Source organism: Anastrepha ludens, chromosome 4 (assembly GCF_028408465.1).
Source record: "Anastrepha ludens isolate Willacy chromosome 4, idAnaLude1.1, whole genome shotgun sequence".
NCBI lineage: Eukaryota > Metazoa > Arthropoda > Insecta > Diptera > Tephritidae > Anastrepha > Anastrepha ludens.
Genome location: NC_071500.1, coordinates 60,153,049 through 60,297,227, shown reverse-complemented (window position 1 = coordinate 60,297,227; position 144,179 = coordinate 60,153,049). Strand labels below are relative to the sequence as shown.

At 35.8% G+C, this 144,179-nt stretch overlaps 7 protein-coding genes across 13 annotated transcripts; 5 read left to right on the top strand and 2 right to left on the bottom strand.

Annotated features, from left to right (window-relative positions):
• Positions 1 to 10,357: 10,357 nt before the first annotated feature.
• Positions 10,358 to 12,541, top strand: LOC128861541 (vanin-like protein 3). The gene is made up of 4 exons (XM_054099742.1): positions 10,358 to 10,481; positions 10,600 to 11,254; positions 11,305 to 12,019; positions 12,083 to 12,541. The coding sequence occupies exons 1-4, from the start codon at positions 10,410 to 10,412 to the stop codon at positions 12,270 to 12,272; spliced, it is 1,632 nt and encodes a 543-aa protein (XP_053955717.1). The 5' UTR covers positions 10,358 to 10,409; the 3' UTR covers positions 12,273 to 12,541.
• Positions 12,542 to 23,892: 11,351 nt separating this feature from the next.
• On the top strand, positions 23,893 to 29,656 carry LOC128861848 (elongation of very long chain fatty acids protein 4-like). Its single transcript, XM_054100223.1, has 5 exons — positions 23,893 to 24,059; positions 24,126 to 24,288; positions 24,343 to 24,514; positions 28,330 to 28,457; positions 29,463 to 29,656. The coding sequence occupies exons 1-5, from the start codon at positions 23,893 to 23,895 to the stop codon at positions 29,628 to 29,630; spliced, it is 798 nt and encodes a 265-aa protein (XP_053956198.1). The 3' UTR covers positions 29,631 to 29,656.
• A 14,380-nt stretch (positions 29,657 to 44,036) lies between these two features.
• LOC128862577 (splicing factor C9orf78) lies at positions 44,037 to 45,978 on the bottom strand. The gene is made up of 4 exons (XM_054101295.1): positions 45,717 to 45,978; positions 45,543 to 45,657; positions 44,985 to 45,483; positions 44,037 to 44,900 (listed from the first exon to the last, which is right to left on the bottom strand). Exons 1-4 carry the CDS (start codon positions 45,869 to 45,871, stop codon positions 44,734 to 44,736), a joined length of 936 nt encoding a protein of 311 aa, XP_053957270.1. The 5' UTR covers positions 45,872 to 45,978; the 3' UTR covers positions 44,037 to 44,733.
• A 69-nt stretch (positions 45,979 to 46,047) lies between these two features.
• LOC128862578 (50S ribosomal protein L7/L12) lies at positions 46,048 to 46,974 on the top strand. 2 transcript variants are annotated; one of them, XM_054101296.1, is made up of 2 exons: positions 46,048 to 46,127; positions 46,194 to 46,974. In XM_054101296.1, exon 2 carries the CDS (start codon positions 46,224 to 46,226, stop codon positions 46,773 to 46,775), a length of 552 nt encoding a protein of 183 aa, XP_053957271.1. In that variant the 5' UTR covers positions 46,048 to 46,127; positions 46,194 to 46,223; the 3' UTR covers positions 46,776 to 46,974. The 2 variants fall into 2 exon arrangements, with proteins under 2 accessions (XP_053957271.1, XP_053957272.1); XM_054101297.1 differs by having other exon boundaries at positions 46,097 to 46,120.
• An 890-nt stretch (positions 46,975 to 47,864) lies between these two features.
• LOC128862576 (uncharacterized) lies at positions 47,865 to 63,235 on the top strand. Its single transcript, XM_054101294.1, has 4 exons — positions 47,865 to 48,446; positions 62,062 to 62,220; positions 62,300 to 62,387; positions 62,448 to 63,235. The coding sequence occupies exons 1-4, from the start codon at positions 48,263 to 48,265 to the stop codon at positions 63,232 to 63,234; spliced, it is 1,218 nt and encodes a 405-aa protein (XP_053957269.1). The 5' UTR covers positions 47,865 to 48,262; the 3' UTR covers position 63,235.
• On the bottom strand, positions 63,169 to 66,928 carry LOC128862575 (valine--tRNA ligase). Its single transcript, XM_054101293.1, has 7 exons — positions 66,770 to 66,928; positions 66,277 to 66,716; positions 64,950 to 66,215; positions 64,439 to 64,888; positions 63,870 to 64,326; positions 63,609 to 63,793; positions 63,169 to 63,548 (listed from the first exon to the last, which is right to left on the bottom strand). The coding sequence occupies exons 1-7, from the start codon at positions 66,873 to 66,875 to the stop codon at positions 63,498 to 63,500; spliced, it is 2,955 nt and encodes a 984-aa protein (XP_053957268.1). The 5' UTR covers positions 66,876 to 66,928; the 3' UTR covers positions 63,169 to 63,497.
• Positions 66,929 to 69,382: 2,454 nt separating this feature from the next.
• LOC128862574 (protein boule) lies at positions 69,383 to 122,004 on the top strand. Of its 6 annotated transcripts, none has more exons than XM_054101290.1 (9): positions 80,664 to 80,812; positions 81,845 to 81,966; positions 97,898 to 98,432; positions 99,815 to 99,968; positions 105,895 to 105,954; positions 108,102 to 108,204; positions 108,288 to 108,388; positions 108,526 to 108,559; positions 120,746 to 122,004. In XM_054101290.1, the coding sequence occupies exons 3-9, from the start codon at positions 98,317 to 98,319 to the stop codon at positions 120,751 to 120,753; spliced, it is 576 nt and encodes a 191-aa protein (XP_053957265.1). In that variant the 5' UTR covers positions 80,664 to 80,812; positions 81,845 to 81,966; positions 97,898 to 98,316; the 3' UTR covers positions 120,754 to 122,004. The 6 variants fall into 6 exon arrangements, with proteins under 6 accessions (XP_053957263.1, XP_053957267.1, XP_053957265.1 ...); XM_054101291.1 differs by lacking the exon at positions 120,746 to 122,004 and adding an exon at positions 108,964 to 114,501 and having other exon boundaries at positions 108,303 to 108,388; XM_054101286.1 differs by lacking the exon at positions 120,746 to 122,004 and adding an exon at positions 108,964 to 114,501.
• The last annotated feature ends 22,175 nt before the right edge of the window (positions 122,005 to 144,179 follow it).

Here is a 144,179-nt window from a genome sequence, read left to right as displayed (position 1 = left end):
ATGAAAGGACATTTAAAGATCTTAGAAGACTTCCTACATAGTCCCATTCTTCATAGGGATGATATACTATCACCCAAACCAATACTCTTCAGGAACTTCCAAGTTATAATCAATGAACGAACAGACTGGAGAACTAACTCTATCACCTTCAAACCTGGCTCCCAGCTATGGTTTACTGATGGGTCCAAATTGGAAAATGGTAGAACAGGGGCAGGAATCAATGGGCCCAAATTCAAAAAATCGATTCCGATGGGATCCTACCCAACTATATTCCAGGCAGAAATACATGCCATTGAAATATGTGTGAGAGAATGCCTTAGAAGGAAAATGAGAGGTACTCACATCTACATACTTTCAGATAGCCAAGCGGCTTTAAAAGCCCTTCTATCAACAACCATCACCTCTAAACTGGTAAACGATTGCCTAAACCTCCTAAACACGTTAGGAAACCTCAACACAGTAACACTATGTTGGATTCCGGGACATGAAGGACATGAGGGAAATGAAATGGCTGACGACCTTGCAAAACAAGGAGCAAATATGCAACTTACTGGTCCTGAGCCTTTCTGTGGACTGACAAAAGGCCACATTAATGAATTCCTTAGGAAATGGGAGGAAAGAAAACTTGCCGCACATTGGCTAAACTGTGCCGGTCAGCGTCAAGCCAAACTATTCCTAAGTCCCAACAAAGGAATATCTGACAAACTTCTCTCACTAAACAGAGTAGATCTGCGTCTTTTAACCGGATACCTTACAGGTCACTGCAGCCTGAGGTACCATCTAAACAATATTGGTCTATCCGAGACCAATGTCTGCCGCTTTTGCGAAATGGACATAGAAAGCTCAGAACATTTGCTTTGTGAATGTCCTGCGTTGGGCAGACAAAGACTTCACCACCTTGGTGGTATCGTAGTATCTCCATGCAATCTTTGGAACAACAAACCCAAAACTGTGCTAAAATTTCTAAAAAGCCTAAAACTCTAGGGTTACAAAATAGGCCTTTCACAATAGATCAGCTCTGGTCGCAGTGCGTAATGGCCTTCTAATAATAATAATCATCAGTAAACCTACTTTACAGACAACCTCTTTTTGTTTTAAAAATCCGTTTTTTAGATTGCGAGCAAACGAAAATTACCACATTGATCAAAAAGTTCCCGAAACAACGATCAGATGACGCTCTAAGCCATCTGATTTGAGTTCTGTTTCTTTCTTTAGGTTGTCACATCAGTGATTAATATTCCTACCAAAATTAAATATAAGTAAAAATATAATAAAAGTAACGCCGTCTTGAGTAAATTTACCTCTGCACCTGTTTTTGATTTTTTACAGTTTTAAAAATGGATTAGAACTTGCAACAAAAAGTGTGTATCAAATTTTTGCGTTAAAGTGGATTCAATGGTGCGAAATCTTAGAAATATTGGGAAACTGTTTCCAAAGACACTCTAAAGAAAACCACCATTTATAAGAGCCATGAACGCTTCAGAAGAGATCATATGTCCATCGAGGAAGACGAAAATAGTGGCATTGAAAACTGATAAAAACAGATATAAGTGAAAGAAAAGATTGGCAATAACCGCAAATTAGCCATCAGAGGGATAACAAAGGACTTGATTGAACCAAGACCAAAACCACCAGATCGTTTTCAGTCAAAAAAAAAGCTATGCTTACGGTTTCTATGGATTGCAACGGTAGTTTTTGCGAGAAGGTGAGAGAGTTAATAAGGACTATGGTTTTATTTGGTGTGAAGAGATATTTACATGAAGCAATTCGCCAAAAAAGAAAGGTTTGTAGGAAAACAACTCGTGGATTTTGCACCATGATAAACTCCCCTCGCATAATGCCATTATTATCCGTAAGGTTGCAAGCACAGTGCACGCTGAGACGAAGACGAAGATGAAGACGAAGCTGAGTATTTGACCAAGAACGAAACGAATACCATCCAAATGCTATCGAATTCACCTGATATGGCACCCTGCCGTTTTTTTCTGTTTGGCCGAGTCAAAAACTATTCTGGGGAACACGTTTAACAGCCGAAAGGAAGTGATTAAAAAAATTCAAAAAGGATTTTAATGGCTATACCGAAAATATCAGATGTTCCGAGAGCTGGATCAAGCGCTGGCATAAGTGCGTTGCAGTTAATGGGGATACTTTGAAAGCGAAAATATCACTTTTGAGGAATAAACTTGCATTTTGAATTTTCTGAATATATTCCGGGTACTTTTTGATTAGTGATATACGACGCGCTTATTGCGTTTAATTTTTGAGAAATCGTAAGTTTCCTTTTTTTTCATTTCAGCTCACCTCTAACATTATTTGGAACTTTTTTTTTATTTTTTTTATTTAAACTCAATATTATTTTTTTGAAGCGTTAGTATCATATTTTCCAGTAAAAATTGGATAAGTTAGTAGCTTGTTTTAAATCATTATCACGAGTCTGAAGAAATGTAATGAATTGCAGTTAAGAACTAAAATCATTTTGAAACATTTATGCTAACTTACGCGCCTATGCCAAAGGGAATAAAAAGCGCGCGTCTGGGCAGCGAAAGCATTACATCGTGTTTATACTTTGTTATAGTTGGTGAATAATTTACATTATTTTGCCGACATTATTTTGTTCTTTCACTCCAAAACCACCCACCATAGGATACAGGATAGCCGTGGTCACCCAATATTAAACAAGCTTCTTAGTTATATTCTCCTTTCTATCTTTGCAACCCACTATATGTATTAGTGGAGCACAAGTTACTGGTTTTAGGGGATAGGGGTAGTTATAAAACCCATGCGAACTCATCATAATGCCTAACTTAATCCAGCAATATTTTCTAAACTTCATGACGTTATCAGATTCCTCTACTGAACAGATTTAACAGATGCTTTCACGTTGATGTCAATCCTACAACATTGAACCGTTAAATCTTAGCATTTTTGCTTACGAAAGTTTCTTAGAAATGGGTTGGCCTATGAAATTGAAATTGGATTTATTCTAATAGGTCCAATAATATGTAATTACCTAAAAATACAAAGTGAAGTCCAAAGTAAACAAGGCTGGCGTCATAAAAATGTTTTTGATGGCGCCATCTTTTTAATGAGTTAGTGTGTTGGAAGTTACATCCATAGCTGACTTCCAGTGAAAGCTTGGTGACATTCGGTTCTGTGGAAGCAAAGTAATTGCGTCTAAAGTGTCAGTATGTTTGTGTCATCGGTACAAAAATGAGTTTCGAAGAAAGAGCTAATATCAAATTTTAAAATCAGTAAAACCCTTACTTGAATTGATGAAAAAAGTTTATGGCGATGTTTGTCTATCTCGTGCCAGAGTTCATGAGTGGTTTACATGAATGGCAAAGAACATTCGGGACGCCCAAAATCAGTAATCACCGAAAACTGCATCGAAATTGTTCGTAAATTTATCAAAAATGAACCAAAATTATCGTTGAAATTCATGGAATCGGAGTTGAATATCTCCAAAACAAAGACTTATCGCATAACTGATCATTTGGGCTTACTATTAATTTAAAAAAAATTTGGGCACACCTTTAACATGAAATATAATATTTTAAAAGGCTGGAATGGAGTTTTATATGTTACTGGTTATTTTTTAACATATTCGACTAGAATTTTCTTTGCTAGTATGAATTGGTATTTTGCTGATGCATAGCCACTCAATCGACATTTCGTGGGGCATCGCCATATTAAAAATACCACTTCCTAACATAAAAAATAGATAGAAGTGGTAGATGAACTGGTTGTGCTAAAAAGTGAACCGGAATTATTCGAGTTCACATTGTTGAAATTCATGGAATCGGAGTTGAATATCTCCAAAACAAAGACTTATCGCATAACTGATCATTTGGGCTTACGAAAGGTTTGTGCCCGTTTCATTCCGCAAAAGTTAACTGAGACTAAGTGCCTGAAATAAGCGTCAAAGTGCCGAATGGAAGGCCCAAGACGAACCACCGCCCAAAAAATCGCGTTTGGAGAAGTTAAAATCAAGTCGATGCTCATTTAATTTTACGATTCCAAGAGAATTGTTCACAAGGAGTTCGTGGCAACGGGCCAAACCGTCAATGCAATTTTCTCTCCTGGCGTTCTGAACCGTTTGCTTTGTTACATTGCATTCGTCAAATTCGCCCTGAATACCGCGAAGGAGGAAGCCAGCGCTTATTGCATAATATTTCAACTCATCGAACCACTCTTGTGACTGATTTTTTGACTAGAAATCGTATTTTAACCATCAATCACTCACCGTATTCACCTGATATGGCTCCCTGTGACTTCTGCTTATTCCAGACAATGCATTTGAAAATGAAAGGAAAACATTTTGCGTCCGTAGAGGCCATCCAAAAGGCTTGTGCCGACATCCTGAAGAACATTCCGGTCAATGACTTGAAACACTATTTCGAAAAACTTTTAGATCGCGCAAAACAGTGTATCGAGATCAGAGGGCCCTATTCTGAATAAATAGACTCGAAGTTATCAGAACAAAGCTTCTGTCATTTCTATTTTATCTCAGTCTTACTTATTCTGGACTTCACCTTGTACATCCACCGGCAAATGGAAAAGCTAATTTTCTACCAGGAATACGTTCCGGCAAACTGAAGGGAATTGGACATAGAAAAGTGTGCATGTTGATTGCTTACCTAAGATTTTTTAAGTATTTATTATCTTTCCCAAAATGAAGAACTGACAAAAAGGAAAAATTACCAATGCAAATGAAGCGATCGTCTTTGAAATGGAAGCTTACTTTGATACCGCCGCAATTATTTAGTATTAAGTGTGCGAGAGGCATTAACAATTCGGAAGCCTCTGCTTACACACGTGCCCATGACTGTATTACTTGATTGTGTAAATACATATCCGTGGGTATAAACGTGCGTTGAAACTCAAAACTAATTTAATTATTATTTCTCATCCCTTAATAGTATTGGCATAAATACCAGTAGGCTTATGAGCGATTTAAGCTTTCAATTAAATTTCCTGTAATTTCGGTCTAAAATTCTGGCTTTTTGTTTTTGGTTTGTGTGTTTTTGCATGAATGTATTAATATTCAGATACTAAAAACAAAGAATTATTAAGTCCAAAGTGAATTTGTAGGTTTTTTAGCATTTTAATTAATTTTTTTATTTGTATTTAATTTACTTTTTATATACATATGTACATGCGACTGGCTTGCACGGTGCGTAGAGTTGCGTGTTGCGTTACAATCTGTAGGCCTGTTGTATAGTCATAAACAGAATGACCGCTTAGGGAAATTTCTATAAATTTTCTAAACATAGTTTTCGTTTAATATGGTGCTTTTGTGTTTCCGCCCTTTGCTACCTAATCAATTAATAGGACTATATGCATATATGCATATATATACACCCTCCAATATCATGTGATCATTTCAACTGTCAACAGGTATTTTTCCTTTTCTTGGTAGCACCCACAAAGTAAAGCAAGTTAAATATTCTTCTCTTGAAATTTTTCGCATCATTTTTTTTTCTTAAATTACGTGCTCATTCCGCTTGTTTACGTATGAGAAATTGGCGCTGGATTCGCATTTCTATTGAATAAGTGAAATCGTAAACTGCTCTGGTGTCCCTTGAAAAATTCTTTCAAAATAAAATTATGTATTAAGTTTTTTAACATCTTCAAAATTAGCAGCTTTTGTAGCAAGCAATATTTGGCTGGTTGGCCAAATATAATACTTTAGTTGGCCTGTCGCGTAGTATCCGCATTCGACTGCCTTCATGTTCTTGCTGTGCAAGCATATGGAAAAAACTACCCAAATTGTGGACAACTCAAGTTTTTGAAGCAGAGTTCTGAAAGGTGCAGTGGTACTCAACGTGTTAGAGGTTTCAAAAATCATGTTCTGTTTGCTTAATCACAATTTAAATATTTCCAGTTACTAGAAAAAGTTTCTCTTATGTATCAAAATAAAGCTATGCTATGCGGTGCACCCGGTGCCCTCAAGCTTTGGCCCGTAAGTATTCTACGGCGCTTAAGTATGGCATTTATTCGGAGATTCTCAAATATTAACCAAATTATGGTACACGATACAAAAATTTTAACTGCTGTTTTAAAATATGGAAATATTTTGCAAAATTCCAAGGCATCCACTTCATCTTACCCAAACATCAAGACAGTAATTAAAAGAAAATCATGCGGTAAGCCCTAAAATTATGAATCCTTTTTTCTATGCACTTGAAATCCTCTAACTACATCTCATATTGTATTTTCCCTCAATTCCAAAGTGTTTCAATAGCACCATCTCTTTTTTTGTGTTGACTTACATTTTCAAGACATTTCTTACCAATTTTTTTCTTATTACAATTTCGCGTCTGACAGCTTTGCCAAATTGGCAAATATTTTTCTAATTTTCCAAAGGCGCATTCGTTTCCTTCTTCCTTCCAGTATTTACACACACAAATACAAGTAGCGACACACCCTGCAGGAAAAAGACATACTAGCATGTAAGCACTCAAGTCCAGATACGCGCATTTAATAGAAGAAATCATACTAGTTCATAATGGACTGGAATAATACCAGTTGTAAATGAATGTGATTGCTGAAGCTTAGTTGATTTTTTAGATAAGAAATTTTAAGACTCTTATATAGATGGGTCAATGCATCGCAATGATTGGAGGAGATTGGTTCGGCAAGATTGAGAGATTGATTGATTGGGTTGAACAAAAGTCTTAATTAAGTTGAATGAAAAGGTGGTGCATTACGAACAAAAAACAGTTGGTTTGGATTGCAACAGAAAAACAAGAAGAGTATACAGAAGTATTAAGTTTACCTTTGACAGATTCCTGTAATAAGGAGTCTGTTTCAACATTTTATCAGCAAAAATATTAAAAAAATGTCTAACACAGATAAAATAATGGAGTACAAGATTTATAGCACCCACGGAAAGTTAAGACCAAGGACCATTAAAATTTTCTATGCGAATTTTTTTGGATAATGGACTTTTACATAATACCAAGGTGACCGGACACATAAACTATTAATCTGAAATTTAACATGCATTAAATTTATTTCTGGGTGTTTGGCCGAGCTCCCCCTCCTATTTGTGGTGTGCGTCATGATGTTGTTCCACAAATGGAGGGATCTACAGTTTCAAGCCGACCCCGAACGGCAGATATTTTTATGAGGAGCTTTTTCATGGTAGAAATACACTCGGAGGTTTGCTATTGCCTGCTGAGGGGCGACCGCTATTCGAAAAATGTTTTTCTTAATTTTGGTGTTTCGCCGAGACTCGAACCTACGTTCTCTCTGTGCATTCCGAATGGTAGTCACGCACCAACCCATTCGGCTACGGCGGCCTCCGTGAAATGAATAACTGAAATTTTATTTCTTATTAAAGTTTTTAAGTATTTATTTAATTGTTTTTTATGATTTACTTATAATTTTGAGCGAATTTTTAACCAACTATAGTGCCTGAAAAAATTTATATTAATTTTAAAAAAATTTGGGCACACCTTTAACATGAAATATAATATTTTAAAAGGCTGGAATGGAGTTTTATATGTTACTGGTTATTTTTTAACATATTCGACTAGAATTTTCTTTGCTAGTATGATTGGTATTTTGCTGATGCATAGCCACTCAATCGACATTTCGTGGGGCATCACCATATTAAAAATACCACTTCCTAACATGATAGATAGAAGTGGTAGATGAACTGGTTGTGCTAAAAAGTGAACCGGAATTATTCGAGCTCACAACTCCTATTTTTCCTGTAGGGTACACACATTTTTAAAAGTGTTAGTACACGCCAGCTACGAGTACTTCTTTTGCTTGGCATTTTTTCTTATATTTATTTCGCGTAGCAGACGCAGCTGTACTCGGTGCAAATAAAAAAAATACCACCTTAAAAATGTAGCAATTTTGTATGGTGTTTCATGATTGCCTTTGGCAAACGTTGATACTGCACTTACACACAGATGCCAACCAGCAATGAAAACGCAACAACATTTTTTTTTATAAAATTTGTTGGAATAGAAGACGAAAGCACAGGTGAGCTCAAAAAAAGGGGGAATTGAAGTAAAATTACGTATAAAGGAAGATAGCAATCAATTAATAATTTTATATAGAAAAATCACTTAGTCTTTATTTGCATTTACATTGTGTTACCGACGGCAACTCTACCATCTACTCAACTCCCTAGTGATCATACTTTATTTGCACTTTCAACTGCTTTGTACGTTTACCAAATTATCCTATAGAAATAAAAATATTCAACCTACCTATTTTTATTTCGTTTACGGATTTTCCGATCTTATACGCTTTGAGATTTTTTTTCAAGCGTAACCGCATTACTGATTTATGAACCACAAACAAAGTTATAAAAAATTGAAAGAAACCGCTCGCATAAAATCTTGATACATAGATATGTATGTATTTACTTCACTGGTGACGGAAAAGTGTTTAAATATTCTACAAAAATATTTGAATATCTTTCTAAGCTCATATGTAAATATGCATGCATATTTATGATGTGTGTGCGAATGTGGGTATGTGTGAATACCATACCGTGGGGTCTGAGTTCGAAACCAAATTTAAGAATAGTGTCACCCCACGGTAGGCAATGATAAGCCCCCGAATGTATTTCCAGCATAAAAAACTCTTCAAAAAAATCATCTACCGTTCAGAGGCGGCGTGAAACTGTTGGTTATCGACACTCACACCACAAATAATATTACAATTCACTATAGATTTCACCAGTTCTCCAACCAAAAAATGAAGCTTATTGTCTTAAAATTCAAGTCTCAGATAAGAAAAAGAGAAGTATGGCCTCGTACATATGGTATACAAGTACTATATGTGTATGTATAATATATATATGATGTAAGTTGGGTAGGTAAGACCCACATGCTACACTGTGATGTAAGGAATGAAAGTTAACAGGAGAGGGCCACAAATGGATGTCAGCAGCAGAGATGCTACTCGTACCATTTCATATCCCAGCCTATCAAAATCAATAGTTGCCTAGGTTGTCGGTCCGGAAAGAGATGGAGATGTTAAATGTTCAATATAATGAAAAAGTTCATAATAAGAGCGTGCAATTTAAATATACGTGCAAGCACACACACTTTCTGAGTTCTTTCCAATTCATGATTCCTGTAGAACTGATTCCGATTATTGACTCAGGTTCCTTGAGCACCGTGGTATCCTGGAGATGTGTGGAGAAAAGTGTCGACGAAATCATGACTACCAACTGAAATTAGACTGTAAGCGGCCTAATGGACAAAATAGATTATCCTGAAATATGCACCAACCAGCGCAAAGTAAGTCCTCATATATGATTCAATCTAAGCCCACAAATAATAAGCTCTTCAGATAAATTTAACTTCAACGATCTTAAAAAACTTGAGAAATAAATATTGACACATAGCAACTATTTGTTAATTTTAAACCAATTCTCAACAGTATGATTTCCTGTCTGATTCCCTTGATTTCCTTGATTTCTTACCTAGCCAATTATTGCCTTAAAGTCTCGTTTTCAAAATGGCATCAAAATTATGAAGCAGTGGAAACTAAGGCCAGGGATGAAGGTATTCATATATTACTAAATATCTAAAAGAGCTCTCAAATCAATATGCAATCAACACAAATGACGCGATGCAATAAAAATTGGGTTGTCCGCCTAAGCTGTATTAATAGCGGAAGCTCGCGATCCCTAGCTCACATTTACTAGCTTTTTAATATAAGCTAAATTTTTAACATTACCCACTTCAAACTATAGAAGGAGTGGAAATAAACGGTTTGGATGGTAAACCAGGTCAGAGTAAACTGTCAACTGCTGTCCTATAATGTAAATGACCAGCTAAGTACAGGTAGTTGACTATTATCACGATGGGGGTGGAAGTAGAAGCGACGGCCTCTTGGTTTCCTTCAAGAACTTTTGCCGTTTTAATGCAAATCATGAAAAAGAAGAAGGTATGCGAAGAGTAAAAAGGTGTGTATAGGAAAGCATTTAAACAAAGTAGTTAAGACTAAAAGTTAATGTAATTTTTGTAGTCAAAGCAATTTTACATATGTATATGCATACATACGAATAGTCTCACTCAAAAATGATTCCACGGTGTTATATTTTTTCTTAAACTACTCACTAAGCGCTCAGAGTGTGTGATTAAGTTCCTAATCATTATCAAATAAAAACTTATCGCTTTGCTTTGAAAATTATAAAAAAAATACTTCGTAAACAAAACGCCAAGAGAGATTTAAGAAGAGAACGTATAGAAGAGAAGCAAACAAGTAATACCTTTGTTATTATTGTAACAAAAAAATCATTCCCCTCAAATAGTTTTGTGTGGAAATTAAAGGCAGCTGGCACAGCAACCTTTGGTTCGATTGGTTGGGATTAGTTCTTCCGTAGCCGGCAAATTGTTGACGCTAACTTTGTGCTCTCCATAATTTTCGTTTAAATGGCCAAAAAATGTATTAATATTTTTGTCAGCATTTTGCTCGTCATTATGCTGCAATCAGTTACTAACCAGGTAATATTTTATTACATTTGACTAAATTTTAACTGAAATGTATGCACTAGTGCCAATTATAAAGATTAGATAATAGAAATACACGCGTTAGTTGAAGATTAACAAACATCTCTAATAGGCCTCAAACATCAATGATCCATACTTTGTTGGCGGTGTAGTAGAATTTCGTCCCGACTTTGTCGGTCTAACGACAGCGGAATTGATAGCCAAACACACGGCTGCATACATAGAAATACTGGAATCACCTGAGGCACTTGATACTGATATTGTAGTCTTCCCCGAAGGTACACTTAACAATGAATTCCAACCCACCTATGTGCCAGCGCCGGAAGGGTCGGTAATACCGTGTCTACTGGCAAACCAGACCAATCACTATGAAACCTTCCTGGTTCAATTATCTTGTAGTGCTCGTGCGAACCGTAAATATGTGGTTATAAATTTAAACGAAAAGGAAAATTGTACTGACAATGCGGCTTTCGATCCACGACCCTGTGCTACAAACGGTCTAAACATGTACAACACGAATGTGGTGTTCGATCGTGAGGGCCGTGTCATATCACGCTACCGCAAGTTTAATATCTATTTAGAGCGTAAAAATACAACATATCAGCCAGAGTTTGCTATATTCGATACGGATTTCGGCGTGAGGTTCGCACATTTCATATGCTTCGATTTACTTTTCTACACACCAGCTGAGGAGCTGGTAGATAAATATGGCATTAGGAATATCATCTTTACCAGCATGTTCTACTCCGAAACTCCTTTTCTTACAGGTGGGACCTGAGTTTTTTTACCTTATTACGTATAAGCATTACTTTTTTAGCCGTACAACTACAACAATCTTGGGCTTGGGGCAATAATGTTACACTGCTCGCAGCTGGTGGTAGTTATCCGATGGCTGGTGCTACGGGTTCTGGTATCTATGCTGGTAGTGGTGGCAGTCTCTCTACTGCAATGATAGGCACAGTAGGCGTGCGTCAACTATTGGTAGCGAAAGTACCTAAATTTGGCAACGAAAGTAGTCCACAAGTAACTAGAACCAGACAGTTCGCTGATGTATCAGCAGCACCACAAACCGGCATAAAATTGCTTCGCGACCCGCAATTAGATAACTTTAATTCCGTGCTGCTACCACTAACTCCCTCGTCCGCCATTTCAGTAGAGCAGTGCGCCGAAGATCTGTGTTGCACATTAACGGGCGAAACTACAACTAGTAAAAGCTCGTACGGTAATGGCACTGCCACCGGAGCTTATCGATACCGTTTTGGTGTTTTCACTGGCCAACGCACATACGAAAAGGAACAGTACAGTTCTGTCGCCATTTGTGCTCTGTACGCATGTACCAATGACACGGTGTCCAGTTGTGGTCTTCTATTCGCTGCGAATACAACGATTGTGCCTGAAATAGCTTTCACACGTTTAAACATTGCTGGGAGCTTCAAAAAAACAGAACGCCTACTGGTAATGCCAAACACATTGGATTTGAGTCTTTACTCGTTGCAGCCAGAGCAGGTGGAGTGGGAGTTTGCGGACAAAGGGTAGATGCTTACTTTCGAATCTTAATTAATAAAGCTTTAAATGTACTTTTTTTAATTTTCCAGCAACTCTTATGCGGCCTCAATAGATTTAAAAACTTCCGCGGACAACCTGCTTGCTTTTGGTATCTACGCAAACTACTATGACAGCTCGTCAGCACCGAAATATGGTGGATCCATGGCAATGTTGGTTGCGTGCCTGTGGCTCTGGACCAGCATTTATGTGATTGACTCTTTACACATACGATTTTTTTAGTCTTAAATTTGTATGTAATAATTAATTATTACGGTAAAATAACTCACGGTTGTGCTAAAATTTTCAAAACATGTTTAGTCTGACGTGATGATATCCAACCGCCTATAACTATGATTGGACTCTCGTATCGTCGGCTATTGTATGACCTTTTCCACGGGGCAAAGGATGCATGTTTAATCGTAGTAAATGGCATATAAAAAATGTTTGTCAAAAAATTAGTATCTGCTCTGTCACAAGAAGCAAGTATTTTTTCAATAAAAAATTTTTGAAACATCAAAACTTTTCAGCATAATCATTGTCAGAATCATAAACTTTTTTGAGTCTAAAATAATAACTAATTCAGGTGTACTTATTTGAAGACCTGTAATATATCAATATCACTTTAACAAACACTCGATGTATAACTAATATAAAATTTGGTCAAGATTACTTATGTAGGAGTTATTATTATTTCCTATGCTACCAGGGCTGAACAAAGGGGCTAGAGGAAGGAAAAAGGGTAAAGTGTAGGTTTGTGGATTTGTTTTTTTTTTTTTTGGCATTCCAATGCGCTCTGAGTAATATTTTTAAGGTTGCTTGTTGAACTCAAGCATGGACGTACCATGTTTTGTATTACGACTTTAGTTAAGGCTAGCGCCGGGCAAACAGCTTGCCAACTAGGCGGTCTACCTGAGCGGGGTGTGTATATTTATGTAACTTATTTCAGGATTTCTTCATTTATTTCACTTTTTTTCTATTTCTGGAATTGGCGAGAACTTACATTCATGTCTTAAGCTTAAGTCTGAGGGCACGGAATTTCAGGCGTTATTAGGCAACTTAATTTATTTCATATGAAAGCTATGGGAATTATTCGAAAAATGAGAAATTCAGTTTAAAACCTATTAAACCAAGCCATACCGTAAGTCACTTGTTGGAATATAATTATCATGACGGTATTTCTTAGTTTTGCCATAAATTCTTTTTTTCGCATGCTTTGTCTACTCATAAATTATACTAAGTTTCGTGACAAATTTCACTTGTTAAGGGGTTAGGGGTAGTCAGAATTAAAAAAACAAATAGTATTGTATTTTTTTTTTGCATTTTTTTAAAGTATGATATCCTAAAAATATTGTGTGAAAATTTGAACTGAATCCGACAAATATTTTTCGAGTTATTCAACAAGTAACAAAGAGCGCTCGGGAGGTCCGGAGCTCGATAGCAAAACTTTAAATGCGGTTTTCTCAAAACTATGTATTTTGAACTGGTGATCACTGTAACTTAAAAATCCTCGGTAGATTTCAATAAAATGTATACTGCTTTTGAAAAACATAAAAAACTCCTGCCTGATCGAAGGATTTTTTTTTTCAAAAACCCAATTTTATTTTTAACAATTAATTGTCGGGTTTTACTCGAAAATCTGAAAAATATTTCCTGAGGCAGTCATATTGTTAATTTTGAAAAAAAAAACAAAGATTCGATCAGGCACAAGATTATCTATTAATAAAACTAATTTCTCTTGTCCGATTGATTTTAGATGAATGTCCAAGTACTGATTACCGACTTCTGGAGAAACGGGCTCCACACAAACAGCGATAATTTTTACAATTATTAATTTTTTTTTTTTTGAAATTTTGTTAAAGTCAAGTCGAAACATGATGTATTAATGCCCCTTAGAAAGCAGAAAAGAATGTCCAAGGAAATTAATATATCAACCAGATCCATGTCAAGACTAATTAGAAATAATCTCCCCAAGAAATCATTTCGTCGCCCCACTGGTCATCTGTTTACAACGCGCTTGAAGAAAATTAGGCTCGACAGATGCAAAATATTCTTTTCACAGATGAGAAAATATTAACTTTTGAAGAAGTATTTAAAAGTAAAGTAACAAAATCTATGCTTAAACTTCTAAAGATGTAAAAAATGTTGTTTCAAGGATTTAGCGGGGCCACCATCCAGCCTCCGTAATGGTATTGTAGGAAGTGTCTTGTAAAGACGTTAAATCGCTTTATTTCTGCGAAGAGTACCAAATGAATGTCATAGAAAGCGGGGTGAAGCAGTTGAGCAGTACTCTCTTCAGTGTAGAGCGCTAGATATTCCAGCAAGATTCCGCTTCAGCCCAAAACCACCCAGCAGTGGTTAAGGCCGGCGGGCCAATTAAAAGGTAAAAAAAATCGATTTTTTTTTTTTCCTGAAATCAATAGCTTAGATATTCAAGAACATGAGACACAAATTTTCAGAGTTAAATTCCAAGTATTTGCAGAGGTACAGAGCCGAGCGTAGTGCGGCGTCGAGCAACCGTGCGCTTATTGTTGTAACTTTGAAGCGCGTTTTCTCGGCTTATCTTCAGTATTGTTTTCTCTTCTATGTGAACTAAAAAAAACATCCAAAAACTTTTTTTAAGCGACTTTTTTACCCAGTTGAAGACTTTTTTTTTTCCTTAAAAAACCACTTTTTTTTTCTACCTTCCCTAAAAATTCGAATTTTACGTGTTTCTCCCAATTTTCTTAGTTCACATCGAAGATAATTACATCAAAATTAATAATCTTTTTTTTTTTGTTTTCAGATGAAAATTGAAAGTTGTATCTTGTACAGAAGTTGGATACTTCAGTGGCAAGGCGCTCTGGGAATCTATTGATAACTCGGCTTACAATATATTGTTGGAGATTGTACACATTTTTTTTTTTTAGTTCAAATATATATTAAACTATCCCCAAAACTTCATTTGGCTAATTGTTTTTTTTTCTCATCCTACAACGCTTCGCGAAAACTACTGAATTTAGGACATCTAATTGGCCCGCCGGCCTTAAAAACAATTTGCTCGGGTTCATAGCCGCAGAAGATTGGCCGTCTAGAAGGCGGGGTGATCCATTCGACTACAGTTTGTGATCAGAATTGAAGAACATGGCCTGTAAAAGATCTCACAGAAATTGGGAGAGTCTCAAACAATCTTTGCTCCGAGCAGCGACGTCAATATCCACGGAAACCGTACGTGCTGCAATAGCTGAATGGCCTAATGATCTGGTAAAAGCAAATGGTGACCATTTCGAATGAAAATAGTTTTTTTTTTAAGTATTCTAATTTCCTATCTTAAACGGATTTAACTTGCAACAGAACTTATGGCAGGACAAAGTACATACATACGCCTGCTACTAGATGTGCTACTTCTTAACCACAGTGTATACAGTGACCCAGGTAGGCAAAATAAAAATGTAAACATACTTATTTGACAATTCGTTATAAGGACTTCTCTGCTTCAGGCGTGAAGCGAAAGCGTTTGACTCCAGAGGCAGTTTCTTCCCCAAGCGAACTCAAAAGCTGAAAATATGTAAGAAGTGTAATATATAATTTAGCGGTTGTCCACTCTGGGTCACACTCAGGCTCATAGCCCATTGTGATGCCGAGTGGGGAACTAGCCCTTATCCCTCCTAAAACCAATGTGTACTTTTCAAACATTTTTTAAGATCCTTAATTTCGACAGAGCCGAGATCTTCCAATCCATTAAAGGTTTGCCCGCCCAAAATGGTGAGTATATGTCTGGATAGAACAGGACAATGACGCAGAAGGCGCGCGATCGTCTCTTCCTCTTCCTCGTCTACACAAGTTCTGCAGAAGTCAGGTGTTTGCACATCCATTCCCTGGGCCGATTAGGCAGTGCCGCGTAATAACTGAAATCAATGTGTTAAGACTGCGCTTATCTATTCTTAGTAATATAGAAGTTCCGTGCGTTTAGCATTGAGAGTTGGCCACAGCTGTCGGGCGATTTTGCATCTTTCATTCACTACTTTTACAATTTCCTCACGGATACGTAGTTTATATGTTTGCAAAGGTATACCTATATCATTGTCTAAGTACTCATCGTCAATTTGGTACCGATTTTCGCTAGTTCATCGGCTCTGCAGTTTCCCTCAATGTCACAATGGCCAGGAACCCATGTTATCAATAGGTGAAATGACTGAGCCATCTCGTTAAGAGATGCCCGGCATTTCATGGCTTGGAGGTTATCGACTGTTTTGTGAGGGATTTTATCGCAGCCTGGCTATCAGGTATCGCATCGCAATGTACCAGTGTCACGGCTTTCATTATTGCCATCAGTTCATACCCAAGTATGTAGAAGTACAAAAATATTGTTTTGGGAAAAGGAAATCCTTTATTCTTGCGTAAAATTTTTGCATCAAAATGCCTGAACGGAATCGACAAAACCAAAATTGCACGTAATTAGCTGTTACAGTACCCGCCCCATAAACAACATCACAGTTTCAGCAGCCTGGCTTGCATTTTCGCCTTAATAAAAAAAAGAGGTGGTCTGTAAAGTCGGTTTACTGACGATAGTTTAACGTGATAACGTCATAAGAAAATACTGATTGAATGGTTGCATTTTTCAAAAGAAAATTTTAATTTTATTTGTTTGATAGATATTTTGTATGGATATAGAGAATGAGTTAACATTAACATAACATAACATAACATAACATAACATAACATAACATAACATAACATAACATAACACAACATAACACAACATAACATAACATAACATAACATAACATAACATAACATAACATAACATAACATAACATAACATAACATAACATAACATAACATAACATAACATAACATAACATAACATAACATAACATAACATAACATAACATAACATAACATAACCTAACATAACATAACATAACATAACATAACAAATTACCACGTATTAAAGCACTTATCAACAGCTTTCATTTGATACCCATATTGTACATACACAACCAAAGGTTACCCAGGTCCACGTTTTGATTTATATCTCGAGACCCCAGTCACGGAACGGATGGAAATACTCTGAACTAAAGCATTCACCAACAGCTTCCATTTGATACCCATATTGTACATACACATCCGAAGGTTACCCGGGTCCACGTTTTGACCTATATCTCGAGACCATATCTACCAATAGGTACCCAAACTATACGGAAACCATCTTCAATACCTCCTTAACAATGTGTGGAAGTTTGGTTTAATTCGGTGCAAAGACACGGCGGGTCCACGTTTTGGCATATATTTCCAGACCCTAGTCATCAATAGGTATGAAAATTACCCCGTATTAAAGCACTTATCAACAGCTTTCATTTGATACCCATATTGTACATACACATCCGAAGGTTACCCGGATCCACGTTTTGACCTATATCTCGAGCCCTATTTCCAAAATAAGATATAATCCATGTTACTCGTGATGTAGCTTTCGAATGGTGAAAGAATTTTTAAAATCGGTCCAGTAGTTTTTGAGCCTATTCATTACAACCAAACAAACAAAGTTTTCCTCTTTATAATATTAGTATAGATATGGTAAATATTACCATACATTTTTTCCTTCATATATAATAAAAAAATAATAATAATAACATTAAAACAACAGGTATTATTAACAAACTTGGTTTTATTTTAAATTCTTCAAGTGAATCAAATTAATAATAATCAATAAGAAGGCATATGCAAATACAAATACGTGAATTTATATATGTACATATGCGCATATACATACATATATACGCTCACTTAAGTAGGGGAGAGCAAGATGTCGAACGTTGCCGTTCGTTTGCTTTGTTTGCTTTGTCGTTCGTTCCGCGCTTTCGCTTGCAGTTCATTCAATGCAATGAGCAAGGTAACTACATATGAGCAAGGTAACACTAATATGAGCAAGGTAACACTAATGAGCAAGGTAACACTAAAGAGCAAGGTAACACTAATATGAGCAAGGTAACTACATATGAGCAAGGTAACACTAATGAGCAAGGTAACTACATATGAGCAAGGTAACGACACATTTTTTCGTGCGTGCAGCCTGTTAAATCGAATTATAAGACGTTATCACGTCAAAAAAGTGAAATGTTCAGAGTTTTCTCTTTGTTGACTTCCATTGTCACTCACAACTGAATGAAACAAACAAAAAATAGCAAACGAATTTTTTTAGTGGGGAATGTCATCTTGACAACGAATATAAACTTTAAATTGTTTGATGGATACTTTACGAGATATCGTTTACTACAGCCATCTAACATTACTGCTTTTAAATAATTGTAAGAGAATATTTCTGCCCCCACCACTTTAGGGCTCAAGATGATATTTGAGGCTCACGTCGACAAAAAAAATTTTCTGGCGATGTAGGTTTTGTGGTGAAACATTTTTCTCGGGTCATGAACCCAATTCATTTCTCACGTCCGAGAGACTTCAAAAAACAAGCTGAAATGCAAAAGGAGTAAGAGAGGTTAATTAGAATACACTTGTTTCACAAATAATACATTCTGTCAAAAAAGTACCGTAAATTGTTCAATAAAACGCAAAATAATTGTTAAATTATCAAAATGTATTGTGCCGTCTTCAAAATAGGTTCGATTCGTCCAGTCATCAATGATTAGTCCAGTCATCAAAGCAGTTTTCAAACTCGTTTGAAGAGATCTTCTTCAGCTTCTTCAGCGAATTCTCCTTAATGACCTCTATCGACTCAAAGCGGCGTGGCAATTTAAGTTTTGGGAAAAGGAAAAAGTCGCAAATACGATGGTTGTTCGCTGATATTTGTCGAGATTTTGGTCAAAAAAATGCTCACAATATTAGCCTTTTGAGTCGGTGAGTTATCATGGTGCAAGATCTATGAGTTTTCTTCCACAAATTGGGTCGTTTCCTACGCACTTTCTCTCTCAAACGTCGCACAACTTCCAAATAATATTTTTTATTTAACATAGAACTATTTGGAATGAATTCCGAGTGCACAACACCATGATAATATATGAAAACGAGTAGCATGACTTTCACTTTTGACCGACTTTGACGAGGTTTTTTTGAGTTTCGGCTCATGTGGACAGCGCCATAATAATGTCAAACTCATATACCTGTTACGATGCGCTGGATAAACGTTGGGTCAGAATTCACTTGCCCAAAAAAATTAGACATACGTGTAACGCGCGCTTTTTAAATGAAGAATTGCCCCCGATACTTTTTTGATAGAATGTATTAAATTCTATAGACGTCAAGACAATCAAATTATAAAAAAGATACAAGACTTAAAAGAACTAAAAAACAATTTAAGGTTGATCTTTAGTCGAGAGCAAATAAGAAAATGAAGCACTCAAAAAAAAATATTCATTGGCACACTGAAGACATAAGCTCTGCTATCAACATAAATGCGACTGGTCCTAGGGCATACAGGCACCACTTAAAGACCTTCACCCTGTCTCTCAACGCTTAACAACTGGGTCCAAGCAGTGCCGTTTGAAGAAGATTGTCTTCAAAGCATCATCCATTTCATGAGAAATTAGATCCTTAGCTTTGAAGAGAAAACATTTCAACTAAGTGTTGAAGCAAAAGCAATATAAAAAAAGATTACTGAAAATAAAAAACTTCATAAAATAGCTGCGTAAGCTGTGAGTTTTATTTCCAATGCATTTTTTGGTACATTATTTTAGAAAATTTTAAATGAAATATTGTGCACTTTTATCCCATTTGCTTCCTATGGGCTAATGGAAGCAAACTACTAACACATATAAATGACTTCACATGCAATGGTCAAATAAACTTGTTGATAATGGCTGGCTCACTGGCTTCTTAGCGAACTCAAATTGCCAAAATCTTTGAGATAATAAAACTTAAATTTTTTAAACACACCACATTCGGCGACTCTTTTAAATTTATTGAATAGCTTCAACAATTGTACTCGTATGTTGGTATTCACTATCGATTTTGTGCCTTTTTTCGATTCACGCATCGTTACACCCACATAATTGGACATTTGAGTGAACTTTTTTTGTTATTGTTTCTAAAGTGACATTTATTCTCAAGGTTAAGGTCACTGCGCACTGGGGCTATTATAATTACAATTGAACGACACATTTATGGAGGCAGTATTACATATTTAATATTAGCATTAGCCGGCGAATATATGTATGTATGTAGAGGTTAAAAGTTCAGTATTTTGCTTGTTTTTAATTTTTATAAGTTTATAAGTCTTTATAAGTCATGAATCACTTTTGATTTGGAATTTACACTTTTTTATGTAGGTTGTTCTTTCAAAATTATTCATTTTGTCTAAGCACTTCGGGTGCTTGAGAATATTGTTAGGAGTTTATTTCCTTTTTTGCTATACCCTATTATCAACAAATACCGGGAATATTTAATTTAAACGAACCGCGTACGTGGGTACTGGTCCATATTTTTTTCTTATGTTGATAGGACATTTTGAACGACCGGAAATGTGGGCAAACAATTCTTGCATTTTGCATGATGACAACGCGCCATCGCACCGAGCCCAAATTGTGCTGAATTATTTGACCAAATACCAAGTAAATACCATCGTGCAAGGTGCAAGCACCGTATTCACCTGATATGACCCATTGCGACTTCTTTTTGTTTCCCAAGTCGAAGTTACCACTTCGTAGAAGGGGATTTCAGTCAATAGAGAAGATCAAAAGGAATGCGATGAAGGAGCTGAAGGTCATCCCTTCGTCGGCTTACCAGGGGTGCATGGAGGATTGGGGTAAACGTTGGCACATGTGTGGTGCTTCAGACGGGTCATATTTTAAAGGAGAGAAAATAAATTTGCCTGAAATTTAACTCTGCTTTGTTTTATTTAAACATTCACGGTACTTTCTGATCATAGGGCACATCTAATAATTTTATAAACTAAAAAACTATTTTATTACGGAAAGTAAACGATCTTTGGACCCTGGACCCTGGAGCAGTAAGAATCGTGAGAGCACTTTATCTCCTATAACTTTTTCTTTTAACGATTGTATGTAACATCGCAAAGGAATCGAGATAGATATAGACATGTACATACATATATACCAAAATGCTCAGAATGTGAAATTAATGTCTGTCTGTCTTTCCGCCCATGCGTACGATAACTCTGGAACAAGTCAACATACTTATTTCACTCAAAATTACTTACTTTTGGTACAAATTATAGACCCAAACAAGTAATGTCCCCAAAGTAAAATTTTGAAAAAATGGCCCGTGACACCCGCAATTTTATAAAGCTCGCCCAAAACGGTGCACATATTGCTACCACGCCTTTTTGATTCCTTAATCACACCACTTGAAGTCATAAGGTCTCAGCAAGGCTTCGCCATCTGGTATGACTGGCTGCTATTGTTTTTGCGCTATCCTCACGGCGGCTAACTCACGCAAGATATATCTTCCAATCTAGCGCCATGCGAATTAAGTGATCAGGCCTATCTATCGCCATTCTCTTTCTTTATCTGCTTTATCTGCGGGCTCTTACAAACCGAGTACAGCCGACCGAACACCGTACTTGCTTTACTCAGTCTCCAATTGACGTCTTCTTCGGCTTCGGGGTGTTATTGTACTGCCTAGATAACAGAAGCTAAGGACGAACTCCAAGGCGCAAAGCCCAATCATTTTAAGGCGAGAGCTGGTTGACTCTTGTGACCTTAGTCTTGACAATACTGATATCCAGTAACTAAGACGCCAATGTCGTAACTAAGTCGCTTGCTTTCGCCTGGACATCGGATACCTTGTGAGAGGAGGCAGATATCATCAGCGAAGTCCTCGAAATGTTTGGTGAAGCCCCAAACGACACTTCTTTTTTGCGTTGTAAATTTCCTCATGATGTCGTCTAAAATAATTGCAGCGAGAAGCAGAAACTGTGGACATCTTTAACTTACTACTGAGTTTGTAAAAAAGGATCCACTTATGGCATCCTTATGCCATCCTATGGCCAGCTCGGAGTTTTCATACCACATTTAGATTCTACATAAATATTTTTGAGATCGGGTAAAAACAGGCCCATTTCTCATTCATTAAAATATTAGATTAACTCAAAATGTGCAACCGCAATTATTTCACGATGGAAATGAAAAATTGTAGTAAATATTGGGTGCCGCATATTGTTATATAAAATGATTGGTCTTATGCAAAAACTTCCACGCAACCATTCGTCCAGCCAATCTTTGGGATAAACTCAAGGACCGTGTTACGGATTACTATGTCTGCCAAAAAGGTAGAAAAGGGAGAAAGAAAACGCCGTACAATATCCTGACGTAAGCTCGATTCACCAGCCCATGCATCTGGAAAATAATCAATTATCAATCATGGTGGCCCTATGCTCCACAATGGAACTCCAGGAATTTATGATGATGATGAAAAGCATCACCTTCACCTCCCAGCTCATAATCTTCGTGTTTTGAACTTTTGTCAAACTTTAATTCCTATGAAAATGACAAAATTATCTTAATTTGAAATCAGTAGCGTCTCGATGGCTTTATAAGTGATTTGCAAGAGACCAAAGAAAAGTCAGAACTATGTACTTGGGTCCTGTTTAAAAAAATATAATTTCTGCCCAGAAGAAATACCGTAAACGTCATCACAGGTACGATAACTGTTTTCCTTCTTTCTTACTGTGTTAGAAAATTTGGTCTTTCCATAGTTATAGAATAAGACTTCATTCATCTGGTGCCTATCGGATCCTACAGTAGCTTATCGTGGGAATCCTAGGCCAGCAATAGTTTTCTCAATAGTTCTGAATTGTCAGCATAGCATCGATTTTCATAGAATCGCAGTTTCATGGAGGCTGGGATCAGCAAGATACTTAATTACGCATGCATTCATCCAATCATTCAATGTTCTGCCAATAAAAAAAGCGCTTCTAAGTCAACACCAAATAGTCGTTCATATTCAAAATACGTTGACATCTTTACGACATCTCATAGTTTCCAAGTCCCAAATATGCCAATTTGGCTTGTTATGTTTGTCGCCGATCTGAAAATTCGACTCTTTCGAAGGGATGATTTTTAAGTAAAAACACCGTAATTTCACAGCTGTCCTAAATTTTTGAGTTGAGCAATAAGCAGGCTAGTGCAACTATAGTTGAGTTGGTGACATGGTACATTTTTTTATTTATTGTGCAGCATCTATTTTAAAAACAAGTTTTTAATATTTTTCATCGTTTCATCTCGTGCCGCTGAGGTGGGACTGAGTTTCTGATACAGTTTTGTGAGCGATGTAAATAATAGGGGTGACGTGGACACAGCGTGAACGTGAAACATTACATAAAAATAAGTTGTTTTCTAAAGCTGTCACCCCTCGCCAGGCAATGTCAAACTTCCCCGTACATTTCTGCTATGAGAAAAGTATCTCATAAAAACCATCAGCCTTTTGGAGTCGGCTAACGACTGTAGAGCAATTATCAATACGCATACATGAATTTAGATCGGTATTAAATAAAATTCTGTGGGAATAACGAAAAAAGATATTTACGCTTATTTTTCCGTTTTTCTTTTAAATCAAAAAAATTAAGCAAATTTTTTTTTATAGTGCTATTAAAAAACATGCATGATACAATTTTCGTACATTTATCGACATTTAAACATCAATTCGTATAAGACAGCGATGTTATACCTCAAAAGCATTGTGTCTTCGAAAAAAAAAATCATTACTAATGTAGAGTATGCTTGTCCATGGCATTAGGTCAAAGCTAATTTCTTCAAATTGATACGCAAGACTAAGTACGAAAATAAAACTTAGACGAAAACTATAAAAGCTTTTAAAAATGTGTTAAGATGTTTAGTGCAGAACCATTTTTATGCCGGTGTATTGCGTGTGGACGGCTGTGGTTATAAAAGTGAAATCATACAATAAAATGTCAACTCTCAAATTTTTGAAATTTAATTCCACAAATTTTCCTTACACACATTTAGCAGACAAACGCACGCAACAGTGGCTGCTAGTGGCGTCATTTAGCGACATGGTTTCGCTTGTGGCATTATACCTGCTATTAGTGCTCTATCTACCGAAATGGATGCAACGGTATCAGAAAAAAATAACGAAAACGTAACAGAGTACCGAATTATGTTGTTTTAATCAATTTTACAGACGCAAACCCTTCCAACTGAAGCCGCTGTTATTACTCTACAATTTGTGTATGGTTTTGCTGAATGCTCATATTTGCAAGGAGCTTATCTTCAATGGTATACGCCTGAAATATAACCTCTGGTGTCAGCCGTGTAGGGAGCTATACTCGAAGGAGGAGCTGAAGGTATGCAAATCTATTGCGCGAAATTATTGATCATTGTAATTTTGCTTTCCATAGATTGCTGCTGCTGTTTGGTGGTTTTATTTTTCCAAGCTGCTAGAATTCGCCGATACCATTTTCTTTATTTTACGTAAAAAGCATGAGCAAATAACATTTCTTCATGTCTTTCACCATTGCACAATGTTTCCGCTGTGGTGGATTGCTATAAAGTGGGTGCCCACCGGATCAAGTAAGTACCTGAGCATGAGTGCGAGTAAGCTATGAATATGAATATTAGTAATAAATTGATTCATAGGTAGACTGGGTGTAGGCCGGTGAAGTTGATATACATAGATTTTAAAGGATTTAAAGGATGTATAATTAAAAATAAAAACCCGAGTATAACAGATAAGAACAACAGGAGGCAAGGTGTTAGTTTCAGTGAACCTCTTTAAACTGTCCAGACTCCTTAAAATACCTCAAAGAATTTTCAAGAGATACGGAATTGTCCAATCTAAACTTATCTTTATGGAAAAGAAGCCTTTTCGAAGTGGCAAAAAATGGGGAAGACCTGAAAAAAAATGCAATAACTTCAAAAAAAGGGCTCATACCATATAAGACTGCCGAAGCTGGACATACAATTGCCAAGAATCAAGAGATAAACATTCTACGCAATGGTCCTCGTGGCCTTTGTTCTCATAGTATATTGCTTACCAGTCAGATTAGCCATATTCTGCATGAGCTCTAACCTCATTGAATGATTCAGAAACTACAGTTATGGTGTAGTTTTTAAAATATTTTATACATTATAGAGAAACTTTGAAGTTTTGATAATGTCATATATAATTATTATTTGAATTTTTTATGCAGTATTAAATGACCATAAATACTTACCCATCCTTTACGTACTATGAAAATTGTCTTTATATTGAAAAGGAGCTCACCTTTAACTCAGTGGTTTAGTACAATAAATAAGCAAAAATTTTCCATTTGAAGGGACACAAATTCATAGTTCGGTTAACAATTGCCGATGCATCTCGAAAAATTCACGCTTTGGCATGGTTAGGTAATGGAATAAATTGAATCTGAATAAATAAGATCCTTTTTTTAGGGTGTCAAGTTTAGTAGTTATATCTTGCAATGCCACATTTACTATATTAGGTATTTATTTCGAAGTATCCAAAAATCTGGATTTCTTCATTACTCTCTCATAGTCATAAAAGAAGGTTAGGTTAGGTAGTAATGGATGCCCAGAGAGTGGACCCACTTGGACAAAAGAAGTTTGGTTAATCTTTTGTGATACCATTGCAAGAGGAGAAAAAGAGGTGAAGGAAGAAACGATAGGACGAAAAGTAGAGGGGTCGGAAGGGTTAAGTATTTGTGGACTATGAATGGTGGCTAATTTGTGGTTGTATCAGCCTCTTAATGCTGCTGATGAAGTTCATCTGATTTTTGATATCAAGACCTTCTCTATCAGCAGGCACAGAAAAGAAGTGAGAACCTAGATGCTTGAATCTTAGTCCCGCGAGAGCTGGGCAGCTACGGAGCAGGTGCTGAAATGATTCCACCTCATCCTCCACACAGCTGACGCAAAAAGGACCAAAGTAATTTCGATTCTCACGGCATGTATACCCTGCGGATAGTGCCCCGTGAGGATGCCCACGAAATTTGAGAGATGAGATTTTGTCATCCTCAGAATATCCCTCGAACGCCTCCTATCCAAACGTGACCAGCAGCACTTCGCGTTCGTGTACTTGCCGAGCGCTCGCTGAGTTGGTGCAAAGCCCATCCTTCCAGGAGTAGAGCGCAGGTTGTCAAGGGGATCCCGATCGTCTTCTTTCGCGGGCACACTACCTCACAGATCTCTTGTCTGGCCAGCTCGTCGGCCAGTCATAATAGAAACATAAGTCCAAATTTGCGTCCGAGGAAAGGACCAAGAAAAATATTGAACAAACCTGTAACTTTGCATTGTTTTGATCGCTTCCTCTTCGATCATCAATCTACCTTGGGATCTAGTTCAACATAAGACTGAGGTCGGCACCCAAATTGATCTACTAGTGTCCTTGTTGGTGTCCTTGATTCCACACCACTCTAATAACAATAGCTGATTTCCCGCGTCCTTACGAATAGCTCCAAAGCTTCCAAGAGCTTTCAGTGCTCGGTTTAGTTTCAATCCAACATTGGCTTAACTGTTTACTCAGAGTCTTCTTACTTTTTATTTACAAGGAACTTATATATACAGTGAAACCTCCCACAAGCGGACACTCACGGTTCCACAATTTTCGTCCGCTTATGGGGAGTGTCCGCTTATAGGGGTTGAAAAAAAACTCTAGGTTAAAATTACTATCCCACCTCTTTAAATAATTTTTTTATGTTCTTTTATGGTACGTTCAGTTTTTTTCATATTTATTGAAAAATATATATGTATGTATGTATGTACATTTTTATATTGGGACAATGAGTATATTTACACATTTGAATATACATATTTGATTGAACATATTTATATTTTAGGCTTCAAAAATTCATATACCGTAGTCTGTCGTAGATTTTCCTGTTTATGTTTCAGAAAAAGGTTTTCAAGACGATTTTCTTGGTGTATTGGAATCCAGTAATATCGTCTCTTAGAAATTGTTTAATGCTTCAGGATATGACTTGATCTGACATTCATCCTGGACACATACATGATTTGAGTCTCCGCTTTCTCCGTCAGATAATTCCTCAGTATTAATTTCGTCAATGACAACGTCAATATTATTGTCTTCTGTATTAACAACTTCGTCGATTAACAAAAACTCTTCTGTATACTGACCTTGCTGATTTTCATTTAAAATCTTTATCAAAGCCGCTAGTGTCGATATGGGAATATCATCCTCTGCCTCGAAGTCAGAACATTCAAGCGGAGCTTTTTGAAACCCGGCTTTCGAAAAACAATTCTTAATTGTTTCTGCCGTTACGTTGTCCCATGAAGATTTAATAAAAAAACAGCCTCCAAAATGTCAAAAGTTTTTGAAAGTCTGTCCATTGGAATGCCTCCTAATTTTGTCAAAATATGTTTGATTATATGGCATCTGTAATGACACTTAAAATTTTGTATTATACCCTGGTCGAGGGGCTGACAAACGGATGTTGTATTAGCAGGTAAAAAGATCAACTTTATGTTATCTAGTTTAAAATCTCGAGGGTGAGTTGTAGCATTGTCCAAAAATAATAACATTTTTCTCTTCTGGCAGCCCATTTTTTTATCAAGCATTTCTAGCCACTCACACATAATTTCACGAGACATCCAAGTTTTCCGGTTTGACTTCCATTCCACTGGCAAACTTCCTATATTGCCTCTTTTAAAGGCGCGTGGGCATGCTGCTTTTCCGATAACCAATGGCTTTTCTTTATCTCCAACCATATTGGCACACAATCCTCGAAATTAACCTCGGAAGATTCCCCACATATTCTTTTGAAAGTCACATTATGACGCCTACGCCATTTCTCCAACCATCCATTTGACGCAGAAAAATTTTGAATACCTAATCGGCCAGCGATTTCTTTTGCTTTTTCCTTTATAATAATACCCGATATTGGTATATTTTGGCTTCTGGCCTTAACGAACCATTCGAAACTCAAATGGTCAATTTTTAAGCCATCCGCGTTTAAGAACTTTTTCTTTTTGTTGACGTTATCACCGCCCATCCATATTCTTTTAATATCTTTTATTTCAACTATTGTCTATCTACTATCTTTGTTGTCCGTGGATTAGAGTATCGCGTCCGCTTATGAGAGGTTTTTATTGTTTTCTTTACACATTTGTTCAGTGATATATTTTGCTTGTCCGTTACCGAGAGGTCCGCGTCCGCTTTCGAGAGGTGATTAGAACAAAAAAAATGAGAAAAAGTGTCCGCGTCCGGATATTAGAGTGTTCGGTTATTAGAGTGGAATTCGTTCTAAAAACACAACATAAAGTTTGGTTTCTCAGTTTTTGTCCGATTATGGGGAGTGTCCCCTTATTGGAGGTGTCCGCAAGGGGAGGTTTCACTGTACTTACTTTTACTCCCTCTTTACTCTTTACAGCAATAGTGCCATCGACGATAAATTCATTCATACATGTCATTATGTACAGCTATTATGGCCTAAGTGCATTTGGACCCAGCGTTCAAAAATTTATCTGGTGGAAAAAATATCTAACGATATTGCAATTGGTAAGTTAAAAGAGTGACTAAATTTATTGAAAACGTTTTATTTAAAAAAAAATTAAAATAGACATCCTTGAAAATATAGAAAATATGTACATAAAGCTTTGATGACATCGAATTCATGCATTTGTTTGAGGCTGAACCACCTCTCAAGCGAGTTAAGAGGTATCTTTTTAATGACATCTACTGGACCAGACCATATACAGACAGGCATTAAAAGGCATTTAACGATGGTATCTTACCACCTTCCTAAACTCTCGGCCCCCAAATGCCGCCATCGAAGTCCTATCGCTGGCTGTATCGTAAGACCCGTGTTATCTTGGCAGAGTTGTGTTTAGGATATTGTAGTAGGTTACTACGCTACCTATCCCGAATGAACCCGGACATACTCAACATGTCCCTCTCATCTAATACCGCTTTCGGCCCACCCGTCGAAAGAGCATATTTCTTGGGCGTGCAATTGGATGAAATAGACGATGAAGACCGTTGCTTACACTGCACGGATAGAACTTGACGAGCTGCTACGCTCGAAATTAATCTCCTTGGATCACACTTCATCGTTAATACCTAAAATGACAGCCTTTACATTCAAAGTTCTCAAGGACAAAATATTCCGTGACAAAGAAATCCATTTTCATAAAGGGTCCAGTTTACAGTGTTAACTAACAGGTTGAGGTCGGTTTACTGGACTGAATTTCTCGTACAAAATTGGAAAAACATAATGTTTAAATCTAGTGTACCAGTGCATTTCTGGAAATGAGTTTAACAGCAAACATTTCTCTCAATAAATCGATATTTTTATGAGCATTATGAGGCACCATTCCACTGAAACCGAAGGCCTTCAACACCATACATGAAAGCATTTAAAAACCAAATCGCAAACATGGCAACTCCATATTCTTCATTTTCGAAAAAGTATCACATGGTTTGCTCCTTCAATTATCTTCTTTTACTTCTCTTGCTATTTTCTTAGTCTTTCCGTTACTTATAAATACTTTCGAACAATTTCAGGTGCAGTTCGTTTTCGGTGCCTTTTGGTCAGCTCAAGCCATTCTCAGAGGATGTGATTTTCCTACTTGGATAAATTTTGTGACCATCGGCTACATGGCTTCCTTGCTTTTACTATTCGGACAATTTTATGTGAAAGCATATCAAACGAAGAAAAATAAACATTATTAAATTTCCAACACTTCACTTGATCTCAAATTCTTTCCTTCACCACTCATTTTAAGCTGTGCATGTATGTATTTGCAGGTACCCACATACTTAGAAGCGTATGTACATATACATATAGACGCAAGGAAATACATGTTATATTGCCGTAAAGGCACCCAACCAGAACACACAGAGCCCAGAAATGAAAAGCTACCCCTGTGCTAAAAAGATTCAGTGGCATCATTAAAGGCGTTAAAAAATATTGGTAATGACGTTGGCGTAAATGCAGTTACAATGATTGCAGCTTAACAAAAATCTAATTAGGTGCACTTTGACCTTCGTTGACACTAGCGTACGTAGTCGTACTTAACAAGAGGCATACATACATACGTATGCTTCTAGCAAGGCTCCCTTCTAGAAGAAAACGAAATCAGCACAAATCAGCAGAAAATGTTACTCCGCAACTTGCGGAAAAGAGGGGTAGAATTAGTTGTCTTGACTCAAACCTCTACAGACCAAACAATTATGTGCGAGGTGTGCTCAAAAAGTATCGCGAATTTTGAATTTTCGCAGTTTACGTATATTCGAATTTCGATTTTTTTGTGGCGATATGTTGGTACTCATGTCTCTCACTCATGCCGACGAGTTCAGCCATTTTGAATGTTCAGTTAATTGTTGGCAGCTGCTTTGCTTGCACGTGTTTCGGCTCGTCTTCGATTTTTACCTATTCAGAAAGATGGATCAAAGAACCTGTATCAAATTGTGTGTGAAAAACGAAATTAAGTGCGCGGATGCATTCGGAATGTTGACTGTGTCATACGGAGAAGCTACTTGGGACCAAAGCAACGTTTATCGGTTGTACAAAATGTTCTCAGAATGCCGAGAAGATGTGAACGACGAAAAGCGTCCGGGACGCCCGAGCACTTCAAAAACAGGCGAAAAAATTGATGAAATGAAGAAAATGGCATTGGCCAATCGTCGAATCACCGTTAGAGAAGTTGCTGAGGACGTAGACATATCGATTGGCTCGTGCCATTCGATTTTATTTTTTCAATCATTTGGGCCGCCAAATTCGTACCAAAACTGCTCAATTTCGGCCAAAAGCAGCATCGCTTGAACGTTGCGAATGAGATGTTGGACTCTGTCCACGACAACCCTAATTTGCTCCAGAGGGTCATAACTGCTGACGAATCGTGAGTTTATGGCTATGACGTGGAAACCAAAGCACAATCATCTCAATGAAAGCTGTCGCACAAACCAAGACCGAAAAAAGCGCGCCAAGTTTGGTCGAATGTAAAAGCTTCGCTTACGGTTTTCTTCGATTGCAGAGGCGTTGTGCATCATGAGTTCTAGCCACAGGGTAAAACGGTCAATAAGGAATATTGCCTCCAAGTTATGCGCAATTTGCGCGAAGCAATCAGCCAGAAACGCCCGGATTTGTGGAAAAACAAAAATTGGCTCTTGAATCACGATAACGCCCCTGCTCACACATTGTTGCTTGTGCGCGACACACCGTATTCTCCAGATCTGGGTTCTTGTGACTTTTTCTTGTTTCCGAAACTGAAGAGGCCCATGAAAGGACGACGCTACGCTACGATTGACGAGATAAAGACGGCATCGATGGAGGAGCTGAACAAGATAAAAAAAATGATTTTTTGAAGTGCTTCGAAGATTGGAAAAAACGTTGGTACAAGTGCATAATATCTCATGGGGATTACTTTGAAGGGGACAAAACAGATATTAATGAATAAATAATTAATTTTTGAAAAAAACAACACAAAATTCGCGATACTTTTCGAACACCCCTCGTATATGTATATGTATGTACTTATAAGAGAATATGTACTTGTATATGCAATAAATATCACATAAGTAAGACTATAATTTTTGAAAGTTGCAAAACTTAGAGTGCCATTCATTTTTATTTTGTTTTTGTAAAAACCGCTATTCCACGTCTGCCTGGCAATGGTTGTTGTCATGGAATTTATTCTAAAGAAATCGCAGAATTAAAGCAATTTCAAACTCAATCCATCAATGTCAGCTCCCAAAATTCGTGCTCAATTGGAAAACGAAGGTCACGAAGTACCCTTAACTCAAACCAATCGCAGAAGATTTCATGAAGCTGGCAAACATGGAAACGTTGCAAAGAAACTACCGTATGTTAGCAAAATGAATATAAAAACGGGATGGACTTTTACCAAACTCATACATTAAAACCACAAATGTTCTGGAACCATATACTTTGGACAGATGAATCTCTGATTCGGTTAACATACTCACATCGTAGGATCTATGTATGGAGAAAGAAGGGACAATGGCTGTCTTATAAATGTACTAAACCAACAGAAGGCTAAAATCTCGACATTTACTTAGGATCTTAAAACGTTGCAATACCTGATAAAAGGAGACTGGTAGGTAATGAATTTTTACTACAACAGAACAGAGCTCCGATCCATACCGCCAAAAAAGTCGCAAAATACTTAAAACTAAAAAATAAATAATTGGCGCCTACACTTCTGTTAGGTGTTTGGCCGAGCTCCACCTCCTATTCGTGATGTGCGTCTTGATGTTGTTCCACAAATGGAGAGACCTACAGTTTGAAGCCGACTCCGAACGGTAAATGTTTTGTGAGGAGCTTTTCCAATGCAGGCTTACACTCGGAGGTTTGCCATTGCCAGCGTAATGGGCGACTGCTATTAAAAAAAACTTGTTCTATTACTTGATGTTCATGCATGGAGATTTGAACCTACGCACTTCCGAATGGTATTCACGCGCCAACCTATTCGGATACAGGGCCGCCTATAAAATACTTAGAGGAAACAAACATAAACATTTCAAAATGGCCATTCCAAATTCCTGACATATTCTGGATTGATAATGTTTGAACAATTTTGAAACTTCGCATTTTGCAACAAGCACCTCAAAACGTCCACGAATTGAAGACGAAAGCATTAAAGGAACTTGGGAAAAAATTGCACTGGATAAATGTGCAAAGCTTACTAATTCGTTATACATATAATCTTGATGTCTTACATAAACGAGATGTTTATGATGACATCTGCTTCCTCTCGCACAAACTCTCTGACATGCAAGCGAAGGCGGACAAACTAGTCGCGCTGGCATGCAGGAATGGAGGTCAACATCGCCAAGACCAAGGCTATGAGAGTTAACCACAATAACGCAAGACAGATATTGGTTGACAGATGTCCGGTGGAATTCGTCGAAAGCTTCTGCTACCTCGGATGCATCATCACGGCAGATGGTGGAGCAGATAAAGATGTCAACTGCAGGCTAAACAAAGCAAGGGCGGCATTCGGGCGAATGCACACAGTAAGGGGGAGTTCGCAAATCTTCAGGCGCACTAAACTACGAATATTCGGCTGATGAATATTAACGGACGAGGAACAAATCCTAGGCAAATCAAACGCAGAAAGGGGCGATGGATAGGTCACACATTGAAAAAAACCACCAGATAACATCACGAGAATGGCACTGGACACAAGGGAGCAAAGGTAGCGATTGACCAAAAAACACTTGGAGAAGGTCGATGCTGCGCGAACTAGTAGATGCCGACATCTCATGGGGCGGTGCGAAAACAACAGTCAGAACCGTGTATGATGGAAGAGTCTTGTTGAGGCCCTATGCTCCCGAGAGGGGAGAAGAAGGAAAAAAAATTATGAGTGAACAGTTGTGAATGAATGAGAAAATGGTATTCTAGGGATCAAAATAAGAAACTTTGCCGAAGGAACCATACCTCTAAAACGAATTCTGATGTCCCCCAATTTGGGTCGCACTTTTAGTTTCTTTTGTGGGGAGGCAAAAAACTCTGGAATTTCAGCTGAAATTATGGAATCAATCTCATCTGGCCTTATTTTGTCCACTAACCAGACTAAAATGTGCGCATGTGGCAATCCACGCTTTTGCCATTCTACAGAGTACATCCAACAACGGACTCGGCCATACACACAATGCTTTATTAAGAAATTCATGAGAGATTTTAATTTTTGTTTAAAAACTCTGGCAGTTATGTCATGTCTATCAACTGGTGTTTGGCTATGTAGTAATTCCTTCTCGATTTCGGACCATTTTGGGTTACATATGAATGTAACAAATAAGTCTGGGCGGCCATAATGCCTAACATATGACATAGCATCCTGAGCATATTCATGCATTTGGCGTGGGCTTCCTATATACATAAGTAGCTGGCAAAATTGTCATTCTTCCTACATTATTCACATTGCCATCAGCATTTATAGCATCGCGGAGATGGATGTATTCCTCTGACCGTAGCCGTCGTTGGTTCAAACGGATGTATGTCAATCGTTCAGTCTCAATTTCGACATACATGTCAACTGCAAACTGATGAAAAAGTCGTTGACACATCAAAATATGATTTATTTCACCTTGACGGATCATGAGTCTGTATGAATAGAAATTCATAGCACTAACTTTTTTGTTGGTTTCAGCATCTGCAATCAAAAATGATAAATTTTTAAATTGTTACTTAGATGAATTGAATTTAAAAATATTATTTAATCTTGTTCAATTCATTTACCTGTTACTTGATTTATCATTTTGATATTAAAATGGTATCCATCTTCCCCCTGCCAGAAGATCAAAGGATATTGTAGTGCATCATAACTCCTGTGTGTTTCAGATACACGTTTTAAATCACTATTCCTACGATGAAGCACAATATCTCTAGATTGTAAATTTTCTCCCACAATGACAACAGCCACTTCATCAATGGTAGGTGAATTGAACCTCCTTGTGTGTTCACCGGCAGGTGTTTTGTCAGCTCGAATAATAATATTATGGCTATCAGATGGCATCCGATCCAATGCTATTTTGAACATGTTTACTAAATTGTTATAGTGATGAAGAAACATTTGTAATTGTTGGGCAATGGTTCTCTTCACTGTTGGATTGTGAGCACAACGATTATTAATTTCCGCATCTGAATTGCCCATAAAATAAATTTGTAAAAATTGATGATCTGCATCAGGTAGTGGTAACAGAGTTCCCAGTAAGTGATAAATTTGTCCTTGTATCTGTAATTTTTAAAAATGTGTCCATTAATTAATTCCGATATATATATTTTAGTACAAACTTGAATAATATAAAAAAATATTCTTATATAATACCTTGAAAGTGGGCATGAAATTGTCTTGTATAATATGTGTAGCACCAAATGATGTCATCTGGAAACAGTTGTTATATTTCTGAATGTTGGTCAAGAAGTGCTTAGAATCATTTCCAATCCCAGAAACTAAAGAGCGTAAAGGATCTGGTGGTGGGACCAATTGTGGCAATTTTACTTTGCCTTCAGCACAACATAATCCAGTAGATTCACCAGTGTATTTTAATCCCTTACAATATTTACAAATTGTTTTCATTTCCCCAATTGTTACCGATTTGTCGGCACAATAATCAATTGATGGATCATAGTAGAATGCAGCTCGTTCAAGAATCACAGGAGCACTGCGTCTGCGGATTCGCTCAATTTCATTATGTCTAGCTTGCTGTTGTTGTGTTTGATGTGCACGAACTCGTTGCATTCTAAGCCTATCTCCTACATTGTCACTCACTAAAGAACGCAATTCTGACATAGCAATACGACTATTTTCTTGATCTGTCTGTCTCTGGTCATCAGTGCGGTTAGCACGTGAGGTAGCTCTTCGCACATTTGATTGACTACGACGACCTAAGTCAGGTCGTTTTCTCCTCGGCATCGTAAATTGTAATTAATCAAAATGAGAAAATTTCCCGCTCATTTAGCAGTAAAGTGTCACTATCACAAAAAAGAGCACATTATTTGGAATGTCACTATCACAAAGGATCACCAAAGTAAAGAAAGTTCTCGCGCACGTAGCCACAAAGATAGATATAATATCGTAATAATACTTTTTTCCGTGCTCTGAAATGCGACCACTATTTATGAAAAAAAAACATTAAAAAAATAAATACATAATCAAAACTGGTAGAAATCTTTAAATTCCGCATTTTTTAACCAACTTTTTAACAAAACTATTATGTACTTACTTATGTATGCAGGCATGGATTTTATATGGTATATGTTTTGTCGTCGAGTATGTCTTTTTACTCAGAGTTATCATATGCAGGACGAACGAATGACAATTTTGTCGCGTTCGCGATTCACTTTCACTTTTGTTGAGTTTCAGAACACGATATTAGATCCCCCAACGCGCACGACTTAAATTTTCTTTTATTTTTTTTTTTCCTCAATTTTATATTTTACAGAAATCTTCTTTTTTCAACACAACTTAAAAAACAAAACTACATCGACTCATACAGTTTATTTAGAAAACGTTTGTATGGGAAATAGAAAAATGCTGTTTTGAGGATTTTCCCGGCAATTATTCGAATTTTTCTCACCTTTTAAACCTTCCCTAGACCTCCACGAATAATTCAAGACCAAGATAAGATAAATCCGTTCAGCCGTTCTCGAGTTTTAGCGAGACTAACGAACAGCAATTGATTTTTATATATATAGATTGTATTAATCTTTTGTTGGCCAGCAGCAAGCACTAGTCCTCAAATAATATGAATACTACATCTCTTCTATAATTTTCAAATGTGCATTCGATGTTCTAATGCATGATTCAATTATTAAAGGTTTGCTCACTTGTGACATTAGAATTCTGACACTCCCTTACAAAAGGTCGTATTTAAGAAGGGCGAAGGAAGTGGAAAAATTAAATACCTTAAAATGTTTTGTTTTTACTTAAATTATAAATGGTACAAACGGGATTTGCCAGGAATGATATAAAAAAAAAGTTATTAAATTAAACCCAGATTGATGTTTTGTTAATTAATCAAGAATTAATTTTTAAATTGAAAACTGTTCACGAATCTGGGAAGTTTCGCCAATATGACGCCTTTTATTACCTAAGCATTATGACCGTAGAAAGCCTTGCAGAGGAGAAGCGAATGATGAGCATAAATTTAGTTGTCTAAAAATAAGATGTGAGCATTCCCTTTACTTTTCTTCCACTTTTGCTAAAAATTTCTAGAGTTAGCACAACCCAGTGTGTGGCTAAGGGAGCCGATTTGTCAAGTGGGAATGAGAAAGCTGCTTACTGAGCAAACCTTTTATTATTGAATCATGGTTCTGAGCAACATATCGGTGATATTTATACCTGTGTTGATGGGGATCTTAATGTAGACAAAATGATAGAAAACAATGTTCGTATTTATGTATATAGCATTTGACAGCACCTTTGACAGCGCGATCCCGCTGCCTGTTATTCTCTAGTAATGCCAAACGTTAGCAGGCTAATAATGCCACACAATACACCCTTAACAGTTCGCAAATGTTGGAATGATGTTAGGCAATAGACATTGACTAAACATAAACGCATTGTCAATGGCGTCCATTTGGCTTGGCCACTGGCACAACACAATCCAGGAGCTTCATTTTTAAACTTAAACACTTTGAACGTTCACAGACGCTGTACGATTTCGACTGCCAGTTATAATTGAATGCAGCTCGATAGGAAATGAAGGTAATACTTCTATGATTTCTACTTGATCTCGATTTCATCTGGACTGCTGAACTGAAATTTCGGTTCGCGTTGATCGAAAATTTGGCGTGCTCGTATATAACCTTGAATTGAGGCATTTCAAGTTTTACGATCTACTCGTATGTTGGCACCTCTAATTGGGGGCATTTTGAAGAAGAAAAATTCAACGAAAAATAAAAGTCCCCCGGTTTAATACAAAGCAAACACTTCTCAAAAAAGTCATCAAACAAACTGAAAACTCGATAAAAATTCCAATCGCATCAATTAAAAGTGAAAAGAAACTTGTTTAAATTGGCACTTATAAATTAAACTTTAGTTTATAGTTGAGTTTCACACTGAAAGCACCAAAGAAATAAATTTATATGGTATTCACTTGTGATTTTATATTGAAAAAATTACGTTTAAAGCACACAAATTTCGAATAAACCGCACGTTTGCAAGTGTAATTACAGAATAAGTAAACATGTGCACAGATAGGCCACCGTTGCTATAGTAACGGTATCATGATGGATTGCTATGATCTTTAAAATTTTGGCAAATTTGAATTTTCATCACATCATTATCAATGATCATAAGTTGTTATACCAGGTGGCACAAAAGTAATGATCCTATCGGATGATTTATAATTTCTTAAATTTATTATTGCGCTAACCCTAATCCCATGTCGTTCCATTTGGCACCTTAATCCCATGTCGATGGGTCGTTCGCATCCGGTGCTTATTTCTACTACAGGCACCACTTAATAAGGCATCAAATTTAGTTTGGAAATTTACTTTTATTCAATTCAAAGTAAAAAAATTTTGAAAATAATACAAAATTAAGAATCAATTTACTTTTGCTCGATATGTCCACGTTTTGCCTTGAATATGGCTTTGAGACGCTTAGAAACGAGTCGAAAGCTGCCCGAATGTGACTTGCAGGTATTTTGGCCCACTCGCAGACAATGGCTTTTTTCAGAGCCTCGAGACTGGTGAATCTTTTAGTTCAGACCTTGTTCTCCAAAATGGCACAAAGAGAATAATCAATCAGGTTCGCGTCTGGTGAATTTCAGAGCCATTGCGTGGACGTTATGAAGTTCGGAACGTTGTTTCTTGGTTCACTCGAGTTTTGAGAGACGGTGCGTAGTCCTGTTGAAACGTCCATGATCTGCCACGGAAATTTTTGTCTGGCCACGCCTTCAAATTAACCTCCAGAATACTTTCCCGATAATATTTCGCATTTACCTTGACGCCAGGCTTGATGAAAATGTGGCGGGCGCTGTCTCCTGGTGGCCAATCGATAACTCAAATTCTCGTATGGAACGGTCAGTCAAATAAACCATATCGTTTGTGGAGTTCACGAATTGCTCAATTAGAAAAATTTTCTCGTCAGAAAACACAATGTTCGGAAACTGACCATTTTTGGTCAAGCGAAGCAACTCCTTCGCTCTCTCAATTTTGACTTGTTGTTGCTTTGGTGTGAGATCAGGCGCCTTTTGGATCTTTTAAGGCTTGACTTTCAGATCATTTTTCACTATGTGGCGGATGCTACGGTCAGATATTTTTAGTTCTTTCGCCATTGGATTGGCACTTCGTTGGGGATTCCGCTCAAGTCGCTTCTTCACTTTTTGAACCATTTCACGGGACGTTGCAGTCTTTTGATGACTACCTCCATGACGTTTCGCGATTCTGCCAGTATGATTGTATCGAGTAATGGTGCGAGAAACAAAAACTTTATTTACTTTAAGGGGCTCGAGCTGGCTGTGAGTTCCAGCCAAATATAAAGCAATCACACTATTACGTTTCAAATCCTTCACTGATTTTCTTTTCTCATGCACTGTGCATTAGTTTCATAAAAAAATTATTGAAAAATTAAATTTATGAGTATTTAAAATTAAAAATTGAAGTGATCAACTAACACAGATACATTAGGGGTGGTCACACCAATTTTGTTACTTTGACAGTTTGTTAGTTTGCAGTTCGGTAAATGTGTTTTGCTGTGAACGAACTATTCGGCATATTTCTGCTTGATTGGTAAAGCTCTTTCGCACCTCTCATTTGTTGCAATTTCATTATATACAACTACAATTTAAAACAATAATCTAAAAATGAAGTATAGCGAGAAAGCAAAAATTATTAATCAATGAATTTAAGACTTCAAATTCGACGTTCTCGTGGAAAAAATCTGAATTAAGACTCTGTTTCACATCCGTCGATAATTTTTATTTTTCTTTTTTTTGCTTGCGAAGTAGCTTCGTTTTATCCACTGACAGAAAATATCCTTGAAATATCAAATTTTTGAAAAATTTTTTCTTCACTTTTAAATTTAAGCTTCGCGCCTAAACATCAAATACCAATTGTCGAGCAGATGACTGTCATTTTGCCTACTACTGAAATAAATTGCTGAGTCAGCTTAGCAATTAGGTGTTTTCGTTAGATTTACAAAAAAAATATGCCTAAAACTGCCAAAAAGAAAGGTGAAGGAGCGCTGTGTGAACACCCCTATTAATTAGTTCATGCACCAGTTATCAAATATCGATACTGCCAATGCTTGGCACTCTGGTTCTAATAGTTCTAATAGTCAATCACGAGTACTTTTTGAACTGAAGTTGTACTTATATTTTATATCAATTCCATTATTATTATTTTTGGCCCGAACACCATAAATTTCAAATATAATTTATTGGGAGCAAGTTAAAAGCAAAAGCAGACAGAAAGACGCGCCAACCACGCGCTACTACTAAATGTACTTATACAGTCAGAATTTGAAATTCCAGCAAACCGTCGTTAATTAGTTGCCAACATGTTTGATGGGAAGAGCACTGCACGAAGCGCGTTTATTTTTATGCTAAAGCAAGGACTTCGGCCGCGCCTCCTGCCATTTTCACTAAACATTAACGCTGATTTTACCAGTGATTTTTACGTTTGGTTTTTGGTTGTTTTCGCTATTGGTTGCTGTGGCGAGCGTTGCATTTGAGTCACGTACTTAATTCGATTTGTGGCTCGAATTGGTAATGCTGGAATAACTTATTAAGCCGCATCGTTTGAACACAATGAGCCAGGCAAATACAGCGCAAGTCTGTGCAGGGGCATCGAATATATATATGTGTGCGTCGATGTAGCGGTATTTAAATATTAGACAATCTATATTGGAAGGCGGCCGTGTTTTGTCGGAACACCAATGGTTTGACATTTACATGAAATAATGCAGATATACAAACGCATACATACATACATATATATCGTATACGTACAGCATTGCCATTACCTAAGAACATTTCTTCTTATAGCATACAACTAGGCTCTTTGTTTTTATCTACATATGTACAATACATGAGTCGAGATGCATGTATGTATATTTAAGTATATATATATATGTATGGATATACTTTTTTAATTTCCATACCGAATGCGCTAATACGAGTTATCGACGTGGCAAACCTAATAAAATTGCAGAACAGCTCGATATTGCATCATGTGTTTTAAGCGGGCTTTCGTTTCATGTCCTAATTTTTCTCCTTAAATTAAGGCAAAGCCTTTGGTGTAAAATTTAGTTTATAGCTTTAAATGCTGACCTTCACCTTCTCTAGGCCACAAAAGTGATGTTCTCTTTTTATTCCTTGATATTATATACAGTGAAACTTCTTCTAACCGACTCCTCGGTTAGACAGGCATCTGATTGGACATTTTTTCCTATACCAAGTTTTAAATATGAGTTTCGGAACAAATTACTCTCTCTTAAGCGGGCGCTTTCTTCGCCGGACGCCGGCAGTTATTTTCCATAAAATTGGAACAAAAAACCGAATAATCGTTATTTGCGGGAAGTGGTGATTTTCCTCTTTCATTCGAAAAAAAACGGCGTCTGAAGCGTATCGAAAGCGCACGAGATGCTGCCTTAAATGAAACAACGTGCCGAAATTGGTTCCGACGCTTCAAAGACGATGACTTTAATGTTGACGACCGTCCGCGTGAAAGAAGGCCAAAAACCTTCGAAGACGCTGAATTAGATGCATTGCTCAATGAGGATTCGTGCAAATGCAAGAAGAGCTCGCTTCAGTATTAGGAGTTACCCGCCAATCCATTTCCTAGCGATTGCATGCTTTGGGAATGATTCAGAAACAGGGGGCTTGGGTTCCTTATAAGTTAAAACCAAGGGATGTTGAACGTCGCTTTTTCGCCTGTGAACAGCTGATCCAGCTGCAAAAAAGGAAGGGTTTTCTTCATCGCATCGTGACGGGTGATGGAAAATAGATTCATTACAGCAATCCAAAGAAAAAAGTCATGGGGACTGCCCGGTCATGCTTCTACGTCGTCGCCTCGGCCGAATTATCACGCTGCGAAGGTTATGCTATGTATTTGGTGGGACCAAGGTGGTGTTATTTATTATGAACTATTAAAACCGAGCGAAACCATCACTGAGGATCGGTATCGACTTCAATTGATGCGATTGAGCCGAGCATTCCGCAATACGCGGAGAGGCATGAAAAAGTGATTCGACAGCATGACAACTCTCGGCCTCACGTTGCCAAACCCGTTAAAACCTACTTGGAAACACTGAAATTGGAAATCCTACTCCACTCGCCATATTCTCCAGACATTTCGCCGTCCTATTATCACCTGTTTCGAACGATGGCACATGGTCTAGCTGACCAACAGGCCCATTCACATGAAGACATCAAAAATAGGATTGATCCGTGGATAGCCTCAAAAGATGAACAGTTTTACCGCAACGGTATACGAGATCTACCAGAAGGATGAGAAAAAGTAGTAGCTAGCGATGAGCAATACTTTCAATGATTAACTTGTAACCATATTTTCAGAATAAAGTTGTATTTTCATCAAAAAAACAGCGAGAACTTAGTTGCGCACCTAACTAAATGGAAAAAGGGGATTTCCCCGGATAAAGTGTGATGTATTTTCATGCACTTATTTGGTTTGGTTTGCGCCGTTATTTTATTAAACTTACGAGGAAAACAATCTGTCTGTCTGTTAGCTAGTAAGGCTTATTAATCAAATGCTGCAAACATAATTTTTCCAGATAAAAATATTTATTTCAGTACATTTGGCATAATGTCATCACTGAGTCTCAGTATGAAATTTTAAAAAGAAATAAGTCCGATTTTCTTTACTTATCGTAAAAAATAAAGAGATTAATCGGTCAAAATGGATGAACACTGACTTTACTGGTTTCAAATTGTTAAAAGTTGTTTATGGAATGAATATTTTTATGCATTTTTATTTTCGCTATTACTTTATATGCACTTACGCACATAAATTAAATATGCACTTAAAAAAAAGTACACACATTTTTGTTTGCATGAGATAATATCAATATCTTTTATTCCAAAAGGAAATAGTATTCGTTTAATTAAAAAATTAAAAAGTTCTGAAATAAGGTACCCTCGCCTTGAGCGGCCATCTTTTTTGGGCGGACATTCTCCGTCAGTCAACTTTTGTTAACCCAAGGAAGTTTTCGCTGCAGTTTTAGATGACTTTTTTTAAACGAACTATTATGAAAAAGGTATTTCTCTGTACAAACAGGGTGCATGCGGAGTTGAGGGCATGCATATATGTATGTGGCTATAACTTCTCGAAACCCTTATTTTTCCTTTTGCTCTTTTCAGATAAGACAGTGAGAACTACAACTTAACTTAAGAAATGAGGAGATATGCAGTTAACGTCGCTATATGTGCACATTATACCAATTTAGAACTTTCTAATTTTCTTAAGTACTACCGTTCATTCGATCATTAGGTTCCTACTTCCAAGAGGAACGTTCTATCATGCCGAACTCCAGAATTCATTCAACAAATGCAAGTCTTTTCCGTCGAGTTATCCATCCGCAAAAATCATACGTTCTGACAAAAAAATGTTTGACCAAGACCAAAAGACGAACCGCAGAAATGACCAGAATGAGATATGGCTATGTTCCAATCCTACCGGGTTTCTTGTGATCATGTACCCGCAGTTTCCGACCACTGTTATTATTTTAGATTGATTTCTTTACTCAAGGATTTCGAGTGAATTCTACTGCATATATCGAGGTTCTAGAGGCAATAGTGAAACCCTGCAGTAATAGTGTACGCGGTGACCGCACATTCATCTTTCAGCAAGACTCTGCTCTTTCTGCTTTCTGGATAGCTGAAAATTTCCGTGGCTACATAACACCGAACTTACAGGGTCCGCCGGCGCTCGAAGTGTAACCAATTAAAAAGGCCACAAATTTAGTTTGGAAAACTACTTTTATTCAATTCAAAGTAAAAAATGTGTGAAAATAGTACAAAATTAAGAATCAATTTACTTTTACTCGATATGACCACCTTTTGCCTTGACTATGGGCTGTAGGCGGTCCAGAAACGAATCGCAAGCCGCCCGAATGTGACTTGCAGGTATTTTGGCCCAATTAACAGACAGTTGATCCTGTATTTTGTTTATGTTAATGTTTATTTTGACCTTTACGCGCTCTATTGTTTGTATGTTTGTATGCTGCAATTATCTATTGTAGTTCCCAGGTATCAAATATGATTGACAACGGCGCCAATTACAAAAATTATAAATCTTCCGATAGGGTGATTAATTTTGCGCCACCTTATATATACATATGTAAAAATAAGTTTTTTTTTTTGTAATCTGATTTCGAATTGCACAACTAGTTTCTCAAAAGTAACAGATTCAGGGCATTAAGTTAAACAGCAACAAAAACAACAATACATGAAATAACTACAGCTTTATAGCAAGTCTACTGTTACTGTAAGAAATTAATACTGTATAATTTTTTTAATATCAAATTTTCCTTTGACAGTAGTTGATTTCACACACTCAAACAATCCTACCAATGCACAATTAACACAGACAACACAATACTTAAATGCAAAATAACTTTTGGAAATAGCAGCAACTTCGGTAAAATTAGCAACTTTTTGAAATGACGATCTCATTTATTGAGTTACAATTTGCATCGAACAATATTACATTGGATAGAAGAAGTTATGATAGTATTAAAATTGAAAAATAACGACATTCTCCAAGTGGATGTAAAAATTATACCAGTACTGCCTGCTTCAGCACTAGGAGATAGAAGTCCCTCGATTTGTTTTGGTTTTAGGGTAGAAATTTCAACGCAGATTTATTAAAGATGTACTATATATCTACTTTGGAACAATAATCTGTTCACAGAGGAGATAAAGAGTTTCTTATTGGCCACAGGCGGTTTGAATGATCTCAGGAATAAGTTTCCGACTATTAAAATACAATTTGGAACCTATTTATTTTAATATGACCTTATTTTATTATAAATAGCACAAAGTCTAAATGCATTAATAAAATGCATATCCAATAAAAACATATTTATTACATTGTGGCGTCAACTACCCAAGATTCTTCTATAGATAAGTTCCACGCACGGAGATCCGTACGATTTAAGAAAGATATTTTCTACTCGCATATGATTAAACGAGTTCAGCAGGTTTTAGAGCCGATTTTGTAGATGATATACGGTATTGTAGAGTTGCCTGGAAATCTCATTAATACCTTGCCCATGGATCACTGCTATTTTCCATTTAATTTGTTAGTTTTTTTTCAAGCTACTCTATAAATTTAATTTCTTTAATAACGGCGAAATTGTTTCTTAAATTTGTCATAATGATAGTCATCTGTTGCACGCTTAACACCATTCACCACGTTGGCTTGATGATTCGGCTGTTGTTGCTGTTGGGCATTTTGCGCAACATAATCGCGCTTGCGACGTTTTTGCTCGTTATCTTCAATGTTAACTGAAATAAAAAAAGAGAAATGAAGCGAGCAGTTCTTGTCAAATATAAAATTAACTACAAAACTCTTCCTCTTTTTTTACTTACAGCGATTGTGTTGCATGAAATTCACTGCCATATTTGTCGGCACAAATTGTGACGGGCCATCTTTCTTGTTCTTTTGATCCTGCAGTAGCTTCTGTTTGGCGTCCTCAGTCGACTCAATATTTTTAATTTTCGCCTCAATGCCTAAATCTACTTCCGGGATACCGTTTAACATTTGATTGGACAACATTTCTTCCGAACGATTAGAGGAGGAGTGTCGCAAGTGGTCAGGCAACGCTAACAAAGCAGCCTCTTCAGGTGTCAGGTACTTATTTGGATCGCCTTCCTCATTATCGGCAGTTGCTTTAGATAAACCTTTCCTTTTCTGCAATTCCTGTTCAATATACTTCATCATTTCTTCATCTTCATCGCGTTTATTGGTTTCTGCAGAGAATTGTGTGCCAATGCCTACATCGTAGGCGTCTTCCGGCTCCTTCAGCTTTCCCGACTTCAAAGCCTGCATATTCACTAAGCCGCCAATTTTTACGTTAAATGGATCTTTCTGTAAAGTTATAACAATGTTGTTTATTAACACTAATTTTTAAGTTTTTCTTAACTTACAATAGCGATTTCTTCTTCCGGCGCCAGCTTCTTGCCCAATGCCAAGCCAATTACACTTACACCATGGGGTCGCTGGCGTAATTTTTGTCGTACCTTTATTTCTCCAAGTACAGCGCTATAACGTGACAATAAAATATGCAATGGAGTTTATAACTAGCAAATTTCGAAACTTACATTTCATCCTCTTGTTTTTCCTCATCAGAATATGAAGCCCTCCTCTGTCGAATGTTCTTCCGTGGCTTCTTTTTAAATGCAATTTTTCCACCGCCCTCTTCCGAGTCTGATTGAGTGTCCGATTTCTCCAACTTCACCTCCACTTCTTCAGACATACTTTATGTTTAATTTAAAGCTGATTAGCGTCAATTTCAATGAATACTACACAACTATTTATTCTACTGAATCCACTTTTCTGGCATCTAAAAAATTCCACCATTTGTTTTGTTAACTCATTTGTGCTGTATTAGTTCGCAATGGTATAAAAGCGTTTATTTTGAATGGATCATTGAAAAGAAGAGGCAGTAGCGCATTTGACAATTTACATCGCAGCTGATTATTTTTGACGGCTGGTCACATAACAGGCACGTTGTAAGAACAAACGAATTTTTATAAAAGCAATATCTTGTATTAATAATAAACCGATTTTTATTGCAGTTAATATACGATTTGGGAAAAACTTCCATCATGAACTTCAGCCGTCTCGCCATGCGTCAATTCGCTCGCCACACTGGTCGTGTACGTATGTATTCTGCAGTAACAGCGCCTGCTGCTACTAGCGGCGCTGAAAAATTAGTACCACCACCCCCGGAAAGTGAAGCAAAACCACCAAATCCAAAATTGGACAACATTGTTAGCAGTATAGCAGCATTGAACTTACTGGAGGTTTCTGAACTCAGTGCATTGCTCAAAAAGAAATTAAATTTACCTGAAACATCGTTCGTACCACAATTTGCTGCTGGACCAGCACGAGCAGCCGGGGGAGAAGAGGAGGAAGAAGAAGCAGCACCAAAAAAAGTACAGACTGAATTCAAAGTCAAATTACTGAAGTTCGACGAAAAGCAAAAAGTGGCGCTGATCAAGGAGGTAAAGAATCTTTTGGAAGGCATGAATTTGGTGCAAGCCAAGAAATTCGTTGAAAGTGCACCGACTATTGTCAAAGAAGGCATACCAAAAGAAGAGGCAGAAAAACTGAAGGAAGCATTTAGCAAAGTTGGTGCAATCATTGAAATTGAGTAAAATAAATATAGCTAGGTAGATGCAGCTGCTCCTGCTGCATTAGTTGCAGCGTTCCCTAATTTTAAATACAAATCTATGTAGTTGTATACATTTTTATGTACCCTTAAAGAAGTTCAATATTTTATTTGCAGTTTTATCTGTTATTTCTATATTGGATTATGTCATGGAAGCAATTAAAATATGGCCCGATATGAAATTATGTAAATTTTATTTTTTTACAAATGGCTTTATAATTAAGGCAAGTACTACGCTTTTTGCAAATTTACTAATGGAGAATGGGGGAAAAATAACATGTAGTATACGCAACTCGATATATTTAGTACCTTAAAATGTTCATGTACAAAAAATCCAATGTATTTTATCTGGCAGTGGTAGCCAATTGAGTTCTTGCAGGACTACCATTCGCTTGGTATTGGTTTGGATGTCATCATGAAATGAAAGAATTAAGGTCACTCCCACGCCCGTCAGTTTTGTGTTACTAGAACGACCTGGACTTATGTATATGTACATATATCCGGCGTCACACAAGAATAAAAATTTCTCAGTTTTGGCAGGATATGACAAAGCTCCGAGTGTACTTCTATCTCGAAGAAATCGTCGGAGATGGTATAAAATAGTCTTTGGATACCAAAACATTCAAGCGGAATAATTACTACTTCTTTTATTATAAACGAGATTTTAAATCTGGAAAGAAAAATGGTGAATACCAAACAAATTTATTTTAGTAATTTATATTAACTTTCTTTTTTTAATCAACATTCTTTTTTCTGTCCATTCTATGAGTCTCAGTAAAATGTTATAATGAGCTTGTCATACCTTAATGATATAGCAAGTGAATTTAAAACCGTTACACAAATACGAATTTACTTTTTATGCGTAAAATGGGATATATATGCATATGCAAGTATGTATGTATGACGCTTGGGGTCCGAAGAATATTCGTAGACACTGAATATATGCATATGTACATACATACATACCAATATAAATGTGCGTAATCATCACGATCATGTTAAAAGCAAAATACCAACAAAAAATCGTGTTGAACTATATTCACATATTTAACTGATTAATCGCGGTCATTTTCTGGCAACAAAGTAGCAGCAGCTTGCCATCAAGTTACTCACTTACACACTCTGGCAATCGAAAGAGAGCATGCATGATCAATTCCAATTAACACCTTCAGCAGAAGCAAAAGAGGTTTAGATGGAACTACTAAATGCAGAACCATATTCCAGCTGTCGGCCGATATCTAGTGGTTCAACGCAGAAAATCGGCATTTACTTTCGTAAATTCTTGCAGAGCGCACATTTCGTAACGGCGCTGATTGCTTGTGAAGTGAAGTTATATTTGTGGTTGTAAGGGATATAAAGGAAACTGTGGAAAAAGGGTTAAAGTGCAGAGATATAAGGCCAAAACGCTTAAACTAAATAAAAGAAAATTTGAAGACAAAATTTTTGGAAAGTAAATTTAAATAAAAAACAAAAATGACTTCAATCACCTTAATCGCCGGTTTGTTAACGCTTGGCATTGTCGGTTATGTGATATGTAAGGATATTGATGAGTATCCAACAGTATTATCATTTCGAAATTCATTAGAAGCACCTATCGCATCAATGACCACCACCACTGACATGCTTCAAAATCATTCACATTCGAGATCTCGTAGATGTGAGTATATGTACGCGAGTGCTGACGAAATCATCCAAAAATCCAATTCGTTCAACTCATCGACAATGTGTTATTCATATGGACGAAAACTAAATACATACTTACATTAATACATATGTATGCTTATCTATGTTTAACCAATAATTCCGAGTCGTTTGAGAACACTTGGGGTATTTAAAGAATTGTTAAGAACGCTAGTGGATTGCATTTAACGGCTTCCGGTTAAATACACTGTTACAACAAACCATAATCTATCGTAAAGTGCTAACTAAACCAAACAAGTTTGCCCTATTTCATATGTTTTTCAGGCCAACATATACATAATTATAGCAATTATCATCCTGATAGAATTATACTTTTCTAAAGGGTGTTTTTTTAGAGGTTAGGTTTTCAAGATGAAATAAAACGTATATAATTTAATGTTATGGCCAAGAATTTAGCTTTATTAATATATAAAGATAAAGGTTTGCCATTATGTTTTAAAAATTATTTCGGGCAAGTGGCCGCCGCGACTGGCTCGAATAAATTCCAGCCGAGAGGCCCAATTTTCGACCACTTTTTGCAGAAATGGGGCCGTATGTCAGCAATAACGCGCCGAATATTCTCTTCCAAGACGTCTATCGTCTCGGGCTTATCTGCGTAGACAAGCGACTTCACATAGCCCCACAAGAAATAGTCCAGCGGTGTTATATCGCACGATCTTGGAGGCCACGCCACAGGTCCACGGCGCGAGATAATGCGCTCACCAAAAGTTTCCTTCAATAAATCGATTGTTGCGTTGGCTGTATGGCATGTAGCGCCGTCTTGTTAGAACTAAAGGTCGTCCACATCAACATCGTCCAATTCAGGCACGAAAAAGTCATTAATCATGGCTCTATAGCGCTCTCCATTGACTGTAACATTATGGCCGGCTTCATTTTTAAAGAAATATGGACCAATGATTCCCTCTGCCCATAGAGCACACCAAACAGTGACTTTTTGAGGATGTTACGGAGTCTCAGCAATGGCTTGTGGATTATGTTCACCCCAAATGCGACAATTTTGCTTATTGACATACCCATTCAACCAAAAGTGAGCTTCATCGCTGAACAAAATTTTCTTGTGAAAATCGGGATCTGTGGGCATCTCGTTTGGGTAATAAATTTGCACGATTTGCAAACGTTGTTCAGGTGTAAATCTATTCATTATGAAATGGCAAACCAAACTGAGCATAAATCAAGTGACAGCTGTCAAAAAGACCATCTACGAATAAAGTAGTGCCAACTTGAAAACCTAACCTCTAAAAAAAACACCCTGTACAATGGCATAATATAATTTTTGTACATGGGGATATATGCAGTGGTCATCACGAATTTAGCACTCTATGCTAAGACAAAATTCTCTCTACAGTTCTTTCTCTTAGCATACTAAACGATTACAAACATTTTTCTTGGAAAGTTGTTTACTAAGTAGAGAGCAAGTATCGCAATTAACGGTGTTTGATATATTCCTACCTTCGTCATAAAACTCACTTAGATGTTAGTAGTACCAGTTAAAGCTGGGCCCGAATTTAGCTCAGATAAGAAAACTTATTTTCACGTTATTCAATTTAGCTGACTTTTTGGTAAGTGTTAACGTTAGATTACTTCTATAAGCAGAGATAAAAAACAACAAACTCATGGCGAAATAACGCTGGTGTTATGAAGCGCAGCTACAGCTTACTCAGAATTTAAATCATCTGGAAGCACAATTCTCTAAATATCGAAGCATTTGCGACTTTCTAAAGATGTACAGGACACAGAATATGTTTCAGAAATATGGTAACGCAGAAAAAGAGCAACGACCAGCGCGCAAAACAACACCCCTAGAGAAGATGAACCAGCTCATACACACAGAGCCCCATTCGCAGGCCCATTTAACAGCTCCAGCGCTAACCAGAGTGCAATGTCATCCATATATTATATTTCCTAAAACATTTAGTAGACGATTCAATAGAAAAAAAATTACCTCAGTGCATAGCGCAAGGCGAACCACTTGTTTCCAAAAATAATCAAAAATGCAGACTTTTGTACGCCAAAGAGACATATCCAAGTTTTTGGAAAATACATAATTTTCTGAGGTAATGAATCTAAACTCTGTCGTTTGAGATCCAACTGAAAAGGATCTTTGGCGTCCACCGAACAAATTTCATCTTACAAGCAAAACTCCATAAAGTGCATGCATAGATATACATATATACAGTGCTGTGCGATGAAATGGAACATCCCTTTACAAAAACTTTGAAGCATTTAAAAAATGATTAATTTAAAAAAACATATAATATATAGAAATTGTACTAATTAATTAAAACTTTTAAGTTCTAAGGTCTTAGTTTTTTTAATTTTTAAGCAGTTCTAATATGTTCATATAATGATTGTATGTAACGGCATAGAGAAATTGAGAGAGATATACGAGGTGTGTTCAAAAAGTATCGTGAATTTTGTGTTTTTTCAAAAATTATTTATTAATATCTATTTTGATAACTTCGCGCAAATTGCGCATAACTTGTAGATAATATTCCTTATTGACCGTTTTACCCTGTGGCAAGAACTCATGATACACAACGCCCCTGCAATCGAAGAAAACGGTAAGCAAAACTTTTACATTCGACCGAACTTGGCGTACTTTTTTCGGTCTTGGTTCGTGCGGCAGCTTCCATTGAGATGATTGAGCTTTGGTTTCCACGTCATAACCATAAACCCACGATTCGTCACCAGTTATGACTCTCTGGAGCAAATTTGGGTCGTCGCAGGTAGAGTCCAACATCTCATTAGCAATGTTCATGCGATGCTGCTTTTGGTCGAAATTGAGCAGTTTTGGTATGAATTTTGCGGCGACCCATCTCATGCCCAAATCATTGAAAAAAATCGAATGGCACGAGCCAATCGATATGTCTAGGTCCTCAACTTCTCTAACGGTGATTCGACGATTGGCCAATACCGTTTTCTTCACTTCATCACTTTTTTCATCTGTTGTTGAAGTACTCGGACGTCCGGCACGCTTTTCATCGTTCACATTTTCTCGGCCTTTTGAGAACATTTTGTACCACCGATAAACGTTGCTTTGGTCCAAAGTAGCTTCTCCGTATGACACAGTCAATGTTTTTTGATCCATCTTTTTGAATAGGTGAAAATCGAAGACGAGCCGAAACACGTGCAAGCAAAGCAGCTGCCAACAATTAACTGAACATTCAGAATGGCCGAACTCGTCGGCATGTGTGAGAGACATGAGTACCAACATCACACCACAAAAAAATTCAAAATTCGAATATACCTAACCTGCGAAAATTCAAAATTCGCGATACTTTTGAACACACCTCGTAGACATACATACTTATATAATCCTAAATGTTCAGAATGAGAGGAAACGATTAGCTATTCTGTGTGTCCGTGCGCTCATGCGCACTATAACTCGAACAAATACAATATAAAAAAAATTGAATGAAATCTGGCACACTTATTACTCTTTGTCCAAGGTAGTTTGGTATTGAGATAGAGCGTAATCTGTCAATAACCACGATCTTCTCATATGACGGCAATTTTCATAAAAAGACAAAATTGTGATATGTTTTTTATAAATGAAATATCGGCAGAGCAGTCATATTGCGGGTGATTATAAAGTACAGCTAGTTAATGGAATTTATAATACAGTGAAAAACATCAACAAGGCTACGACTCTACCATATTTTATCGCACATTACTGTATTTATTGTAAATACAAGCAAAATAAAGTTCTCGGTACGCCAGGTGGTAGGAATTAGTACGAAGTTGTTTGCTCCAATTTACAACCAAACAGCCAAAAGCAAAAACCAGTAACAAATAAATACAAAGTAGCCTCAAGCGAAACTTGTACAGTTCAAAAAAAAATATTTATTTTCATAAATCATAAGTAAAACAAACGGTTCAAAAAAGTTATTCCATATTTTATTACTACAGTGATATCAATCAAGAACAAAATAATTAAACTCAAATTTTTAATTCAATTACATTTTAAATGAGGTTTTTAATTTTTGCATGTAATTCAACGTCAAAGTGAAACTCGTACATTATATAAAAGTAAAATTAATGTAATTATTAATATTTCGTGTGCATTCCTTTGTTTCTGATAACCATTTGTTATCTTTGGCATACTTTTAACAAGTTTTCACAAAAGCTGGGCTCAATTTTTTGCCATTTCTCCTGAAGGACCCTCTTCATGTCATCTTTTGAACTTACGCTATGCTGACGAACTTTCCCAACGAGAAGGCTCCACTAGTTCTCAATGGGGTTTAAATCTGGACTCTGGGCTTGTGTATCTATGACATGCACACTATTATATAGCAACCACGATCACACATTATACGCTTTATGCTTCGGGCCATTGCCCTGATAAAAATGCAAATCTTCGCCTAGACCAAGTTTTTCTTTAAAAAGTGCCAATTTTTCTTCTAAAATGTTCAAATACACAGCCCAATTCATAATACCCTCAATAAAATGCAATTCTCCTGGCCCAGATACAGAAAATGAACGTCACACCATTACTGACCCGCTACCGTGCTTTGCTGTATCGGCTTCGTAGTTTTGGCAAGTAACGCTTCATTTGATCTTCCCCATGCATAGGGTCTGCCATCTGAACAAAGAGGTTGAACTTGCTTCCATCAGTGAATAGCACGTTCTGCCAAAATGAGAAATCTTTTGATTGATGTTTCTTGAAAATCGCAGCCTTGCTTTACGATTACGTTCGTTGATATGGGGTTTATGCCTTGCTCTTTTGCCGTTGATATCAGCCTTATTGAGTATATTTCTAATTAATTGTCGGTGGACAACATTTTTTCCCCAAATAATTTGCCGCGATTGTTGCGAATTGCGGTGCACTAAAAAATGAATCCTTTTGACTTATCGTAGAATATATTGTACATCACTCGTTATTTGAAACTTTTAATCTATTTTTAAGAGGATAGAACTCTTTGTACCGTTTTATGATGTACTGTATATTTCCCGAAGCGATTTTTGATTTTCGTAATGATGAATTACTAATTTTGCACTTCAACACGGGCAACTCTTTGTCTGCCCATTTCAATTTTTTATTATCCTTTATCAACAAATGACACAATATTCGACATGTGGCAAAGAAGTTTAATGTTTGGGACTTATTCCTCCACTTTAAAAATAAAAATAAAAATGAACTTACGTGTGTTTGCAGCCAATTTTGCCTGATAAAATAACACTGTACAGTTTGGCTTTTGTGTTGAAAATTGCCACTTGTTAAATAATGTCTCTTTATTTTAATAAATAAGGGAGCATTTCAAATTTTGCTCTTGCTGTTTAATGCACTAGCCAGTATACTATATTAATTAAATAAAACCCATTAGTTTTTATTGCATTGGAAGTCCCCCTATTTAATGTAAAACCAATATCTAGGTGGATGGACGACTTTCGCTTGGAGGTACTGTAATTATACTCGTACATATAAGTACATATAGCTTTATTTGGAATATATAGTACACCCGATACTCTTTTTACACGGCTTTTTTCTACACGATTTTGGAAGTAGGTACACGGTTTACTAATACATTTTTGTATACGAAATTTTCGTACTTCCACGAATCTAAAAACAAAAAAAATTATTTCTTAAACAAAATATTATTCTTAAAAGAATGTCTTAGTAAGTAAAAATGCTTCGTGTCAGATTAAGTAAAGATACGTACATACAAATATTCCTGCAAAAACGATGCAATGAGTGCATTTTATAATTAATCAAGTCCGCCTGCGCGTAAAAATTTTAACGTAATCTTGTGGTCGCGTGTAGCTGAATAACAAGCTCTGTACAAGGTGGCCGCCCACGCGGAAAAGAGTTTTACGCAAAAATACTCTCAATGTGAGCCGGAGTAGGACTGATGAGTTATTTTTTTGAATGATAGAGATCTTTATTTGACCTTCACGCGCTCCTTTGCTTGTTTGTTTGTATACTACATTTGTCTAGTGCTCAAGTGCCAAATATGATTGACGTACGACGGAATTTACAACAGAAATATTTTGAATAAACCCCGCCAGATGGGCTGGAGACATCTGACATGACCACCGACGATAGCGTTTTTGGTCCAGTCCATAATGAACATGCTCACTTGTTATCAAGTAGCGATAAATTTTGTAGTTCCTACTAATAGTTCTACTTATGGACTGAATTTTCACTGTACACTAATTTAAAATTTTTTAAAATAAAAAATTAATATTTTTTCTTTTATATATATTATATATTTATATATATGCATGTATTAGGTTGGTGAATAAGTTCGTAGCGTTTTTGCCGAAGACTTCCATTTAAAAAAAGAAAACAATATTTATATCAATAATTTAATCAATTATATATTCGCCGTTGCTGTTTACAACCTCTTCCCACCTCTCTACCAATTTGTTGATGCCGTTCCTCCAAAAATCGCCTGTTTTGGTGTCAAAGAAGCTATTGGGCCAGTTTTTAAGGACTCTTTGTTATCGAAGGTAACGCCCTTCATATGGTTTGACAGGAAGCGGGAAAGATGGTAATCGGTCGGTGTAAGGTCCGGAGAATACGGCGGATGCTGAAGAGCTCCCATTTGCTGCTTTGACGACGTGTGCAACATGGGACCTGGCGTTTTCGTCAGGTCCTTTCAGTCGAATATCATCATTCATGCGGTGTAGCTGGGCAATGTAGAGCTCCTTGTTGGCCGTGGCATGCTTTTCGAGCATTTTCGAGTGCACCATACCCTCCCATTCTTACCAAACATATCATGATCTTCTTTGGCTGAAGATTCGGCTTGACTCTCGGCTTTGGCATATTTTCTGCAGCCGCACACTCATTTCTTTGCTTCATATTGATGTGTAGGCACCATTTCTCATCTCCCGTGACGATTCGGTACAAAAAGCGCTACTTATGACCGCGTGTTGCTCGATAGCAGGCGAGATGCTAAAAAGCAATTTGAAGGCGACTTTCTTTGTTTTTTTTGTTAAGCTCGTGAGGCACCCAGGATCCCATTGAACGAAGGTGATTGAGAATCGTTTTATGATCGCTCACGATTAGTTTGGTGATCGTTCTTCTTCAAAAGTTCTACAGCGTCTTCAGACGACTTCCGCTGCGGGACGTGTCATCGACGTCAAAATCGCTATTTTTGAATTTTGAAAACCATTTCCGTGCTGTAGACTCGTCTATGATACCTTCTCCATACACGTCGCAAATGTCCTGGATTGCTTCGGCAGCTTTTTAACTTCAATGAAAAGCAAAGAAGAGCAGGTGTCGAATAATACGATTAACATAGCTTTGTAGAGCAGAAAGAGTTCTATCGAATGAATACTTAACATTTGCAAACAGTAAACAAATCGTTGTAAAATAAAAGAAATATAAAAACGCTATGAACTTATTTCCCAACCCTATATTTTAACTCAAGCCAGCTGGTGCAATATTCTTGACCTTTTGAAACCGCACTGCTTATAGTAAAGTTATTAGCCCGTTTTTGAGTGAACCATTTCAATATTTTCAAAAACCGAAGAAAAAAATCTTTCTTATGGTCCAATTATCCATTTTCAGTTTTATAAGTGTACATTTTTTAAACACAAACGTATGTAGCTATTGAAAATAAGAGTTAGCAACCCAATGTCTTGCTAAGGGAGACAATTTGTGAAAAGCAAATGAGAAAGCTGCTTACTGAGCAAACCTTATTGAATCATACCAAAAGAACCGACTTTCGGGCTCAGAAATCAAACCACATTGTTATACGTTCTTTGTTTCACTAAATTCCACCTAAGGATTTTCATAACCTCAAAAAACCGATATTCTGAACAATTAAGCCACATAACGACATTATGTCATTAAATCCAATTAACCAAATCCCATACAATTTTGACTCAATGATATCCCATCGTAATAAATTCATGAACCCAAATCTTTATAGCCCCCTAATCTTAATAAACACATAGCTGAGGACTTCTATGACCCCATGATCCTATAACCCATATATTAATCCACCAAAGATTAGATATTTTTCTCTACAAAATGTTTAGTGTTAGTGTTGATCTTGGCATAAAATGAAATCGTATTTAAATAATTTCAATTTTGATTTTTCCTAATTCTCAAAAGTACTTAAGGAACTCCGGCCCGGAACGACCCGGATTTAATATATATCCTGTCAAGGAATGCCACTCCAGCAGCACTCCGCATACATGTCTGGGAAATGTTTTTGCTGATACAACAACATTCCATCTATTTAAATATAATTAAATATCAGGTCAGTCCATAAGTTCGTGCGTATTTTACCCATAACTTCACTTTTGTACGATTTTTGCATACAAAAAATTATTCGCGGAATATAACTGAACAATTTATATTTTCTTTGATATATTGTGCATTCAACAAGTCATTTTAATCGCGGATAGAAGCGCGTGCTGGAAAAAAATAAAATGGAATCTTCAAACGCGTATAAGAGGCATATTTTGTATTTTTTTTATGAAAATGGTACAAATGCAACAATTGCTGCTGCAGAAATAAACACTGTTCACGAATACTGTGAGTGTAAGGACTGCGCAAAAGTAGTTTTCAAAATTCCGAATTGGTAACTGCGACGTGGAGGATGCCCCGCGCGCTGGTCGTCCTGAAGTCTTTAACTCCGACGCCTCGCTCGAACTCGTGGAAGCTGAGCCAAGTTTGACAGTCGATATGATAGCTCAGAGGTTAAATTCATCGCATGGATCAGTTCACAGGCACCTGGTTCACTTGGGAAAGGTTTCAAAGCTGCGAAATTGGGTTCCGCATAGACTTTCCGTCGCCATCCTTCAGAAGAGAGTGAATGTGTGTTCTCAGCTGCGGCAACGGTTTGAAAATGAAAATGTTTTGAACCGTATCGTTACTGGTGATGAAATATGACTCCTCTACAATAATCCTGTTCGCAAACGCCAATGGTTAGATAAAGATGAAACACCAGAACCGACCCCTAGAGATGGACTTCACCCCAAGAAGATGCTCCTATCTATTTGGTGGGATATGGCCGGTATTGTTTATTGTTGAACTTTTGGAACCAAGCCAGACGATAACTACTGATTATTATTCCCATCAGCTATCAAACCTGAATGAGGCACTTAACAAAAATCGACCGTCTTTAGTGAATAGACGCAAAGTTTTGTTTCACCACGACAACGCAAGGCCTCATACCGCAAGGCAAACATTAGGCAAGCTGAACGAGCTTAGATGGGAGCTAATGCCGCTTCCACCATACTCTCCGGATATTGTACCTTGTGATTATCACCTTTTCCGTGGACTTTAATCCCATATGAGTAACAAGAACTACCCCTCAAAAGAAGCTATAAAAAGGGATATCGAAGGACAAACAATTTTTTCAGCAGGGAATTAAAAATTTGCCTAAACGCTGGGAAGACATTGTAAATAATGAAGGAAATTATATTATTGAATAATAGATACTTTAAATATCTTTTTTATTAATTTTAAAATCACCTTTAAAAAACGCACGAACTCATGGACTGACCTGATAGTCTAAAAGTTTGTTTAATGCATGAAGACAATGATTAATCTTAACTAGTATCGCCGTGTTTGAAAATTCGGCCAATAACAATTGTCACTGCAAGTATGATAGTAGGTCTTATTCAATTTTAAAATGCCAATTTTTTTCCAAGCCCCGGTAGCGATCCATAAAAATTGTTTTAAGGTTTTGAAATTTCTGCTGATTAGTTATGAGAATTATTTTATGAGAAATTCCGTTGATTCGATATGAGATTTATGTTTGTATAGGCGGTGCAACGTGCCCTTTTTCAATACCTACCAGTTTTCAACATAAGACAGGTATTGGTAATTTGTGTAACTGTATCAAAGCAGGAGAAAAGCAATTTGGATATTTCAATTTATATGAGAGGTGCCACTTTCACTTTTCCAATACTTATCACTCTTTGTATACGTACCAGGTTTCAGTTCGCTAGCTTAAGTGATTTTCATATTTTGGTCCATATGTCAGATGCAACGCCCGCTAAATATCGGGGTTAACAGAGGATTACTTGTTGGTGTTGTTGTTGTTGTTTTAACAGCATAGTTAGCCCTGTCAGTGTAGGTATATCATCTGTCGTCTTCGTCTAGCTCATCTAGGGGTAGGCCCAGGAAACATGCTGTTTCGACGGGTTGGGTCCAGAGGGAGAGGGGGGTTAGATGAGTCTGATTAAGGGGGCATGTGAAGAGGTGGTTAGTGTCGTGCGGGGTACCTTCACATGCCGGACATGTGTTTGGTATGTCAGGGTCAATTCTGGATAAGTAGGAGTTTAACCTGCTACAATATCCAGAACGTAATTGTGCCAATGTTACACGAGTCTCACGGGGAAGCTGGAGCTCTTCATCTGCAATGGGTGGTGGTTGGACTCCGATTACGGCATTCACGGGACGGGAGTTCATGAAGGTGGTAACGGACTCCCGGTGAATGTCGTTTATTGACTGTCTGAATACTGTCCGGTCCAGTAGGTCTCGGTCAGTTTTGTCCTGGAGTTCGTCAGCGTAGTCGAGGAGGTGTCTCCTGACGTGCCTGGGAGGCGGCTCAGGCTCAAGCAGGTGTCTGCAGGGGTGAAACCTGCGGTAACACCCCAGCAGGAACTGCTTGCTGAGCAATTTGTTGTGCTCCGCGACTGGGAGCATTTGTGCCTCGTTGTGCAGGTGTTGTATGGGTGACATCAGGAGGCACCCGGTCGCTGTCCGAATGGCGGTATTCTGACATGTCTGAAGCTTTATCCACTGCGAATCACTAGTACCAGGCGACCAGACAGGCGCAGCATAGTTTAGAACCGGCCGGCCAATTGCCTTAAATGTCGAAAGCAACAGTTCTTTGCCCTTGCCCCAAGTGCTGCCGGCCAGCGATTTGAGGACCTTGTTGCGATTTTGGACTTTAGTGGCAATTGCGGTTGTATGCGCAGAGAAGGAGAGCTGTCAAAGGTTACACCCAAAATTTTGGGGTTATTCACAGTCGGAATTGGTGTGTCGTCGACTTTTACCTTAAGGGACAGCTCGACCTCCTTTGTCCAGGTGGTGAAAAGGGTCGCCGTGGACTTGGTGGGGGAAAGTTGGAGATTCCTCGCAGTGAAAAAGCGAGAAAGGTCGGTGAGGTAGTTGTTCACTTTGGAACACAGGCCATCGATGTCATTGCCCGACGCCATTATCGTGCAATCGTCAGCGTATGAGATCAGGGAAACTCCCGCTGGTGGTTGGGGGAGCTTCGAGATGTAGAAGTTAAAAAGCAAGGGTGAAAGGACACCACCCTGCGGTACGCCTTGCTTAATCTTCCTCTGCTTTGACATTTGATCTCGAAAAATCACTGACGAGTGCCGACCGCTCAGGTAGTTCGCGGACCACCTCTTCAGCCCTGGCGGGAGTGTCGACTGATAAATATCATCTAGTAGCGTGGAATGGCTGACTGTATCGAAAGCCTTCTTTAGGTCCAACGCTACTAGGACAGTCCTCTCGCAGGGGCGGTTTTGGTTAAGCCCGCGATTTATCTGGGCGTTTATGGCGGTGAGTGCCGTGGTGGTGCTGTGCACTCGTCGGAATCCGTGCTGATGTGGGGCTGGGGCCAGGTGGGTCGTGAAGAGTGGGAGTAGGAGGGATTCAAGTGTCTTCACTACTGGGGAAAGGAGAGTTATCGGCCGATAAGACTCCCCTTGGTTGGCGGGTTTCCCAGGTTTCAATAGTGGGACCACTCTCCCTGCTTTCCACTTGTCAGGGATGATGAGAGTGGCCAGAGACAAATTGAAGACCCTTGTGAGGTATCCTACTCCCAGGGGTCCCAGATGCTTCAGCATCAGCGCGTTAAGTCCGTCAGGGCCAATGGCTTTCGATGATTTCGACTTGTTGATGGCCCCCTGAACCTCATCACCGGAGAAAGTAAGTGGCGCACTGTCGTTCGTCAGTTTGTGCAGCCTTCTGGTAACACGACGTTTGGTTCTGTCGCCCGGAGGATGCAGTGTAAACAGCCGGCTAAAATAGCTCGCGCATGTCTTCGGGTTCGACGAAGTACAACCGTTGAAGGTGATAGCCACCTTGTCGTTGTGTTTCGTCGGGTTCGACAGGGACCTAACGGTGGACCAGAGCTTACTCACTCCGGAGGTGAGGTTACAAGTCTTCAGGTGCTCAACCCATTTAGTCCGCTTATGTTGATTTACCAGTTGCCGGATGTCCAAATTGAGATCCCTTATGCGGGGATCCCCGGGATCGGCCTGGCGTAGGTGGTCACGCTCGTTTGCTAAACTGGCTGCTTCTGCTGGGAAGTGAGGACGGATGTCCTTATAACATCCAGCTGGGATGAAGCGAGCAGCAGCAGCTGTGAGCACCTTGCGGAATGCGCGTTCGCCGACGCGCACATCAGTGGGGATGGGAAGAGCGGCGAAGGTGTCCTCGGTGAATTCCGTGAAGCCGGCCCAATTAGCTTTTATAAAGTTAAAATAGGACCGGTGATTCGCGGAAACGAAATCGGCAGGTCTCTCGATCGAGACGATAATGGGCAAGTGGTCTGATGCAAGCGATAGCATAGGTCGCCACGTTATGCTATTTATCAGACCCACGCTAGCTATTGTTAGGTCAGGCGAGCTGCTACAATTGCCCACTACCCTGGTGGGGGCGTCGTCGTTCACTGTGCTGAATGTCGAGTCGTCTATCTGCTCTGCCAATTGCTGTCCCCTACGATCATTTGGCAGGCTTGAATGCCAAAGATCGTGATGCGCATTAAAGTCACCTACAACCAATCGGTTTTCACCTCTGATGAGCGCACCTATATCAGGGTGATATCCTGCCGGGCAGCAGGTGACAGGGGGTATGTATATATTAAAAATTTCGAGCTCGGAATCGCCTGACCGGACAGCTATGCCTTGACATTCTAAGGTGCTGTCCCTGGGGTCGATTCCTTCATCGATAAGACGATACTGCACAGTGTGGTGGACTATAAACGCTAGGCCACCACCGTTGTCTCGCTCGCGATCGTGTCTGTGCACGTTATAGCCATCCCTGGTGATCAGAGATGACCTAGCGTGCAACTTTGTTTCTTGGACCGCAGCTATCGTATATCAGAGGATTACTCTCTTAATTCGGTGTATGTCTCATTGAAATCGGGCGAACAGTGCACTCAAAAAAGGGTTTTAAATAGTTTGGTGTGTTTTATCATTATGCTATATCTTTGGTCATATCCGCAAGCAAGATGATAAAAATCGTATACTATTATGCATACATCGTAGACGAGGGCTGAGGTTCAGCACGCTAGACAGGGGCAGTCACGCCATCTTGGCACATTTGCGTTAGTTAAAACGTCGAAGTGACGGCCGGTGACTATATCATACCGCCAGGGCCTTGTGAACTGCTGCAACAACAACAAAAACGAATACATGCGCGCATATCTTACTGTAAAGTATTGGTTTACTGGGTATTCATACATTTCTTAATTACATAAAAATCTGTATGAAACTGAATTTATTGCTTTGAAAATCCAAAATTGCATAAGCCACAGTTTGTCTTATCAAAAACGTGCAAATATATGGTTAACATTTCCGACAATTCTCACAAGACTCCGATTATTTGCGCAGGTGATTTCTAACAAGTGCACTGCCTTCCATTGCAGGGTTTCCATTTTACACGATTGGACGTTTTGCTAATGATGTCTGCACGGGAGCTAATCTGTTGGCCGGCACGTGCGTGGTTCGTGGCGAATGTAGTGATAATGGCGGAGTGGCAGCTGGTAGCTGCAATTCGGTTACTACTCAAGCTGTTTGTTGCATATGTGAGTAGCTAAATACGTCTACTATTTAAAAAGAGACATCTTTTCACTAAATGCTTGCGCTTCTAATTACTTACTATAGACCAAAAAGGTTGCGGTTCCAGCACAAGCTACAACAATACCTATTTCTATAACTCAGGTTACCCAGGCACTTACAGCGGTGGCGGACGGTAAGTATTAAAGTCAAATAACTTTAATATTTATCAATACTTACATAAGTTTCCTTACAGCTGCTCAATTGTTGTCTCACCATGCGATGCGAATATCTGCCAGCTCCGCATTGATTTCCTGTCGTTGTCTATTGCTCCACCGAGTGGTGATGGTTTCTGTCTAACGGATACCCTTACTATTACCGGTGGCGCTTCGCGTGTTCCCACGATTTGTGGTGAAAATAGTGGACAACATGTTTACGTCGATTTTAATGGCGAATCTCCAATTACAATTTCAGTGGCTACATCTTCTGACTACACATTCAATCGGCAATGGCAACTACAAATCGCTCAAATTGCTTGTGCATCTGCAACACAAGGACCCTCTGGTTGCCTGCAATACTACATGGACACAAGCGGAACAGTATCAAGTTTCAACTATGACTCTGCCGCCAATTCTCTAACAAACTCAATTGGTGTTCCAGGCACCCGACAAATCGCCAATCAGCAGTATGGCATTTGCGTACGCATGGGCGCAGGCATGTGCTCAATTACGTGGAGTCAAGTGAGCTCAGATTCATACTCATTTACGCTAACTAATGATGTAGCCGTTGTGGATCCATCGCTGCTCGGCACAGCGACTGTACAAAGTCAAGAATGCACAACTGATTTTATTATCATACCAAATCCAACACAGAATAGTGCCTCATTGGCTAGCGATCGTTTTTGTGGACTGGGGTTGGTGGACACAACGAGTTCGACTAAACCATTTGTTCTTTATACAGTGACGAACGAAAATGAGGACTTGGACATGTCAAATCGAGGCTTTTATTTGTCGTATTCGCAGAATGCGTGTCCTGTAGTCTAGCGCTAATTTGATTTTCTACGCTTTAAGGTGTACATTTAAGTAGATGACAGTATAATACATTAAACTTTTCTAAGAATAAATGCAAATAAATATGGATAGTGATAAGCTGTTCCACAATTTCTTACTTGGCTCACTGAAAACATTAAAATCTTCAATATTTACTACATAAATCCAATTTCATTAAACTCAGTATATATTAAGCTAACAACAACAAATTTAACTTAACAAAACGTTACTAGTTTTTAATTTTGACAATGCACCATTCAACTGCCCAAATTTGTTATATTTTTTATTTCTAATTCTAGTTGCTGAATCTGTACAGAAGAAGATAGATTTTTTTAATAATATTTCCATTTGAATACAAATGAACCAACCTTTTGGTTATGACGTTTTTGCACTTCTTCACTGGCCGCACGCTGGAAGCCTACCTCAATGATTCTCATGCGATAGCGGTCCAATTCCGCTTGAAGGCGTTCTAGTTTCTTTTGATTCAAGGTACTAACTGGCAATTGCTTCTGTTCTTGACGCGTTTGCTCGTAAATTGTATTGACTTGTAAACCTAAGCGTTGAAAATTTTAAATGAAATTATATCAAAATGAATTCTTTGTTACTTCATCTTTAAGTATTATTATTACCGAAGGAGCAGTAATGTTTCGCCGTTGAGAAGAATTGGAAGTTCTGCATACGCTGTTTCAGTTCAGTTGGAGCTAAGTATTCAACAAACACCTCTTTAGTTAATGTGAGTGCACTCATTTCCTTCAAATGTAACTCCAGTTGAGCAGCAGTTGTCCTCTCCGCCGCAAATATGTAAACACATGGTTCATGTTTTTTCGATATCTTATTTTGGCTTTTCAGTTGTCGAACGGCTTGGCAAACAGTCAATATCATATCTATCTCCGCTTCAATATCTGCGTCAAAGTATTTACTTATTTGCAGGGTAATACCGCGTGGCAAATATTGCAGCAACTCCTCGGCAATGAAAGGCGTAAAAACAGACATCGACTGGAGACCCCAACTAAGGCAAGTCGCCAGTGTTGCACAATTTATGTAACCATTTGCCGTGCCTTCATTAATAGCCGGTTTCGTGGTTTCCTGTGAGAAGCAAATTATATTTTTTCATTCAACTAAGAATTTGGTTATTTAATTCAAGAATACAAAACTAAAAATAAATTTAAAAAAATAAATAAGTAAACAAAATGCTTACCAGATAAACGTCGCAAAAGTTATTATAAAAAAATTGCTTTAGTACTGAAGTGGCCATATGAAGCTCATATTGATCGATACTTTGTGCAACTGTTGTTAAAGTGTCAGCTAATCGACTGAGTATCCAACGATCCCATTTACCTAGCGGACAATTTTCCAAGCTTTCAATTTCCGACAGAGATAAGTTCAGCTTTTCAGCAGCATTGCAAGTGTATCGTGTTGCCTGCCAAATTTTATTGAGAAATAGTTTGTTTGTATAACACTCGGCCACATCAAAATTGATAAAATGATTTTGTATATTATGGCAGCAAAGGGTAAAACGAAGTGCGTCTGTGCCGCACTGTTGTATGCCTTTTGGAAACATTTTTTGCAAGCCTTTGAAAGATTTCTTCAATTCCTCCTTGTTAAGTAGCCCAGCATCATGTGATACCTGCAGTTCTGTTTCAAGAGCCTGAAACAAGAGCAGACTACAAATCTAAATTCAATATTTAAAAATAACTCAATAATTCTACCTCTAAGCTGGCGCCTTGAATCACTTGTTGTGGCGTAACCACATTGCCAACACTTTTAGACATTTTTCGGCCATGCGCATCGCAAACGATTCCATTTAAAATAACCTTTTTAAATGGCGCCTCACCTGTTAATTTTACTCCGAGCATTACCATTCGAGCCACCCAGAAAAATAGAATGTCATGCCCGGTCGCCATTAAATCTAATGGATAGCGTGTCTTGTACTCAGTCGAGGGCCAATTAAATACAGAGAAGGGAAGTAACGATGAGGAAAACCATGTGTCCAAAACATCCGGATCTCGTTCAATACTACACATTTCCGCTTTGAGTAACAGCTTAGCTGACTTCGTGGCTTCTTCTTCACTTAACGCTGCTATCCAACAGGTGTTGCCTTCAACATCCTTTGCAAAGTAAGCGGGAATTTGATGTCCCCACCATAGCTGCCGGGAAATACACCAATCATGACAAGATTCGAGCCAACGGAACCAATCAATTTCGAAATTCTCTGGTTTAATCTTCATTCGACCACTGCGCACTTCCGACATAGCGGCATCCGCCAAAGGTCTACAGTGTAAAAACCATTGTGGTCGTAACATATATTCGACTACATCTTTTGTACGTGAGCAAATTGGCAACACCATAGAGTGAGGTTTTGTAGCTTCGAGGAGCTGCAGATTCGACAGTGAATCCAGAATTCGCTCCCGTGCCTCGAATCTTGGCAAACACTTAAATTCTTCAAACTCATCCGTAATTGTGCCTTGTTCTGTAAATACTTGTATCGGCTCTAACAGATGAAGTTGAGATATTTCGAAATCAGTACGATCGTGAGCTGGAGTGATTTTCACTGCACCAGTGCCAAAGTCTTGATCAACCATTACATCGAAAATCAAAGGAATGGGTTCCTTACGAAAAGGATGATTCAGAAGTACTTGGTCTTGGTTGCGATATTTGCTGTACCTCGGGTCTTGAGGATGCACAGCAACAGCCACATCGCCCAGCAAAGTTTCTGGGCGTGTTGTGGAAACTATTATTTCTTCATCTGAATCACATAAACGATATTTAATATCATACATTCGTCCGAATTCCACACTCTTCTCATGACCAGGAATAGCCAATTTAGTGGGTCCCTTTAACTCCATTAAATCTACTTCGATGTCAGAAATAGCCGATTCTAAAGCGCATGACCAATTCACCAGTGATTTTCGACGTCGAATCAGACCTTCTTCAAATAGCCGTATAAATGCCGTATTGACCGCACGCGATTGCCTCTGTAGGAATATATTCTACAATTTGCACGAATGGTATCTAAAAAAATTCAATCAAATTCACCTCGTCCATAGTAAAATATTCACTATCCCAATCGAGAGTGCATCCTAGCTTTTGAAGATCGTCAATGATGCTATCACCCTTTTTTCGCTTCCACTTCCACACTTCAAGCAGAAATGGAATTCGGCCAAGTTGATGTCGTGTAATGCCACGTTCTTTTAACAAATTTTTCTCCACAATCACTTGCGTTGCAATGCCTGCGTGATCTGTGCCTGGTATCCATTCAACCTCATAACCTAGTTGTCGATGCTGCCGGCATATAACATCTTGCACAATCGCATTTAGCGCGTGGCCTAAATGTAGGTTCCCGGTTACATTCGGTGGTGGTAGAAGCATGCGAAATGCTCCATGTTTTCCACCAACAAGTTTCTGGGGCTTTCGATGTACATATTTATTTTTTTCTACAGCTCTCGGATCATAGCCTGGCGCCAAGGGTGGGACCGCTAAACTTAAACTTTTTTAATTAATTCATTAATGAAAATTTCACCGATACTACCTGCGATTGTATGCTTATGGCAGAATGAGATCCGATGTTCATAACTGTTTCCCAATAAAAGCAATCCTCTGCAAGTAACACGAGAAATTTTTATATTTGATTGCATTTTCCAATCTCAAATGCAAAATACAAAAAAACGAACAATTGAAGTGTGTAAATCAGCTGACATACAGGGTATATCACAGATATGTAATCATTAAAAAAACGCTTACCAATGAATTAAGGTGCAACAAACACTATTAGGTCATAGTTCTATATTCTAAAAACTAAAACAACATAATAATAATGACATAAGAAATTATTAGTAAGCCATCTAACAACGCATTGAACTAATAAGGTAAATGGAATAACAAAGAATTCATAACATATATTTTAATAATATAACTGAATATATAACTTAAATCGTATATGAGGAGGATGGTGTAGCGTCAAACTGATGCGAACGGCACGCGAGAATTTATGTGTAATTGTGCCTTTACGTCATTTTTTTAACCAAAACTTCAGCTTCATCCTTTAAGTCTATCTTTATTTCTTTAAAGTGAAGTGGTTTGTGCTGTATTTAAAAACTCAGTATTTATCGTCAACTTTATTAGACTTAACTTAAATTAACTTGAGAAATTGGGAACGACTTCCCAACCCATCATTATTTTGGTTTTGTACCTTCCATTACATTGGTTTAATAATTTGCTTCTAATAACGCCACATTAAATAAATTATTTTTAGAAATAATTTATGCACACATTAATTTTTTAAAGTTAAAAAATCGAAGATATGACCAGCTGGATTCTTTCTACACTCTCAATTTATTAAAGGGGTGATTTAGCCAAGACTTATAGTAAAGGTACTCTAGACGTAAACTGAACTTAAGTTACGTAAGGGCTAGAAGATGTTGGTACTACAAACCTTAGCTGACACAGTTCTACAGCTGAAATTTAAGAATCTAAAATCTACAGCCTCTAAAATATTATGTTAAGTTTTAACTAACCGCTTACCCATCTTTTCCATGACTGTCGGTCTAGCACTATCACCACAGCAGCATTCCGCAAACATTTATGGGGAATGTCTATCATGCTACACAATAACAACAACAGTTTCACATATAACGGGTTGGGTTACGTAATTTAATAATACGTTCATATATAAGTAGATGATCTATTTTTTAGTACATCACTAAAAATCCGTAATTAAAAAGCGCGATTTCCCATACAAAATTTCTCTCCCAAAATCTGAGATTATAAATAATCATGGGATGCCGGCAAAGAAAACAGGTCTGTAAACATAATTCTAATAAAATTTTTGTTAAATATTATTAATTATGGATTCATTTTACAGAAAAAAACGTGTGACCATAAACGGTTTCTCCTCTTATTACTTATTATAAAATGTGGTATCGAATATCGCATGCGCATTGCCGCCATAATTTTTTGCAACCTCAGTAAACGTCGCATACGGATTTCCTCCAACTGTTTATTATTAGCAGCCAATTGCGCAATTAAATTATCTATTCCTACTCCTTGTATTTTCTTCAATCGTTAATAATAATTAACCAAAAACACCGAAATATTCCACCAAAATAATTTCTATGAAGGAATATCTCTCAAAGCAGTATTGTCAGCTGATTGTAAATTTTGCAGGTAATCTGCCATATGTGAACGGCTAGACTAATTTGGTGCTTTTACAGGTGATTAATGCATATGTGAACGTATTATAAGTCTCCACTAGCTGAGATTTTATAAGACTCAAGAGTTTTTTCTACAATTGGACATGATTTCTTCATTCCTTTGGTTTTCTTGTGGTAAACTTTTTAATATGAAAGTACACAGTCTTTTTCAAAGAATTTATTTTCAGCGATAAATAAATACGAATTTACCGATTTGTTAAAGATTGGACACTTTTGAAATGTAGTACATTCAATTTGATTTACTAATGGATTATGAAATTATATAATATGGGGTGTTCTGAAATCCCCGCGGAATAGATTTCGCTTCGATTGGGACTCCCAAGTCGTAATCTGAAAAGCGTTCATCAATCTTTTCAAGTAAAAAGATCTTAATTGAGTACAAATGCTTTTCAATTAGTCAAAAATTAGTCGATTTAAAGTTGCAACCCTTGTTTAGGTTTGTGCCATAGTTGTAACTGTTAAACAATTGTTGGGCAGATTACTCAAACATTTTAATAAAATGAAGAAGTAGTTTACGGCCTCTATGATATCGTATATGGAAACATTCGATTCGATAATCTCGTGAATGAACATAATTTTATATTATAACGACCATACCAGGGATGCAACTCTTAGTTATCGATTAGTTCTGTGTGCAGTAGGATAGAAACGCCAAAGGAAAAGATAAACAAAAATGAGCGTCGATAAGGAAAGATGTAATAATAATAATAATAATTAATAAGGGTTTCGGATTTCTGCCAAATGCTTAATAGTGACGACAAATTATGTAATTATATTTAAGTACTGAGTTTCGTTGCAAATCATGTATTTAACTTTCGTCTATACTCTAGTTACTGCGGTACAATTGGGTAGTAGTAATCGAACTATTTTCTTACTTTGCAAATCTGGTAAGAGTGGCATCACACCTTTAGTTAAACGTCGAAAATAAAGAAACTGCAAAAAGGTAAAGCAGAAGGCAAAAGCGTACGATACGAGATGATAACATAACTTGCTGCTCCAATTATAATTAATTGTGATTTTTCGGAAGAAAAAAATTTAGCATCCTAGGATTTATTGAAGATATTTTCGAAAAACGCTTGTCAGCTGTACAATTTAGTAATTTTCCAACAATAGCGGGGACGAACAATAATAATACATACAGAATTTGATGGTAAGTGGTCACATGGAAGATATTGTTGATTTGTTTCGCAATTTTTTGTTTTCCATCTAAGCGTGTATATTATTCAATTAAAAAATAATGAAAAATGAAAATCAATCTGCGAATTTGGCTTTTCTATGGCAGAAAAGTACGCTGCCACATACAGAACATAAGTTCTCATGAAGAAAATGTCCAAGAAAACCAGTAATAGAATCTCGAATTAGGTCACTGTGTCAAGCTGGTGGCGTAAGTCGGCGTGATTGTTGTTTTTGCTAACGTTCTTCTTTGCTGTGGTTCGCCTGCCATTTACGTTGAAAGTGTTGTTGGAAGGGAGTTAAAATGTGTGAAAAGCAGCATTTCGATAGTTCTTATGTTTCCGGGATTCTTATGTGCTACAAATGGGACTTATAGATGTAATGCAAAAGCACAAAGAATAAATGTGTTTGTCCTAAGATTTCTCTAAAAAATTCACTGAAACCTTGAAAAACTGAGTTAAACCTGCACCGATGATAGCTATGTTCACAACTCATACCTCATATTTTTTTTTCTTATCCAATATAATCCAAACCTTACAATATCTGCACGTTGCCATGTAGGCGAAGGAGATTATGCTAGAAAGTGAAATTCGGAGATGCCAAAACTTCAAAAGTTAGCTGTCGCAAATTTTTAGGAGTCACGTCTCACAGTATTTTTCTTTCTCATCGCACATTGCCATTAGCTGCAATAAGCATAGGCGAAAAACAAGGTCCATTTCCACGCTGAATATCCGCGAAACACCAAAATTAAGAAAAAACATTTTTCTTGGCTGGCAATGGCAAACCTACGAGTGTATTTCTGCCATGAAAAATCTCCTCATAAATAATATTGGCGTTCGGAGTCGGCGTGAAACTGTAGGTCCCTCCATTTGCGGAACAACATCAAGACGCACGCCATAATTGGAGGAGGAGCTCGGCCAAACACCCAAAAAGGGTGTACGCGCCAAAATAAAATATTATCCACGATGAGGGTCAAATACACACCATTCTATAGAATTAGTTGCAGAAAAACTTTCGATCAAGCACTTCAGGCATGAAATACCTAATTACAATTTGTGGACTGTAAACAATTTCCACAACAAATCATTTTATGCACAAGCGATGGTTTGTAAATAATTATTAAATTTCGGCAGAAGAAAAATAATGTTGAAACAGATAGTTGTGATTGTAATTGCTTAAGCATTACCCCTAAATATTTGCGGAATGATACTTCTTACTTCTGGAATGGCAGTCTTTTGCAGGATATAAATGCGGATGGCTCTGGTAACGTAAAACCGAGTGTGGTCGAAACGGATAGTAATATATATGCCGTTTTTAGGTGTTTGGTAGAACTTTTCAATGTGTAGCGCGCGTCACGCTGATGTCCTGCAAAAACCACTAACTTTCTATGTCGCCTCCGAATGGCAAATGCGTATAAATAACAGTTTTTGAAGGTAACCAGAGACTTGCCATATCCTGTCGAAAAACGACTGCATTGACAGAAATGACAGTCTGTTCTACATTATTAGAACGATCCGGATTATCGTGTATGTCTGGCCAAGGACTGCCCCTTCAACAACATTCCTCAAATATCAATAGGGGATGTTTATGCTGTTACAGCAACCAGAACAACAATAACAGAATCAAATATTTATATCATTTGATCAAATCATATAAATCAAACGTTCAAACTTTATACCAAATTTAGAAAAACTCCAGAAATTTTCAACTATATTTTGAACTTCTAGATCTGAATTTTTTAAAAATGTTTGCTATACAATAGCAGTACTCAGGAAATGTTGGTAAAATAACTGCAAATTTTAAGCGACTACAAAACCGCATTGATTTTCAATTTCTTGAATGTTAGTTGAATACTTCTAGTTTTCGTAAAAAGTTAGTTAGATTTATGTGGTTTGCGCCAAAACTGGAACAATATTAAACAAAAATCCGTTTTTCGCGCCACTGTTTGTTTTAAAATCACTGAAAGTAATCAAGATGTTTAAAAATTAAGATTTGTAAGGATAATTTTATTTAAATTTTCAGTAAAACATTTTATTCCACTTTTCGTTAATTCTTTTCGAAACGATGGAGACATATTCACGTGCATAATAATAGTACTGTTCTTGTTCAGCAACCATTATCCAACGGAGAAGTTTCCAAAATGCTTTTCCAAGAGATTTTTTGTTACGACAATAAATCGCACAAAGGTAATTAAGGAACTATACCTTTACCTATAGATTAGAGGCCTAACTTTTGTTTTAAATAAAACATAAAAAACAAATCTATGAAAGGCTAAACACTTAGGTCTTCATACAATGCAAACTTTCATGATCAATGCTTGATACAATATAGTATCACTGATGTTGTAACATCATTAAAAATACTAGATGTTGTTGAAATAAGTGTCCTTTGAAGATTAGAAACTTTCTACCTGGCTACATCAAAAATTATAACGACGCGCACTCCATGGCATGTTGCACCATCTTGCTGAATCCAATTAGCACTTAGATAATTGGTATTGACATGGAAAACAAAGAGGTTGCCGATAATAAGTCCATTTTCATACGTAATACTTCTGGCTAACAAACTAAACAATAATTTTTAAGGGATGTAATAAAGTTTTGAGCTGGTCGTGAGCATTGTTTTTACTCTGAATAAGGTAATTTCCTTATTTACGTACCAACAAAACCAATGACAAGCCTTATCGCAATGTGGACGAAGCATCCTATAAGTTGTGCGAGCAGAATGTGAGTTTTGGAAGTAGATTTCCACGGAGTTCTTGCAAGGTAATTCGCTAGATAATGCTGAAAAAAATCTTTAAAAAGTAGTTCTATAAGTTTGAAAAACCGCCCGTCACGTCCACTGGGGACTACAAACATTCTTTAGCATATTAACTTTTCTAGGATATAATAACTAGCGAATGATTTACGCTTGATTAGCGATCTTTCCTTCCTTTTTAAAAAAGTGGGATATTGTCTTCTCAAGAGTTGGTGAATAATCAGCACACGAACATGCGGGTAAATTGTCAACCAGACACGCGAAGTGTCCAATCTCTGTTTGGTGTCATTGGTTTCGTAGTCTGCTGTGCTTATTTCTAGATGAGAGGAGTGTGGAGTCTACTGTGTTTGGTGGGGTTGCTAGTGAGATGTGCAGTATTGCGCTGAAAGGGATGCACGAAAGAGAAAAATAGAAGAGAGTGTTATTTTAAATGGGAGTACGCGCTGGTTACATCGATGTTGTTCATTTTCCGTTAGTTGGCGTTCTGATTGCCGTTTTCGTCAAATGTGCTATGTATGTACATATGTATGTGTGTAGATGTGGATGTTGACTGAGCTTTTGAAGATATTCGGAAAAGCTAGTGTATGGTGGCAGATAGTGCGGGCGATGGATGAAAATAAATACATACACACGTGCTCGTATATACATTAATACATACATAAGTACGAGAAAGTGAAATTTTTCACGTGTAACTATTTTACTTTTCACTGTGTAAGCAATTTAAGAGAGGGAAATTGGATATGCACATGAACATAAGAATGTCTGCTAAGCTAAATCTGAAATAATACAGCTTGACGCACATTTATGTATTATCTGATGGTATGCCATAATAAAAACTATATAAAGGTTATGTAGGTACTATGTTATTATGTATGTATGCACATCATATGTTCCCTATATATAATATTTTTGTGCATGTGTAGTCGGTTGTACCATAGTTCTGTATTCGCCTATTTTATAATTGTAAAAGTCGTGAGTTCGAAACCGACTTCTGTCATAAAACTTTAAAGGACTTACTTTTCCTTCTCATCTCCGCCACATTAAAACTTGAAAGTATTTTGTTTTTGGAAGCAAAATAGAAAATTGGGTGAAAGGTAGCCTGTGCCTTTTATGAGTTGTGGATATTACACTATTAAATTATAAATTGTTGAAATGGTGACCTTTCTCAATGAATATCATCTGTAAATTTACACTTAATTAAAAAAAAAAAAAAATAAATAAAATATCGTTCAGAATGTACGAGTATGTACATATGTGCGCATTAAAAATTAAATAGTATTTGTAAGAAAAAATCACAGATTTGCACCAGAATTTAGAGCGGGAAACTCGGCTTAATTCCGTAATGCCATAAAAATATCTATTTCTTATTAACTTTTTTTACAAGCCGAATTTAAATCCCACTAATAAACATAAAGAAATACTCGATTGCCTAAACATGAGACTCATCATCGAATGGCTACATATTTCGAGTCGAATAACAGAAAAAAGGGTATTTTTCAATAAATGAGCTAATGAATGCATCGAATGCCGTAATCTTGATTTAAATTTTCTAAGTTTTTTCTTACTTCATCTCTCTAATAAACGATGTTGTTGTTGTAACAGCAAAGACATTTCCCATACATGTACGAGGAATGCTGCTGGAGTAGCAGTCCTTGGCCGGTTGTAAATCCGGGTCGTTCCGGTAACGTCGAACTGACTGCCATGAGAACGTCTAATAAACGATGAAATATTGTGGCTGCAGAATCTAAGTCTGACAGAAGACCGACGAAGAAGTAAGAGTTTACATACATATAGACAGTGATATTTCATTCTAGCAAGAGCGGGACAGTGTTTAACGCCGTCCACTGTTGTTATTGTAGCAGTTTATCAGTGAAGTCACTGGTCGTCATCGTTAATCTCACTCGCGGGGTGGGCCAAGGGGAGAGGGGTGTTAGTCGGTTACAATATCCTGAACGCAATTGTGCCAAGATGACGCGGGTCTCACAAGGCAGCTGAATCTTTTTCCCGCGAAAGGTATTAGTTATACTCCGATGACGACATTCGGGGACGAGAGTTTAAGAAAGTGATAAGGGACTCTCCATAAATGCCCTTTAGGGTCTGTTTACATATACGGGGGGTCCAGTGGTTGTCGTATTAGGGCCTAAATTTTGTCGGTAAAATCGTGCCTGAGAGATGGTTCAGTCTACAGCAAGTGCCTGCAGAAGTGGTTCCTAATAGCAGAGATTACTTGCTGAGCATCATATTATGCTCTACAACTAGGAGCTTGATAGTAACGCTGGGTAGGTGTTGTAAAGGAGACATCATGTGGCTGTCTTAATATCAGTATTTTGCCAAGTTTGAAACTTCGTCCACTGCGTGCCACCAAATGGGTCTGCATAATTCAGAACCGATTGGTCAATCGTCTTAAATGCCACCAGCAATATTTCTTTGCCTTTATCCCAAGTGCTATCGGCCTGCGACTTGGAAGTTCCTTGCAGTGCAGAAGCGTACAAGTCTGGAGGGATAGTTGTTCACTTTTATACACAATCCATTGATGTCAATACCGGCCGCCAATATCGAACAATCGTCAACGTACAATCAATGAAACTCCCTCTGATGTTTGAAGAAACTTCGAGATATAGAAGTTGAAAAGCAGGGAAGAAAACACCCTGCGGAACCTTTTGCTTTATCTTCGTCTGTTTAGAAATCGAAGTGCTACTGACGAGTGACAACAGAAGAAATATGCGAACCACCTATTTAGTCCCGGTGGGAGAATAAATTGTTCAATGTCGTCTAGTAGCTTTGAATGACTAACTGTATCGAAAGCATTCGATAGGCCCAACTCTACTGGGACTATTCGCCCCCAGTTGCAGTTTTGGTAAAGCTCATGGTTTAGCCGTGTGTTTATGGCGTTAAATGCTGTGATGTTGCTGTGCACTTTGCGGAAGCCGGGGTGATGTATAACTGAAGAACTGGAGTAGGAGGGCTTAGGTAGTGTCGGTAGTGGTACCAACTATTGTGCTAATGGAAGGTCGCCCGAACTTTACGAGTTCTGTTTTCATTCCATGTACGCCACAGGTGCTCAATGGGGTTATCGTATGGACTCAGTGGATGCTGCAGCACGTGTACGTGACACAACAACTATTCTTTAATTCGAGTCGTTCTCCGGCGCAACATAATAATCACCATTAATATCCAATTTTGTAGCAGAAGCCAAATTATTTTTTTTTAAATGCTGGGTATTGTTAATTTTTTCATTGATGAAGGAAATATTTTCTACGCCTTGTGTGCCTATTGTAACCCTCGACGCGACGCTGCCTCCACTGTGTTTTACCGTCTTATTCAGGTATTTGTTGTTGAGCCTTGACTTTCCTTGCGCCACACAAACCGGCATCCTTCAGACCCAATAAATTAAACTTGGATACATCTGTAAAAATTACAATATAATATCCCAAAAGTCAATATCGCGGTGGATATATTAGTTTGCAAGCCAGACGGCAGAAATGGTGAATGGTATTTATGCTGCCGATACTGTAACTGCTAATTAGTGCAACTTTGGTTTCGTCGATTCCGTTCAGGCATTTTTGATGTTAAGGAAAATGTCATTAAAATCACAGAAATAATAGAAGATAACCGGCGAAGTTAGTAGTCGTACATCGCCCAGGAGCTAAAGATCGACCATAAAAAAGTTTTAAACCATTTGTGCAAAAATAATAGATTTTTTGCAATATTTTTCGTTGATAAATATGGCTTGTTACGAGGTGTGTATACCATAAAATCAGGGGAATGTAAAATATTTCGCACAGTTTGAGGATGGAATTCTGTAATAGCAGCTTATTTTAACTTTTTGGCGATAATTGGCCTTCCACTACCACCTGGGTTTTCTACTTCACCTACTTTTCTACTACTTTGTTATCATATGGTTCGATAGGGAGCGGGAGAATATGGTGGAGTTCTTGGAGTGCGGCTTTGACGATGTCGGTTTGACCATGTCGATGAGGTATTTTCAATCGGAAAATTCACATAATGTAGCTGGGCAATTTAGAGCTCCTTGTTGACCGTGGCATTCTTTTCGAGCGTTTCCGAGTGCATCATGCCCTCCCAGACCCACCAAACACATCTTTGGATGAAGATTCGACTTGACTCTCGGCTTTGGCATATCTCCTTGAGCCACCCACTCATTTCTTTGCTTCATATTGATGTACTATATAGGTACCATTTCTCATCTCCCGTGACGATTCTGTACAAAAAGCGCTATTTATGACCGTGTGTTGCTCGATGGGAGATGCTGAAAAGCAATTTGAAGGCGACTTTCTTTGTTTTTGTTTTTTTCGTTGAGCTCGTGAGGTGCCCAGGATCCCAATTTGTCGATAAATTCCATCGAATGAAGGTAAGTGAGAATCGTTTTATGATCGCAGCTCATTTTTTCCGCCAATTCACAACTAGTTTGGTGGCCGTTTTTCTTCAAAAGTGATTTGAGACGTTCTTCATCGAATTCAGAAGATCTTCCGCTGGGGGACGTGTCATCGACGGCAAAGTCGCTATTTTTGAAAAGCAAAGAAGAGCAGGTGTCGAAAATGTTGATTTTTGCCTCCTGGGTATTCCATTTCTAAGCCTCAAAACTAAAAAAAAATTAAATAACTCAAAAATACGATTAACATAGTTTTGTAGATCAGAAAGAGTTCTCTCGAATGAATACTTACCTTTTGCCAAACAGCAAACAAATCATTGTAAAATAAAAGAAAATATAAAAAACGCTATGAACTTATTCTCCAACCCATATATGTGCCTCGGGGAGTGAAGTATATGTTCATTTTTTTTAACCAATTTCTTTTCTCTTAAAATTGGTATCAATTTTTGTTAAATGTTCTGATTTACTTCCAAAAGCAAAATTTTTCTTTAACTTTCACCCTTAGTGCTATTGTCATCCATTCGAAATCGGATCCATGTTTTGCTTAGGTAATTAGTTTATGTATGTGCGATCAGAGGTTCGGGTGTATTAAAGTCTAAGCAAGTTAAATAAAGCAAAGTGATGATAGTTATAAAATCGTAAGTGAAATTATTGGGTGCATCTGTAATATAATATTTGCATAACGCGGATTTTTAGTTAGTGGGTTTTAGGTTAGAATATCCATGTGTTACACATTTATTGGAAGGGTAGCACGAGTCTAAAGTGAAGCTGGTAAAACAAAAAATTCCTATACACATAGCTGCGAAAGTGAATCGACATAGAAATAAAACTCGTAGTACTAAGATCTACGTTACCGGAACGATCCGGATTTATTTCCGGCCAAGAACTGTCACTTCAACAGTATTCCCGCACATATACGGGGATCGTTTAGGCTGCTACAAAACCGTCTAATATGATTGAATGGTGTAAGTGCGGAATACGGCGTCTGGCAGTTCAACAAAAAAATGTTTTGCCGGAAGATAGAGACTCATTTAGATCACAACATATCCGGAAGAAGAATTCATCAAGTTCTTGTACGAAAATCGTAGAGCAAAATTAGGGAGTAGCATCTAGAAAAAAATTTGTTGAGCCATCCTAGTGGATATTACGGAATCTGTTAGATTATGTACTAGTTGAATTTACTGGGAATGTCTCCGGAGATTCCTAGATCTTCCAGCAGAACAAAGCATTAATTCACACCGCCCTCTCTAAAAAAGCATCGTTTCATCAAAAAACATACCGCTTTTGGAGTGGCCAACAGCCCAAATCTAAGATCAATTGAAGAATAAATCAGTTTTTGTTTTTGAAGAAAACATATCGATATTTAAAAAAAAAAATATATATATGGGGCATTCTTTCTGAACGTGAGACCCCCTGCCTCCAGAATAGATTTTGACGAAAAGAGGTCTATGAGGGCTTAAAATGTAGGTAATTATGTTTACTTTCGAAAGCAAAGTGGCACTTCTTGAAATTCAAAATGGCGGATCCTTCCTTCCTTATACTCCACAAGCTTGCTCACAAGAAAATTTTGCTTGCGCAATTTAAGGAAGATCGTGTTCTACGACTTATACAACCTTTAGAGCCAATTTAAAGACTTAATTAAATGACTTTTCAATTATTGACAGCAATAGTGACACCTGTCATTTAATTAAGTCTTTAAATTGGCTCTAAAGGTTGTATAAGTCGTAGAACACGATCTTCCTTAAATTGCGCAAGCAAAATTTTCTTGTGAGCAAGCTTGTGGAGTATAAGGAAGGAAGGATCCGCCATTTTGAATTTCAAGAAGTGCCACTTTGCTTTCGAAAGTAAACATAATTACCTACATTTTAAGCCCTCATAGACCTCTTTTCGTCAAAATCTATTCTGGGGGCAGGGGGTCTCACGTTCAGAAAGAATGCCCCATATATATAATTATATATAAATATATAATTGTCGCGTACTCCCTTTTTGGGTGTTTGGCCGAGCTCCTCATATTTGTGGCGTGCATCTTGATGTTGTTCCACAAATGGAGGGATCTACAGTTTCAAGGCGACTCCGAACGGCAGATATTTTTTTATGAGGAGCTTTTTCATGACAGAAATACACTCGGAGGTTTGTTATTGCCTGCCGAGGGGCGACCGCTGTTAGAAAAAACTTGTTTCCTCATTTTGGTCTTTTACCGAAATTCGAGCCTACGTTCCCTCTGAAATCCGAATGGTAGTCACGCACCAAACATTCGGCTACAGCGGCCGCCGTTAAAGAGTTAATGAAAATTTAGAATATATCGTTATGTAAATAAATTATTTTATTTTAATTTTTTGTATATCATATTTAAGTACATTAAAATTTAGTTGATTTATTTTTTCATTTATAAATTATACTGAAGTGCTTGATGTAATTTCCAGTAGGTTTATTTTAAAGTAATTTGATGCACTTACATACATATGCGTACTTATTTCCCTGAGATACTTGCATGTTACAATCACTTATAACTCTCTGTAGATGTTAAGATATTAAGAGCGTCGTAGTAATTTGATAGTAGGTTAATATAACGTAAAGCTACATAGAACTCTGGCTAATATAATCGAACACATGTATGTACTATAAATCGGTGTATTTACTATATGGACCCACGTGGAAAAGTGATTTTTTTGTTTTTCAACACGTTAGTAAGTAACAGTGGAGACCCAGTACGCATTAGAGTACAATGCAACCTATTACACTTGACTTACATATGTATGTACGTAGATACGTATGTACTATGCATTTGTATTGCTGTTCATCGCAAGCAACTCATTGGCACTCTTGTAAGAACTTACTCATTTGCATTTTCATCTCCATAGTCACTATGAAAAGTGAATTTATAGCGCTATCACTGGGTCAGGAGTTTTAGGTATATTCTAATACTCACAAGGGCAGTTGGAAATTAATATTGTACAAGTATATCAGCGTTTAAAGTACAAAACCGCGTATCGAGATAATGCAAAACCGCGTATGTGTGGGAGAGAGTATTAACTGTCTTATTTTAAAACGATTCTCTTTTATAAAACAAACCCATTTAGGCCAGTTTTACATACATACGAGTATCGATATTTTGATATGAATGGATAAGGCTTGATGCCAGGAGCTTCCAGTGAGCAAGTTTCATTTTTGGCACAAATGTTAGTTACGCGGTTTTGTACTACATGTATGTACATATATAGACTGATATTTATAAAAATGCATGTGTACACACAACTCTATATGTAATATTCTTCCTATACTGTCATTGATTTCAATCATTGTTTTCATGCAAAGTGAAATAAAAACAACAATTTGGCATTTCACTTGCGCCTCCTACACTGATAGGTATTTCGTCCCAGCTTTTGGCTAGCGGAAAAGTCAAACTCAGTCATAAGTACTTATACACAGACATAGAGGTACATACACACATACAGCTTTTGCGACCCCCATATAATGTAACAATACCGCCTATATTCAACTTGTTATATTCTGAAATCTTTACATATATGCAAACACATCTATATATAAATATATATATACAATAGCTTGTACGTACGTATTTGCTCTCATTGTAATGGGCGCTCGGTAGCGGCATGCTAGAAAAGTGTCTCGTGAAAATAAGCATTGCAGCGCCACCGAAAAACACGTTGGATTTCGTTGAGAGCGTAAAAATGTTCTTTTCCATCGGTAAGATAATAGTTAGAGAATTGCTTTCCTTTCTTGGCGCTCGCTCTCTGCACCGTTTTTCGCCATGGGAGCAGCATAAGCGATACATTCATGTGAAAGCTAGAAATAGAAATTTGTGGTCTGTTAGCTGCTTCTGCTCCAGCTCTCATGGCAGGTTAGATTGGTTGCTGGCTGCGTGAATTCTCTTACCCGATTGAGTCGTTGTTCTACTGTCGATTGCAACACTTCTGTGCCAGTTTGTTGTTAGTTATTATTTTGCCTTAGCTTTAGTAGCCAAAAGTAATATATACAAAATATATATAAAAAAATAAGAAAATAAAAAGTGAAATAAAAAGTATGAATACATAATGTGCCACACCAAATAAAATATACATATTGTTGTTTTGCTAATCAACAGTCAAATTGTGGCAAATAATAATAACAATAACAACAAAATAACACATACATATAAAATATTTAAAAAAATTCTATGAGCCGCTAGATGTTTGCGCGAAATGTGTTAAGTTTACTAATAAAAAACATCGTTTTTTATTTTATTTTGTACATTGTGTATGTGACAGAACAGTCCTAATGGGATTTTGTGTATACTGATTAGTAGTGTATACCAAGAGGACAACAAGAGTGTATGTAATAACTAGCGAGAAGGCGGGGGAGCAAGGATGTACGCGCACACATACATATAGTGAACGCAAAAGGAGGATGTATCCTACATTTTTTCGCCGAACGAAGCGAAATTAATATGAATACCCTACGCATTGCCATCAGCGAGCTGAACTATACATCCTCCACTTTCTCCACTTAAAAGTCGATTCGCATTTAAAATTTTAGTCAATCAAAAAGTTATGAAATTTAAATAACATAATTTCGCCACTATGCAAATTCGAAATGGTGTTTTTGTTTTAATATTGCTATACTTATGCACTATACACGAGTACTAGATACCAATTCTGTTGGGCGTCTGCGCCAAGGCGTACTTGATTGTCAATACTTGGCTATTGCCAAAGATGAGCTTTGCATATTCATATGTTCATGCTCACATAGATAAAGCATACAAATGTAGATAATAATGCAGTTGCATCTGCGAATGCAACTGCACCTATTTTATGGTCATATACCTGGAACAAATACGTCGTCTATTTACGAACATGCATAGATACATATTAAAATTAATACAAACCTAAATTTTGTTGTTATTGATATTATTATTAAAATTAATACAAATCAAAATGTTGTTATTGTTATTATCATGTGTCATCATCGGCAAATGATACAATTTATTGAATCCATTAAAATCATAACCAAATACTTCTGTTCTACTCCAAAAACAAAAAAAATTAAAAAATTAAATGCAAAAACAAAAATCTAGAAAGGGCGCTCTGCTTTTATAACAAAACAAAGTGAGATTCAGTGGTTTCGCGAGTGATACCGTGCTTTTAACCGAGTCATTGGTCAACAGCCAACGTATATCTTACGGAGACATTTCACAAGGTAGTATAAGATACATTTAGGCCATTCATAAATGCATTTATTTTAAGTTTCTCATAAAAATCGCATTTCTTTTCGTACATTTAAAAACACCTTGGTTTGAATATTCATACATATGTGCATAGTATATACATACATATATACATTAAAGTACAAAAGGAAAGAAAATTAAATAAAAGTATTAAAATACATAATAATATACGGCCAACGAACGCTCGAACCCCATCGATCGTCACATGTGTGAAGTGCGCTCGAATTCTGTCTACAGTTTGGGTGTGAGTATGTGTACTCATGTATGTATATGTGCGTGTCGATGTGCATTGTGAGTCTTGAAGATCTGTCCGTGGGGTGTAAGTGTAACGTAGTACTGTTTTATAAATAAATTGCCATTTTTGAGATTATTCATTTTTTAGTTTGTCGCATTTAAAAATCTGCTGGTGAGTTAGCTCACCAGTAGTGCTCACACTGAGATTGTCATGAGACAAATAGGAAGCAACAATTACATACGTACATATACACAAACATACATACATGAATTGCAGTTGCTTTTGCACTTTCTATATTCGATTGCATTTTCATCCTTTCTGTGTATTCGTGGCATCTCTCTACGTAAATATTAGGCATACCCTTCTTTGTGTGGATTCTTTTCTTTTGCACCTTTATAAAAATTAAGTTGAGAGTATTTGGTGTAAACGAATTGTACATACATATCTGCAAAATTCTTGATCAGTGCTTTATAGAGATGCCAGAAGTTCAATTTTCAGCCTTTATCTGACCTGTTCACACATAGGTAAAGGGTTTCTCAAAAGTGACACGTAGATGTCAGTAGTGAATAATTCCAAGACAGTACTTTTTTATGTCTTCTTTGACATTTGCGAACCTATCTCGATATCTTCACGTTCTCATTAATTCTCTGTATACGTGCTCGTGATCGACATTTAAATGACGGCATTTTTCATATAGGTATAATTGTTAAGAGCCGTATTTTGACTAAAAATAGTGAAACCTGAAAAAATCTACATTTTTGTATGTTTTATTTTATTACAAATCAATAACAATACTTGAAATTGCTAGATAAAATTTAACTTTTTTTGTAAATAATATGAAATTCTTTGAAAATAGATAGAGTTGTAATAGATAGAGTTTCAATTGGGCCATACAAATTTTGTAATTAAATACAAACTCACATTTGATTTTTTTTGTATGATCTGGCAATACCAACACATCATTCAAGGTTTAAATTTACATTATGGTGCAGATCAAAGAGTTAAAGTTTGAAAATTAATAAGAAATTACTACCGTAGTTCTGAGAGTCAGTAGACGTAACTTAACGGCGTTTAAGTTTCTTGTCTTATTCACGCTTGCACTCCTTTCTTGTGGTATCTATCAGCATAAACATTCCATATCAAATTGAGGCGATTGTCGTGCCTAGTGCATTATCTCGCCCTATGTTTGAATGATATTGGAATAGCTATTTCGGAGTCAGAATACTTATCAACCGTAACATTTGAACTCTTAATTAAACATTCCCACGACAGTTGGTTCTACGCTACCGGAACGACCCGGATTTATATCCGTTCAAGGGCTGTCACTCCAGCAGCATTCCCTGTACATATACATACATATGTACAGAGAATGTTTATGCTGCTACAACAACAAAATAAAAATGTATTTGACGAGTAGTATCTTTGGCACCGATTTCGGGCTGATTTTTTTCATGCGTTTCTTGATTGATTATTAAAAATGGCGATATAATATCACCTTGATTACAAAGATCGCAGAACAACTGCCAGATGACGTTCTAAGTCAACTGATTTGAGTTATGTTATTGTTTTTTTTTGATAGGTTGCCACGTCTGTGATTAACATTCCTATCATTTACCATTGCTTGACATTTGCAACAATTAGCCGTCTTTAGTAAATCTACCTCTAGCCGTGTTTCGGTAATGGTTCTCTAAAGAAAACAGCCGTTTACGAGTGCTTCAGAAGAGATCAACACCGTCGACATCGAAAACTGATGAAAAGTTGATCAATAACCCCAAATTAACCACAAGAGAACTGACAGAGGACTTGAACATTTCCTAAGCATACTTTCAGGATATTGTAGTTAGTTTTGGGTTTGCGCCGTGGCGCTGCAAAGTTGAAAAGTTAAAACCGCATTAGTATCGTCAAAATGGTTTCCAAGGCTGAAACCAACCTAACGCAATCCTGACATCAGGCGAGGGAGTAGAGAGCTCCGAGACCAAAAAAAACGTAGTTTTGAGTCAAAAAAGAAAGCGATACTCACGCTTTTACGGGATTACTACGGTATTGTATGCTACGATTTTTTGCCAGAAGGTTGCACAGTTAATAAGGATTATTATTTGGGCGTAATGAGACGTTTACGTGAAGCAAGTCGCCAAAAAATAAATATTTGTGGGAAAACAACTCGTGGATTTTGCAGCATGATAACAGTGCCATGTCTGTAAATATTTGATCATGAACGAAATGAATACCATTCAACAGCCTTCTAATTCACCTAATATGGCTCCCTTCGATTATTGTCTGTTTGATCGAAAAAAAACCACTTCTTACCCGTTTTAACAACCGAAAATATGTAATGGAAAAATCGACGACAGCTCTGATAGCTATAGCGAAAATAGAGTTCCAAAAATGTTTTGAGAGCTCGATCAAATGCTGGCATAAATGCGTTGCAGTTCATGGGGAGTACTTTGAGCGATAATATTAAATAATATAAATTTGTATTTTGAATTTTCTGCATATATTGCCGTAAACACACATATAAGATGAAGTAAAATTTAAGTTGAACAAAGAAAAAAGAATGAAAATGCAATACTTTCACTTTGACAATCATGCACCAATCAGCCGATGAAACAACACCTAACCACTTAACTATGCTGTTAAAACAAGAACAACACCACTTTGTACTATAAATGTGCAGTTCTAGCATGTATATTTTGAACGTAGGTGCTTTAATAGGTGTTTGGATAAGCTGATCCCCCAATTTATGGTGTTTGCCTTTGTTCTTGACAGTTGACCGCTATTGCCCATAGAGGATTTCAAGATCGAGACCAACACATAATATGTGAAAGTACATACTAAGTTGGTACAGTTGGTAGATGTACATATTTATTAAATCTGAGATTACATATTCGTTATCCCAAGTAGGCAATCTTGTACAATATCCGCATAATTTAGTAAGTCGGTTGGATTATAGAATTTCCGCAGCATTCTAGGGAGCTTTTCAAAACTTCTCTCTTGACGGTTAATGTCGCTATGGTTTCTCGAAAAATAATTCGATGTTGACTGAACCGATGAAAAGCGAATAATTTATTTATTTGATGAAATCGCGCAAAGTTAACAATCGGATTATACATGCAGATCTTACCCGAACTCATAACGTGGTCTTTTTTTTTTCCGAGGCATTATTATAAGAAAATGGTATATTGAACTTTCCTACATGGCAACATCTTGATGAACAGTTTCCGTCATTGGAACATATCCCGCCTTGATTGCAGTATAAGTAGAGTCGGATCGCACCTGTATCAGTAATTTCAAAGAGTGTTATAAATACACTCAAAATATCTGGAATACCTTTAAAGTTGTTTCGCAGGGTAAGGGTAGTAGTGCTTCCTCAATACCTGTACTTGCAAGCAAACAGTTCATACTTTTTTCCGAAGCAAGTAATTTTTTCTTTCCTCGTTGCATTTTTCGAGTTTGGCTCTTGGTATCATTGCTTTGCAGTATTTATTGTAAGGAAACGCTGTAACTATAATTCATTATAAAATCATACCGTCACGTCACAGTAGGCCATGTAAATGTCAATTTGTAACAGTGATCAAGTGAATCGCTACCTTAATCGTGAATTACCTAAATTAAAAGTAAACCATTTGAGGAGTGGGTAAAAAAATACTTGCTTTTCCGTCCTGTGTGTATATAGTTGTCGAAAGACCTTTCTCTAAAGCAGAAATATGATTATAGAGAAAAAAAAGCGCCTATCAGGCAAATATTATGTTTAGAGAAATTTGTTTTTGTACCTCAATAATAAAAATTGGCGAAAAAATTGTTTGAGTTTTACAATTATACTTTTTTATTCGCTACTTGAATATACGTAATACTTTTTACCGATATTTATTCAGTGTTTGACACTTTGCTCTGATACCAGAAACAAGTAAAAGTATCGGTGAAGGTAATAAAGGCATATTTTCATCTAATGAGGAAGTGTTCATAAATACCACAGCATCGAGGATAAAGTAGCGGTAATTTCTGCATACTTGTCTAAAACAATATCAATCCTCTCTTCCAATTAATTTTGAAGGCATTTTATGCTTACCAAGCTTCATTAAATATGAATTAAATTTTAAGTTTTTTGGACATACAAAATACAAACTATTTTGTTATGCATTTTTTTAACGGAAAAAGTTTTCAATTCAAAATCAAATTCAATTTCATTCAATTGCCAAATCCTCAGCAGAAATCGCATCATAGAATTGCTAACTTCCCAATGCTTCGTTCAAGAGCGCAAATCTGTAATAGTAACGCTGGTATAGGTCAGGGTTGTAAAGATAACTATTATAGTGACTCCTTGACTGTGTGTAGGCGGACATTGCTGTGAAGGTGATTTACACTAACGAAAGTAAATTCGCGTCCCCATTTTTTCTTCGCCCCATAATCATAATCCATATGTATGTGTATTGGAATAAAGAAACACGAAACAGTAAATAGCGCTTAAATGCATACATACATACAAGAACTTTTTGTGTGGACATACATACGAATACCACATTCAATTATATGTGGTTCTAAGAGTTCCATACTCTGAATACTACTACTGTCAATTGGTGAATTTTATAACTTTTTTGTATTTATTTTCGTTAGTTTATTAAATATCATTTCGTTATAAAGTGCTTAGTAAAATATTTTTAAGTATTAATTAATTTTTAAAAGGCCTATATTGTTAGTTAGTTGCTTTAATTGTGTAATATAATCGTTTTTAATCATATTCCATTGTAAATAAATAAATAAAATGTATACCTGTAGGTAGCACTGATAACAGTTAAAATATTCGCTGCATTCATTTTCCTTTCCAATTCAACATTAACATACTCTTGTTAACTTGTTACTCTTACCAAAAGGTAAGAGAGAATTTCGCCAACTAAATTGTGGAGTCCTGACATGCTGTTATCATAAATGAAAATCTTTGCCTAGTGCTCTCGTTTTCGCCACATATACGAGCATTCGTTATGTAGTCGGATTTGTGTTAGTAGTTAAGTATACGCACAAGAGAGCCTAATTTGCTTCACTTGGTTTATTTTCGCAATTGCTGGAACACTGCACTTTCTTATGAATTTTTCTGAATTTTTCCGTTCAATTTTTTGAAAATAATAAAATATTTTAACTTCGCGCGTACTTCAAATCCTACTCTGTTGTTGATAGCTTTCTCGTTTACTTTTGTTTTGCAAATTACGCTTACACACGATTTTTAGATTACGAGCGTGAGTGAAAAGAATGAGAACCATGTATTTACATATGTATATTTTTTATTTATGTATATATGTACGTATTTTGTGTTGTATGGTGGGTGTGTGTGAGTATTACCTAATCTAAAAAAGGGTGATTCAATTCTGGTTGCTGATGTTAGTTAGCATGTAGATAATAAGCGAATGTTTTATAAGTTTGAAATTTTTGGTGTAATTTTTTGAAATTACGTGGCAAAACCACCATTCAATGAGTGAATGCTCCTCAATTATTCTGCAGAAACGTCAGTGTTGATAGCAAAGAGTAAATTTGTTGGGTTAATAAACAATGATCTCGCAGGATGGGTTCCTATTGTTGCTAAGGTATTGCAATAGTGAGCTAGGTTTTTAATGGTACTTCTGAATCCGCTGTTTACAATATCCGTCACATTTTGACTTTTTTGTCAGCATTTTTTTTTTGTAAAGTTTTAGAAATTGTTTACATGCAGTGCCATCGTTGAAAAACTAAAGAAATTCTGATAAATAAAAGTGGCAATTTTTGTTTAGCTGCTCAAATTGTTCGAAAGCACGAAATTTTCGAACAAAGAAGTTTCGAGCAATTGTCGAGCTAATCGCTCTGCTTCGATTTGCCATTTCTCTGCTCGTTTGACGGTCTAACTAATACTCACACTAGGATCAGTAAGATTTTCTGGTCCTATTCCATCTTACACATCACGTTTGCTATTGATCAACTTGAAGTCCTTAGAAGTTAGAAGATCGATTCTTGCTCTCTCGTTTGTTTTCAATGTTATTAAAGGCGACATTGATTGTGCATTTCCACTTCAAAGTATTAATTTTCTTACACCTTCCAGAATTCCCCAGAATCGCAATGCTCTTCCTTTCTTTTTAAATACAATAAGTTTAATACAAATTATGCTCGCAATGTTCCAATTGAACGTGTTCTTCGTGATTTTAATAAGATCTCCAATTCTAACGTGCTAGATTTCTAAGTTTCCAAGAAAGAATTTTCTGTGATATTGAACTCTTAAGTTTTAGTTAGTTAGAGGTAAGCTTGTATATTTTAGTTATATTTAAGTTTGTAATTGAATTATGTGTATATTTTCATTGTTATTTAGTCATGAAATAAATAAATAAAAAAGTGTTTCCAAACAAATGTAATTTTTGTCAGCTCCTTTCCAGTGCTGCCAACATATTTTTATTTATGCCAGTTGCTTCATCTATTCGCCACTTGCTAGCACTTTGCGAATCGAAGGCACCTTTTAATGCATAAATGAAGCGTATGCACCAAAATGAGAAATTACCCGATTACTCAAAAACAGGATTGCCAAATTTAGTATAATAGAACTTTTTGATATTTCTATTTTATTTGTAAAAACTGGGTTACAGAATTTCACACTATCAAAAATAATGTGATGTTTTGAGATTTATGAAATAGCTATGCCCATGAATTTACACAAGCGCCATGCTTCTGTTCGGCGAAGAAATACAAAAAAACACACATTTTTTTGATAAATTAAATATGTCTTGCATAGCAATCCCTTTCTAAATATTACTCAATAATTCTATTACTATAGTCAAGTTATTTCGTATACATAACGTATTTCTTGGGGATTATTGAAAATAAAAGTACAAATAAGGTTAAGTGTTGAATGTTTTCCACTAAATGTCTTTAGTAAGCCACATTAAGGCATATACAGATGTTTAATGTTTGCGTTTTATGAAATTACCATTTGAAAAAGGAAAACCACATCAATTTTTAAATTTCATTAATTATTGTTTCTAGTTTCCTTTTATGGGACTTATGGTTACTTTTTATGAGTAAATTTGAATACAGCCAAATCATCTTGATTGAAAGGTTCCCGGAACAATCGCCAGGGTATGCTCTGAGTCAACTGATTTCAGTTCTGTTGTTTTTGTTAGGTAGCCATCTGTGATTAACATTTCTTCCAAAATTTTATCACCATTGCTTGACATTTGTAAAACCGATTTGAGTTTGCAACAACGAGTTTGCATTAAATTTTGCGTTAAGGATACGATGCAGGTTCAATGAGTAACCTTGAAGATGTTGGGAAACTGTTTCGATAATAATACTCTAAAAAAATACAACTATTTACGAGTAGCATAAACGCTTCAGAAGAGATCGTGAATCCATCAAGTATGAGGAACGTAGAGGCGCGAGTTGATATCGCAATCCAGACATCAGGCGAGTGAGTGGTGAGCTTCGAATGAACCAAGGCCAAAAATACCACTTCATTTGCTGTCAAAAAAAAAGAAGCGATACTCAGCGCTTTTGTGGATTACAATAGTATTGTACTACACGAATTTTTGCCAGAAGGTTAGACAGTTAATAAGGACTGTTATGTTATTTGGGCGTTGTGAGTCGTTTACGTGAAGCAAATCGCCAATAATTTGGATTTTGCACCTTGATAACTCACTGACTCACAGTGCCATTATTACTCGTGAATATTTGAGTAAGAACGAAACGAATACCATCCCTCGAATTCACCTGATGTGACTCCCTGTGATTTTGTTCTGTTTGATCGAGTCAAAAAACCACGGCAGGAAAAGCGTTTTAACAGCCGAAAGGAAATGATGGAAAAATCGCTATAATGGCTATACCGAAAGTCGAGTTCCAGTAATGTTTCGCGAGCTGGATCAAATGCTGACAAAAGTGCTTTGCAGTTGATGGGGAGTACTTCGAAGGAGATAATATCATTTTTGAGTAATACATAAACTTGTAATTTGAATTTTCTATATATATTCCGGCAACTTTTTTATCAGGGTAGTATGCTTGTATTTTAAGGGTTAGTATTCTATCTAAGCTTAGCCGAGTTCCTTCTTCTATTTGTGGTGTGCATCTCAATGTTTTCCCCACAAATGGAGAGACCAACAGTTTTATCCCGCCTCCGAACGGCACATGGGTTTCCTATGAACATTGTGATACCACAGTCAGTTGTAGCAAGGCCGAACAAATTAAATTCGCTTCGTATTGAGTGCGACAGTATTGGTAATAAGTTTTTATAAAAATAACCTCGCGCAATTAATTTCACACTTTTCATTTGAACCATTTTCCAGTTGTAAGTTTCGATATTCGATTCGCACTGTATATGGTGATACTTTGCAGCATGCAGGTATGTATGGAGATATATATGTATATGAAATTACATACATACATACATATATTCAATTACATATATTCTAAAAGTTAGAATTGAGCTCCTCGTTTTTTTTTTTTTGGAAAGTTAATGTAAATACTTTTAGAAACGATATTGTTCCATTATTTCATTGTTTGCGGCTATTCACTAAAAATGGAGTGCATTCATTGTTTAGGGCTTTTTATGGTTCAATGGTTTTATATCGTTTTTGGATAGTTTTTTGTTTTCTGTTGGAGCTACGGCTATTTAATTTTATGCACAGACATACGATAATGAGATTTTTTTCACATTTTGATCGCTAAATTTAATACCTATGAAATATGTAGTTCAACACACAATACATATTTACATAGATCTGTGTAGGTATGTGATATACGTTTTTAAGTATGTAAATATTTTCTATCATTGATCATATGCAGTCGCTGAAGTTTCACGATTTTCACTTTCGTATAGAAAATTACAAGCCCAATAGTCGACACGCATGAAAGGAACTCGTTGGAAAATATAACGAAGCCCAGAATCAAATGCTTTTATGTACATACATATAGTATGTATAAGAAAGAGACATCTATGTTTCTATGTATATTGTGCAATACTATAATGTGTTTGATTTTTGTTTTTTTGTTTTTGTAGAATTGCTAAAGGTGAATTTTTAGAACGCAGACATACATATGTATGCACATACGTACCTTGTACATTCTGTAAGTGTGTGCATGTCAAAAGAAACACATACTAAAATTCACATACATATAGAAACATTCATACTATACATGTCTACTACATCCAATGTCTTGCGACGTATATTCTTCCGACCATATGTCGCAGCTAACTATCCAAAAATAGCACAATGGAAGACTCGTTTACTCGTGTGCACCAAATTTTCTTTCCAAATAATAACAAGTTCGGAGGGAGTTTAGGTGTACTACTTAGCATTTTATCGACTAGGTGTTACGATTAGTACTTGGGCCTTGTTATTATCTAGCAAATTACATCTTCTGCGTGATCTCTATATAAGATATAACCTCGTTGGGGAAAATGGTAGTGTAGAAACTGGGTAGAATAATAATATCGGGTATTTTTGTGTGCTTGAGAGTACAAAAAAAAATTTATTGGAATGCATTTTTTATTATAATCTGAGATATAATTTCATTGCATTTATTTTTTGAATATGATACGCGGTATATGTCCGCCGCGAATACAAGTTTTATAGTCCATTCTATCAGTCTTAATTTTGACTACTTTTGCATTAAATCTGGCCGTATGGCGTCAATGGTGGCTTGAATATTGCAATAAATCGGTTGTAAATCAATTTGTAGATGTCGTCGATGTTTAGTTGATTAATTTTTGAACACAAAAATTTAGATAGCATGGCTCAATAGCGCTCGCCTCGCCATTCATTCTCATTTCGAAAGGAATAAGGACCGATGATGCCGCCAATGTTCTATGAACTTCGCGAAATAGATTCTTTTTTTTTTTTCAAAGTAAATTTCCCCAATTTGGAAGCCTTGTTTTGGTGTTAAACGATTCATGGCGACTTACTAAACCTTACTTCACAGAAATTTCAACACAGTTTGTCATTTTCAGCTGTCAAACCATTATTGATACCATTGATAGTTCTCATTAGCTAAAAAACACCAGATGTATACTTTTTTATTTTTCCGTAGATTTTCAAAAATTCATTTGTTTTATAAACTACATTTCCTCATTTCGTTTTGTACGATCAAGATGTTGTCATCGTCTAATAAATATTTTTGCCTTACGAGCTCTTCGACTTCACAGGTTTTTAAAAGTTTCTGTAAGTCTGGTAAATTGCCTTCTATTGATTTATAAATAAAGCCAAACGAATGTAAAGCTAAGAGCATTTTGGACCATCTTCTATGCCATTGCTCAGCAGTTTGACATTGCGTCAGCTATTCATCACTAGTCCTTCTTTTCATTATCATTGAAATATGTATATTATATTTTACCGGACCATCACTGTCAGTACGTATGGCACAAGTGATACTAAACGTTTTAGTTTTTAACATGTGTACTTTGCTTTAAGCTCGATAAATTTCTTCCAATATTTCGCGAACTGTTTGATACCCTCAAAATAATAGGTATTCTCGAAGCCCCTGCCCTACCATAGGTCTGTATTTTATCGACGACCACTTATATGACCTAAAGATCTTACCCGGGTCATTTCTCTTTGGAATCAAGAAATAGTCATAGAGGAACAAGATCTAGAGAATATGCGGGACGAGAAAGCAATTCGTAACCTGATTCATGCAATTTTGCCAATACGATTGAGATCTTGACCACCGGTAACTTATTCAGGTCGAAGAGAACCTTTTTGCTCGCCGAATACTTTTAGAATAGCATTTACATGAAATTTCATTTATTTATTTTTCCTCAACAGTTACAGAACACTTTCTTATTCAATTACTTGTGCGGATTTATGGTATGAAACTGCATGTAGACTCTTCAAACTCTTGCACTTTCTAGATATTATTATAATTTCTAGTGCGGTGAGCTCAATCGAGCTAATAAATTGATTGTGAAGAGTCCCAATAACACTTTTTGTGCTCTTATGTGGTTTTGTATGATTGTCATAAAATTAGGGTACGTTTTTTAGAAAGAGGCTTCTTGATAATTTAATTCTGGGATTGAAGATTCTATTCTAATTTTCACAGACCTATTGATTGAACCTCGCGGCTACCGTAACCGAGTGAGTTTTTGCGTGACTATCATTCGTTTAGATTGAGTTCAAGAAACTCTCTGTGCCCATGAAATATCAAGTCGTAGAAGAAGTCTTCCCTAATAGCGGCAATAGGAAGGCCCATACAATGAAAATAGCTTCTCATAAAGAATTATCTGCACAAAACTGTAAGTCCTTTATACTTAGGTCCCTCCATTTGTGGGAGTATAACAATATCAAGACACGAATTGCTAATTGAAGGAGAAGCTTGACCAAACGCAAAGGATCTACGCGACAGCTATTAGTTGTGCTTCATTAGGCCTCTTTTTTTTCGCCAAGCGATAGAAGTGGCGAATAGATGAAGGAACCGGTATGAATGAACATTTGTTAGATGAAGCTAGTGAATTATACCAGTTTGATGAGGTATCTCCATACCCGCTAGCGCCAAATTTTACTCGATAACTTTGTTGTTGCTTTCGTCAAGTCAGTCGAGCAGAGATGTGGCGAATAGAAGAGGCCTATAATGTGGTAATACATTATGAGTTCAATTTTAAAGAGCATACGTTCTATACCAATGTATTTAAGACGTGCATATGTAAACACGTGATGTTTTCGGGCAAAATATGGTTATTTGCAGGAAAATGTAATATTTTTATTTGTTTCAGTAGCGGTGAAAATTAAAAAAAAATTGATGTGTTAAGTGAAAATAGGTTTTCCTAAAGTACACAGATATGGTATTCGTGCACATGTATACGCAGATCGGCAAAACATTAAGCTTTTCTGTCACTATGGCCCTGTGTATATAAAAACAGTTCGTACATACATATAATTACTTTTCTTTTATTTGTAGGCTAAAAATGGATTTCGAAAACAGAAACACAAAGAGTAACGTGTGGCACAAACACATTTGTATGTCTATAGGAAAAATCAAACCAGCTATATCTTTAAATTTTTCTGATTTCTTTCTTTATTTTAGATACGTGTGTATGTATGTATATAAACTTTCTGTATTAATTCATACAAACTTTTACATATATTGATAATACCCGAATATTTCCTTAGCTTTTCGTTGACAATTTGTATTTTTGTATTTTATTTTGGGCTAGCCATATTCATATTGTTGCTGTGCTTCGTGCATACTTAGGAATGACTAGGTTGTTCTCAATTCTGTTTTCTTCTCTTTTGAGCTAAGTGACTAGTCTTAGAATGTATGAGCTTTTTCAATTATTGTATATTTTTTTATATTATAATTTTTGAATAACAAATTCTCAGTACTTCTGTACAGTAGGGTGCATCACTTTACATACAAAAAAAACAAAGAAATCGCTACTCTTTTTCCATCAGAATTATATTGGGTATAGTCCTCGTAAAAGATGTGTCGCTGCTGATACTATTATTGTGTGGGCTCTAGTAATATACTGGTGATTCGAAGGTGTATGTATGAGGTCTCGATCGCAGTAGTTGAGATTCATTTGAAGCGTAAAGATCCTTTTTTATCTGACGACAAAAATGTCTACGTTCGTCCCGAAAAAACAGCATTTGCGGGAAGTCATGCTTCATTATTACCTTTTAAAGAAAAGTGCAGATGAAGCGTGTCGTATATTGATGAGTATTTACGGTAATCACGCTCCATAAAATAGAACTTGTAAAGAGTGGTTTTGTCACTTCCAAAGTGGAATTTCGAGGTGAGTGATAAAGATCGCTAAAGGGGCACCGAAAAAATTAGAAAATACTCAACTACAACAATTATTGGATGAAGACGCATGTGGAACCCTTGCTTATATGTCTAAAGAGTTGGATGTTGAAAGATCAACCGTCGGTAAACGGTTGCACGCGATGGAAATTGTGAAGAAAGCAGGCACTGAATGCCACATCAATTGAAGAAGAAGGATATCGAGAGACCTTTGGTGACGTGTGATATGCTTCTTGGACGGCAGAAAAGAAAAGGTTTTCTGCATCGCATCGCCATCGGCGATGAAAAATTGATCTATTATGATAACCCTAGGCGTCAGAAATGTTGGAGCCCGCCAGGTGAACCAGGTCCATCGACAGCGAAAAAAAATATTCATGCTTCCAATGTTATGTTGTGCATCTGGTGGGATCAGAAAGGTGCCATCTAATATGAACTCCTTAAACCATCTGAAACCATTACTGGCGAGCGTTACCTGCAGCTAATGTGTTTGAATCGAGCTCTCAAAGAAAAGTGGCCGAAATGGGGCGGTAGGCATGACAAACTGATTTTGCTGCATGACAACGCCACGCCACACATAGCTAAATCGGTCCAAAAATATTTAGAGGGACTGAATTAGGGAATCTTGCCCCACCCGCCGTATTCCCCAAACGTTCCGTCTTTGGATTACCATCTGTTTCGAGCAGTGCAGTCAGCACTTGGAAATCGGTTCACTTCTTACGAGAGCATCGCAAACTGGCTCAATGAATTGATTAAGAGGAACCCGTATGCTGCCCGAAAGATGGAGTAAATAATTCTTTCAATAAAATTCAATTCAATAAAATTTATTTAAATTTGAAATTTCCGCCAAAATATTTTGCAAAATATTAAGATTTACATAAGCAGGACCAATTTTTGAAAGCACCTCCAAAAATTTAGTTTTTTTAATTTGCATAAATAATATATATATATATATATATATAATTGGCGCATACACCCGTTTTGGGTGTTTGGCCGAGCTCCTCCTATTTGTGGTGTGCAACAATGTGGTGAATTACCAATAAATGTGTCTTGGTCGTTTGGTAATTCAGTTGATTTGTTTTTTCTTTCTTTGTTGTGGTTGTCAGCGCAGATTGAAACAAGGCGAATTCATTCTTTGTTTTCTATCATACTTTGCCTATACTTTTCCTTGACAATCAAAGGTACAAAATATTGTTGTTGGTTTAGTGCCACCACCTTTAATAAATGTGTTTTGGTCGTTTCATACTAGAAAAATATTTCAAAGCATTAAAAGCAATTCCTTATAAGAAATTAAGTTATGTTATAAATTCACGATGAGGCAATCATGTCATATCAGTCTCTACGATTGCTTTGCTTAGAGGGAGAGTTCCATTTTTTTACCATCGGCGGCCGCCGTAGCCGAATGGGTTGGTGCGCGACTACCATTCGGAATTCACAGAGAGATCGTTGGTTCGAATCTCGGTGAAACTCCAAAATTAAGAAAAACGGTCGCCCCTCGGCAGGCAATGGCAAACCTCCGAATGTATTTCTGCCATGAAAAAGCCCCTCATAAAAATATCTGCCGTTCGGAGTCGGCTTGAAACTGTAGGTCCTTCCATTTGTGGAATAACATCAAGACGCACACCACAAATAGGAGGAGGAGCTCGGCCAAACACCCAAAAAGGGTGTACGCGCCAATTATATATATACCTATATAATTCGCTTCAGCCAGAACATATGGAAGAAATCTTAAATTTAAAAAATATTCGCTCAAAATTAAATAAAATATGCGGTTGTATGCTTTCATAAGCCCTGCAACCCTGGATTTCTTCCATGTACACTACACTACAATGTACAGAAGTAATTCGACCTAAGCAAGTCAAGGTTGTTTCCTTCGCAATATAATTACACAAGTCTAAGTGTTTTTTTTTTTTTATTTATAAATGTTTTTATATTTCCAATGTAGTTTTGTACGCCGAATAGAATTAGTGTTCACAAATGCCCATTTCGTCATAATTTTGAGAAAAGTAGAGGTAGAAATACCCAAAAACATGTTTTAAAATCTATCAAACTACCGAAAAAAAAACATTTTCGAATGGAATGGGCTTACCCCAAGCTTTGATTTAAGTATAGGCTAACATTTTTAGCACGTTACATTTTTAAGAAAAGTAGTGGTAAACACACCACTGTTTTTTTTCTGAAATCGGAACATAAAAAGACTCAGAGCCTTTCAATAAAAACCTCAGTGGTGATTTGCAAAAGCTTGGCTAACATTTTTTAACTTTTGTCCACCATTTTGCATTCACTATTTTGAATTTTGAATAAGCGATTTTTTGCCAAGTTTAACAAACCGCGTGAATCGTTTATTTCTCGTGCTAACCGGCGCCAATTGGACATATCAAGTGAAGCCAAGCCGTCCACCTAATCGTTTGAACGCAAAGGAGTTTGAAAAACCTACCGCAGCTCTCGAACACTCTAAGCAGCGCCTGATTAGATGTTTTCATTGTCCAAGCTTCAGCGCCATACAATAGGACCGGCCAGATGGGACACTTATAAGGTGGATTTTTCTTAGCTTAGTTTAATGTAATTTAATAGGTTCAAGGTTCAAGCTTTAATTTGAGTATAGGTTGAAGTCTTTAGTGTGTCGGATTTTTAAGAAAAGCAGAGGTAAACACCCAAAAACACGTTTTTATAGGGTTTTTACATTCGCTTTCCTTGTTTTCCTTTTCCTCCTATTTTTCGTACTATTTTGTATCGAACTTGGAAAAGTACTATTGGTTTCTATCAAACCCAATAGGTTTACTTTTTTAATTGTGACACACTTTTCATTCAATTTTCACTCTTTCCCACCCCCACATACAAAAAAAAAAAAAAAATACGAGGAGATTGACGTGCGAGAAAAAATTTTTTTCTGGCATACAACATACAATAGCTAATTTTTTATTTGTGTATTTCAGAATTTGTAATAAAGGAGATCATCGATACATCGAGGTGTTAATTGATAAAAACTGGCTTAACAATAACCCAGAATATTTACGCACTAATAAAGAAATTACGAGCATTGCAAGTAAAGAGATCGAATACTCAAGCACCGAAAGCAAAAGCCTTACTTGGCCCACGTACTTAAAGCAGAAAATAGCCGGACAAATAGCGCATCATTAAATAACTAAAGCAATTCTTAGAGAATAAACTACGAGTGATTATACTGGTTGTCGCACTCTAGATATTAGTGAACAATAAACACAAACAAAAAAAAAGCAAAAACAAGTCGAAAGCAATTACGCATAACTCCAAAGGATATATCTTAGGCCGAGGTAGTGAATAAAAAACCGTCAAAATTCTTCCCTTCGCAAATTTTAAAATACAACCACAACCAATGCACAAGATGGCCGCACCGACCGGAGCAGCGCCGACGGCAGGACTCGAGGCCCCCCTATCCGCACCGAAATATGGTACGCTTATACCAAACAGAATTTTCGTTGGCGGCATAAGGTGAGCGATGCATGAAAAAATATGTACTTATATATTTACTAGAAGCTTGTTTGACTTTCACACAACTACATACATATTTTCAATTTTTAAATTAAGCACTTTTCAAATTAAGCGAACCATTTTTCAAATTAAATTAAACTATTTCCCAATTCAGTGAAATTTTATTCAAATTAAATATTTGAATAACAAAAAAAAGTAAAATAAAAATTATACATAGTAACAAAAATTAAAAATAAAATCATTAAAAATACATCATAAATCACGGTTCATGAAATTAATGAAGAGTTTCTCCGCTCGCTGCTTGAGGAATTTGTATATTCGCTTTAATAATTTTGCTAATTAGGCTAACTTGTGCGATACTTTCTTCAATTACACTAACAATATTATACTCAGCAGTTATATAACTTAATAATGATAGGACATGGGATCCTAACTTAAAAAATGTTTTCTCCATAGGGTTCAGCATAGGAGATTAAGTTAGTAAAAATTGGATTTGGAAATATATATGTATTTATATATATAATTGTCGCTTACACTCTTTGTTGGGTATTTGGCCGGGCACTACCGAATAGTAGTCACACACCAACCCATTCGGCGACTGCAAATTTGGAAATAGTTTAATTTAATTTCAAAATGCTATATATTTCACATATGGGGTTAGGTTAGTCAGAGGCCCGAAAAAATGATGATTTTCAATAATTTTTTTTGTTAGTCAATTGCTTTATTTTACACATAGCATTAATACATCATGTTTCGACTAGACTTTAACAAAATTTCAAAAAAAAAAATTAATATTTGTAAAAGTTATCGCTGTTTCTGTGGATCCCGTTACTCCAGAAGTCCCTTGCGGTGATCATCACAAGTCCTTGGAGAATCATGTAAAATCAATCGGGCAAGAGAAACTAGTTTTATTAATAGATAATCTTGAGCCTGATCGAAGTTTTTTTTTTCAAAATTAACAATATGGCGGCCTCAGGAAATATTTTTCAGATTTTCGAGAAAAAACCGACAACTAATTGTTAAAAAAAAAAATCGAAATTAAAAAAAAAAATCCTTGGATCAGGCAGGAGTTTTTTATATTTTTCAAAAGCAGTATAAATTTTATTGAAATCTACCAAGCGTTTTTTAAGTTACAGTGATCACCAGTTCAAAAAACATAGTTTTGAGAAAAACGCATTTAAAGTTTTGCTCCGGAGCGCCCGAGCGTCCTTTGCTAATTGTTGAACACCTCGAAAAGTATTTGTCGGATTCACTTATATTAAGATAATGAAAAAAAAAAAAACAAATACAATTTTTTTTTGAACTCTGACTACCCCTAATCCCTTATATTAGATATGCTTTTCAACCAATATGTCTGTCTAATGAAATTCTCATTAAAATAGTGGGGACACAACGGAGTCGGATTTATGCCGTGTATTTTCCGCCTACGGCAATGTAAAGTCTACAAAGATTATCGTCGATCGTGCTGGAGTTAGCAAGGGCTATGGTTTCGTCACTTTCGAGACAGAACAGGAGGCTCAAAGGCTACAAACGGATGTAAGTAGACTGCTTAATTGCAGGCTGTATTCTATAAAAATAAGTTATTTCGTAATGTGCCTTTTACCGCTTTGATATTTTAGGTTTGTCATTCATTTGAAAACGAAACACTTTCGAATCAAAGTAAATTTTAAGATTGAAACTAAATCTAAGATCAATTCCATATTTTCTGTTTTATATAAGTATCGATGCAAGTTTCTAATTCTCACTATAAATTATTAAACATTTTGTAGGGCCTAAATTGTTATTTGTTTCGATAGCAAAATTGCCAAAAAGTCTTAAAACAATTTAAGTATTAATTCAGTATTTATTTTTATGATTATATACTTTCATCTTATTTAGGCATATTCATGATGAAAATAATAAGGCGGTACATCTTTGCGTTTGATTGTGGTGGTCTTGCCCAATTGTGCAAATTCATTTGACTGTTTGTGCACAGATTTTGTGCGAGGTAAACGAAATGAAACAAAAAGTAAATTCACAAGACAATAAAAAAAAGAAATGCATTTGAAAGCATCCCTTCGAACAGATTTGCTTGCTTCGATGCGTGTCTAACGAATGTTAAATATTCCGTTACGCTGCTTAGTCGTTAAGCAACGCACTTAAAGCTGTCAAAAAAAGAAAGATTCGTGAGCAGCAAAATATTATGTATGCACTTGTATGAAACGCAAGCGAAATAGGGTGCTGGTGCTGCTGCGGCTCTTTGGCGATCATAACGATTATGCCTTTGAAGGAATGCTTCTACTTCGTTACAACGTGTGACCGATTTTTGATATCAGTAATGAAAAACTGCATATACATACACATAAATGTAATATGTAAAGATAAACGTAACGATATTTACAACAACATTCTGCTACTAGTGCCACTACTACCTACTACCACCGCCACCACTGTTTAAATATTAAAAACTACTACAGCTTCTACACTTCTAAGAACGTCTGTGCTCAATGCTCAGGGAAGAAAACAAAAATAGATAATTCTGTTTGTTGAGTTTGTTTTGAAATTGACTTTTTATTCAATTAATGTACTCAAGTTAAGCTACTATTTAAATAAATAATCACCCACGCTGCAGCAGTTTGTTCTATTAAAAAATAAAATTTTGAATATAAAATTATTTAAATCACAATTTTTTTTTTAATTTAGTTTGCAAATAAAACTTTGTTCAACATTTTCACATTATAAAAATTTCATGCACACATAGTAATCCAGTTCTGCATTTGCCTGGATCAAAATTGAAATTTAATATAAAGCGATTTTACATAAGTAAATTTTAGCAATCCTTAGAAGCAATTTTTATAGTCGGATTTTGCAAAATACTTTGTTTATGGTGGCCAATAAATTACATACATAGATAGTGTGCTTCGTTATTATTTCTTCTGATTGTTATTGACAATTGGTTTTTTTAGCAAAAGCAGTTCCAGCTAAATAAATATGTATTGTACAGTTGTTAGTATGACTCGTTTCCATTTTCTGTTCTTTTCTTGATTAGTAATTCGTCATATTATGCATTGTGAATTATGAATTTTAACTTGAAAACTGATTTCTTATGATGGCATATATGTATATATATATATATATATATATATATATATGTATATAATATATGTGTAAAAATATGCATATATATATATATATATATATATATATATATATATATATATATGTATATATATGTATATATAATATAAATTTGATATTTTAATTTATTGCATTCTTTGTGATTCCAATTGTGCATAGTACGTTCCCTAGCAAGCACTGCATATAAAACAAGGAGGGGTGGATGGACTCCATATAAAGTGTTTTGTGCAAATAGATTTCCAGTGCTCAGTATAAATATGGCTAATATGTAAATATTTTAATTGTTATTGTAACCGAAAAAGTCAGCAACAAAATATATGCATTCAGGGCAAAAAAAAACAACTGTTTGTCGAGCTTTTTAATATTCACTAATAATAATAATAGTAATAATAATAAAGGGAGCTTTTTTAAGAGCTTGAGAACTTAAGATTGTAATGCAAAACAGAAATTTTGATGGAATGAATTTTCTTTTTTATTAAAATCAGGTAGATAATTCCATGGTTTTTATTTTTTTAATATGATATCCGGAATAGGTTCGCCGCGGTTGCCTTACTTACTTGGTCCATTCGACCAGTCCATTTTTTTTACTAATTTTCCAATAAAGCTGAATAAGAAAACTAAATGAGCACAGTCAGAAAAATGCGATGCACTAGCTGTATTTTATAGCTACGTAAGCGCAGATCCTTACGTAAAATTTTCCACCTACTCGAAGTACAAAGGCTCAAACAAGTATATATACAGGGTGAACGATATGAACTGTTCCCAACTTCACACTGCTTGTATCTGTAAAACAGCTCATGACATCAAGGTCAAAATTGTTCTAATGACAGTTCAATATATTGTTTTCTAAGCCATCAAAAGCATTTGCGTCTCAGTTTTGAATTTTGATTTTTTTGTCTGTGATGGAATTCAAACGTAATAGTGTGATTGCGTTATATTTGGCTGGAAAATCACAACCAGCCATTGTTCGTGAGCTCAGTCACCACAAAGTGAATAAAATGGTTGTGTATCGCACTATAAAACGTTACAATGATACTGGTAGCATTGCAAAACGCTATGGAGGTGGACCAAAAAAAAAACCGCAACAACGCCAGAAATGGTTCGGAAAGTGAAGGCTCGACTTGAACGAAATCCACGTCGAAGTGGAAGAAAAATGGCCAAAGAACTGCAAATATCGGAAGGCAGCATTCGACGCATATTGAAAAATGAGCTCAAGGTCAAGCCTTACAAATTCCAAAAACACACGTACTTTCACCCCAGCAAAAAAAAAGTTCGGTGCGAAAGAGCAAAGGAGTTGTTGCGCCTTGCACGAATGTGGCGAATTTCCTAACATTGTGTTTTCTGATAAAAAAATTTCCCAATTGAGCAGTTCATAAACACTCAAAACGATCGTGTTTACTTGACCGAACGCTCATACGAGAATTTGAGCCTACGTATGGCCGCTCGAAGCAATTTCCCATCGCAAGTAACGGTTTGGGACGCAGTGACCGCTGATGGACGCTCTCCAATCGTTTTTATCGAGCCTGGTGTCAAAGTGAATGCGACTTATTATCGGAAAAATGTTTAGAAGCTGCTTTAGAGCCGTGGACACGCAAACATTTCGGTCGTAAACCATGGACGTTCCAACAGGCCTCGGCACCGTCTCATAAAGCTCGTGTGAACCAAGAATGGTTAAAAAATCATGTTCCACACATCATTTTGTCCACACAATGGCTTTCGAATTCGCCAGACGCAAATCCGATGGTCTATTCCATCAGGTCCATTTTGGAGAGCAAAGTGAGGATTAAAAAATATGCCAGTATGGATACCCTGAAAAAAGCGATGATACGAGAATGGGCCAAAATACCTTAAGATCACATTCGTACAGCATGCAACTCATTTTTTGACCATTTGAAGGCTATAGTCAAGGCAAAAGGTGGTCATATCGAGATAAAGTGAATATATGTTAAAATTGTTATCATTTTTGAACAATTTTGTCTTTGAAATCAATAAAAACTAATTTCACACAAAAAAGTTATGGTGTCTTGAATAGGTAACACTTCATATCGTTCACCCTGTATATATATATAATATAATTGGCGCGTACACTCTTTTTGGGTGTTTGGCCGAGCTCCTCCTCCAATTTGTAGTGTGCGTCGTGATGTTGTTCCACAAATGGAGGGACCTACAGTTTCAAGCCGACTCCGAACGGCAGATATTTTTATGAGGGGCTTTTTCATGGCAGAAATACACTCGGAGGGTTGCCATTGCCTGCCGAGGGGCGACCGCTATTAGAAAAATGTTTTTCTTAATTTTGGTATTTCACCGACATTCGAACCTACGTTCCCTCTGTGAATTCCGAATGGTAGTCACGCACCAACCCATTCGGCTACGGCGGCCGCTCAAACAAGTTGACGACGACAAATCGACATTTCGACGTCTTCTTCAACACTTCGCGCGCTAACAGATTTTTTTTTTAAGTATATTTCCAAAATTTGAAAGCGCTGTTCTGGCGTCAAACAACTCATGATGACTTGTCAAACCTTGCTGAACAGAAATATTAACACAGTCTGCCATTCTGAACTGTGAAACCGTAGTTATCGATATCGATAGTTCTCATGCAGTTAAAAGAAACACCCGATATATAATAATAATACTAATATTAATAATAAACTTGTGGCGTACGTCTTGCATGCTGTCTCTAAACAGCAACGGCGTTTTTATGATAAGTTGTTTCATAGTAAAAATACCCTCAGCGGTTTACGATTGCCTGATATATTGAAATATTTTTCTACTAGTACAGATTACCTATATTCGTACGCAATGCCACAAATTAATGCGTTAAAAATATGAGTAAATCCAATAAGTATACAATTTTTGTTTGTTAATTGCTCAACTTGAATTTTGAAGATTTAAGAAATGGTTAAATATTCCTTTTAGAAAATTATGCTTACTGTTCGTTAAAAATATACATATGACAAGTATACAGAAAAAAGCATATCAAGCTTTCTACATTCATATGTCTGTATTAAGGAAGCTCTCAAGCCCAGTTTAAGGTCTATGTTCGTGTATTCATGTACATATGTACATATATATTTTTTGAAAAGTTAAACAAAGTTTTGGCTTTACAAACTTTTAGTTTATATTTTATATTTTGAGGTTCAATGTAAATTCAAAATGTACGTTGTAGAGTAGTTTTCGCAATCTTACTACGAAAATGTCATCTACTTTGAGTAAAAGTAGTACTAGACACCAGTGTTTAACTTTGTTTCGAGAATCGTCTTCAGACGTGTAGCATTATTTATGGACGAGTTTTATCCCGCTATCAAGCTTTGCTACTTGCGTTAATGACGTCGATAAACAATATTAAAGTCGCATAATGGATGGCTGCTTTGTTTACTTTGTAATGTTTTTTCCTAAAACTCAGGATAAGTAAAAAATTGTGTGCTTTCATAAAATTATTTTTTATTTAATTTCTTTTTTCAACATTATAATGCAATTACTGAGACAGGTGTTTAATCCAAAAACTGTATAGCAAATTTGCGTTTATTATATTTTTCTGACCAAAATTGTTCCAACTCTGTATATTGGTTACACAAAAATTATGTATGAATGGTATTAATTAGCAGGAACTGTCTTTTACTTCTGCAGTGTCTCCTCCAGCATTTTTACTGCCTAGTAGTGTGTCTTTGAACAGTTTATCGTTTCTTCCGCTATTTCGTTAATATGTTTTTTTTTTCTCTTAAACTGTTTACGTTTATTTTTTCGTTTTATATTCATATATTTGTATCTGATTCCATTAACCATTAAAACAATTGTTGTCGGTTTTTATCAAATTAATTTTCGTTGTACATTTGCCGAGTTTCTAAAGTGCGTTAGATTTTTATTTATTTGAGTTATTGTTTCGTTTGGTTTCATTTTGCAGCCATTGTGCCTGTGCGTTACATAATTTTATCGATTTAATTAAAATAAATTCAAAAATATTGGGTCTCAGTGAGTATTTATTGAAATTGAAAATAATAAAACAATAATCAAAATTCAACTTCTGCTGTGTTTTTAATAAAATATTCGTATATTATTTTTTTTTTGGATATTAGTTGTTAAATTTTGTAAGAGCTTTCCCCATTAATATTTTAGTGAAAGATTTTTTTATTATAAGTTTTTCGTTATTTGAAGTCATTAAAAACATTAAAAACTGTTCCAAGAGTTCGTTTGTTGAAGAAGCTAAAGCATTTTTTCTATAACGTTTTGTATTGAGCTGCCTTGAAATGTTATTATGTTTAGAATTGCTATTGAATTTTATTTTTTCTTCGTTCTTCTCTCTTTTTGTTTCGTTTTTGCTTTCACAACGTTTTCATATCTACAGGGTGAATGTGTCGTGCTAAGGGATCGAAAATTGAACATTGCTCCTGCAATCAAAAAACAAGTGAGTATGCGGCATATGTTTTCATTTAATAAAATAGCTAAATCTGTGTTCTAAGAATTTTAGAACTTTGTATGTAGGTTAAACTTGATTTGTTGCAATACCTAAGAAAAGAACGTTCGAGAACAGTTATAGTATGTAACTATAATCAAATATTCATAAAAGAGATCTTACTCTAGACAGGGTGTTTGTTATTGCTGGCCACAGAGATATTAAGATTACATTTAGAAGTTTATCGCCGAACCAAAGGTTTTTCCAATAAGAGGTGTTATTTTGATATTCAAAGAAAAATGATATTTTTTAATATAAATGGTCGGATGTTTATTTCATTATAAAGACGAAGGTATGCCGTTAATAGTGGAAAATAACGTCAGGCAAATGACCACCACGACCACGCTTACAGGACAATATCTTTTTCAAGAAATTTCCCATAACCGAATTGCAAATTGGCTGCCCTATATCCTCGATAGCCTCACGAATTCCATCTTTGAGGCCTTGAATCGACCCTGGGCTTTTGGCGTAGACCTTATCTTTCACCTGGCCTCAAAGAAAAAAGTCACTAGGTGTTAAATCACAAGATCTCGGTGGCCAATTGAGATCACCTCTTCGAGAGATAACACGGTCCGGAAACTTTTCCCGTAAAAGATCAATGGCTTCGTTGCATGTGTGGCACGCAACGCCGTCTTGTTGAAAATAAACGTTGTCCAGATCAATACCATCCAATTCTGGCCATAAAAATCGTTAATCATCTCTCGATTGCGATTACTTGTTATTGGAAAACCCTTTATTAGTTGCAAACCGTATTTTTTTGTTTCGAAGTCCTGCCTACAATTTGACACTTATAATGTCAAAAGAACTTATCTGATCATGCGCCACCGATCGAAACAAATGATAGTCGAACAACGTCTGGAGATTATGGCAGATGAGTTACGGTCTCTATTTTTAGTGTTTCTAAGTATACTAAGTTTCTGACAAGACGTCAAGCATTGTCAAGCTGAAGGGTAACTTGATCGAATCTACAGTTGACAACCTCTAAGCTAGCCATAAAATGTCGGTTGCTGACCACAATTCTGAATTTCCGACAATTTTTTGGCCTTCACCGCTATGCAAGGATTCAAAATCAAAATCACCGCACTAGTTACAATCCGGTGAGGTAGTTAAAATGAGCCTACGCTGAAGTCTTCTTAGAATGAAAGGAGCAAATAAAACTGTTTGCAAAGTACGAGAATTTCGCATGAAAGCTAACTAACGTCGGCCGAAAATTAATTTATGAAGAAACCCAAATTAACCAATGCGGAGTTATGTATATATTCATAAATGTCCAAGCGTATTGTATAGGATTGTAGATCTCCATTTTAATCAGCTCTTAGTACATTAGCTATCTATCAAAAAACGACAAGACACAAAATCTTGCGCCAGTCAGTCACTGAAAATTTGAAGAGAGCGGAATGCGTTAAAATTATATGACAATATCTAATTGTTCCTTTTCTTGACTGGTGCTTAGCAACATGTAAGACCAAATTTTTCCCCATTTTGATTTTCCAAAGTAGAGGAGGCCTCTTCAAGTACCACCATGACGAAGTACCGTGTCGAATAGAAGCTTTTTTCATCCATTTGCGCAATCAACAAATCTCAAATATATTCTTGTGATATATCGAACACTTTTAGAGCCACTTAATTGTCTGTGCAACAAAACAGCCCTAATGATACCCTTATACATAAAGTAAAGTTTTTGTTTGTCGAAAGAGAGCTTTACTTTTTAACTACATAATCGGTGCAAAAAATGTTCCTTATCGGCGATGAGCATCAACCAACAACGCCCCAGGGTGTAGCGACGCGCTATTTGGGAACCCTGCTCTAATTCTTGTTTAGGGATAATAATGCTTTCAAATTTGAAGTAAAATTCTTTCGTTTTTATCTTAAAGATAAGAAAAATATTTTCTAAAAATTCATCAACTTTTTTGGGAATTCTATATGAACAAATCATTTCCATAAAGCAAACAAATTTGGGAATTTTCTCCCACTATGTTTTAGATTAAATTTACAGGAGTGATTTATTCACATGAAATTTTCGAAAAGGCTGAATGTATAAAAACAATCTTATAAAGGAAGATTATAAAGTTCTTATGCAATTCTTTGCAATATTCCAGTCGATCGTTGCAACGAATGGTGCTGTATATTATACAACAACACCACCAGCCCCGATTAGTAATATGCCTATTGATCAATTCGCCGCTACAGTTTATCCGCCAGGTAACTCGCAATTTATTTTATTTGAAATATCTAAACAAAATTTAGCAGATCAGTTATAATTTTTATAACCGCTTAACAAACAGTTACTGATTTTACAGCAGCTGGCGTGCCAACACTTTACCCACCTTCAATGCAATATCAACCATTTTATCAGTACTATAGCGTGCCAATGGTCAGTGCGGCGGTAAGTTTAAAGATGCAATCCTACATAGATTTATATTTACAATTTAATTTAAATTAATTAAAATATGCAATTCTTATTTACATGTACCTGAACGCTCTGATGCTGCAAATGTAAAAAATATCTTATGAAACCGACAGAATGTACCCACCATTTGGCCACAGAATTATCAAGGTAATTAAAAGGATGTGTGCCTTACTTGCTTTCTTAGATAGTATATATCTGTTCGAATCAACACTACTTGTCACACCTCTACAACAGCAGTAATATATTACATGCGTTAGTTTAAAGTATATTTTTGATTGATTTTAAGAAAATATTTATTCATTCGCATACCACTTAAAAGATTTAGATTCCAAAGGTTTATTAATTTCCATTACAAATTAACGATATTGTTTTTCTTTGATTTTTATAATTCTTTATATAAACATATATGCATATAAGTACATACATATTCTAAATATCAGATTTGTTTGGATAGGCATTTTGTAGAGATTGAAAGTATTTGATCACAAAAGCCATGTCTAATCTACATATATTTCGAGTTACCAACTTCCTACTGCTATCTACTTTTTTAGGTATTTACCCATGTTAATTTTGAGGGTACTAACGACAGCATCCATAACCACAACTATGATCACACGACTAAAATAACAACAACAACAACAACAGCAACATTGATGCTACTACATTTTATGCGTATAAATATTTGTAATTTGATTAATATTTGATGCTTGTGGCAGCAAATAGATTCACAAATAGAAACAAAATGTATGAGACACAACAACAAAGACACAACTTTACAACAATAGCTTCCTTTATTACTACTACAAATACAACAATATCTACGAGCTCGAAGACAGTGTGACTAAAGAGAAATAATGCAAAAACAAAAACAAAAACTTAAAAAAGCGACATAAAACAATAATTTATTTGCGACAAAAAAGGAAATTGTTGGCTTTTTAAATGTAAGATGGTGCAGTCGTCATACTGTTACACAATGCATTATGACGGTATGATGCGAAATAGCACTAACAGCGGCAAGAGTCAAGAGTCAAAAGAGTTGGAGGTCATGTCCAGGCGAGAATGTTATCAAAGGCTGCTTTAGTCATTAAATAACTCAACGTAAAACATGGACTGAAATGGGCCGCCGTTTATTTTGAGAATGATTTATCAATACGCGCACATACACATGAATACACACTTAACATAACATACCTTTAGAACACTACACGTACTCTTATATGTGTATACATATTAACATGAAAACGTACAGTTTAGATTTAACAGTAAAGCAAGAAAAAATGCAAAAAAAAAATATATATATATATGAAGGATTGTTTAAGAAGAACAAAAACGAAGGAAAATACGATGATGATGGAAAAACAACTAAATTTTAAACCCAGTGAAACTATGTAGTCTTGCGAAATGCTACAATCGTATGTATGTTTATCGAAAGATATTTAACTGCTATAGTTCGTACAGCGCCAGTAATTGTTTATTGTTTTCGAAAACAAGGTACGTTTCTGTTGATATTTTCGAATTTCGAAAAACTACAAATACCAAAACGGTTTTGCCGTACCATAACGAATCGTAGTTAGATATAGAGAAAGCAGAGAAAGACAAGTTGGCACGTTTGTAGTTTGTAGTGAAAATTTGGAGGAATGGAAATATGAATAAAAAATAAACTTGTTATAATGCGAAGCATCAACAAAAACCTAAATTATAATTGAATAAGAAAGAAATATATTATTTATTGATTTCAATTATTACTATAATAAATATTATACACAACTCTATATTGATAATGACAAAAAGTATATATTAATACTATTATATACTTATATAAAATATATATCTATATATATATATATATATATACATTAGACAAATTATATTTAAAGAATTTAAGATAAGATACGACGAATTAAAAACACCGGCTGGACCTGTGAACCGGCAAAACCGAAAGCTGAACATTTAAAATAAAGAAAACAATTTTGAACACAAAAAATTATTAGTATAAAATTGTATTGAAATAAGAAATGAATTAACGAAGAATCAATCTTCAGAACAAACAACATAAAAAGATATTGAACTTAAGACAGGATTTAAAACTGTAAACAAAAAACTTAGAACATCATAAAATAGTATTTAAAAATCAATAAAAGGAAAATGCAATTAGCTCTTCTAAAAATCATAAATTGACTTAAGTAATATATTATAGAATGAAAAAAAAAAAAAACAATAAAATCGAAGAAAACTAAGTTATCGTATTCATATGTATAAGCATCTAGGCAAAGCATCTGAGTAGAATTATACACACAATATTATAAAGAAATATAAAAAAAGAGAACATAAATACATACATATATGCTTAATACATTTATTGTATATATGTATATGTATATATATATATATATATATATATATATGAATGTCTATACATATGTGTATATGTAGATATATATGTATATACAATACATGTTTTAGGTATGCAAAATACGCGCATAAATATGAATAATTATTAAAATAATATACAACGCATATTCAAATATTAATAAATGAGATAACCTATAAATGTAGATGAATAAACAAATAAATACTTATATTAAAATATATTAAAACAGAAAAGAAGCGTAGATATTAACACCACAACAAACAAAATAAGCAATATAAACAACAAACGCAAATGGATGCATTGCAATGAGCGATTACATTTTTATTGTTAAGTATTTAATAATTAAACATTCAAAGGTACTCAAACAAAACTATGAACTAACGATTTGAATTTTAATCGGTCACCGATAACAAGCAATATGATTTTAAAATAAAATAAAATAAAAAGACAATATAAGCAAAATAAATGCTCATCACAAAAGAGAAAAGTCAACTGACCACCTAAAAATATAAATAAAAGCTTTTCCCAAAGAAAGGCTTTTTTTTATTTTTAAACCAAATGAAAATGAAAATAAAAAACTGAACTTTGGAATTCAAATATAACTCGTGGCATATGCAAAATTAAATTTTAGTGTTATTTTACAACTTCCTACTACAACTTAGTCACATACTAGTTTTTGAACAGGTGAAGGCTATTGCTGTTACCTGAAAACGTACGCAAGTGTAATGTAAAACAAGGCAGAGCTGTTGAGTTTTATCAATGTTTGCATTGAAATTCTAATTTGACTTATAGGAATTGAAATCAAACGACTAAGTCATATAAACCATAAGTACTTTTTTTTATTGTTAATTTTTCTTTAGAAAAGCAGAAAAAATTGCCCTCTATGCAAACATACATACGCATATTACAGAAAGAATAATATTTTTGAAAAATCATAAGTCCTAAAGTGAGTGAGAGTGCGTTTATTTCACAGCTGTAAAAAGCTATGAAAATATTTCTATGAGATTTTTTAATTTTTGCTAAAAGTCAAGTGGGCTTCGTGGTAAACTTAACGATATTTGGCTCCCTTGCGGCGCATCATTTTCTGAAATGTATCAATGTATCCCTAAGTAAAGCACCAAATGCTCACATAAGACTTTCGTGAAAGTATTCTTAGAATTTTAATGCGAAAATCTCATCGAGATTTATTACTTCCGTTTTTGCCCCACACCTTGCCACTTTGGCTCATCTGGTCATATGAAACGGTTTTTCAAATTGTATGTATAGATATTGTGTGTTCGTGACGTTTCGTTTTTGTGGACATCATAAAACTTACCGAAAAGTCATTTCCGAAAGGATGCTGTAATAAGCTGACGAAAAAAAATAGATAATGATCACACAACCATTTAATTTCAGAAAACAATTAAAATTACAAATTTTTGCTATTTAGAGCTTAACCTACAGCAAAAAGTTAAGAATCTTAAGTACCAGAACTGTGGTCTACTCGTAATGGCGTAAGAGTTCATACAAGAGAAAACAATTAATTAATTTTATACTCTTAAACTCTATAATTAAATTAAACTACAAAAACAAACGACAACGTGGTTTGTGGAAATATTTGTTGCATTGACCGATGCTGTGTATTTTTTCAGTACAAACAATAAGCAACAGATGAATTTCAATGTCATAACAGCATAAAATAACTTCTAAAAAACTCTCGGAGGAAACTAGCCTTGGTCGCTAATAATTCCGAGTCCTAAGTAAATAAATAAAAATTCACTACTCTCACTTGATTTGTATTATGTCCACTTCGTTTGAGGCTTTATAAAGAATATAAGGAAAATCATATTGACATTGTTTACCCTACCATTAACAAATTGTAACTAAACATTGTTAAAAGTGAAAAAACCAGAAGAGCGTAAAACTCTTTCTAATGATGCCCACACTCACCGACGTTGTCGTAGTTCCTGTCTGTTGTCCGTAAGATACACAAAATTGAGCAAAGCTTTTGCCCGTAGAAAATTGCTGCTTTCGTTTGGTTACATATTTACACCATACATCGGTTTGTGTGGGTTTGTGTTTGGTTGTATCGACATATTGTTGCCATTGCTATTTTTGCATACTTTTAAACACATCACAATATGAGTTACAATTTTTCATTGTGCAATAAACCAAAGCCAAAAACCAACAAATGAAAATAGTTCATTTAACCAATTAACAACAACATTGTTTCTAAGTTATTGTAATAAGAATTAAAATTTTCCTAAGTTTATTTTGTAAATGATTTCGAAATGTGCTGTCTGTTTGGCAACACTGTGTAGTGAGAAAGCAATCAACTGACGCGTTTTTGCGCAACAATCCAAAATTTTTCATTTACGCACGTACACGATCTACGATACTACGTAACGGAACGATGGTGAGTTTTCATTTACATGGGACTCTCATTAGTTTATTCGTGTCAGCTGACATGGAACATATAATACGTTTACGTTGGTGAGTGTGAGCACCATAACCCTTAGCGCTTGCTAATCTCTTCAAATTTCAGTTACATGTCCTATAGAGATTTTTAAAAACTCCAGCAGCTCTGGCGATTTTTATACTTTTTTTTTGTCTTTTGTAGTCCTCTACCATCATGTATTACAATCCAACGAACTTTGGAGACAGTTGGCTGGTTTTGTTCGACGCCCTCGCTCTGACAAGAGCAACAAATCTAAATAAAAATAAATAGATGCCAGAGTATTCATTTGCTAACTTAGTAAATTAGAAGAAAAACGCTAAAAGCTTTGACTGCGATTTGTATAGTTTCATAGATAGTCCATTGTCCATTTTCATACTATTTTGCAGTTCTGGTACACGCTTTTCTTTTCCATTTATAAATACCATTTAGTTTCAGAAGAACGCGCATGAATATAGTAATTATTATTATTTTTATTTTGATTTGTTTTTTACATTGGGGTGTGATAGACATTATGCATAGTCATTAGTGCAAGATGCAACATGCATATGTATGAACATTTCAATTTTAAACACTTTACCGAGTCATAACTTTTGAACGCATAAACTTATGTAAACATTAGCTAATGGAAAGATTTTAAAGTGCAATTCTGGTAGGCGATTCAAGCGGCGGCTACATAATATCAATTGCTTAATGATCAATAAATCAGAGGTTTCAAAATACCTGTGGCGTACCTAAAGATGCGTTAAAATAAACAATCATGCTTCATAAAAATCATTCATGTTGAAATCATTATTGATCTGGTTAACACACTCCAATGTTGTATGTATGTATTTGAATATGTCTACCCACAAAAAGCCAAAAGAAAAAATTACGCAATGTAAAATGAATACAAATTAAGCAATTTAGTTATTGAAAAGGTCTATTGTTGAATTATGTTTGTTATATGCGTCATATGCGTGATCCAAAAATGATATTGAAATTTGTTGTAAACCCAAAATGCATAAATACATATTTTGTGAAAATGTGCATGATCATAATCTCATATAAATTAATATGAAATATTTAATTTGTTATAACAATGAAATAATAAAAAATGAACTGTAAACGAATAAGTAAATCAAAGCAATAAGTAAAAATCTTAGTCTTAGTTTACTTTTTAGCAGAAAAGGTTGTAGTGGAAAGTGCAAGTGAAGCAAATACCACTTGTAGCGAGTGTAAGCGTGAGCGGAACAGAAATTAAAATGGAAATTGAAATAAAAGCGGCAGCAACAATTGATACTACATGTTTGTACGTTTGTTGTATTACATTATGGAAGGCATGTACATATATACAAACAACATATGTATGTACATATGAATTTGAATAATAAATCACCTTTACTTGAAGTATTGTCACAGCAAACGCGCAAGTATATTAGATATGCGAGAGTATTTCTTCAGCATCGAAATGTTTAAGTTAATGAAAATCGAAATAAAGATATAAGAAAATAGAATTGAACAAAAGCATCACATAACAATTAGCTCCTCCATAGTTGGAGAACCGGAACTAGAAATTGATATTGGATGTAAAATAAATTGGTGAAGCGAACGTTATAGAAAATTCGTGATATTTTTAAAAGCAAAAGTAATTAAATTAAATTATTTAGACTAAAACATAAACATATATATTACTGGTATATCTATTTGCAAGGCAGGCTTAGATAAAATTATTGTTATCGCATGTGTGCATTTTTTCGCAACCAAAAAATAAAAACGTAAAGTATCAAACATTTGTCGACCTATACACATACTAACGTATGTATGCACATACATACATACATACTCGTACATACATATATGGTGCAGCTGTGCGTTTTTGTATTGAGTCAAATTTGTAATTCATGCCAGTTAGCAGGCAATCGCTGAAATATTCAACAAACATTTACAAACAAACGTACAATGCAAAAACAAACCCAAGAAAAAGAGAACACGAAAAATTCTACAAAGCTCGACGCGCTCATGTTTTCGTTTTTGCTAATTATTTTCTTTTATTGTATGGGAGTAATAGGCCCGTCATAATGTGACCGTTTCATCTGTTGTAACAACGAACTTGACTGAGAGCTAAATGTCTAATGTGTGTTTGAGTAGAAAGCACCAAATACGTGCCGTACGTCGTGACGGAATGCACAAAAATTGGCAACTTTTTCCTTTTGCCGTATGGCAATTCCGGCGCAAACGACAACTGTTTAAAGAAGAACAATTTTGTATCGGTAATGCCTTTTATTATTTCAAATTTAATACAAAAATAAACGGAATTCAAATTAATTGTGTCAATTCAAATGCACCCTTATCTTTTTGACAAAAGCTGGTAAGAGTGTGAAACGGTTGAAGGGCCAGTCTGACACTCCACAAGTAGCACTTAAGCGTCATGGCACGAGTGTAAAACAGGTAAAACAGGCAAGTCGAAAACTTTTTTCTGCATGCACATTTTTTTTAAGTCTTCAGTAAATCAAAAAAGCCGCACCTAGCATCTAATACTACCGCAAATACTATTAAAACGCTCTTCCGCTTGAATAAGTATTAAAAGTATTACTAATACATCAATAGCCTCCATTTTTATTAACTCTTTTAATTTTATAACGTACAATATACACGGCGGCAGTCGTAGCCGTGTGGGTTGGTGCGTTACTACCATTTGGAAGTGTCCATGCTCCAAACTTCGTGCATGAAAGATGAAATGATAGTGACATTTTTTTCTAATAGCGGTCGCCCCTCTGCTGGCAATGGCTACTGTTCTTACACAACGAAATATAATATTTATATGTTTTCACGAGAGATCGCGAGATCTTCTCTTGTTTTGTTTATATGCGGTAATACTTTCATTGTGGCACCACGGTAGGTTTTAGACGCCACGTCAGGCAACGGACGCATTGTGACAGACCTATAATCCCTCATCCATCAAAAGCATATACGGCGATGTGCTACGGCAACTTGAGAACGATTGCACGTATGTAAATACATAGGTACAAATAAATATGCATACATACACACGTAGATGAAAAAATATGAAAAATATTAGAAAACAAGCTAAAGAAATAGAGTAAACGAAGAAAAACGAAAGTAAAGAGTATAAGACATACAAACCTTATATTGTATAAATTATATTTATATGAATATATACATACATACATATGCATTAGCTCGTATCTATGGTATTGAAACGTAGTAAACAAAGACATAAAAATAGATAAAACATAAACCAATCTTTCAAAGCAAATATCTTATCCTTCCTGTTAACTTAAGCAGTCTACAATATGGAAAACGTAATTCTCAAAACGAAAAACAAAAAAGAAAGAAAAACAAAAACTAACCAAAAGCAAACATATTAAATTTAAATTATAATCCTACTGAAATTATCTACTGTTACCTAGACTACTCTGTACTATGTAGTTGATAATTGATAAATGATAATTTAATAATATCATAGACTAATATTATTTGTAATAGAATTAACAAGCAAGCGACTAAGTAAGAAGAAGACTTCTAAGTGACTTAACACAAAACTCATAAGCGCCGCACGTTAGTAAAAATCGATAAAAATAATAAAATAAATATGCAAATAAAAATAAATACAATAAAACTGAATGGAGAGAGAGACATTCAAGCGAATAACAAATATTTCTGTTTCTGCGATTATACGTGTATGTATGTATATATGACGGTATTTGGCATTGTCTTGGATTTTGCAATTGAAGTGGCACGGAAAGAAAAAATGATTTCAGCAGAATTCAGAAGAATTTCAGCAAAACTCATATTTCCATCTTTGGTGCGAAAGAGACCGTTAACTTTAAGTGGATATTCAGTCTAGTTGAAGGCGCATTCATTAAAGGTGGTGGCACTAGACCAACAATAATGTTCTGTACGCTTGATTGTCGAAAGCAAAGTAGTGAGAAACTACAAAACAAATAATGAATTCGTCTTGTTTCATTCTAAGCTGACAGCCACATGGACAAGGCGAAAGAAAAAAATAGCTCAGCTGATTTACCAACACCACCTTTAATAGATTCGCCTTGGTCTAGTTGTACAATTACGCACTGACATTTATTTGTCACATGTAAAAAAATTTATATAACTTGGCCGGAAAAAAAGGAACTCTACTTAACGTCTCGTCTAACGCAATGGTCAATTTCAATGAAATTGAATAAGTTGGCAATTTTATGGAAATATTTTAAGTCATATGTTGCCAAAATATGTGAACTAATGGGCTGCCATTTTGCATGTTTGACAGGCAATTGGTATTTGTTTGTCAAGTTTACAAGCTCATATTGGCAGCATCTTCAATTTTAGTTGTCCGAACTATGCATTTCTCTTCTTTCCAAAAAAGGATTCACCCAGAATCTGAGTTTCCTTTCCTTTTCATCGTATAAATCAAAGAATGCTTTTAAACAAACACGACCGCGTGCACAAAGTACTGGCTTTCTTGGCGGAATTTTCAAAATGACGATACCCTAACATGGCAACGTCCACACTTAAAACATTGCCATCGCATTAAATCAAATTGAATGTCGAGATGTTGAGTTAGATGCACCATTTTTTTATTCCGCACAAAATTTTTGCCACCGAATGATAGAAAATTTCGAACTTTACATGAATTGAAATTCAACATTGGCAATTTGCGTGCTCTCTAAAATACCTATACATAAATAATTATTTTCCCTCCACCCCTTGGTATGTTTCTAATATTTTTTTTGGAATGCAACAGTCCCGCTCAAAATCTAAAAGTGTAATTTATTACGCGGACTTGTCAACGGATATTCGAAAAAAAATTCTGAGTTGATGGTAAATCTACTGTACTATGGGCCAAGTCTGCCAACAACCCTGCAATTATTATCTGGTCTACACTGATAAAAAAAACAACAGTTGATTTCACGTTGGCAGGTCAACCGTAAATACGCGTCATTAAAAAATTCTGACTAAAAAAGCAGAGCTAGTTACAACTCCTGATCAATAATTCAATAACAAGCCAGTCTAAAAAACGCAAGGGTATAATAGGCGTAGTGGTGGGCCCATCATTTAAATAGGAATCGTGCCAAATCCTACTCCATAATAAAGCTAATAAAGCAGTACTTACAAGTTTCTCTATAGCCAAGACATATCCCCGACGGTATCAGAGGACAACGAAAAATATATATGTTTAGATTATTTTCCACCCTGTATTGTGACAAAAACTGGACATTTATAACATAAAAAAACATACATACATATGCTGTATGTGCATGTGTATAGATTGCTAAAATCCGCCGTGATGTGCATATACATATTTGTACATATATGGATATTGACTTATTGCCGCATAGCTTTCCTTTCAAAAAAATCAACCAACGATGTAAAATCGCATGACCTCGCCAATTCAAATCATAATTTGTTAAACCTAACTTTCTATCGACCAAATATATCGCTCGTTTGCTGAAAGAACATCATAACCTAAAGGTATGCCGAAATGACAACTAGTTTTTTATGCCGTGTATAGCACACTCAGATCTGTAATAATTGCGGAAATGTTACTTTAGGCCTCTTCTATTCGCCACTTCGCCGCTCGCTATCTCTATGCTTGATTAACTTAACGAAAAATAAGCATGCGAAAGCAACAAGAAATTTATCGAGCAAGATTCGTCGCTAGCGAGTATTAAACTGGTATAACTCACTATTTTACACACACATGTAATTTAAAGCAGCTCTATTCCCGCGTTGCCTATATACGATCATTTATACCAGTTGCTTCATCTATTCGCCACTCGCTAACGCTTGGCGAAAAGAAGAGGCATCTTTTATGAAATAACATCACGCTCTGTCAAATAACTTTTGCAACAGTGACAACGTCACGCGTTGTGCCAGTAAGATGTTGACATTCTGATGGTTATCACTAGCGCATGGTTATCAAGCGCAGTATAAAAGTTTTCGCTGCGGAGTTGAAATGGTAGAGGAAAAGTAAGTTTTTATTTAATAAATATGAATTTGAAGTTTAATATTGTTTATGTATTGTTTTTAGCTAAAATTAAGTTCAAATGAAACGAAGTTATTGGCCCATATTTTCAACCAATAAAATAAGTTCTGAAACATTGTGACTGTTATGATCATTAAAGAAGTAACAAAGTGACGAATAACTTGAATGTAAGAGCAACAACAATGTTATCCGGCCCGATTCACCGGCAGCGAGTGTGTTTATAGGCCTCTACTATTCGCCACTTCTCTGCTCGCTATCCTCTGCTCGACTAACTTGAAACATTTGCATGTGAAAGCAACAACAAAGTTATCAAGTAAGATTCGCCGCTACCGATTGTAGTTATACGTCATTAAACTGGTATAACTCCTACCTTACAAACACATATAATTTAAGGCAGCATTGCCAATATATGTTCAATAATACCAGTTGCTTCATCGCCACTTGCTAACGCTTAGCGAAGAGAAGAGACCTTATATCTCATAAAACTGATATAACTCACTACTTTCAATGCTGTCAACTCTCTTTCATGAGAGTTGCATTAGATCGCGTTCATAAAAGGAGCCTTTTTACACCCTCAAACTAGTATAAGTCACTATATTCAATGCTGCCAAATCACTCTTCATTAGACCGCGTTCATACATAGCAAATTCCATTGCTTCACATATTCACGTATTCACACACGGCAGCTTCGTTGATAGCAATTGTTTCATTTTTGGTCTGTAGTCAACAACCACATTAGCAAGAAGGAGAACACAAAGGGTGTTGTGACAGCACAAGCTTCACCAATAGCGAGTTGTGTGACAAATATACAAATAAAATTTGTGGTAGCTTGTTGTTGTTGTAGCAGCATAAACATTGCTCTTACATATACGAGGAATGTTGTTGAAGTGACAATCCTTGGCCGGACATAAATCCGGGTCGTTTCGGTTACGAAGAACCGACTGTCGTGGGTAGTTCTTTTCCGGCTCATATGTTTATTTATATCAGTTGCTTCATTTATTCTCCACTTGCTAACGCTTGGCAAATCGAAGACGCCTAGTATCTCATTAGGTGAAAATTTGTCTTTGCAATTTTGTCTGGTAAATTAAAAACTTTGAAACCGTTGTTTAAGTTCTTTTTTTTTTTTTTTTGAGTTATAATGCTCTTCCAGCACGTGAGGAACTGCATATGTGATTTCCTACTTTGAGCTTTGTTAGAGTAGTGGGCCTGGTTTGCAGCTTTCAGTTATTATTTTTCATTGGGCGCAAGCAATGGCTCTAAATTCATGCGGGCTAAAAGGCATTCCCGATATATGATGGGATCCCAATTATAATATAATAGACTTAACTCTTTCAATGGGTTCCCGACTAGTAAGCATACACTGGCGTGTATTGAAACTCTTACTTGTAGAACTTTTCCAATCAAGTCGTACAACATCCACATGCACACATTTTACCCACATGTAGTACATTAGTAGAAACGTTTGTAAGTAGTATTGTAGGTATGTTTACAAAATGTTTATATCTTTTTTAATATTTCAACGGAATTATTATTTCTCTTTAGACATTTAAAGTAAAGAAACTCACAACCCAGCATCAACTAAACTGTACGTGAAAGCCGTGAAAGAAGTCAATGGAGAAATTCATAGGGGCCTAAATAATCGTAAATATTATCAAAAAGAACAAGAAAAGCGTTAACCAAGAATAACTTGATGATCTCTTCAAAGTAGTAGATATCTGAATTAAAAATCACTCGAATGGCGGGAAGAAGGCTACGAAATTCGTGTTGTTAAAGCTTGGCAAGCGATGGTGTTTTCATGAACTGATTGGCTTTTATAAAACTGCATGTACATACTATTTAAGCTTTTTTTTTTTCATTTCTGCATGGCTTGATGAAAATATTTTCTATGGAATCCTCTTGTATATTTCTACTAGCAAGTCCAAAACTATTTTGAAAATTTAATCGATTATCAACTTTCTTTAGTCCTAGCGAACAGATGCTTATTTCGTAACCTACATACATATAAGTGTGCGACCGTTTATATAAAGCTCACAAACACACAAACCCATTCATTTGACTCATTACGCTTGTAAGAATTTTTAAAGAAAATAATATTAATACACATACATACATGGATAAAATGTGAAGCACCAGTTCGTTAAATGTTTGTCACTAACTGATTGCAAGCAACTACTTATTTCTTACATTGTCTTCGTTTCATATTGATTTTCTATTATATTTGCTTATTTTCAATTCGACGACAGAAATGTTTAATTTGATAAAAAAGAAATTACAATCCAATTTCGATTTCGATTTTGAGTAACACTTCTGAAATTGTGGAAGAAAAAACCTTCAAATTCTTCAATTGTAATCCAAATATGTATTCATTATTTTACTTATCATTCATTTCATTCTATAAATTCGATTTGGTCAAGTAAAAATATCCTTATACTGCTCTGCAATCGGCATTTGAAAAAATTGTATTATATACGAGTAGGCAATGACATCTCTATGAGGAGTATTAGTTTATTGAAATTTTATTTAAACATTTGATTTTTTGTTATCGGCAATATTTCTATATCGGAAAATGTATAATGATTCTACACTGAGCCAAAAAAGAAATTACAAAAACAAAATAATTGTTATCACCCATGAATAAATGAAATAAATTATGTAACTAATTGGGGTTGTTATTTCACTACATCGTACGAAGCAAATTTTTTTTCACATTCCATAGTGAGTGTAACTGAAAATCGTACAACGAGTTTTTACGGTATTTTCAGTGTTGGGTTTTTTGAAGTTAGCTTATTGTGAAAATGTGGCTTATATCCTCTTGAAAACAGTATTAGTTGAAGACCTAAATTTGAAAACTGAAAAAAGAAAACTTGACGACATTTTGTCAAAAAATGAGACATTTCTAATAAATATTTTTTTTTTTTAAATGCACGTAATGTTTGTTGCTTTTTTTGTTCATAACCGAATTAATGCAAACATCAGTATTTTTTATTTCTAATTTCTAAACTGCAGGAGAATATGGCGTCAAATATGAGCAGCCTTGGGAGGACACTACAAAAATACTCATGATTTGCGTTAACCAACCCTAGTTTATGTGATAACGAAAACATTATAAATTGATGCTCTAAACTTTTCAGTAAACTATAATAAAATTTTAGAATTTTTCACCAAATTCTTTTACAATTTTTTTTTTGTTTTAGAGCGGTTTTGCAGTCTACTCAATTTAAGTATATTTGTAATTTTGGGCACTGGTTGGTATTGATATTAATAATTTCAAATAATATTAATGGTAAGCGGCCGCTGTAGACGAATAGGTTTGTGCGTGACTACCTTTCGGCAGACAACGGTTTCGAAGCCTTTAGTGGGCGTGATAATAATGATACAAAAATGATAAGGCACTCGGCAGACAATGGCAAAGCTCGGAGCTTCCATTTATGAAATAATGTCAAGACGCACATCAGAAATAGAAGGAGGAAGGAGCCTGGCCAAACATTCAACAAAGAATGTGCGCTCCAATAATATACATATATACATACACATATACGTATTGAGGTCCTATGTCCCACTGGAGATGAAAAGAATTGAGAAGAAGATGACATATACATGCAAACATCACAACATTATACTGCCCTATGTTTTTAAGGGTTTTCCTATAACAGGTGTTATTTTGAATAGAATAGAGATGATTAGCGATTTTTTATGCACGGAATTGGATGGTATTGATCTGGGAAACGTTTATTTTCAACAAGACGGCGCTACGTGCCACACAAGCAACGAAGCCATTGATCTTTTACGGGAAAAGTTTCCGAGCGTGTTATCTCTCGAAGAGCGAAGAGGTGATCACAATTGGCTACCCAGATCTTGTGATTTAACACCTTGTGACTTTTTTCTTTGGGGCCACATGAAAGAGAAGGTCTACGCCAACAGCCCAGGGTCGATTCAAGACCTCAAAGATGGAATTCGTGAGGCTATCGGGGATATAGGGCAGGCACTTTGCAATTCGGTTATGGAAAATTTCATGAAAAGAATATTGTCCTGTAAGCGTCGTCGTGGTGGTCATTTGTCTGATGTTTTTTTCTACTATTAACGGCATACCTTCCTCTTTTTAATGAAATAAACATCAGATCATTTATATTAAAAAATAGCATTCTTCTTTGAATATCAAAATAACACCTCTTATTGGAAAACCCTTTACTTAAATAGAGTAGACAACAAAATTGCTCAAAACTCTAATGAAAAGGTACCACTCCGAACTTGCACCGTATCACTATTGTATTTCATACCAAAAACTAATTACATCTGGTTAACAAATTTATTTTATTTTCTTAAATTTGTAAATAAAAAATAAAAATGTTTAATACATTTATTATGCAGTGTAACCTTTCTTAACGGACACCTCCCTTGAGGGGAAATTATTTTTTCTTTACCAAATCTTAGAAGTAGTTACCCTACTTTGAGTGGATACCTCACTTGGACGGACAAAAGTTGACTGACGGTGAGTGTTCGTGCAAGAGAGGTTGCACTGTGATTGGGATCGCCCGTGGTCGAAAATTCTAACAATGACAATTCTTATTGCAATTAGTTGTTTTTATTCAATTTTACTTATGTAACTGTAACTGGGTTTTCTTATCTTTATTCTTTCCCTTTCTACACACACACATACTCACCTTCACCTTTGTACATACATATATTAAATATCAAAATTTATATTCATCTTTGCCTTTATCTTTACGTATATTTCCTTTTATTTTTATCTTAGCCTTTATCCTTTTATTGAACTTCATATGGTATTCGCTTCCACCTTCAATAGAGAACGTTAATGTATACACTGACGTTCTATGCCTTCATCCTTGTATTAATTTTAATCCAAATCTTATTCTCAAACCGTCGCATACATTTAGGAGGAGTATATACATACATGTTTTAGCATATGGATTGGTGCAGTTCTTGAATTGATTTTTTTACTTTCATTATACCACAATTAATTATCCAATTTAGTTTTTGAATAACTTTTTTGTAAAAAACAAAAATTATTTTGAGTGGTGGAAATCCTTAGTTTAACCTTTACGCCCAGGCTGTAAACTGTGGCTGTCTAATTCACAAATGTCCAATACAATTGCCGTGCGACGCCATTTACAAAAATTATAAATCTTCCGATAGGTTGATTAATTTTGCGCCACCTTACACCTCAGTAATCTAGCTTAACCATAAAATGTTCGTAAAGAAAACATATTTCCCTCTTTATATATACTTAAGGTGCATATAAACTATGTGGGTGTAGCAGAAGATCCCTAACTCTGTCTGGCCAAGATCACACTTTAAAGTTTACCATACTTTTAAAGCTAACAATAACAGATCTACCGGTGCATATGAAAACGCAGTCAGTTGTGACCGGTTCGCTAATCACTAAGCAACCAACAGTCAGTCCTATCTAACAATTGTATGTTCTTTCTACAGAGCGCATAACCAAAAGGTTTAGGCTATACATTTCCAAGCGGGGTGCTTTCCAATGAGAAATTGGAAGATGACCACAGAAAGGCCTAGGTAATTTCGCTAAATATTCCATCATTAAAGTTTTTACTTAAATTTCATACAGGCATTTAACTTTTTTATTTGAGAACAGAGAGTGTCAAATAATCGAAATTGTGTCACGCTTTCAAACTCTGTTTCATGGAAATTGAAATATTTAAAAACCCATTAGGCAGTAATGTGCCTAAAATGAATTGAGAAATTGTGAAAGGTTAATATGTATTAAAATATGTATTAACCCAGTACTACGTAAGCTTGCTCGTAAACGCGCATATTCTGCATTATGGATCAATTATTCAGGCTCGCGCACATAGTCTGTATAAGCACTTGTAGGTTTGTATGAATATGTGTTCATGCATATATTTCTGTCTCTTTGCTTAGAATATTTTTAGGCGCTATGAAATACATTGATGTGTTGAGGAGGATCATTCACAATTCAATAATTTTCAAATAGTTTAACACTTGCGAAAAAGCAAGTTACGGTTCTCGATTCTCTCGGTTTTCAGTCAGATATTTGAAAATAATTACGTATTGCGTTCACAATTGTTGCATTTTTTTTCTCCTTTTAATTTCTTTCCATGTGTGTGGGTTTGATGTGCGGGATACACGCAAAGGAGCTCTATTTAATGTTTTTTATAAGCCGAAGGTCCTGGCAGCCAGTGCGTTAGTATTTAAGTGGAATATTTATGTATAATTGTTTTTCTTTTAAATAAATAAAAATAAAAAATAAATTTCTTTAAACCAGTATTAGAACAATAATTTCTCTTGAGTAATATGAATTATCTAATTTATATAACATCATAAAATTTAATTGAGCAAAAGAAGCTCTACATTTTTCAATTTCAAGAAATTGAGAAAAAATCCCCACTTCGGTTGCAAGAAAAACAAATATTAAATAAAAATAAAAAAATTTTCTCATTATCTTGAAACTGAAAATTTTACGCTTGCCATTTTCTTACCACATTTTCAGCTTGTGCAATCTTTTATTTCATTTTAAGTCTAAAACATAATAATGAGGCCCTATGTTTCATACAGAAATCAAAGGATTATATAAAACATAATAGTTTTTACAGATCTCTAATCTGAGCTTAAATTACTCAAGTTAGTTAAAATAAATAAAAATAATCTTATGCAAGGTTTTAGTTCCACGTTCTCCAAGGGAATTTCACAAAGACTGCGTTGGGTGGGCTTGGACCCAAGAAATATTACTAAAAATTGGGCGGAATACATTTAAATTAGTAGGAGGCCATAGCAATTCTCACTCTTTAGAATTTTTCTATAAATTAATTCCATCTCTAAACTGACATACAACTCACAAAACATTAAAATAGAGCGCTAATTTTTTTAATTCTTTTAAAGATTTGGTATTGCATATGCCTTTCAAATGCGTTCTATGAACGTGCATCAAACACAGCATCCGAGGAGCCAAATTTTCGGTCACTTTTCTCACACGACGCAGGTGTGTAACTTGACAATTCTTCATAGAAAGTAATCTAACGACGCCACGCCCCCATTAACGTTTAGGAAGGTGTGTTGAACTAATCTTTTATTTTATTTTATTGTATTTTAATTTAATTTCATTTAATTTTTTTTAATTTTATTTTTTTAATTTTTTTTTTTGTTTTTTTTTTTTGGGAGTGGGTTAGGGTTCAAAATGTCGCCCTTACAGCGACCATCGTCTATTGCGTTGAGTGGTGTGGCCACTAAAACAATCCATCCTCTCTTTCTGGGGAGACACCCTTTTCGGACTACTTTCGGTATTACTTCGGGAGTGCCCAGAACGGCATCCATGAAGGACAAATTCTATTCACCCACGTCTGGGTCCACCATATTTGTAGCCAACTTTAATGCTATAGGCTCGTCTACTAGTGTCTCTGTCTGTGAGGCTTCGCTTTGTTGTATTGTGTCGAGGTCTATCTTTTTTTTCGTAGTTCGTTCTCGCTGTATCTCTTTACCGCGTTCCAGCTGCGCATTTTTCTGAGTATGTTGCTCGGCGCGATGTCGCCAATCTCCTGTAACAACTAAAAAACGCTCCGAGTACCTTCGAGTTATAAGCACTTGGGATCGCTTACCTTGGCCATGCAGTATAGGTACCTCTGGAAGTATCCGCGGGCCGAGAGAACTGAGTTAAGAAGTAATTCATCTAATCTTTTATTTGGGTAACAAATATGCACGACTTGTAAATGACTTTGACCCTCATGGATTTTCGCTCCGTAAGATAAGTCCAAAATGTATATCAATGCAAATGAATCCGAATTAACGTCAAATGTTTTTGATACTGAAAGTTGAGAGGATTAAATTTCTTGGCTTACGGTAATCCAAAAATGTATGAGTTTAAAATTGTTACCCCTTAGAACTGGAATTGATAGCAGAAAACAAATTAAAAAGCATACCTCTTTACACACGCTCGTACATAAATACTTCGAGAAGTTTAGAATTGTTTTTTTTAAGATGCATATACGTATGTATGTGTGTATGAGATGTAAAAGTATTAACTAAATGACAAGAGTGATAGAATAGCGTGAGGTCATTGTGGAGAAGCCCTATAGAGGAGGGCGAGCTGAATGTGTCGAAAACAACAATCAAGAGTTTGGATAGGTCAGGTGAATATATAAATACTGGAATATAATTGAAAGAAAAAAGTGTTTCTGTAAACGCCTCTGAAATGACGTCAGCGCAAAAATTGGTTTATTTTCAATTCACCGAGAATCGCGCAGTGGTACCGGGGTATGCACAACCCTCTGTGTTCTCTCAACCATTAATGGTACATATATGCACAGCATATACTTCTCGGCATTTGTAGTTTTTACAAGCGTGCAGAGGTGGAGGTAGTAAATACATACATATGTATAGTTATAATGCACATTCAGGCATTGAACAAAAATAGTTTTTGAGTTTGCACAAATATCTTTCGTATTATATGATGATGAGATGTACGTACATATACAATATTGCAAAATGTATATTTTTTTCTGTGTATTTTAAAATTTTAAGTAAAATAATAACAAAAAAAGTCGAACGAACAGTAAAAAATAAATTTATAATTAGTAAATAAAACATATGTATTAGCAGTTACGCAAGAACATAGAAATTCATGAGATAGTGAATTATATACATACATATACGGTTGTGTCAAATTATATAAATAATTACGTACGAGTACATACATGTATAAGCGTACACAAATACATACATACATGCGTAGAAAATATAAAAAATCTAGAATATTATATATAAATATATATATATTTTAGATAAGTGGTATATTAAGAAAAAGTCTATACAAAATCTCGATGTGGTCTATTTATCCTAAACAACAATATTTGATGCCCTCAACATGCATACATTCATACATACTTACATGTATGTGTGTGTGTGTGTACAAGATCTTGTTAAAATTGTAAAGCAAATATGCAATATAAAGTAATAATATTATAGTGAAATAGTTTAAAATAATTATACAAACGAAAATTCAATGTTGGACTACTAAATAAATACTATGACTTTGAAAGTATTATCTGCAACTGAGTATTATTATTTTTCAAAAAGTAAATATTATAAATAAATATTAAACAACTGGCGCTATCGATCTAAATTCAATAAATATTCCAATGGAATAAAAAAAACACTAGATAAAACATCCATAAACAGTTATAGGTATAAGTATCCGCCTGCTTACATACCTACCTTTTCTAAGTTATTATAATTATAATATTTATCTATATGTGATTTGACTAAAGAGAAATACCAAATGCTTTTATGCTTTTCCAATCATTCATTATTATGTGTTACAAATGCAACATATGTGTGTGTGTGTTAGACCCAATGTGTGTATAATTTTGTATCATTTTAGCTATTCATAATTTGGGCTTCAGGCATTTCACTTTCTTCCCTTTTTCGGTTTATTGATACCACAATGAAGCGTCGGAAGAACCATTTTATTTAACCTAGCCTAACCTGACCTAACCTGTCCCAGTCGCCAGCAAGGCAACTTAACAATTGATTGGTTGTTTCTTTAGACAAACATAAATTCTTATAAGCAAGCGATAATCAAGCTCGCCTTAGGTTCATTGAGGGCACACTCGAAGCCAATTGAAACACTTTTGGCTTCTGGTTCAATCACTTGAGAATTTTTTTAAATTAAACTGCATCAAGCAATGCAAGTAATATTTTAAATCTGATATCTACCAACTAAGAGCTAAATTTCGCCAGCCATGCATTTGGCTTGCCGTGAAATGTTGCTAGCAACGTTGATTGTCAAATGAGAAAAACCGTAAAATTTACAAGCAGCGCCGCGAAGTAATTGCCAAATTTCGGATAAATAACAATTTCGGGTACTATTTTTAATCAAATTAATACGCATATATATTGGCACAAAGAATATGAATAATATTTACTTACACTCTTTGCGAACATGTTTCGCTTAAAAATGCCATATCTTCGGGGTATTCACACTTAAGCACTTGACTGGCAAACGGACTGTTAGTTTTAAATGATATGTGCATTTTAAATAGGTGTGAAAAAATACATACATATGTATTTCTGTCATGTTGCGCGGCGTTTTCACGGCGTGAACTGAGTACTACTTTGCCGTGAGATGCATACAAAATTTCACGCATATTTCCGGGCAATGCAGTTTGTATGGATTTTGACAGCCATTTCAAGTGAAACGCGAACTTAGTACTCTGCTTAAGCCGTGCCTGTTTAAGTTCTAGTGGTGGTCGCCAACGAATCAGACAAAGTGGTTGTTTCACAACCTCGAGTCAGAAACCGATTCCACATCTATAGGAACTATAAACATGGACATTTACTCTTACCACCCTCTTCAAACCGGTTCTTGTCGTGAAATAGCCGAACTCAGTTGCCCTAAATATAATCTTAACACAGCATTAATTGAGTTAGCATAGGTTAGGTTAAAGGTGCAACTCTTAAAACAGTTCACACTATGGCCACAGTAGCGCATCGCTATTCGTACTTATTCTTAAATTATCCCGACTTTTAGTGAATCCCCCCCAGCGAGGCTGTCTCAAAACTATCGAAACCTTCGATGAAGCGGTTCCCCAGAAGTTTGAAGCACATTCTAAGGAATACGTGACAATTGGACAGGACAGGACAGGAGCTACTGTATATACGCTATCTTTTCCTCCTCTGTGTAGGTCCTGTTGAAATCGCTATATGAGGTTCCAAACCAGGTGGGCATATGCTCAATAATCTAGTGCTCCATTAGTATTTCCGTGAGGCGCCATATGTTCCTTTTCTTTCAGCACAGTTAAGGTCCACCGTAGCGAGGTTCGCTGCTGTTTTCTCTAGCTCCGATGCCAGAAAAATGGTTATTATATTGTACTTATTATAATTGCAAATGCATGTCCGTTTGACAAATTTTAATGCAGAAGTGATAGACTAGTTATTCACCAATAAGGTCCGTATTTCCTTAATATGCTAATTATTTGTTATAGTTTCATTCCCAATGCAACTTCAGATATCCCCCATAGCGTTCTTAATAGAAAAAGACGTTTTCCAAATCTTCAACCGAACCTTCTTCACTTGCCCAGAAAATGTTGAGTAAAATTTCATGGTTGAGTGGATTTGGGTGGGCTAGAAGATCATTATTGAAAATTCAAGTGCCCATAATACTTGTGAGCTTGATAATTTATTAATATCCTTGTTCCTATATAGACATATGGGAAGTTCAAAATACATATTGGTTTGCAACAAACTATATATTCTAAATATTTATTGTTGTTATCCATATATATATATATAATAGTGATTAATGTGATTATACAAATTCTGTGCGATATGTGATGAAAATATGTTTAAATTAAATAAATATGAATTTTGATGGAAAAATGTAAATATAAGAGGGTTATGCACTTCATGAGGGCATAAAATAAATGAATTAAGACCAAAATGTATGTCCGGATATAATATGCACATACAAACTTACATATAGGCATATTTACTTCCGGTAATTTATAACTGCAAGCTTCAGCTTGTAATAAAAATACGCAATACTTCCTTAAAAAGAAATCCACTGGGAACTCATATCCTAACACAGAAAACTATCTCAAACAATAATTTTTTATCACCACACTACCAGTTCCGTATACCGATATTAAATTTGAATTATCAAGATAAAGCTAAGAAAATATAAAAAAAAATATAGGGTGCGGTGTTTAAACGCTAAATTCTGCTTAGAATTTGACAAACGTTTGTGTTTGTTGTCAAATATGAGATTGCTTTCTCATATCCAAATATTTCTGCAAAACTGAAGTCACTGGTCCAGTAATAAGTCTATAACTTCTTTAATAAAACGTTTCCACCAAAGCCACACTCTGGGTTTGCAGGTGTTGGGTTTGAGAGCAATGTCAACTGTTCATTGCGGGTTTGATGGAAATTGTGTTAAAACTATAATTCGTTTGGTTGCATGTATCATACATTTGCGTTCAGACGCCGACAGCCAATCAAATAGTTCTTGTCTATGCTTTTAGCATAAAATACAAATACTGATTCCATGCTACTTATGTATATGATGACTGGATTCAAACTGCTGCAGATGCAGAGTGGGAGCAATCTTAACTACTAACTATGGCTGTATCTGAATGGACTGATGATAGTAAAATTATCATAGGCGAGCAACGCATAGAATCATTGTTCTCCATATACTTGTAGATAGCTCTCCTATGCGCTGACTACCTTTTCTAGAGTGGAATGTTGATTATTCGATTCGAGCAATTATTCGAATTTCTCAATTGGAAATAAAGAACTGTTCCGGAGAATGGTTTGTTGAGAATGGTTTGTTCGATTATTCGAAGATTATTCGGATTATGGCAATTGGCACCATTGTCATGCAAATGTGAAGAGTTGAAATCAAAGCGATTATATGAATGCATCTCCAAACATAGTAGTTCTAAGCTAATCCTACGCAGGCGTCAATCGCCTAATTCATTAGATAAATTCATATGACCGCCCGCACTTACATATGTATATATAGTACATTATGGTGCAACATTTTCCATTTCTAAAAATAATCAGAATTATATAATATATTATAATTTAAGACTACTGCCAAAATATTTCGGAAATAAAACATAAAGATTTACGTGAGCTGGATCGATTTGAAAATACCTCAAAAATGGAGTTTTTTATAAATCAAATTAGTTTTTCAAAACATTTTTATCCAAATAATGAGATTTTTGATGCTATTCGTTGAAAGGCAGCATTAAGGAAAACTTGAACAACTCGGCCAAAGCTTGACCGATTTAGGGTTCTAAGCTTTTAGGGGATCAGGGACTTTTTACCCCGGGCCCGGAGTTTTCAGAGGGGCCCGGACTCGAGAGTAATTCCGAATTATATGAAGTAGGCATAATTGGAAAGGGCTCACATTTGCAATTTTCCCCCGGGGCCCGGATATGGTCTATACGGCCCTGCGTACATCTTAATATTTTTCTGAAATATTTTGGTGGAAGTAATAAAATGTATTAAGTTTTATAATTTCAGCGGAAAAACACGTAACTTTTTTTGGTGAGGCGCCCTAATGCATATTTTACGCCTATAATCTATAAACATTGGACAAATGTATGCGTGTATGTGGGCTTGTATGCCTTATGACGACATAGAACTGTGTATAAATATAATTTGTGCAAGTGATTTGCATATTGAAGTGCAGCAAGTACTTATACATATTATATATACCTAAATACATACCCATATGGAAAACTAATAAGTATAAAATATACTGCAAATTATGAAATAAAACTAAAAATACAATATTAAATGAGGCTAATAATTTTGTTAAAAATACTAAAATTAGATTCTTATAAAATTATAGTTTATATTTGTATGTACCTATAACTTATATAGCTAAATGACTAAACTAACTACAGACAAATGATAAAAGTATATAATACAAAATACACTAAAGTACATGAATACAATAATTATATGCAACGAAGATTTATTGTTTGTAAAATTATTCTGTAGATAGACTAAATGTGTAGGTGCATAATGAATTTGGCATTTAATTTTCCGCACCACAATCCCTTAGCTCATACTAAACCATACAAAATACTACCCCAAACAATTGCAGATTAGATTGTTCGAATTATTTTAAGAAGTAAAAGATGGAGCGGATGGTATAATTTTGCTGATTGGCTGGCAATAAAGTAAATCTGATTTCGATAATTCCTATAATTTAGTTTGTTTGTTTTTGTAATATCAAACGCTTAAGAAGACAAACGAATAACAGTACTCTCCTGAATACACACATTCCTAAATACATACATTAATGCCTACTCACATATTTAAAATGAATAAAGTATCCAAAAAGCATGTCTTCAATTAGGGGTGTGCAAGCAGAAAAGACAAGGAATCGAGGCTTTAAAGCCAATGAGAAGAACATCAGGAATTCTGTAAACTCGCTTCGCATAGTAACTAATGCTTGCTGAGACTCTGCTCACTATCGCAGCGCCCTAAACTCTGTAATTTTACAAGGAGTTTCAAGAAACTTTATAGAATTTAGTATGCCTTATTAGGAAATACGAGAACGTGTGTGGCTCAATAATAGGCCCATCACTATGAGCAAAATTAATTATGTGTATTTGAGTCGAAGGCCCACATACGTGCCGTACGCCATGCCGGAATGCACAAAAAGCCGGACGCCAAATGCGGCGAAAGGACCACTGTTTAAGGAAGAACAATTTTGTTTCGCGCAAATTTTTATCGATGGTGTTTTTTATTATGTCAATTTAAGTAGAGAAAATAAATGGAAATTAAATTAATGGAGACAATTCAAATGCACGCTTATATTTTCGATACATGCTTGAAAGGGTAGAAAAAGGCTAGGTTTAATTAAGTTGTCCTGAAAAATGAATGTGCGTCCCATGGGTGTGATCGCATCCACCGTCTATGACTACCATAAATTCTGCATTAATTTTATAATATATTTCAGAAGCAACAAAACCATGTTTTCACACAACAATACATACGACAAGAACGACTATTTCCTTTTTGTTTATATGTGGCAATACTTTCTATGTGGCACCACAGTACGTTTTACACGTCGCGTCAGTCAAATGCGTTAGCGCAACGCCATTGTGACAGCCCTAAAATATACTTACTAGTAAATAGAAATATTGACACTTTATTTCCAAAGTCAGCACTATTTTGCCCACCGTTTATTGACAAGACATTTCGGAAGAGACAATTTTATGCCGATTTTGGTGTGGTGGCATCAGCAGTGAGTTTTCTTCTTGAATAACTAATGGCTACAAAGCTATAAAAAGTCGACTATTGCGCACGGCATCTGCCTGAATGAAGTTTGAAAATTTATCAGAAGACTTGATTCGTCTAATAAAGCAAACATTTAAGAGTAACAATTATAAATAACTATACATAACTACATTTACGAACTCACTGGTTCCCACGGCCTTCGGCTTATGATTACAAGTAGCTATGTATGTATCATATAAAATAGCTATATGTGTACTTACATACTCAAGTTTATTGGGATGAAGGGAGGAAGGATTTTTAAGTTGAATATTAGGGGTTGGCTGATATGGATTGTATAGCTTGTTCCGATCTTACTAGGCTATATATTTAACTTAGTTTGAGAAATTAATTTACAAATTAAGTTTGAAATGAAATTGAAATTTGAATAGCTCGAGCCAAGGAGCACTGAGAGATTTGGTGGCTCCTAAAACACTCGATCTAAAAATCTTATTGTATTTAGAGCTCTGGAAAGACGGTAGATAGTCAAGGAAGGAAGGAGAAAAGTATCAGAGAAAGAGATAGGGAAGCATAGAGACAGAGATAAAGGTAGTTAGTCTTGTGAGAATTTTCCAGATTCTTTGGCAAATCTGTAAATATCCTCCAGTTTTGTAGAACGTATATTAATCATTCTCACGACATCGGAACACAAAACTCGTAGCCTTGCTCTAGTAAAGGCAGGCCACTCACAGATAAAGTGCTTAGTGCTATACGCCTCCTCCAAGCAAGGCAGGCACATCGAGTCCTCAATGACCCTTCATGAGTTGTGCCCTGTAATAATACCGATCATCAATCGAGCGACTTTCCTTCCAAGTTTTAGTAGAAAGTGTGGCAGTTTTTTGTTCGAGCTTTTCACAAAACTCTTTGCAGTTCTGAGTTTCTAGATCGGACCATCGCTCTTTATGTTAATTCCATACATAATCGCCGATCCAATGCATGATTCCTACGGATCTGATTCCGATTATTGGCTCTGGCCCTTGTGGGGAACGGCTGATCCACGGTTTTCCAATTTTTCGGCAATTTCGTTTCCTCGAACACCGGAGTGTCTCATATAAGTACAAGGCTGTTCTGTCTTGCGACAGAAAAAAGCTTCTTCTTACATTCTCGAACAATCTTTGAGGTTTGTTTCGCGTTTTCCAGGGTCTGCAGTGCAGCCTGGCTGTCACTCAAAACTCCACATTTTCAGGATGGCAAAAATTTCCGTTAGGAAAACAATTGCCATCTCCTCCATATCATAGTGATACTAATTTCTATCGTTTAAGTACCATCCGGCTCCAGACTCTATTTCATTCTAGGACCTATCGGTAAAGAAGCTTACTAGGCTACTGTTCAGAGCTTACTAGGATATATATTTAACTTAGTTTGGGAAATTAATTTACAGATTAAGTTAATACTGCTCTTTATAAATCGGTGAGCTTGCAGTTATGGAACATCGCAGTTCTACATTTCTCCCACTTTGGGCGGTAGTCAAAAATATGTATTGTTGAGTAGTCGTTGGAGTTGCAGGGAGGACAGAGAGGCTTGAGCAAATCATTTAGCAAGTGAACGTGAGTAGATATTGAATGATCATTTCCGAGTCGCTTAATTTTTTCAGATTTTGACAGGGTAAGTTAGAGGGATTTAAATGTTTCGCTCCGGTGGGGTTGCATTTCTTATAAAGGTGCTGCAAGGTGTTTCAATTTCTTACATAAAATTCGTCGTTGCTAGTGATATAACCAATAAAATGTAATAATTCATAGACGGCTTCTTTGACCCTGTTGTCAGCGTACACATTGCCTGGTATCCCACAATGACCAGGAACCCACATGATTCTTGTAATGTTTTTATTGAGTGGTGAGATATTTTGAATGCTTGTAATTAGTGGTGTTTTGTTTGTGTGGTGTTTGGCTTCTTAATAGCGTCCAAAGTGGAAAAGTAAGAATTATTGTTTAACATTGGCCAGCCGAACCGTCGGTCCAAGGTATATTGTCTGTACTATATGCATTGGTGTAGGTATGTATTAATGTGTGTATGTCAGTATGCATTACAGTGCGACGTGAGTTTTGAAATAGAACAATTTCAGGGGACAAATGAAGAAATTAATACAGATTTTCTGCATTTCTCAAAATTTCGTCAAATGGGTTCTAAAATTAAAAAAAAATTTGTCCGTGACTGTATTTACTATATGTACACATTTTTCTAGTATCTATGAAGGAAATGAGTTCAAGCAATAAATACTATTTCATATGCTACAAGCCCAATGGTAAAGGTTACTTACAAATGTATTGATGTACTAAATCTTCATCGATGAAAATCTATGCAATAATGAATTCGAGAATTTATTGCCTTCCACGGCTTACTATTCGTTTACTTAAATGTTGTTCAGTGTTCAGAAACTTTATTTTGCTATTCCGGTTATTTATTGAAAATTTAACACAAATAGCGAAAAATAAGTCGCTCTCTCATAAAACTTTACGAATTGCATGTATGTAAATGTTTAAGAATATATAAACGACCAATGTAAGATATACTAATACATTCATAAGTATATACATAGTATAATGCCCATCAGATATAGACAACGTTCATGTGATGTGCTTTTCTTTAGTCAAATAAAATAAATGTATGTTTTTTTCTTACTCATCAAACATAAAAATCTATCAGTTAAACGATACATAACAGAAAGAAATTATCTGCAAGCAAATGAAATAGTTTTCATTTCCAAATCCCTTCGGTTAAAGATAATAAATATCACGGCATTGAAAACTTATGTACATATATGAAATATGACAAAAATTTAAATAAGCCACCGATTTTCGCAAACGAGATTTGATTAACAGAGTCATACAAGTGTGTATGAACTATTACTAAAACAATATTACGTGTTATTGTTGTTACATACTCATACCATATATCATCTGTGTGTGTTTATGATGAACTATTATTTTCTTAGCAGTTAAAAGCACAAATCAAAATTATAGTGGTGTATTTAACATGTATTTGTATGGCAGGCATTAGTTAAAAATTAAAAATTAAAAATTGGTATGTATTCAATATTGTTATAAATTTAAAGAAAAAGTAGCGCAAAATGGTTTCAACCGAAATTGTTGAGTATTTTTAACTATGTGTGTACGAAATTTACTTAATATATATTTACATATATTATACGTATGAGACAAAATCGAGTTATTAAAAAATATGCATGCATACATACAAACAAATATATGTATGCTAAATGCAGTTAATTACAAGTGAAATTGTGCATAAACCATTAAACAATATGACTTAAATAACCTAAAAGGGGGTTAAGTTATACAGCCTTACGATCCTTACTGATCTCGAAATCGTTCGATACAATTTTTCAGAAAATGTTTATACACTGTTTTGCGCAATATATTTAAACGCTTTAAACTTAATTACTTCAACCTATTTATTACTTTTGTGGCTAAGCGTAATATCCTCTTTTTGTTTTGTTTTTGAAATACAGATTTACTTGCACCTATTTATGTTGGACTTTGCTCTCGATAAAAAAGGGCAAGTATGTCCTTTTGTTTGAAAATGATGTCTCAGGTTTTCGCAATTTATACCATATAATACTTGCATTTATGTCAGATAATGAACTCAATGCAAAAATATCAGTTTTTTAATAAGCCAATCCGAAATATTGTAAAAAACGGATGAGAATTTATTATATTTTATATGTACATAGTTATATTTTTTTTCACACAAGTGAAATGGTAATTTTTTGTTTTTATTTTTACTTATTTCATTTCAGCCAACGTGACCACAATTGGCCGCCGAAATACGGGCTGTGGCTATTAAAAAACGAGATTAATGTTGTAAAACATGTTATATTTATTTCATATGCCATTTGCCTATTATCCTTCTATACTTTCAATATACAGTCATACTGATTTCATAAATCGTTACATACGTATTATCATCCTTCTATACCTTCAATATACGCGTGTATTCCTGCATCGCTTCATGCGAATCTTCCATTGTGCAACACAATGCTGACTCTCAACTTCTCGTAGAGAAGTAAAGCGAATCGCTTTCACTTTCACTATAAAGATTCCACGAATAAGGCAGATGGTTTAAAAGGCGGATGCAGTACTTGGCTAGAAACCTCTTGACTGAGGATGTGGAATGAGGTGTCGTATTATCTTGCTGTTGTCTTAAGGTCTATTTACAAATATCAGTGTCAAATATGATAGACTATAAGATTGCGTCATCCCAAGGGTCGTGACAAGAAGAAGAAGAATGAGCGAAAGTTAGTGGAAAAGAATAATAGCTTAGACAGACAGTGCCGTCGATTGGGATAAACGACTTAATACGGACTTATCTCAGGAATTAAGTGCGACTAATGCGGATTAGACTCGACTTATTGCTAATCATTTAAGCGGATTAAAGGAATTTTCGATGGCAACATAGCCGTATATAACAGTTAACTTCTTTTGTGAATGAAATATCATAAAACTTGTAAAGAGAAGAGCAAGAAAGACTGAATGAAGTGACATTAATTGATATTGCGGAGCAGTTTGAGAAATAGCAATTAACATTTTTTTTATTATAATAAATAATTATTTTTTTAATACTAGGGTAGTTAAAACCTGTATTTGTCGCCTGCGATCCATTTTTTACTGACAAAACTATCCAATAAACAAATCAGCTGTTCACTAATTCGTTTGCCACACTACAATTTTAATCAGAATTGACAGTCCCGGTAATCCCGATTAACGCCGCTGTTTGTCTATAAATCAACGCTCATACATCTGCACGTGCATATATTTGCAACACAAAGGTTTATTTATTTTCTGCACTGATGTCATTCATTTCTCAAATTCGCTAAGTACAAAGTAGCATTTTTCGGAAGGCGCCACCTCCTATATTCTCTACAGCGTGTTGTGCCAGTTCAGTATCACTGTAAATCAGTGTCGATCTGTGATACCAATTCACAAAATTTCATTGGGTGTAAATCGAGCTTCATACTTAACACACCATATTTCCGGCGAAACAAAAAAAATCGAAAGCAAAGGAATGCTACGGACATATTTAGGAACAGAAGCGTGAATTAGTGAAGCAGGTAGCAGTAATATTAAAAAAAGAGTAAAAATATTTTGCTTTAGTAGTTTGGTGGTATTATTGTCAAATGGTACAAATGTCAAGTGGAGAAGGCTAGTTGAAGAAGCTAAAGCTCATCACTGCCTGATGATAATGATGATGATGAAATGTCAAGCAAACAACACAACAACAAAAAACAGATTACTTTGACATTCAAACGACCAAATCCTAAGAAAAGTAGAAAACAAACGCCATCCTACTTCTTCAGCAGAGTTAGTATATGAATTCAATGGTTATTGCAGACAGGACACAAAGAAATATTTTTGTTTTTCGGTTGAATGCTGATCTATCATTAAATTTGTCTCCAAGATCTTACTGAACTGAACACAAATTGAGCTATGAAAACGACAGCATCACTTATCTAGTCTCAGTTGTGGCCGGTTGGTAGACGGAGTAATCTAATTTGACAAATCTCCACAGAACAATTAAGTGTCACATCATCGTTAAAATTCACAAAGCATTCCCTAACTACATTTTAGCGATTTTTAAACGTGGGTGACCTTCGTACAACGGTCCATAATGATTTATCAAACTGTTATAAAAAAAATAAAATAATCATATGACACCCTCTTTGAAAAAAGACTTTAATATTTACGCATTCCGGATTAGAGGATTAGCTTTCGCCAGTTGTTATGTTAAACGAAAGTTTATCGAGAACAAAGCTGTATTCAAAGAAGTGAAAAAATAAGGATCGTTTAATTTGTAAGTTGAGTGTCGCTTAAAATATAGTATTGCTGTTAACATAGTAAATAAAAAAATATTTTCAAATGCGGTCCACCATGACCCGGACATGATTTCGAAAGAAGTATTAACCGATGATGGCACCATTTTCGATGTACAGGTTTTGTTTACACAAAAGCAGATATGTACATATTTCAGTGCTAGTGCTGGGAATTTATTTCAATAGTCAAGATTGTTTCTGCAGGGAATATAGGTTTGCTAGAATTAATAAAGTGACAACTGTTTGGCATTTATTCGCTATAGGGAGTCATAACAATGTAATTAAGAGGTTGAATGCTATGCATTTTCTTATGCTCAGATAAGCTTCCGGCATCGGTGCAGTATGGCACTTTTGAAAGGTCGGAGCAAATGTAAGATTTTGAGATAGATGGTTTTGTCAAATGTCTTCAATTATGTAGTTCTACTTACATAGTTAATGCAAGCATTTTAAAATAATTCAGCAATTAGAATTTTTGTTTAGTTTTTATTCGATTTTTTAGTAGGCATATGATTTATCTGATTTTGTATTGTATATCTGCAACTAGACATCATTTGTCATTTCACATGCGTAAAGAGTAAAATACTATCGGCATCTGTGTGCACTTATACACACGCACATACATATGTATATGTGAGCGCTTTTCGATGACAAAATATTTTTTTGATTGTTGTATTAGAATGTGTGAAATCTGATCTCTACTGTGTTCTATCTGATTAACGATAAAAATATAGTAAAAAGAATACTTATCGAATCAAAAACGGCATAAAGTTCAACTCATAAAATAACATGATTATTAAAATGATGAGGAAGTGGTAATAAAAAATATATATATAATTATATATATATATATACATACATGGGTACATAAATATATACATAGCCATAAATATAGAAATATATTTTCTCTTTTGAGACGAGATAGTTTTAAAATTGAGACAATGAATATTAAAATTGTATTGTATTGTATAATATGAAGCAGCAAAACAAATATTATACGTATGTACATATAATACGAATATACCATTATTGAAAGGATTGTTGAAATGTGAGAGAAATACCAAAAACAAAAATAAGAAAAAAAAAACATGAGTATAAAATAATAGAAACCGTGTCTTCATAACATTAAAAATGCGTAATATGCTTAACGGAAGGTATACAGTGCAGATAAGTAAATAGTTTGAGGTACTAGTCGCATTTTTTCACAATAAACGACGATACAGGAGTTAATCTGGAGAAAGAAAAAACGAATGCTCCCTAACTGGGCATTACTGCACACGTTCATATAATATGCAGTACACGAGTATTATGATGGACGACCGACTTGTGCAGACTTCATTTGCAACGAACCCAATTTTCACACAATCACGCCCACACATGCATGCACTCAAATTCTCGTACATACATGCATACATATATTGAATGAACATAACTGAACTAGTCTACTCACACAATTAAATTGTCTAATGATGAAGAGAAATACATACATATGTATTTATTTAGATGAAGTATACAATACATACAAATATTTCAAATACAAGTACATAAATGTGTCAGAAATTAACAAAATGGATATATTAAATTAACTAAAACTCACAAAAGTGAAAATACTAATAATTATTATACATTCATATATTGTAAACAACAAATAAGAAAAAGAAAAGCAAAAATGAAAATACGCTGAACCAGTATAAGCAAATATGTATAAGCTAATCGAGTTGATGTATGTATGTAGTACATAATTACAGAAGCGAGAATATGAATGATCAGCATTTACATATGTGAGTATGTAGTACAACGTGAATTGATCTCCAGCGCAAGGAAACCCATAAATGAAGATGCGAGAAGTACGTGAAGTACGCGTATGTATTATGTAGGTATAGATGTGCTACTGAAGCGATAAAAAATTAAATAAGTATATATAAAGTGTAATTATAAAGGCTGTAATTTTAAGTAAATACAATTAACAAACCCAAAAACAACAAAAACAAAAACCAAAAAAGTAACAACACAAAACGGTAATGTTAAAAAATAAATAAATATAAATATACCAAACACGTAAAATATTAAAAAGAAATACATTTCACCCACTCAATGAAATTACCTAAATTAATCTTACAATAAAATATACATATACTAAATATTTATGAAAACTCTATGTATGTAATAATAAAAAAGATAATAAACTAACACTAAATAAATATTCGTAAAATCATCTGAAACTGTGTGTTTTGAAAATTTTCTGACCCTTTAGAATAGAAGCGTAGCCGGGGAAATTCAAACTCAGTTATAAAAAAATTTAAATGCTACTAAATAGGCGTATCCTTTTTGCAATGCGCGTTGTGTAATTTGTGTTTTATGAGAAATTTAGAAATAGGTTTGACGTTTTTAGAAAATGAGTTCCACATATGGAAAAAATTTTGTTCTTATATGCACACTCTGAAAGTCCAAAAATGTAACGTGCATCTGCAGCAAAATATTTAAAAATCGAAGGCGTTCAGGAATAAAAAAGTGCAACGAAGTTCAAAACGTTGTTGATTTCCCTGGTTAGATTAGATTAGGTTAGGTTGTAATGTGGGCCCACTTGGACGAAAGATGTTTGGTTCATCCTTTGTGATACCATTACAAGGCCAAGAAAAAATGATAGACCGAAAAGGAGAGGGGTGAGGAGGGTTTGGTATTTGTGGACTATGAACGGTGACTAATTTGCGGTTGTGTTAGCTGTTTTACACAGCTTATGAAGTTTTGATATCAAGACCTGCTGTGTCAGCAGGCGCGGAAAAGAAGGGAGAACCAAAATGCTTAAATATTAGTCCCATGAGAGCGGGGCAGCTAAGGAGTAGGTGCTGAGATGATTCCACCTCATCCTCCATACAGCTGACGCAAAACGGACTCGAAGTAGTTCTGAGTCTCACGGCATGTATACCCCGCGGATAGTTCTCCGTGAGGATGACCACAAAATTTGAGAGCTGAGATTTTGTCATCTTCAGAATATCCCTCGAACGGCTCCGATACAATCGTGACTCGTGGCGGCGACCCGTCTCATGCCCAAAAATCGAATGGAACGAGCCAATCGATGTGTCTAGGTCGTCAGCAACTTCAGCAACGGTAATTCGACGATTGACCAATGCCATTTTCTTCACTTCATCTATTTTTTCATCTGTTGTTGAAGTGCTCGGGTGTCTGGCACGCTTTTCGTCGTTCACATCTTCTCGGCCTTCTGAGAACATTTTGTACTACCGATAAACATTGCTTTGGTCCAAAGTAGCTTCTCCGTATGACACAGTCAACATTCGGAATGCATCCGCGCACTTAATTTCGTTTTTCACACAAAACTTGATACAGGTTCTTTGATCTATCTTTTTGAATAAGTAAAAATGAAAGACGAGCCGAAGCACGTTGAAGCAAAGCAGGTGTCAACAATTAACTGAACATTCAAAATGGCCGAACTCGTCAGCTTGAGTGAGAGGCATGTGTACCAACATACCCCTACAAAAAAATTTAAATTCGAATATACGTAACCTGCGAAAATTCAAAACTCGCAATACTTTTTGAACACACCTCGTATATACATATGTTCAGCGTGTTTGGCGTTCTGTATTTCAGTTTATCGCAATTTCCGTTTGAATCCTACGTTGTAGTAGTGGCGGTATTGGTACGTTTTTTGTTATTAATTTATTAGGATACAAAATAAAGAAATGTAAGTATAAAGTAATTAAAATTGTCTAAAAAATTAAATAAATTAATATTTTTATACATCTTTATTGGTGGTTTAACGACCTATGCAACAACATTGCTTATTTTAAAAGTTGTATTGATAAATCCTTAATTAAAATGCATCAGAGTGCTTAGTGGATGGCTATGGGCGCGAAAAATGTTAGTTTTTGTTTTGTCATTATATAATATATTCCTTGCTAGCTAATTCAGATGATAATTGTAGTTACAAACAAATTGCACATTTCATAAAAAACATTTGTTACATTTGCCTTAGCAAACGATTGAAAGCCAGAATTCTGAGACAAATTCAATGTTCACAATTTAATGTAAGGGTAAACAATGAATGCACCAACAAAATACAAATGGAGGGTCCTACAGTTTTATGCCACCTCAGAACGACAAATGCTTTTTTATGAGGAGCTTTTTAATGGCAAAAATACACTCAGGGGGTTGCCATTGGCCTCCAAAAACCCTATCCCCTTTGAAGATCTGCCACTGCAAAAAACTATTATTAATTTAGATTTTTTTATATTTCTTTCACGTCGTAACAGACAGTCAAGTGTTTATAGTTGTCGCATCTATTTCACTCAACTATTTCATCGTCTAAAGTTGTGTAATGGATCAGTTTAACGATTTATAGATTTTCTT

What these genes read in the sequence shown, in the direction of transcription:
- LOC128861541 (XM_054099742.1), top strand. Translation starts at nt 10,410, where the DNA reads ATGGCCAAAAAATGTATTAATATTTTTGTCAGCATTTTGCTCGTCATT. An exon ending in CGAAACTCCTTTTCTTACAG is followed by an intron (nt 11,255 to 11,304) that starts GTGGGACCTGAG and finishes TTACTTTTTTAG; the next exon opens with CCGTACAACTACAACAATCT. An exon ending in TGGGAGTTTGCGGACAAAGG is followed by an intron (nt 12,020 to 12,082) that starts GTAGATGCTTAC and finishes TTAATTTTCCAG; the next exon opens with CAACTCTTATGCGGCCTCAA.
- LOC128861848 (XM_054100223.1), top strand. Translation starts at nt 23,893, where the DNA reads ATGTCAACTCTCAAATTTTTGAAATTTAATTCCACAAATTTTCCTTAC. An exon ending in GTGGGTGCCCACCGGATCAA is followed by an intron (nt 24,515 to 28,329) that starts GTAAGTACCTGA and finishes TACTCTTTACAG; the next exon opens with CAATAGTGCCATCGACGATA. An exon ending in ATCTAACGATATTGCAATTG is followed by an intron (nt 28,458 to 29,462) that starts GTAAGTTAAAAG and finishes GAACAATTTCAG; the next exon opens with GTGCAGTTCGTTTTCGGTGC.
- LOC128862577 (XM_054101295.1), bottom strand. Translation starts at nt 45,871, where the DNA reads ATGTCTGAAGAAGTGGAGGTGAAGTTGGAGAAATCGGACACTCAATCA. An exon ending in CGGAAGAAGAAATCGCTATT is followed by an intron (nt 45,484 to 45,542) that starts GTAAGTTAAGAA and finishes ATAACTTTACAG; the next exon opens with AAAGATCCATTTAACGTAAA. An exon ending in TTTCATGCAACACAATCGCT is followed by an intron (nt 44,901 to 44,984) that starts GTAAGTAAAAAA and finishes TTTTTATTTCAG; the next exon opens with TTAACATTGAAGATAACGAG.
- LOC128862578 (XM_054101296.1), top strand. Translation starts at nt 46,224, where the DNA reads ATGAACTTCAGCCGTCTCGCCATGCGTCAATTCGCTCGCCACACTGGT.
- LOC128862576 (XM_054101294.1), top strand. Translation starts at nt 48,263, where the DNA reads ATGACTTCAATCACCTTAATCGCCGGTTTGTTAACGCTTGGCATTGTC. An exon ending in ACATTCGAGATCTCGTAGAT is followed by an intron (nt 48,447 to 62,061) that starts GTGAGTATATGT and finishes CTTCCATTGCAG; the next exon opens with GGTTTCCATTTTACACGATT. An exon ending in ACTTACAGCGGTGGCGGACG is followed by an intron (nt 62,388 to 62,447) that starts GTAAGTATTAAA and finishes GTTTCCTTACAG; the next exon opens with CTGCTCAATTGTTGTCTCAC.
- LOC128862575 (XM_054101293.1), bottom strand. Translation starts at nt 66,875, where the DNA reads ATGCAATCAAATATAAAAATTTCTCGTGTTACTTGCAGAGGATTGCTT. An exon ending in CCATAAGCATACAATCGCAG is followed by an intron (nt 66,717 to 66,769) that starts GTAGTATCGGTG and finishes GTTTAAGTTTAG; the next exon opens with CGGTCCCACCCTTGGCGCCA. An exon ending in GAAACATTACTGCTCCTTCG is followed by an intron (nt 63,794 to 63,869) that starts GTAATAATAATA and finishes TTCAACGCTTAG; the next exon opens with GTTTACAAGTCAATACAATT.
- LOC128862574 (XM_054101288.1), top strand. Translation starts at nt 98,317, where the DNA reads ATGCACAAGATGGCCGCACCGACCGGAGCAGCGCCGACGGCAGGACTC. An exon ending in ATTTTCGTTGGCGGCATAAG is followed by an intron (nt 98,433 to 99,814) that starts GTGAGCGATGCA and finishes TCATTAAAATAG; the next exon opens with TGGGGACACAACGGAGTCGG. An exon ending in CTCAAAGGCTACAAACGGAT is followed by an intron (nt 99,969 to 105,894) that starts GTAAGTAGACTG and finishes TCATATCTACAG; the next exon opens with GGTGAATGTGTCGTGCTAAG.